Source organism: Heterocephalus glaber, unplaced genomic scaffold (genome assembly GCF_053883595.1).
Source record: "Heterocephalus glaber isolate CG9 unplaced genomic scaffold, H.glaber_assembly_v1.0 deba00000071, whole genome shotgun sequence".
NCBI lineage: Eukaryota > Metazoa > Chordata > Mammalia > Rodentia > Bathyergidae > Heterocephalus > Heterocephalus glaber.
Genome location: NW_028258137.1, coordinates 34,084,901 through 34,229,079, shown reverse-complemented (window position 1 = coordinate 34,229,079; position 144,179 = coordinate 34,084,901). Strand labels below are relative to the sequence as shown.

The 144,179-nt window shown below is 39.7% G+C and overlaps 1 protein-coding gene and 1 pseudogene across 4 annotated transcripts; both read left to right on the top strand.

Annotated features, from left to right (window-relative positions):
• The first annotated feature begins 76,699 nt into the window (after window positions 1–76,699).
• On the top strand, window positions 76,700–138,686 carry LOC106009672 (uncharacterized). Of its 4 annotated transcripts, XM_087206608.1 has the most exons (7): window positions 76,700–76,851; window positions 82,299–82,453; window positions 85,040–85,287; window positions 100,739–100,844; window positions 105,987–106,158; window positions 124,594–124,736; window positions 132,348–138,686. In XM_087206608.1, the coding sequence occupies exons 3-6, from the start codon at window positions 85,051–85,053 to the stop codon at window positions 124,616–124,618; spliced, it is 540 nt and encodes a 179-aa protein (XP_087062734.1). In that variant the 5' UTR covers window positions 76,700–76,851; window positions 82,299–82,453; window positions 85,040–85,050; the 3' UTR covers window positions 124,619–124,736; window positions 132,348–138,686. The 4 variants fall into 4 exon arrangements, 2 of the variants coding, with proteins under 2 accessions (XP_087062734.1, XP_087062728.1); XM_087206602.1 differs by lacking the exons at window positions 76,700–76,851; window positions 82,299–82,453 and adding an exon at window positions 84,418–84,737; XR_001183701.3 differs by lacking the exons at window positions 76,700–76,851; window positions 82,299–82,453; window positions 105,987–106,158 and adding an exon at window positions 84,422–84,737.
• On the top strand, window positions 90,522–96,677 carry LOC147830687 (UDP-glucuronosyltransferase 1A1 pseudogene; annotated as a pseudogene).
• Window positions 138,687–144,179: the final 5,493 nt, after the last annotated feature.

Sequence of the window (144,179 nt, the reverse complement as noted above, 5' to 3'; positions counted from 1 at the left end):
TGTTTACTTTATCAGACGAACAGGTTAAAGCTAGCAGATGTCTTAGAAACTAATTCAGGGAATGAGAAGAAGATTTCATCTGTGGTGGTGTGGGGATTGTGTTGAGAGAGCTAGGTCTTAGCAGAAAAGACAGAAATGCTGTGATTGATTAGTGATGTCTTCATGGGTAGGTAGTGTGGAAGTGGCAGTGCTATGCCAGGCATTGGCTAGTGCAGAGATGAGTCATTCTGAAGATGAGGAACCTGGGTACTAGAGAATAAGAGTAATTTAAAATCATAGGGAAAGTCATGGGCACAGTCAGTATGTTGCTCTTTCAACTTAAATTCCAGTTATTTTTCCATTACACAGTGGTAGGCCTCTAGTATCATGTCTGACCGTCTGATTGAATCTATGGGTCAACTGCTAAAACCCTGATTCTGTCAGAACTTTGTAGACACAATCTTATTTTCTTCCTTGAAAGACAGGCAGAGAGTACCTTTCGTCTGTCAGTCCAATCAGCACTCATAAAAAGACTCAGGACGTAGGAAAATGGTCTTTGTACACATACTAATATCACACAAAAGTGGATCATGGGTTAAATTTCCATAAACAGTTATGATGATGCTAATGATGTTAAAAGTATGCATTTAAAATGAATGAATTATAATTATTTTCCTTAATATGCAAAATGACGTATACCTCACTTGAAATTGCATGCCAAAAATTACAAAGAAATGTGAATAAAACAATACAAATCTATCTCCATCTCTAGGAAGACAACTTAAAAAGTAGCCCTAAAGGAAGCAGATAAAAATGACTTGTTTGTTCAGGCATTTTAATATTAGAAAACAATCTGGTATTTGTGTATGTGACAGAGGTTCAAATTGTATAGGGAAGAATTTTCAATATGTAGTTATGTCTCAATTTGCCCATGTTTTTAATTTTTTTTCTTAGTTATTTTATTAATAGTCAGACCTCTGAGAACAGAATTTTTTTAACAAAGCTGATTCTCCATGTGCTGAAAGCATTTTGAAAAATGTTAGGTTCCACTCTGGCTTTTTCATACATGCATATAACAGATGTTGATCATATCCATACTCCCATCTCACCTAAGTCTTCCCTTTCCCTTATTCCTATGCTCTTATCCAATAGTCTCTGTTTATTTTACATTTCTCCGCTCCCCCCCCCTCCTTCTCCTCCTCCTCCTTTGTCTTCTTTCTTCAGATTGCACATATTACTGAAAACATGTGACTCTTGTTTTTCTGAGCCTGGCTTATTTTGCTTAATATGATGATCTTCAGTTCTGTCCATGTTGCTGCAAATAACAGATTTCATTATTCTTTATGGCTGTTAAGACTCCATTCTGTATTTATGTACATTCTCTTTATCCATTCAACTGTTGATGGGCAGTTAGGCTGGTCTTATATCTTGGCTATTGTGAATTGTGCCAGAATCAACATGGTTATGCAGGAATCTCTGTAGTACACTGACTTTAACTTTTGGGGTATATACCCAAGCATAGTATAAGTGGGCCATATGGTAGTTCTAGTTTTAGTTTTTTGATGAACTTTCAAACTGATCACCATGGTGACTTCCAGCCACTTTTACACTAGATTGGAAGCTAGGGCAAGAATCAAAAGTACCCTTCCAACATTCTTTTACAATAAGAAAACATATCTTGGCACATAATTGTCTAGCTAAAAAACTATGTTTTACACCTCTCCTTGCAGCTCACTGTGGCCATGCAGCTTGGTCCCATCAATGGGAAATGAGTGGAAGAGACTTGTGCCACTTGCAGGTGGCAGCCCTGGAAGGGAATCAGTGTGTTCTCCTCCCTCCCATCCCCTTTCTCTAGCTGAGCTGGAGATGTGGCAGGAGAGGGAGGCAGCTGACTCAGACATTGAGAAGGCAGCTGCATTCTGAGGTTAACAGAGAGAGAGAGAGAGAGAGAGAGAGAAAGAGAAATAGCGTGCCTGTCACATCGAGGTGACATACTAGTTCTGGACCATCCAGAGAAATAAACTACTCTCTCAATGAAGCCTTTGCTTCATCGAGCTTTTATTGGGGAGCTTTCATTAGCAGAAGCAGAGGATGTATTGGTTACTATAATTGGGGAGTATCCATGCATCATCTTGGATGAGGGTCTTTGGGTCTCTACACATTCTTGTAATTTATGCACACAGTTCCAATCACTGTCCACTTGATTCCTACCTCGTGTGAGGCTGAGCTATGGGAACTGAGAGGCCATCTCTCCATTATCACTAAAGTCATGTTAAGTCTGGGTAAAGCACATGAGTGATTTCCCACTGCACGTGGACTGAAGTCCAACTGCTGTCTGCCTACCCACCATCACCTCCACTGGCTCCTTCTTGCCCACCCCTGCTACTCCAAAATGGTGGCCTTTCTTTCTGTATCACAGCTACTCCTATGTGGCCTTCTGTTTGCCTGAATCTTCTCATGGCTGGCTCTTTCTTCTCATCAATGGCTGAATTCAAACGTCCACCATCCAGAGGGCAAGCCTAGTCAAGTCCATCTAAAGCCTAGCTGAAGTACCTTGTACTTCTCTTCCTGTTTTTTCATTTTTTACCATGAAAGTATTACCATCTGACATTACCCAAATGATTCATTTGCTTGTTGTTCTTTCTATTATGAGAAGGTCAGCTCTATGAGGATGTAGATTAGCATCCTAGTAGCTGTGAAAGTGCTAGGCACATAGTTGATGCTCAGTGAATGTCCATTGGATCACTACATAATGAATGCTTCATGAAGTATACACTATTGCTGAGAAAGTTGGACAGATGAGGAAACTGAGGCAGGTTCACAGAGCTCTGAAAAGGGGGCATGGACTCTCTCAAAGCCTGGCATGAGGGCACTTGCCTAATGTGCTCCCCTGCCCTACTGGCACTCAGCTCTTTTCTTCTAGCAACCAAGCTCAAAAGTCATCTATCCAGGGCCAGGGATTTAGCTCAGTGGTTCCGGAGCCTGCCTTGCAAGCACAAAGTCCTGAGTTCGATCTCTGGTATCAAAAAAAAAAGTCATCTATCCATAGCCTGCCCATGGTATAGTCTCCATGAGTGTCTCTTAATTTCCTATGCAAATCCATGAAAGGGGGAATCTGACATCATAACCAGTTTAAATATGTGAATAGTTAGGCAGAAAGTCATGACCAACAATTCTTTTTTTTGCCTCTGAGTGGGGGAAAAATATGTTTTTGAACTCTGCTCCTGAGCCACGCTTAATGACTCATGATGAATGACAAAGCAGTTCTGATCTTATCTGGAGTGTTTTCCATGAAATATAAAGCAGGAAAGAAGCCAGAATAAGGACGTGAAATAAATATATTGATAGAATTCAAAGAAAAGATAATAGATTTGGTCATGTTCCTGGCATCATCAGTTTGGGAGAAGGCTTGTCGAGCCAGAGTTCTGTTTGGCTATTGATTAATAATCTAAGGTACAAATGGTTCAGGACAAATTACAGAAAACATAAACTAAAATATTCAACAAACGGGAGTTCAAAGGTTTCTGTAATTTGCTAAGTGTTCTCCATCATACATTTTTTAAAAGCGATGACACAATATAGAGTTTTTGAACTTTGCAACACAAATAGCAAGTAGATTTTTTGCCTGAATCACATTAAAAAATTGTGCAACTATTTTAAAATGGGGTGTGGGGGGTGGATACCAAGCGGAAAGGTTAGAAAATGCCAACTGCCAGGTTTTAGCAATTGAAGAGTAATAATTCTGCTGTGAAAAATGTGCTTTTGTTTATAGCCTGCAGTGCATGGTGGCTGAGAGTGTGTAAGACTTGGGGCTCGCTTTGCGTGTCTTCAGCAGGCTCTATTGTTTGACACAAGGAGCCAAGCTCGGTGGGTAGAAATATTGTTAAACCCCATAAACTATGCTGTGACTTCTTCCCTAATCCACTTTTATTTCTCCAACCCATTCTCCACATTATCCTTCCAGTGCAATAAAGTCCTGTCACATCACTTCTCAAAAGACTCCAGTGTCCCTGCGTGAAGATGAGACCCAGAATTCTTCCTTTGCCCCTGTCCCAGTCCCTTCACACATGTTCTTGTTCTCTGGGATCTGGCCATATTGGGTACCTTGGAATTCCTTTAACATACTCTTCTTCCTACCTCAGGGCATTTGCATCTGTTCTTTCCTCACCCTGCAATTCTCTTTTTCATTTTCTTTTCCCAACTCATCCTTTTGAGTTCAGTTTAATTATGAAGTCCTCAGGGAAAGGCCTTTGCCTTTCCTTGTGTGTGTACAAATGGACTCTCAAAGTGAATTATTTAATTGGTGATTACTGTGTGCTCTCCAGCTAAGTTAGGGGACCCATGAAGACAGGAGTGGCATCAGACTTGTCCACTACATTCCTACCACTTAACAGATGGACATTACTCAGTAATCACTCAAAAAGTACAGTCCAAAAGTATCACAGTCCCAGCTAGCTCATGGCCTTGGCTCTGAACATTGGGGTGACTCCAGCTCCCTACTCTTAGCAGTAATGATTACATGAGAGGGGAAAATATACAGGGGCTCTGAAAACCATAAAAAATCATACACAAGTAAGGGATAATTGTAATTTTTACATATGCATTTTGGATCATTCCAACTGCAAGTGACCAGGCATTTAGCTCAAATAAATGGGCTTCACCTGAAAATGAAGATGAGAGTGAGAGATAAAAAGAGAGAGAGAGAGCGAGAGATTTATTGGCATATATAATTGAGAAGAAAGGTTGGAATCAGAGGATGAAGAGACATTGGTGGACTTTTCTCTGTCTCTCTCCTCCCTGCTTTCTTAGCTTGTGATTGCTAGGTTTTCTTTTGGGAATGGCCAGCAGAGACAAGTCACGTGACATGATATCAGCCTGGTGTCCCCCTGCCCCCGAGTCACAGAGAACATCTTTTTGCTATAGTTCCAACTCAAGTCTGTGGAAAACACTTTTCTGTTCGTCTTAATCACATGACTTGGTCACTTTGAAGAGGGGTGCAATTACTGGGTTTGTCCAGGTTATGCAAAACCTTTGGCTCCTGGAGGTGGAGTAGATCAGATTGCACTGAACTCTGTGGACCGAGATGAAGGGCATGTGATTGTACAAAAGAAAAGTGGAGCATTATCAGCAAAGGCAGAAATAGATCTGCCCTGGAAAATACAGCAAGCATCCTCTGTGAGATTACCTAGTTCTGATCAAGGAATTCTGGGCTAAGTTCCTCACACTAATCCTTAGCAAGAGTGAAGTGAGTTCTGTTTGCCCATATGAGAGCCAGTCAGTGGCTCCTCTTCCACCGACACGCTGACATTAAATGACATTGTTTAGGGAGCTCTCGCTGAGAACTGGGAGGGATGAAGATAGGGAATGGCTGTGAGAGAAAGCTAGTGGGGTCCTTTAGGCCTCTCTGTATTATAGCAAGAAAGATGGGAGTACTCATACTCTTTGCATGTATCTATTTTTTGTTGTTTTGTATTGTTTTGTTTTTCAGTACTGGGGAATGAACCCAGAGGATTTGCACTGAGCTACATCCCTAATCCATTTTTAAAATTTTGAGACAATCTTGCTAAGTTGCCTAGGCTGAGCTTGAACTTGCTATTCTGCCTCAGCCTCTCAGAATACTAAGATTACAAGGGTGTGAAACCATGCCTGACTTTCTTCTCAGACATATGAACCCTCATAAAAGATACGATAAATCCTCTGAGGAGACAATCCTAGGTCTTCAGTCTGAGGTTCTCAGGCAATAAACATGAGGTAACTTGCTGACATTAATAAAAGAAAGAAATAGCAAGCATCATGAGAGAATTGACTGTCACTCACTAGCAGTGTGACCCTAGGCATCTGCAGCAGATGTAGATTAATGGCCAAACCAACCCTTGTTAGACTCCCTTTTTCTGTGGTATCTTCTAGTCCTTGGGGTCCTGTGTGTATTTGGGAAGAATTATATTCTTTGCCACTTAAGAAAATATTACTGGTGCAATTTATGGAGGCATAGCAGCCACCTTGTGATCATGAGAATGAAAAGTTCACATAGAATTTTTATTTTAAAGCCTAAGGGATTATTTTGTTTGCTTGCTTGTCTGTTCAGGGCTGCACTGTTTCCAATCTGGCTTAACTAGCTTTCTGGACAAAACATACAGATAATGGCTACCAGTGTTACAAATAGTAAAATGAAGCCATAAGTCACCTTTTGACTCCTCCATTTTCTCCAACTTATGGGAGCTTTTTTTGTGGAGTGTGGAGTGATATTAATACAAAAAGTCTTCTAATTTAATAATATATTTTTAGAAGCATATTACTACTGCTTGGGTCCAGAGTCTTCAAAACATGTTTTGTGATAATTTTAGGAAACTTTCTTATGAAAAATCCATTAAATTTTTGGAAGTTCACTTTGCTTTAGAAGTTGCCATGGTGTGTTAAAATATTTATAAGGAGACTGTGCTTGGTGTCTTCCCAAACAGTAGTACTATTCTACTTCTGATATTTTCATCGATGAAGTCAGACGTTAGAGGGATCTCTATTTCTAGCTTTAACAATTATATATTTGAGGTGGCCAGTGTGATGTCTAGGTGTGATGGCACTTAGTGACAGTACTCAGTGAAACTTACATGTTTTGAGTGTGTGACAGGTGCTCATGGGAATCTGAGGCACACAGAGGTTGTGGAAAAGGACCAAACATCCATCTTCAGAGTTTAATTCTGGGAACAGCAAACTCTAACCTCATCAAGTAATATAATAAAGTGGAGGTGTTTTCTAGCTTGTGTTTGTATTCTTACATTCAAACAGAATCATAGAACATCGATAAGAGGGGCATTGTTTCTAGAAAAAAAAAATCACAAAACATGGTGGTAAAGAATTTTAAAATTTACCCAGTCCAGAGCTCTCATTTTATAGCAACATCTCTAAGGCCCAGAGAGGGGAAATGGTCTGACCAAGGTCACACAACTAGTGATGGAACCCAGGCTAATGTTCGGGTTAGTTAATCTCACCTTAATGGCTGTGATCAAAGGACAGGGTTTCTCTCACACACAAAGAAATAACTTGACTAAAAAAAAGTTGACTGGTGACTAATGAGCTATGTCTACTATGAAGGGGGATCCTTAGTTGCCAAGCTCTGTCCGTGCGTACGCTTTTATTTCTGTGCGACAAGCCCTCATTTGAATGCACAAGTGAACACACATACCCCTGTGGAAAAATCATTAACTGAGCCATGATGGGGCCCACTGGTGGTCAGACCACACGTCTATGTGTGCCCTGCTGGAAATGGTGGAAATTATAAAATACTCCCTGCTCAACTTGGAGTTGTATGTCCAACATATAAACTCCCTTTCCTGGGAAGTAACCCTACTATCTGATTTCCAAAACAAAATCTATCTACATGCTCAGCCATATCTACAATTCTGTCTTCTTCCATCTATCTTTTTATGTTCATGTATGTTTCTGTGTACACATGCATGTTATCTAGATAGATAAAGAAATACCAATATATTTACTTATCAGGAGATTTTTCCTCATCAGAGATCTTGCAAAAAAAAAAAGCCATAAAGTTTTTAAACCTAGTTATAATCTTTTGCACCAATAGATTTTGTAAGATCTGGTAAACTACTGTATATTGTAAAGTAGAGCTCATTTTGACATTGGAATAAAAATTACCATGAACTACAATGAACGTAACAAATAGTTTTAGTTGTTTTTTGGGTTTTCTTGGCACTGGGGATTGAACTCAGGACCTGGCTCTTGTGAGGCAGCTGTGGTGCCACTGAGATAAATCCCTTGCTCCATAACAAATAGTTGTAAAGAGGAAAAAAATATTAGAAAAGAATCTCATGGACAAAGAACCAATTATACTTAAACATGTGGGCCTAAAATCTAGTGGTAAACTATATTGCAAATTTCTGCTCATTCTGAGATTGAAATAGAAATGGAGTTAAACCAAAATGCATGTAAAATAATTTTAAGGAGGAGAAGATGATAGTCAAAGAAAATATAGTGGAAAAAGTATAGATCCTACCTAAACACATAATCCTCAAGATTTTGTATATTTGCTTTATTTTTGTGCAATTTGAATTCCTCTTTATGACCCTTTCTTCCACCCTTCTCTTTCTCTCTTCCTTCCCCTTTCTCTTCCCCGTATGGGGTCTGCCTTTCGGAATCATGGCACTATAGGGCAGTTCTGTTACCATAGGTAAACTGGACCCATACCACCCAGGATCTACTTTAGGATCTACTTGAAAACCAGAGCTTAGTCTTAGAATTTTTTTCCAAACTCCGAAAGTTTAAAAGGAACCACTGATACCACCTAAACCACATGTCTCAAAGTTCTCTTTGCCCTAATTTTGCACCGATATCAAACTTTTAACCTTCTGAACGTACAAAGAGGTTTTTATTTTAAATCCATGGAACAAATGACTGCTTCAAATTCATAATGAGGTATGCATTGAATGGAACACAGCTCAAGGTGAGTCATTCATTAATCATAAACAAAACAGCCCCTGATCAAGGACACATCAGCACACACAGTAAAAAGAGGCTGGGTTGCCCAATCCCTTTATTTAATATTAACTACATTATGTTTTTCATGTGAGTTCTGAGAAGGTGATTTTCTCACTTTATTTGTAGCCAGCTTGGTGTGAATGGATAATTACTTCCCTTAATGTTGTTTCCCCCAAAGGTTTACCCTGTTCAACAAGACACTACCAAATCTTGCCTCTTATACCTGGGAGGGGGTGTGGAGGGGCCCGGCCTCCATAGCCAAGGACTTTAGCTGGAATCCTTCAAGCATAAAAACATCTACCAATAGGAATATTACAAATGACACTAATAATATTTGTGATTAATAACAGCTAACCAGAGACACACAACCCAAGAAATACATGATTAGCTTATTACAGATACCTGATATGCTAATTATCTTCAAAAATTTCATTGCTGATGACTGTTTTGGCAGAAACTTGAGCAAGGGAAGAGGAAATTTGAACTTTTATGTAAGTTGGAAACAAAGCATTTGGGTGAGTGGACTTTGGAAGACCTGGGAAAGGTATTTGGTATTTAATTCTGTCTGATGAGAAGGAAATTAAATAATGAGAATAGGAATCAGTGTGAAGATTGAAATTTGAGTCTAGGAGAACTCGCCCGTCATCATCAGAAGCTCTTCGTTACCTCTGGACAAAAGGCTCTTGGCACCAAAGTTGGTGGGTAACGTGATGCAGTTTGGCAAGATTTGCCTGGGTGCCTTTCAGGTTGTGTGCATCACTGCTCGCCTTAGACCAGCTCTTCTGGAAGGATTTGCTCCTCATTCCCAAGGGAGATCTGTGCAAGGTCTAGCTTCACCCAGTCCCCACTAGTAGGTGTGAAGAAGGTGCAGTATGTATTGTGACTGTCACAGAAGCACCATGGGACAGCATAACATGTGCTAGGGAAGCTGGCTAAAGGTCGCACAGATACTGGGTGAGGAGCCTGGAACACACTCTCTCGTGATGGCAAAAGCTGACTCCCAGAAAGAATCAGTAATTGTTAAGGATCTCCATAGGATGGTAGAATTATGGCTATAGGAAGCCAGCTGCTTGGCTATGGGAGCTGGAACTAATGTTACCAAACCATTTGCTTAACTACCAATGTCTCAGTTTCACCATCCAGAAATTTACAATCAAAGGACTTTGTTGTTGTTGGGTTTCACATATGCCAGGAAACTACTTGAGTGCTGAGCTATATCCCCAGCCTGCCTTATTTTACTTTGGGACAAGATCTTGCGAAGTTCCCCAGGCTGGTTTTGAACTTTGAATATTCCTGCCCCCACTTTCCAAGTAGCTGAGATTACAGGCATGTGCCACCATGGAGACACCAGGGAGACATTTTGATGTTGGTGGCAAACAAAACAGGTTAAAAACATTCCCCAATGAGACTGTCAATTAGGAGGAATGGACTCTCTAGAAGGGACTGTCCCCATCCCTAGCCCTACTTTCTGTAGTTTGACTGCCAGGATGACTCTTCTTCCTGTTTCTCTTTTTACTATCCCCTAAAAAAAGATCAGATTGTCTTTGTATTCTGGATTCTGGAACAAAAGAAGTTAGGTCATGTGCAGGGCAGCTGCTGAAGGTCAGTGACCAAGATGATATTGTACCTACTAGGCTCAGTGTAAGTTGTCTAAAGTTTATGATACTGCTCCTCAGTAAAGCAGAGAATCAGCTATGAGCAAGGTCTAAAAATCAATGAATTTGTCACAGCACACAAATTCAAGGAAACCATTCCACCTACTACAGCTCATGCCCCAGGAGGATTGAGACTCTGGTGACCTGATTTGCTGCTCCATCCTGGAGACCTGGAAGTGGTCAGACTCAGCTCAGATGCAACTATTGAAAGAACAACTGACTTGATCAATAGCAAGCACCCAACTTGGTGCAGCCCACTGGGCAACTAGGAAGGAGACCTACAAGTTCTCAGAGAAAACAGAAAAGAATTCAGGGAATCCAGAAAATTAGTGTTTAAGAGAGCAGGCTTCTGAGTCGCTGTGTCTGAATTAGTTCCTTAACTCGATTGTTTGCTGGCTATATGACCTTTAAGAAATAACTTAAGTCTAGGTTTGAGTTCTTTCTTTCTTTTTTTTTCCTTTTTTAAGTACTTACTATTTTATTTTTATTTTTATTATGTTTGTTTGTTTGTTTTTGGTACCGGGGATTGAACTTGGGTCCTTGCGCTTGCGCAGCAGGCGGCGAAACCACTGAGCTAAATCCCGGCCCCTGGTTTGAATTCTTTCAGTGAAAAATGTGGAGAACTAGAACTTGTACCTACGTAAAGGATCCTGTGAAGGCTCGGAAATCATAAGCGACAGATTCGGCACAGGGCGCTAAGTGAATGCTGGCTGTACCTTTGCTCGATTACGATTGTTATAATTATGATTATGATGATTATCATCTACTTTCACTTTAGCCTTTTTGGGTAAGTGCTACCTTACCCAAGTATCTTAGTAAGTGTTATCTGGTACAAAAAAAAGACTGTATATCTCTATTTGCCTATCAAGGGATTGGGATTCTGTCAAAGGACATACTAGTCAGATCTCCCAAATGTTACAAGAGTAAGGGAAAAAAATAAAGATGGGAAAATCATATTATGCTTTTCTGCTTTCAAACACTCAGCTCTACACATAGTAGGAGTGTTCCAGAAATTTCCACAAGCACAGGTGCACACGAGATATGCAGTTTTAGTAAGGAAGCTTTCTGTATCAGACCCTGGGAGCAATGGCATTGAGGCCTGCCCAGCAGCTCCTGCCTCTTAAAGAGGGGTGACTAGAAGCTGGGGGCATCTGGCTCAGTGCCTCCTTTCCTGTTGCTGAAGCTGCCATTGCTGTTGCCTGTGCTTGCCTGTGTGGCGCAGGCAGCTTTGATTGAAAAGTTAATCAGCAGGGTTGAGTTGCTATCAAGAAAGAGAAGGAAGATTGATTTAAATACTTGATGAATTTTTGTAAAGCCCTAAACCCTAAATACCTTCAAAGGTAGCAATATGGAATTAGGAGACAATGCAAGATGAATTGTGGCAGGTTTTTATCAGAACAATAAAATTCTCAATAAAATGGTCTCAGGAGTAGGAATTCAGTCTTGACATGAACTTCAGTAGGAGGATGGGTGAGAAAATGAGGAGAGCATTGCTACTGACTGGCTGAGTTTGCATTTGTGGGCACAAGCTGGACCCTAGGACAGTCAGAGACTCCCTGACACTGTGTATTCCCTCCACCATGGCCCCTATCCTGTCCCACCCCAGTTTGTGGACCTTGCTGATGAAAATGAGCTGTGCTTCTCCTTAGGCCGGATCAGTAATGGTGAGCAGGAGAGATCAAGGGCAGCTAGGCCTCTGCATAGGGAAATATTTGTGGGTTCAAGAGATCTGGGAAGGCTTCCCGGAAGAGGGGTATTTACATGGAGCATTGAAAAATGTGTACCTTAGGGTTTGAGCTACAAAGCAATCATCAAGTAGAACTTTTAACTGATGGTTTGGGGATGAGGTAAACTTGCCAGGTGGTAGAAGACAAATGAAATGCAGTTTTCCTCTAAGTCTCTGATACACCTCAGGAGGGCTACATCAGCCTTCAGTAAACTGGGGCTTTGGAAGAAGAGTGATACACAGCAATTAAGTGTTGACCATGCTCAGTGATAGGTGCTTTCTAAGTGGTCCCTTCTTTGCTGTTCCCAAATACCTGTGAAGGCTCTAGCATGCATGTGTTTCATCTCACAGCTGAGAATACTGAGCTCCAGGAGTGTAGAGAACCTTGACTGGGCTACACAGCCAGTCAGTGTGGAGCGGAGCTGAATCCATCCACCCATTGCAGTGCCTGAAGAATGTTTGGTCATATTTCAAGTCTACCCTGAAGTAGAACAGGAAAATAACAATCCCTTGCAGTTACAGGGCTTCTTTATCTAGCAGTATATATGTGTGTCAGGTGCTTAGCACAGTGCCACACATAGCAAGTCCTTCACGCATCTTTTTGTTCTTTGTACTGGGAATCTGAACACAGGCCCTTTGCACTGAGCTGCATCCCCATCTCTTTATATATATATATATATATATATTTTTTTTTTTTTTTTTAAGTTTTGAGATAATGTCTCAGTAAGTCACCAGGTTGCCCAAGCTGGGCTTGAACTTGTGATCTTCCTGTGTCAGCCTCCCAGAGTGCCAGGATTACAGACATGCACAACTATGCTCAGTTCCTCAATGCATCTTTTTTTTTTTTTCGTACGGGGGATCGAACTAGGGTCCTTGCACTTGTGAGGCAGGCGGCAGAACCACTGAGCTAAATCCCTAGCCCTCCTCAATGTATCTTAACAGAGATTTGCTTTTATTAATGAAGTAATGGAGTCAAGAAGAAAATAACTCCTGGAAGGCAGATGTTAATGTCATGACTGATCCTACTGGCACATTGGTTTTGTTCGCCATTGCCTTCTGATATCAAGGCTTTCCCATCCGGGCCTCTTTCCCTCTGATTGTGAGTACAGAATGCAGTCTGGGGACTCCACACTTAATCATGCTGCTGCCCAACTTAGTCTCCATCTCTCAAGCTTCTTATTCTATAATGCTCAGCCCCAGCACTGCTCCTGCATGATGTTGGTCCCAACCCTGCTTACTTCCTCGCCTGCCCCTATAATCAGAATGCTTTTATGCCTCCTTGGAAGGCTGCAGTCTTTGATTACACCTTGATTAGCCCTTACTAATTTTTGTTGCATACTTCTGAGATGTAAACATGACCATTTCCCCCATGTCAACTTGGAGGTCCTTGAAGTCAGGGTGGCACTGCTTCATCTTCATATTCCTTCCCTCCTCTTTCTTTACCTTGCCCCACAGTCGCAGGTACTGAGCTCAGCACCCACTAGGTATTTAATAATTGACTATTCTGAATTGCACAGTAGTTTTTGGGAATCCCACTTTAAAATCTGAATGTTTTCTGCAGAGAGGTCACTTAGTACACTTAGCAGACACTAAGACATTGTGAGTCACAAACTGATCCCAGAACTCCATCTGCCCTTTAGAGAACAGGACTTTAAGGATTCTGGTCAGGGATCAGATGCATTTGGAGCAGGAATGATTGGCAGACGGAACGGAACAAGGGAAAGGAGCCCAGGTTGGGGACAGAGAGCAATGGTGTGGGTATGTGCAAACAGGATTGTCATGGTATTGGCTCCCAAACAACCATCACCATAGAAATTAGGACTGGACTGGGGCTGCCTAGCTCTTTCTCCAGCTTGCTGGATGGTTATCTTGGGTGGGTTTGGGGTGAACACTGGTTTGGCACACCCTGGAATATCTTTTGGTAAATGTTATCTCATTCCACTCCCTGCCCCAGGGGAGCTGTCAGTACCACACATTCCATAAGGCACTGAAGCAACCCCCAAATCACTCCATTACAAAAGCACCTTCTGATTGATTCATCAGCTACCAAACAGAAGACACAGCTAGAGGAAAGAGAGTGAGAGAGAGAGAGTGAGAGAGAGAGAGATTCATTTAAACACACCAAACTGCCTGGCCTATGACCTGACTTGCAGGTAGGATGAAATGGATCGTGAGAACAATGTACTAGAACAGTGATATTAATTCTGTAGTCAACAGATGCTTAGATGCTTACTGAGCATTTATCTGTGTTAGATGTTTTGTGCATATCATTAAAAACAACCCTACAAACTGGGTGTGGTGACACACACCTGTAATCCCAGCACTCTTAGAGGCTGAGGCAGGAGGATCAGAATTTCCCTGGTGGGCAATTTAGTGACTTAGTGTGATCCTGTCTCAAATAAATAAATGGCTGGGGATGTAACTCAGTCCTGGGCTCAATATTCAGAAAAACAAAACAAAAACAAAAAGCACAGCCCTACAGTTGGGGGAAACATTATTTCAATTTAACAGATGAGAAAACAGACAAGTTAAGTACTTCAGACAAGTTAAGTACTATGACCAAAGTTAAAAAGCAAATTTGGGGACAAGAATTTCTGACCCCCAACACACAAGCATCTGAACATTTTGATTTGCTTTCCAGGGAAGAAATCACTGTCCAGTATTCCATTGTTCAAAGAGAACTCAAGTTTGAGATGAGATTAAAACTTACCCTACAAATCCTGCTTTTCAAAGTACAACCTTTTCCTTCCCAAATAAAGTACCTGCTCCTTTCTCTGTAGTTAAGCATGCAAATGACCATCTGCATAACATTCTGTCTGAAACTGTAAGGCGCTAGGTAATTACAGTTTACCCACTGGCCATATTTAATTTTTCCAATGTGTTTTTATTTATTTTCTCCCTTCTGGGACCTTTCTTGGAGTATTTTTTTTCCAAAGTAGGAAAATTCTTAGTCATTAATCCAACACTAAAGTATTCAAATACTGTTATTGATATTTTTATTTAGAAAAAGTTCTAATGATATTAAAGAAGATTTTGAATAAAAACATAAATGGAGCATTAAACATAAATGAGAGTTTTACTTATTTTTTGCATTTTCTCTTGAACAACTTGACTAAAGACTTAGATTTGAATGTAGGCATTATGTATACATACATATTTGTATATGTTTCCATATATTTATGTCATTTTAATCTTTTCATAGAATTCCATTGCATTGGCTTTCTTAATTTCCCAAAAGATTCTCTCCTTCCTTGGGTATTTATGTTGGGTCTACTTTTCAGATTTTGTGTACCTAACACAGTGATAAATATCTTTCACAAACACTTCTCTTCAATTTCCAAGGGTGGTCATTTATTTTCCCAGACTCCTTTGATGTGCCTTTCCCACCTAATTTTAAAGAGCTGGCAAAGGATACTTTAATTTGGTGACTGCAACCATTTTAAAACTTTCTTTGAGTCCTTTTAGTAAGCCCAACCACTGGGCTCTAAGATGGTCTGATCCCCAGGTAAGCACTCCTCTTGACCAGGAGCTGGGGAAGCAAGGGTCCTTTCAGGCACTTCTGGAACCCAGCTGGCCCAAGACGGTCAACGGTGCGTGTCTTAACTGTGGTGACTGCCAGCTACTGTGTCTGTGGCTTGTATGTACCAGCATCTAGCACAATGCCCTTGGTACACAGCAGGCCTGCATCAAGAGGTGTTGAATATTTGTTCAAGGACTGTATCCTTGGAATACCTCTCACAGTTTTGCTAATGATTAGTCCCTTTTTTGGTTTTGTTTTTGAGTCAGGGTCTTGTGATGTAGTTCAGGCTGGACGCCAATGCCTGACACAGTCCTATTTTACAGATGAGAGCACTAAGGCTTTGAACTGCTGGGTTACTTGTTAAAGTCACATGGTTTGTAAGTGGTGCAGCTCATTTGGAAACTCGCTAACTGCCTGATTCTAGGGTCTGTCCCCCTTTCCTCTATTTTAAAAGAATAAAGGCACTAAGTCTGTAGTCTCTAGCATGTTGTTCATGGCTGGGAGTGTATCTGCTTATTTTCTTCTCTTTTATCTCATCTCATTTCTGAGAAATCTTCTGAGATTCCAAAATAACCCCAAACTCAAAGTTTTATTCTGTTTTTGTCTCAAGTTTTCAAAAATAAATGGAAGGATGAGAAGAATAGATCTACTAAATTCCCTGGTGTGTCTCATGCTATTCGCAATGCAACCTGCCAAGAATTCGCTCATTTAAGAAATGCTAGCCAGGCTCTGGGAAGCTGAGACGGAAGGATCACAGGTTTGAGCCTAGTCTGGGCAATGTAGCAACTTAGTGAGGTTGCTATATTGATTTTTGTTTCAAAAATCTTTTAAAAAATGGGTTAGGGACTTAGTTCAGTGTGAAGGTGCCGGGTTCAATTCCCAGTACTGGAAAAAATGATTTGGAAGTTCCCACCTGTGTTGCCCCCGGGGTGGGCATCAGGTACATACACAATGAGAGAGTAGTTACTGACAGAGCAGACCTGAGCAGAGAAGTGACCACTAATTACTGAGCATATGGACATACCAGCTCCCCGAGATGCATGTAGTCATTAAGTATCGTAAACACATACTAATAGAAATTAGAAATAATGGTGTACATATACAAAAGGAAAACAAAACTAATAACTGAATAGAGAGATTATTCCAAGGAAAATAAACAGAGTGCATGAGAAGAGGGGATGATGGGGCCTAATGTGAGGGAATGATCGCTACTGCTTAACTTCTTGCATTTGTGAAATCCCTTCAGAGTCCCACTCAGATTTTCGGCATGGTATTAGGTAGTAACTTCAGTTTTTCTCAAATTATAAGCAGAAGTGATGAGGAATCCTTCAAGGACTCAGGAAAATATGACCCTCGATCAAGGACTGACCAAGTCCGTGTTCATGTCCTTTCTTTTAGAGTGGATGAGTTTTACAACCTCGGCATTACTGACTTTGGGGACTGATAACCTTAGGTGCACAGTGAGGTACTGTCCTAGGCACTGTAGAATTTCAGCGGCATCTCTGGTCTCTGCCTATGAGATGCCAGTAGCATCCATCCCCAGACATGACAATATAAAACTGTCACCAGACAGGGTCAAATATTCCATGAGAGCCAAAGTTTTCTGGGTTGAAAATCACAGCTTTAAACTTATAGATAATAACATTTTTTGATGTCACAAGTAATTTTCAGAATCTGACAAAGTCTAGGAAATTTATAAAAATAATCATTTCTGGGCCAGGGATTTAGCTCAGTGGTTTCGCTGACTGCTGCGTAAGTGCAAGGACCTGAGTTCGATCCCCGGTACTAAAAAAAAAAAAAAATAAATAAATAAATAAATAATCATTGCTATGGAGTGATTTAGATGCCAGCAGTTAACTGCTTCATCTCCTTTCATTTGCACAGCACTCATATGAGGGAGGTACTGCTGTTACCTTCTTAGGGTCTCGGATCACACAGTGGGTGAACAGCTGAGCCTAGCTTGGAACTGAGCTTGTGTGATAACAGTCATGGATGGAGAAATGTGGCTGGAATTCTCCAGAGCCATGGGTTTATGTGGGCTGTCATTTAAATTGGCACATTTCACATTTTAAAAGTGTCTGTAACCCAGGGGGTGTTGATTAAACATCAGCTGCCATTCTACAGGTGTGTGTGTGTGTGTGTGTGTGTGTGTGTGTGCAGGGGCCCAAAAGTCTGCATTTCTAACAGCCTTGCAAAAGCCACTGGCCCATGGACCACATATTGAGTACCAAAGGCCCAGAGTAGTGCCTTTCTGCTTACAGTTAAGCCAAAAATCTGGCAATGAATGGAGCTCTGCCCAGATAACTGCTGTTATTTGCATCTATCTTGAAAAGCCCAGGTTACAATCCCTAGCTTTCTCCAGGATTGTAACTTAACCCCTGCCAAATAGATGGAGGTTTTCTGTTTCTACAGATTTCTGAGAAAGCAGAATTCCTAATGTCACTTTGGCCTCACTGGCAGTCCAAAAGTTCTTGCAGTGTTGACAATGAGTCTTTCTTGTTCCAGTTCAAATCCATAACCTCCATCATTGCCTTACATAGTAGGAAAGAGCAGCTGGGGATCCTGATCAAAGCACTAGTCACAAATCCAAGGCACCACTTTCTTATTTTGTTCACCTGAGAATATTCTCCCAAGTCCTGCATGGCTTCTTTCCATACTAACACTTCTTCCTACCCACTCCCCTCTTCCATGAACAATTATCTACGTAATGCATGTGCCATGTGATACAGTTATCAGAAAGTGATGTTACCTGAACGTACACATAAAAAACAATATGAGAAGATACTTTTCTAAGAGAAGAGATAAACTTAAACATTAATAAGTGGATACAGTTATCAGAAAGTGATGTTACCTGAACGTACACATAAAAAACAATATGAGAAGATACTTTTCTAAGAGAACAGATAACCTTAAACATTAATAAGTGGAAAATCTGTGAAATCAAAGCATTTTTTCTTTTTTTATATAATAGCCTTTCATTCTTTTTATGATTTTGTCTTTGAAAGCTCTTTCTGCAGATGACAGATGATATTGTTCTCCTATCCTGCTTCAGACAGAATTAAGGGAGGAAGGGGGGAAAACTATTGTAGAGCCTCTCCACTCTGCAACACGATTTTTATAATTAATATATACAACTGAGCAGAGAAAGGTACGTTATAATGAAATGCAATTAAGAGGTGTTTGTTCTTTTCCCACACATGATGACTATAATTTCCTTGGCTGTTTAGAAGTCAACCATTATCATTACATTTTGCACATATCTTTTCTATTTTTTTGCTCCTGAATTTGTTTATTTCCAATAAAAAACAAACATTGATTTAGAGCATTTGATATTCAGATAACATCATCTTTTAATTATAGTCCTTGGTGATCATTAAATCTAACACCTTTTATGGAATTTCTTGCATTGGCATGGCTTCCAATTTTTAATTAATGGACCTTTAAAAATAGCTCCAAATAAAACTGTAATTTCAATTTACAAAAAAGCTTGGGTTGGACGACAACGTTATGTTTTCCTTCCATGTGGAAAGGACCCAATCTGATTTTATAGTTATCTGTCATCTTGGGCTTTAATTATAACTCTCCTGTACAACCTGACATTTAGTCTTGCCTGCTAAGCTGCCCTCTTTTCATACTCCCCATTTTCTATTTTTCTTTCCTGTTCCTCCCCAACTTGAATGGAAAAATAAGGGTTGGGGGCATCTACCAGTCACACGTTGGGGGAGATGGTGTGTGACGGGGTGAAATCAGGCACCTATTCAGGTCCAGATCCTCGTTCTCCCTGGCTGTTTTCATAAGCTCAAAAAGTATCTGGGAAGTCAGCATCCACCTGAAGGGCCCAACTCATTTGCAATTGCTGAGCTCAAGTGCTGGGATGGTCACCTTTGACACTGAAAACCAACAATTCCTGGGAGCAGAGAACTATCATCCTGCACAAGAGATGCTTAATAACAAGTGTGCCTTAAGTGAAGCTGGTAGCTTTATTGGAGCTTTATTGGAGATTTATTGGAGATTTATTGGAGCATGGGGTCCTGGAAATCACTGTAGGGCATAATTTTTACTCAACATCTTTTAAATATTGTGGGACTTAAAGATAGTGGGGGTAATGACTCTTAGCTATTGTATTTTATTTTGGGAGATTATTGAAAGCACACCTTGCAAAGAATGGTGATTTCCTCTAAAGAGACATGCTTAATAGCTCAGACACTGCCACTAGGGAAATGAGACTCCTGGCTAGTATGTGAATGTATTTTCTTCCAGGGGTGGACAATCAGGAGATGTACAGACACACAAGACAGTGAATGTTTCTTTTTATTCTGTATATGTATAATGTTGCATTGAAATGACAATGTCATTAAGAACCTAATAGCCCTTCTCTACCTACAAATGGAGGTCTAAATATAGAGAAAGCAAGATTTAAAGGAACAAAAATAGTTAGATACCAACTAAGGCTATTCCTTCACTGATCCAGCTCTGGTCAATTCACCTTACAGAGACTCCTATTTGCTCCATACAGTGCTAAGGGCTACAAAGTTGAATAAAACAGTCATTCCTGCCTTTGGGAAGCTCTGTAGGACTGACAGCTCTCTCAAGCAGGCAGAATTCTACCAAAATAGTGGGAAAGGCTTCTCACACCTGGTGGGGCTGTAATCTCTAGGCTCATGGGCCAATTTGCTTTTTGATTCAGATTTGCCTTTCTATGTCCCCTGGGTTCTCATTGCTAAGGTTTCCGTTCAGGAAAACTGCTTGGGAATCCTTAGGCTTTGTTTCCTCACATCCCCTTCTTCCCTGGTCTTTCCCACCAGACCAGGGAACAGAAAAAAAAAAAAAAAAAAAGCTAAAATAAGCTGCCCCACTTTCTCTTGTTTTGTACAGTTTTTACTTCCAACCCCAGGGTAATTTCCTTCCAATAAGGAACAAAGTTTTCTCAGCAAGTAAGTTATGATTTAATTAACCTTCCCTTTATGTTTTTCTTCTTTTTAGTAAGAAAAGTTAGCATGAAACCACTTCACTGCTCAGCTCTGAACTTTTACAACTTACTTGAGCCAGGTCCTTCCTTCCTTCCTTCCTTCCTTCCTTCCTTCCTTCCTTGCGATCACCAAACACAGTTTGAACCTGAAAAGATTTTACAGGTATTTTTATGGTGGTCTCTTCCCTGAGGCTTTTCAATTTGTTTCTCTCAGTTTGTCTGCCAAGATCTGTTCACAGGTCGCCAGAAGATGTGGGACTTGTGATGGGTAGAGGTCCCTGCCAGCCCTGGCTCCTTATACAGCGGCTGTGTGACTGCTCAGAGGTGTTGAGGCCACAGCCTTGTTCTTGTCCTCTTCACTTACAGATCCATGTGTCAGGGCTGGGTTCGGATCTGACTCACCCACTGACTTTCCAAGAGACTCTCAGAGAGGTTAAACTGCTCTCCCCTTGATTGCCAAGTGGAACAGGCAACTCTATCTGTTGTCATAAAAGGAAAGTAAGACAGTGCTTCCTATAGAAGGGAGTGTGGCTTCGTGCTTAAGACTCCAGATCAGAGCTCAGAATGCAAGCTCTGCTTACTCATAGCTGTAGAGGCTCCCTGACTCTGTGAAACATTGGCTCCCTTGTCCTAGGGTAATAAGGGTTCTTTCTTTATACAGTAGGCACACAGATTAAGTAAAAGCTTTTAGGACTCAGCCTATCTCATAGTTCCAGGTAAATGTTGGCAAGTACTAAGTTTGTGTGTGTGCCCACTCTTGCATGCGTGTGAAATATGAAATTTGACTCCAATCAGGTGATTTCTGGATTAAATGTTGCTTATTAAATCTTGAGCCCTACAAGACAACATAATTTTTTAGGAACATAACCATCAAGCTTGTATGCACCAATTGAAAGCCCCTCCTTCAGCAGGTTATTTTCCCATTTTCTTGGTCAACATAATTTTAAAGGCCCATTTTGACTTTTCCTTAGAAGTTGTTCCAGTAACATTAGCAGTTTGTGGTTTGGATCAGACCCCTCATCTTCGAATGCCCCTCATCTCGGTGATGCTCAGGCAGGTTTACTCCAATCGCAGATGGCTTCATGGGTTTGAGACCTATGCAGTTAGTTATTCCAGGCCCTGTTCTCCTAAGGCCCTGTTCTCTCTACATGGGTTGAGGTCCTGCTGCTGCCATCTTGAAGTCCTTCGTATTGACTTTATTTTCACGGTGCACTGGGCTGATGACATCTCCTACCCGACCACATCCCTATCTCCAGGCTATGTAAACTGGACTCTGGCTTTTGGTGGCAGTGGGGCTTTTGTATCAGATACTGTGGTTGTTCTCTAACTTCCTGAAACCCCATTCCTGGAGTAGGTATTTGCTTTCCAACCCAGGTAAACTTGGAGAACTGTTGACCAGTGATCTCCTTTTGGATCCTGTGGGCAATTGCTGTACTATTTTACTCCCATGGAAAAAATTCCAACACCTGTGTATTTAAACCAATTCCATATACTATGTTCCTCTCCATCAACTTTTTTCCTTGTTGCCTGTTATCAGAATTTACTGATGACAAGGATGACTGTCACATTATTGAGGCGATCTGATGAAGGTAGCTTTTCATGGTCATGTAAGCTGCAGGCACCTACATGCTCTCTAGGCATTCGGGACCAGTCACTTTCTGTGTGGAAGATCAAGGCTTGAGACAGTTTCCCTGGATCACAGAAAACCCTGCCCTCTGGCCCTTTGCTAATCTCTTCTGAGATGGTCACCAGACCCCTGGGAACTCAGACATCCCTTCTTCAGCTCCTATGCACTATGAAGATGCCTCTCACCAATTCTGCATTTGCCCTGCATCATTGTAGTTTCTCTCCTATTTCTTCTTTTAATTTCAGGCTACGGCCAGTGATTGACAGTTATAATTATTCCTCAGAGAGCCTCATATTAATAACAGCCATTGATCTAACTCTGATGATTCCAGGCATCTTTCTTATCCTCAAATATGAGACTTTAGCTCCTCCAAGCTTGAATTCTGTAGCTTGCAAAGAAGAGCTAAGACCAGGTTTCAAAACAATAGGTAACCTTATCTACAGCAGCCCCAATGCAGAGCCCTCTCTCCTCAATAGATTTTTTTCTCTCCTTTTGATCAACATATTATTTTTAAAAATCCATTTTGACTTTCCCTTGCCAGAAAAGGCTCTCTAACCCCTCTGCCGCACAGCAGGAAGCTCTTTCAGACTTGCTCAGATTGGTGGGTGGAGGAGACCACAATTATACCCCCTCTCAATGACATGTCTGGGGTTGCGGTGGTTCCAGACAAAGAAGCTGAAATGTATGGAAGTTTCTGTGTCTTCAAGACAGAACCTAAAAATACCTGCCTGCGATGCAGGTTGGGAGCTATTTCCAACAACAGGGTGCCAAGGTTTTCCCGCTGGGAGTTTGAGAGCCTCTGAATTCTTTTCAGCAGGCTGTCGAAGGTACCTGGTGATCAGGGGAGGAGGGTTAGAAGGCTCCCCAGAGGGACCTTAGCCTCCTGTCCCCACCCTGCTGTGCCCAGCAGCAGCCTTCTGTGGGTCTCCTCCAAGCTGTTCTGAGTAGCCAAGGACACAGCCCATGCCCAGGTCCAGCCCTTTAGGGCCCAGCATTGTTGCTATGGGTCCTGTTTCAAGGAGACTGCTCTGTCATGAAGAGATTAAAGAAGAGGGAAGTATGGCCAGGCAGGAAAGAATCTTGGGGGTTTTTCAAGTCACTCCTTTGCTGATGTTCATGTTATCTCTAATACATTGCCTCACTCAGCAGTAATGTACCTCCATTTTTATACTTCCTTCAACAGGGAGCTTACTACCCTCAGAGGCATTGAACCATTCTGCCCTTGGCCAGTTGCTTTAAAAGTATGATTTCTTGTTCCTGAGTCAAAAGTTACCTTTTGTAGCATTTAATAGCCACAAAGAATTCTATGTGTTAATATTATAGGTGCTTGGAAGTAACGCCAACATGTTCTATAACGATTAGCTTTCTTAGACCAGTGCCTCTGTTCTCCTCAACCCTTTCCTCTGTGACTTTGGATCTAACTCCATGTAGTTTTCCTCTGAGGAAATCTGCCCAAATCCTTCTCGACTGAATGGTGTTGAGTTAGGTTTGGGTTTTGTCATGGGACTCAGTGATGAGTGCTTTCCACCTGAATTGTTTGAAATGGTCAGAGGCCATCGAGGCAGCCTTAAACTGTCTTAGAGATGCTGAACTTGAAACCCAAGCTGGAATGTGCTCAGGAGTAGCTCTTGGAGCCTCATCATGTGCAAGGTCAACCCCTTGGTTCCAGACAAGGGTAAGAAAAAGTCTTCTGAGTCTTAGAACTACTTGAGAGAGTGAAGCATTTATTAAAGAGATTAGCCGAGGAAATCATAAGTATTTAGAGGTTCTCCCCATTTCTCAGGAAGTATACAAAATACTTGTGAGTACCACATGAAAAAGAGAGGCAGATAATTGCACCAGAAAACCTGAGCTAAAGAAAGCCATATTGTTTTGCCTAATGATTATTTTCTTCCTTTGGTTTTATTTTGTGATCTTTTCCTTTTAAAAAATTATAGATTTTCTTTGGTAATTTGAAAGCTTTCAAATTTATAGGCAAGTTGAAAACATAATATGATGAATGACCATATATCTTCGTCGAAATTCATCACCTATTACCATTGTATAACAGAAAGTACTTCTTTCTACGCACACACACTCTATACACACACATACATACACCCAGAGACCACCCCAAAACAGTTTGTAGAGGCACCATGATACACCCTTCCTTTGGATTAGCAGCCTCCCCAGCTAAGGACATTTCTTTCTTCAATCAGAAAACCATCATTATGTCTCTGAAAATCATCGATTCAGCACTATCATCCAAAGGCAGTCTCCCGCCAAAAGTTCAAAATTATACTCAAGGTTCAAAATTTCCCCCAAAAATGTTCTTTTGAGTTTCTTTTTAAATTCAGTCAAATTCTTTGCATTCATTGGTTTTGGTGTGCCTTTGTCTCCTTGGTCCAGACAGGACTCACTGGTCTTCTTTGGTCTTTGTCACATCATGCCATTGGAAGGGTCCCATGTAGGCTCTTGTAAAACAAGCCACATTCTAGATTTCTGTGATCATTTTTACAAAATCATATTCAGGCTGGGCATTTCTTGGAGAAAAATAGATCACTCTCACAGCATCACAGCATGATTTTCTTTTGAGTTTTTGTGCCTTACTTATTTTAAATTTGTTTTAGGTGTCTCTGAATACCTACCATTCCTTGTCCCATTAATACAACAGCAATGACAGCCACAATGTGCACCATGTGGCACCCATTTCAGAGATGAGAGAAGATGGTTACTCATGGGTAATTTCAATAGAATTGAGATAATTGTATAAGGAGAGTAAATAAGATGACTTTAAGTGGATGGTGCCAAGCATGTTGTGATAGACAGAGTAACTCCCAATTTTCTGGTCCTGTCTTTGTTAGACTTAGGGTAAAAAAGGACAGGCTAGGGTATTTTACGTATGACATCAAGATGTCTCAGGGAAATCCAAAGTGTCTTAAGAGATTGTGAGCGAAATTAAACTATCTTCATGATCAATCCACTTTGCCCATTGACTGTGACACTTGGTCATCATCTGGCTCCGTATCTTTCCTCAACATCCCCAGTTATTTTGTAGACTCTCAGGGCAGATAGTGCTGACCAGGTGCACTGGAATAGGCCTACTTACAGGCTTCTACTCTTACCCTGTTGTTCACCCCCAACCCTCTACAAGGACTCTGCTCTCCTGAGCTTCCTGCCCTCAGTCACATGGTCTCCTTCAGTCTCATCTGAAATCCAGGACTCACCTCAAATCATGTATGGAGTCATAAAGGAAGATATCTTTTGGTTTAATCATTTCTACCTCAGGGATCAAAATCAGCTCTTTGGGCCATGTAATTATTGGAGGGCAGAGCTAATAGAAGTTGAAAATTCAGATGTGTGGTCATTTTCCTTCACTTTCATCCTACTCTCACTTCTGTTGATTCCTGTATTCAGTTTCTCCTTTGTGCTCTAGTACATGATCGTTTCCCCAGTCTAAGCCTCCCATGGACACCAAACCATACATGTAGCTACCATGAAGACAGAGTGTCCCTCACCTGTGACCCAGGCTCACCCCCAACATGACCAATACAACCTATCCAAGGCCAGCATTTCGTGACATGTGCTTCACTTGAAATCATTTCTTTGGGATATATATCCACTTCATATTGATACAGACATAGATAAGACATAGATGTACATTTTAAGATGTCCTCAATATATAAATATATATTTTAGAGTTCTATGACCAAGCATACATGGGGAATGTTGAACTAAACATAAGTGAACTTTTTTTGGTTGTTATTGTTGCAGATGCTTTCATAGAACAATGTGCATTGTGAATCTCCAAGAAAGGGTTATTGTTATAGTAGTTTTCTACTTTACTGGAACAAGAACTCTTATTTCTTAGAGAAGTTTGTGGTACGGTACTGCTGTCACTTCAGATCTGCTTAGGAGGGCCCCTTGCTTTAGGAGTTGTACTGGTAGAGAAGCTCTCTTCTTAGCTATTGTTAGGACTATGTTTTAGTGTTTTGTGCCAACCAATTGGTTTCTGAAGCCAAAAAACCAATTAGTAGCAAGGAAATTATCTTTTATATCAAGTTCAAAAACAACTTTAGAATGTGCTTGCTCAATAGGTTATGCCTACTTATAAGTCATTAGTAAAGAAAAGTGGTTGTACTTCATAAGTATGTGTTTGTATCGGGACAGTTCATCAATGAGTCAATGTAGATCTCTGTTGTTCAGCACAGATGTGATAAAGTCCTTCTCTACTTTATAGCTGGATTTACCACTTCTTTTTTTTTTTTTTGGTACCGGGGATTGAACTCAGAACCTTGTGCTTGCAAGGCAGATGTGGAACCACTGAGCTAAATCCCTGGCCCTGGATTTGCCACTTCTTAATGAGTGTCATTTATATGAGAACCAGTAAGCCTACCGAGGTCATGAAGGGACACAAAGCTTGTTCTCTTTGTGCGATGCTATAGTTGAGATTACTAGTCCTTTCTCATCACTCAACATTCTTTAAGCATGCCACCAAGATAATTTCAAAACTGCAAAGTGTTGCCCCTCAAGTCTCTCCCTGACAATATCTGGAAGGATTTTAGGAAGTACAGTAATATTTGAGTTGTGTGGAAATCTCCATTTCCTGAAAAACATGGAGACAATGGCTGGGGTATGGGTTTCACACAGCCTAAACATTCCCTACAGTCCTAATTAATCACATTTGCTTTTCTCTTACTTCAGGCTGAGTCAGACCAGCCATGACCAAGGCCAGTTCTGGTCTTGTGTGATCATGTGACATGTACTACATTGTGGCCTGTGATAAATGATTCTATCTTTTGACCAGCAAGTGTAATATTTTCCATAGTGTATATTGAGTCACTGCTATTGTATCAAAGCAAAGTAAATGAATGTCTATTGCCATTGTCATAGAAAGGAAGGAAGAAAGGGAGGGAGGAAAGAAGGGAGAGAGCAAGGAAGCAAGGAAAAAGGAAGGAGGGAAGGAAGGAAGGAAAGAAAAGAAGAAGGAAAGTCATCTGCTTCATATGAAATTTCCTGATCCTTCCAGGCAGGATTGAAGAATTTGGCATTCATATCACTTTATGTAGGATCTCTGGGTGTCCACCCTATGGAGTGGCCACTATGGTAAAGGGTAAGAGTATGCCTGAGGGCTTTGATTGGAATGTCCCCACCCAATGCTGATAGTTAATCTCCAACCTCATATATTCATGGTATTGAAGGTTGGCCTTTTTGAATTAATTAGGATTGGATGAAGTCATGAGGCTGGGCTCCTGTGATTACATTGATGGCTTTCTAAGAAGAGGAAGAGAGACCCAAGTAAGCATACTTCCTTTGCTTCCCCATGAGATGTCCTCTGCCAGGTTATCATGCAGCAAGAAGACCCTCACCAGATGCTAATACCATGTTGTTCCAGAACTGTGAGCTAAATAAACCTTCTTTCTTTACAAATTACCTAGTATGTGGTATTCAGTTATAGCAACAAAAAACACTGGATTTAAGATACTGAGTTTAAATCATGATTTAGCCCTAGTCTACTCATTCACCTTGTTTCTAAATCTGGGCAAACAGTTTAAACTCTGCAAGGCTCCTCTGCTGAGGTCTTGATGTGTGCTTGCCCACCCCGATGACTCAACACACAGTGATTCATTGAACTCTCCCAACAACTGTACAGGTAGGTTCTTCTGGGAAGACTCTTGTAGAAAGAAGTCCAAGTAAGCACTTTGAGGGTGATGTGTGCATCTGTTGTGAGGGAGAAATGAAATAACCAGTGTAAGTCCTTTAGCACAGTGCTTAGTCATAGTAAGCACCACACTAAATTTTAATTTTAATTTATTATATTTTCAGGTGAAGTTTATATACTATAAGAATGTGCCAGGCACTATCCTAAATATTTTAGCCATACTAACTTACTCAACTATAGGGTGTAGATATATTTTGTATTTTTAACTAATAGTTGAGGAAAGTAAGGCACAGAGAGATTGAGAGATTTGCCCATTGTTACACAACTATTTAGTGATAGAGCCCAGATTTCAACCCTGGTAGGCTATCTCAGAAACCACACTCTTAATCTGTACATAAATTTATCATAATTTTGTTTTTTTTAACCATCTGGCAAGTATTCCTTTGTCTATGATTCTTTTCTCTTTTATTCTCTTTCTTTTTATAAATTTTTTGGGGGGGTACTGTAGATGGAACCCAGGACCCCAACCTTTAAATTTTTTTAAAATTTTGAAACAGTCTTTATAGGTTACTAAGTTGTCCAGTCTGAGCTTGAACTTGTGATTTTCCTGCCTCAGCCTCCCAGAGTGCTAGGATTACAGGTGTGCAGCACCACACCCAGTTGCCTATGATGTTCTTTCGTAGAGGAACTATTTCATATTTTATTGATGGTCCGTGCAAGCCTATCATCTCTCCCTCTCCAGCACTGCCTAGAACTGGAAGAATCTATGGTGAATTTGTTTGTTGAGTAAATGAATAAGCTGATAGGTGACACAAGAAAACAATTAAAAAACTTGTCAGGGTGGTAAATGAGAAAATTGTTTGCATTTGAAATGAGAGAGTGAGTCAAGGAAGTGGTACTGAGAAGAGTTTGGTGAAATGGAAACAATTGTAGCTCTATTTTAAAGATTTCTGATGTACAAGAAAGTCATACACTTGTGCTAAGTCTTGGGTAAAATGTTTTCTTGCCCAATAAATAGGAGCCACTGGGTAGCTTGGCCCCTTTATCGCTTGGCCTATTTGCATCTATCAACACAAACAAGCTCTAACCATTGGCCAGACTCTGAGCTAAGCCCTTTACTTGCTCTTTTAGATGTTGTATTTATCTAGTTTAATACTTTTGACATCCATAGGAAGGGGGTTCCAGCAGTATCTCCATTTTACAGTAAGTAAAGTGAGTCTTGGGGCCAAGAAGTTCACATGTCAGTTAGGATTTGATCCCATACATTTAGAGCAGAGCTCCTCTTAAGAAAAATGCCCCTGACATTTGACAGGGATGCTCTCAAGCATTGGTGAAGTAAGGGTCTCATTTGTGATGGCACTGTGGGCCCTCAGGGTCCTGCTGGGTGTCTTTTCTTCTGAGATTTCTTTTCATTTGTTGGTGTCTAGACTTCTCCTCTGCAGAGTGCGTCCCAGCAAAGCATCCCAGCATAGAGACATATCCCTTGTGGTAAGATGTTGCTGGTTTCTTGAAACTGTTCCTAACTACAGCAGTATCACTAGAATGCACAAAATATCTTTGGTGTAAGTACTGCCATGCACTGAGAAAGTGGGCTATGTTTACAGTATCCAAATTGGTTGAATGATTTTATTCTAAAGTCCTGCATATTATAGTTTTTCTTGGTTTTTCCTTGGCCTTTATTGCTCAAAAACCTATCATGTTGATGGTCTTGCAGACTATGTCGTAAAAACTGTCTTTGATGCCAACAGCAGACAAATATTGCTGTTTTTATTGGAGGGGAAGGGAAAATTGGCATCAGTTAGGAAGTCACTGGGTGTTCAGTTGCAATGACTTAAGTTCCCTCTGGTTGGCAGCTTCACAAATCCCCAAGCTCCATGAAACAGCATCTGAAACAATAAAAAGGGGAGGGAGAGAAGAAAGAACACAGGGAACAATAAAAAGGCATCCAGAAAGATTTTCATAAGTGCAACTCTACTTTAAAAAAGGCAATATCATGTCTACCTCAGGTAGACATATAAAATCTAATGAACAAGTTCAAAGTCTCATTCATACGGCTCTCATGAAGATTCTTTTAAAAACTTTTAAAGGAAAGGAGCTGGATGAGAAGAAAGGGGGTGGGGGTGGGGAGAAAATGAATGGTCGGGCCATGGGAGTTCGGCAATCAGGAAGAGACTTCCTTACATCTTCCCTCCTTAGGAATATCAGAAGCCCTGAAGCTCCCAACATCACTGGTGTCTAGACGGAGGTTCATCTTGTCACAGGGCTCATTAGTATTCATCATTAATTCATATTTTCAAAGCAACAAAGGAGAAAACAGTAGTAGGAAGAATAAGGAAATGTCAAATCCCGGGAGTAACATTTCAATGCAGTGTTGCAACTGAGGTTAGTGGAGGTTGTGCTGTCTTAAAAGCCAATCCAAACACAGAGAAGAGAAGCAAGCACGATATCTTTTTTTCTATTTCAAGCCAAAGGCATCCTCCAGGGTCTCAGCCTGTCTCTTCTTACCTGGAGAGCTCCTTTTGCCCTGACTCCACCAACAGAGACTCAAAGTCCTCTCTGAGAAACCTGGCTTGATAGTAATGACAATGAACATTTATGATGTGCATATTTTGTTCCAGGTAAAGTGGTGCGTAGGGATTTATGGGGATTATCTCATTTTACTTCATAACGACCCTATGAGGTCAGGAACCCATATTTCACAGGCAAAGTAACTGAATGCAGACAGGGTAAGTGGCTAGCTCAGGGTTTCACAACTGTGAGCTGTTGTGGCTGGGATACAAATCCAGGTGACCTGACTCCAGACCCTACCACTGTCATGGAGGACACCTTCTGTACACAAAGCAGCGTGTCCGTGCGTCCTTCTCTGCTGCAGCCTCACTTGCAGCCATGCCCTTCTCTTGCTTGATAAGAGGATGTTTGGTTCTTTGAAGACAAAGGTGTAGGTTGAAAAAAGGCCATACACTTAACATCCTGTACCTTGACCTTCTTTCCTGACCAAGGAGGTGCAAAATAAGCCAGCGAGAGTTCTTTTCCTACCAAAATGATGATTCTGAATTTCCCTCCTGCTTGGCTTATATGTAAAGGCAAAGGACAAAAAGCTGTATTTTAAATTACTTTTTAATTATATGTACATGTACAAATAAGATACCTGTGTTCTCTGTTTCTTTTATCCTTATACCAGTATGTGTTTCAGTCACTCTTTAAACTTTCTCTTTTTCTTTGCCTTTTCCATTCTTTTTTTTCTTTAGTTAAAAGTCACACAGTAAAGCTTGCTTGGCTTCCTGCTCCATGTCAGGCTCCACGCTAAGAATGGGAAAATAAGAATGGTAGAGTAAGGTCCCTGTTCTTGGTGTGGGGGTTTTTTAGACATGGGAAATAAAAATTATCCCAAAACAATACCTCGTGCTTATTGACACTATTGGCCATTATAAGCGCATTGCATGTGCTTCTATTCTTAATTTTTAGTTAGTCCCTATTATGCTCATTTTTATGATTGGGAAAACCAAGGCAGAGAGGAGGTAGATGACTTGTCTACTCATACTTTTATGGAAAGCTCGCATCACAAAGTTAGGACTCTTGCTCCAGGGTCTGGGTTCATAACTATTCCTCCTCACAGGTAAATTGTATGTGAAAGACAGCAATGGACACACTGCTGTGGATGCAGCACAGATGAGGTTGATATCTGAACTGCGTTTTTGTGATAAGCAGAAGTTAACTAGGCAGAGAAAAGATCATGTGCCAGCCACTAAAGATAGTCTAGGCAAGGGCACAGAGGTCTGTGAAGACAATGTAGGTTAACAATTTAGGTAGGGAAACAATGTAGGTTGGCTAACAGAGTGAATTGAAGGGGAACGTGGCAACACAAGACTTTGTGAGGTAAAGATCAATGGACAAAGCATATTGTATTTTAGACAGAAAAGTATGTGGGCTATTTTGTGGGTAATAAGGAGCTATTGAAAGCTCTATGCAGAAATGTACTCTCACTGAACTAATTAGAGCAGTCTTCCCATGATCTAAAATGCAAATGAAATTGGAGGCTGGGGTATGGATCCTTTAAGAAAATTCTTTGTGTGAGTGTGTGTGAACTCAGGGTCATTCCACTTAGCTACATTCCCAGCCCTTCTTCCTTTTTTATTTTGAGTCAGGGTTTTACTAAGTGACTAAGTTGCCCAAGGTGGGCTCCAAATTTTGATCTTCCTGCCTTAGCTTCTCAGAGTGCTTGGATTACAGGTGTGTGTCACCACATCCAGCTCAGAAAATTCTTTTAGTATGAGTTTTAATTCTTTGAATATTTTTTTCTTTATTCTTTTTGAAATACCTTACTCTACCGGAAGCAAGGTATAGCTGAGCAAAACAAATCTGTTTTGCATTGTCAGTCTACACAACATTTTGCACTGCACAGACCTGTGAGTACAGGCGAGTATGGGTGGAGTAAAAGATGACCACAGAAGATAGCCTCTATGGCTCTAAGTCCCAAACAATCTGTGATCAGCCAAAGGAAAAACATACCTGCTTCAATGAAGGAGCCCATCAGTCAGGATACGGCTAATTGAGGCCATGCTGGACAAACTGATAGCAGAGCATTTAATCCTGTTAAGGTCCATGATGTGATCTCCATGTGGCTTAGTTTCAGTTAAGTGTTTTCACCTGTAGAGCCAATTCTGGTTGATTTAGAGAAGTCTCCTGAGGCTGTGCCTGGGATTGGTGAGAGATTGCTGTAATCTACTAGCAATGTCTGCTGTGGCAGGGTTGGTGATAGTGTGTTTGTTTCCATCTCTGTTCACGCAAAACTCTGATACAAAATTACGTGTATTTGGTAACCTACTTTAACTATATACTTTAAGATCTGGAACTAATAAGGTGGGAAAATGATCATAGTCACATGAATGGTCCCCTAACCCAGTTCTACCCAAAGGGAACTAAACCAGTTCATGCCCAACACACCATAACACAATAAAGCCACACCCCTACAATTGCACAGTGCACATAGATATTGTGAATTAATAATGCAAATAACATGATTATGTATAAATCCAGAGGAATATGGTTAAAAGAATTCTAATTATTAATTACCATTTGCTGAACTACTTAAAAAACCCTCTAATTTTAAACAAACACCTAGTTCTGATAATCTTATTTATTTTATGTAGCTTAAAAGGCTTAAAATGCCTTCACCTCTGAAACAGGTGAAACTATTATGGGAAATTTACTGACAGCTGTTGTGTCTGCAGAATTCTACTGTAAGAAGCCAGCAGGTATGACCTGATGTAGCTGAGTGGAAATAGACATTTTATCATGACTGCATGCTTACAACCAAGGTAGACACTCTGTGAGAGAACTGATTTTTTTTTAACATACTTTATAATTCTTGAGGTTGCTCTGAACCTGTTTAGATCTAAATGAAGGGAGGAAAAATTCTCAAAACCTCATATTTGCCTGTATTATTGCTCTTCATTTTTTCCCCCAAACAATCCTAGAATGTTTCCTCCCAAGACATCAAGATTGACATTTGTCCCTGAATGGTATGAACAATAACTTAATTGCTACCATGTTCTTTTTCTTAGAATTTCTGTTTGGGATGGTGACAAGAAATTCAAACCTACAAACAGAAAACCCTTGGCTTTCTGAGAAGTTTTCTGGCAGGAACAGAAGAGAGGTATAGTAGGAAAATGAACCAAGCAAAATAGCACCATCTGATAGGCAAGTGTTTCAATTCTTACTTACTTTGGGCTTAGTTTTCTAATGTTAGAAAACATTCTAGCCAAGACAAAGTAAGAGTGACAGATGCAGAGAATGAGAGCTGGAGACAAAGAGACAGAGGAAGAAGGGAGACAGATAAGAAGTAAGGAAGAAAGGGAGGGAGAAAGAACCTAAGAAGTCCAAGTGGGAAATATTAGATAGAATATAGTGAAGCTGTCAACATTTGACTTTCACCTACCAAAAACCAAAACCAAAACCAAAAAGCAAAAAACACAACTTCACATGGTTCAACCTCCCAGGGCTCATGGCTTCTTAGTGGTTAGATTTAAGACTCATGTGTTAACTGGTACAGAGTCCAAACTGCTCAGCGCTGTACCTTCCCAAACCGTCTGAATATTTTTGTGCTGACCACCTTTGAACAGAGCTCCAGCTTCCCCAGGGGCATCTTTCCTTAGTGCCTGTGACCTCCACAAAGAAACAAAAATCACAGGCAGAGAAGTAGCTGTTTAAACATCCTTTGATTTCCTCTCGTCATTTAGTAAATGCATTAAATTAAGCTGCAGATGTTTTGCTGTCAACACAACGCTGTATTATGGTGTGTTATTTTCCTGATAGAAACATTTTATATACTGTAAATAAACACAGTTTTGTTAATTGGTTAATGAATTATTTTTTAATGCTCCATTAGGCTTTAGAAAAAATAGCGCAAGCTACTATTGAAAGTTCTCATTTTTAATACACAGACCTTGTAGTAAGTACAGAATGCCTAATATCTTCGGAAGTAGTAGCTCTTGCCAGAATAATTACAGCTCTAGCTCTCTGTTTTAAGGTATTATGCACCGCTTAGAGTATTTCAGGCTTAGAGATTATGGCTTCTTATAAATTAATAAATGAATTTATTAGACATTAATTACTAGGATTGGGGAGGAATATCAGAACATCCTGAAGTATGGGAGAAATACTAGGGATTTGCTCATGTATTATATATTTTATTTTTCCTGCAACAGGGAGGTGCTTTAAATAAGTAGTAAATAGAGAATTCTGCACTGAAAGTCCAAGTCATCTTTGAGAAATGCCAGAATTTTAGCAAAGAAACAAACCCACAAGTCTTCTTCATTCTCGAGAGTCATGCCGTTTTCTTCCAAACAAGGTCGGAAGGCTCTTTGCTTGTGGAGTGTCTCAGTCCAGCAGTAGATTGGAAAAGTGTCCAAGCAGGGGATGCGAGTTCTCTCCCGGATGAGTTCCTTTCAATAGTCACTGTGTTTCATCGGATGCAGCTGGTTACATTTTTAATAGGCAGATGGCTAATTTTACAGTTCCAAGCCAATCTCTCATTGGATAACATCCAGAAAGCCCGTGGTAGGGTAATGCCCAGCAGAAAGTTCAACAGGACACTTGGGGGGAACATATGCTAATGTCAGCCCTTTTACTTAAACGTCTTTAAAAAGAATATTCACTGCTAAGCTGAGGGATTTTCATGGACTCCAGCCTAACACCAGATGGGTGGCCAGCTATGAAGTCCTTAGGGCTTGAGCAAAATGCTCTTTATCAGGCTTGGATGGTCAGAGAATCAAAGAGCACCAAACCAGTCAGAGCCCAGTGATTTTTAAAAACAACAAAGGAGTATGCATTTGCAAAAATGACCTGGCTAAGTAGAGAAACAATTTTCTCTTAGCTGAATCTCATGGAATTGTTGAGTTGCTGGGTCCTAGGATGACCTCCCTGGCTCCGTTTTGGGTGCCTCTTCCTATCTGACATTTATGGAGTTACCAACGTCCACTTCCCTCCCCCAGGTGACAGTCCCCTCCCTCCAAGGTCAGAGAGGGCAAGGATGTCTGTTGAGTTAAGCATTCTTATTTTTGAACTGTTGGAAATCACTCTATCCAAAGAAATGGCTACTTAGACATCTTAATTAAAAGGGAATTTGGAAATATCTCTCCTTTTGCAGTGCATATAATCAAGTATTTCTCATTCTCCCTAAAGGACTTTGCATCCCACTTCACAAAAGGCTTTGAAATGTCCTAAAACAATCCCCCCCCACACACAGCTCTGAGTGGGGGTAGGAGTGGGAGGGAGTTTTTTTTAAAGCCAAAAACAACAAACATTTTCTGGGAGGTGATAAAAGTCCTGGATGCAAAGTATCCTTATTTCATCCTATGTGATGAATTGCCATAAGGGAACTGGAAAACTATTTAAGAACCACAATGGCAAATGCTGTTGTTTAAATGAAGCAAATGTTGTTTACCTCTAAGCAAAATAAAAGATGAGGATCAGAAGAAAGGGGATCAAAAGAGCTTTCTCCAAACAGATTTATAAAAGAGAGTGATTTTTAAATGATTTCAACTCCTACTTTATAAAAATATTTTATGAGCCACTTTTCGGAAAATAACATGCTTCTGGAGAATTTTCCCTCTCAAATCGCTTCCTGGAAATGGTGGCATTACTTTTATCCAGTGCACTTGCCTACACAGGACCTTATTTAAAACAATGCAAAAGAAACCCCCAAAACGCCAGTAACTCCGTGCAAGGAAGCTGGACTTTCTTTCTCTCTCTTCTTTATTTTTTCTGCCAAGAAAATAACCTTCAAACCTCAAATTGGATCTGTAAATGCTTCTATCAAATTTTTCTTTCAAGAACCTGGAAAGCGGTTCGTTTTGTTTTACTGAGCAGGTTGTGAAAAGAGTTTTCTTGTGGAGTTTTTGTTTTATAATCAAAATAATTCAAAGGAAGTGACACGACTTTTCTTTTGAGATTTTTTTCCTTTTTCCTGGACAAAGTCTAGTAGAAGGAGAGAGAGAGAGAGAGAGAGAGAGAGAGAGAGAGAGAGAGAGAGAGAGAGAGAGAGAGAGAGAGAGAGAGAAATCTAACCAAATCTAAGACTTGGAGACAAAAAGTTAAACACAATAGGAAAATCCTCAAAGATGGTTATAAATTATTCTGTCACTTAATTAAAGTATCCATAGAAGAAAAGTCTTAAAAATGTAAAATGAACACTATCAAATACCTCCATGGTTTTTGGAATTAATGGAAACTTCTCTGGTGTGAGTACCCCAAATATATTTTAGCTTTTTTTGTTTTTTTAATGTAGTTTAAAGAAACTTTATACTTCTTACAAAAAAAAAAAACTTTGAAAGGAAAAAAAGCCAAAAGAAAAGCAGAAATTAGGACAGTTTTTAAACTACAAGCCAACTGTTTGCTCTACTTTGCTTTATTTATTAGTTCTCAAGGTATTTAAAACTTGAGCATTAAAACTGCAGAATAATTTGCAAATGAATGTAGTTGCAGTTGTGAAAATATAACTCACAGCTGAATGTGGGTTATTCAGACAAATGGCTGCTTTGTTCGAGGAGGGGAAGTAAAGTTCTGTGTTAATTTATTACAAACTGCAGCATTTCATCCGTGATGTCCAGGCAACAATGTTTTTTATTTCAAGTAATTTATAAGCACTTCCCAGAGCACTTAGCGGTGATGTCCTTGGCTGTTTTGCTCCCAGAAACGGAGTGTATATGTATTTACTGTGGGAATTTGTTTTTAATAAAACTGTTGTAAGGCATTTTTATTCCTTTGCTTTGTTACATTAAAAACATTCTCTGCATAAGTAATGTATTTTATTCCAAGTTGAAAGGCAGCAGATCACAGCCGGCAACTATATTGGGGAGTAGAGAATAATGACAGAGAAGTAATGTTTAAAGCAGAACAAACCATTTTCTGTTTCTTAGGTGTCTTCTCTGCAGAGGGGTGTCAGGGAAACACTGAGTAGATGACCAAGGGCCCTTGCAACTGTACAGGAGCCCCGGGACTCAAACTCTCCAGACTAAATTCACTCAAAAATTGAATAGAAAAAGGGAGACAAAGGTGAAGTAAATGTATATTTGTGCAGTTCATATGTTTGTCTGTGTGTAAATGTATAAGAGGATGTGGGATCAATGCTAGAAATCCTTAAAAGTTTCCACTGATTCTCCATATTTCCTACAATTAATTCATAATCCTAGAAAATCCAAAATTGGCCTTTATTCCAATTTTCAAGTATAACCTACAGCTGCTTAGGTTCTTATGTACACACAGACATCTACAATTTTAAATTTGTTTTTTTTTTAAATAGGGTCTTGCTATGTTGCTCACTGTGCTGTTCAACTTCTGGGCTCAAGTGATCCTCCTGTCTCAGGCGACCAAGTAGCTGGGATTGCAGGTGTGGATCACCATGCCTAGCAAGTGTCATTTTAAAAGAATCAGTGCTTATTTGGATTCTCTGTGATGGGATGAGATGTTGAAAGTTTTCAGCTTTGGTGAGTGAATTGTGGAGTGATCTAAAACTTACAGTGGTCTCTCCTCAAAGATAGATGTCTTGCTGATGTCCAGAGTCTTTTTTGAAATTTCAGTTTTCTAGTGGGCTTTCATCATTTTTCTTTCTCAAGAAGGGATGTGTTAATTGAATTTATAGCTTATCTATTCATCTGTCCATCCATCCATCCATCCATCCACCCATCCATCATGCAATTTTGTCATCCTTAAAACCTCTATGAGGAAAAAAATAATTGGTGCTGGTCTGAATTGCTGATGCTATAGAAAGTTGATAGATATTTTCTACATGTATGTATTTTAACAATAGAAATGCTATATATGGTACACCAATCATGGTGCTTTGCACACGAACACACTAAGGCAATCGTAGGCTCCAATGGCAAAGATTATTACAGTCCATGCAACCTACTGAGGCATAGGAGTTATATAAAATGCAGCCTCATAATTATCTAGACACATTTGAGAAGTTCTTTATAATTTGAAAATTGCTTTGACTTTTAGAAAGAAATTTGATGAGCAATTACTCTATAATAATAGATTTAAAAACTTATTATTTAAAAAAATGATGAGAGAACCATTTGAACAAATTGCCTTTAAGGAAATCTAGCTTTTTTTTCTTTCCCCTATGGCCACTAACTTTTCCAGAAATGAGGAGTAAATTAAAATATAGATTATGATGTTAATTTGCTATAAAATAATATTTATTATTTGTAAGAGAGCCATGGAAACAAGCACTGGCCTATGGGCCAGGAAATTGAAAGAAATCAGGAAGGAGGTCTAATAATAATTATATCTGTGTACTTGATGCAAGCAAAGTATTTCTCTTCTTATCCAATCCCTATCCCTAGTGGAGAAGAATTGATAAATACTTCCTCTTTTGTTTTATTTCCTGATTAAAAATCAACTTGAGGGCCAGGGATTAAGCTCAGTGGTGCCACTGCCTGCCTCACAAGTGCAAGGTCCTGAGTTTGATCCCCAGCACACACACAAAAAGTCAACTTGATTTTTTTTAAAGATCAGCCGTAGGAAGCATTCCTGATTTTATTTAACCTGTTTTCTAACTCCTAGGACTCCTTGCCAAGGGAGCAAATATGTGTGTGTATGTGAATTTGTAGTACTGTGAAAGTCTTTGAGGATCACAAATTTGCCATGGCCCTCGAGTGTCTCATCCAGGAAGTGGGTGGATTTACTGGGAACAGAGGAAGTATGAGTATTGGAAATTCGCAGAGCATGGATGTGGAACAGAGCTTTGGTCAGTGGGTAGATGCAGGATGGTCCAGATCTTCACAACTTGGTTTTGGGGGTCCAGTCCAAACCTCTCCTTCTACGGTTTCTAACTACTTAGATCCCTTAGAGATAAAGAAAGATACCAGATATTTTTCCATTAGTGAAGAAATCTACTTAAGAACTGATCACAAGAGAAAAGTGTTCAAGATTTTTTTTAAAATGAGAGAAATCAAGAAAACATAAAAAGATAACACATCAATTCGTGATTTGGCAGTGACAGCTGAACATATTTAGCTGACGGTGGAAACAATTATCTATCAATCAAATGATCCTCAATTTAAAATTTGTCCAAACAAATGTTTACCATGTCTAATGAATCTTAGTGCTTCTGCAGGGAATCTGTTCAGTTAGTCTTCTAAATGGACAGATCTCAAATATTATTTGTCTACGCAGAGTTTATTTTTTAAACCTAATTTAAAGCATCATGGCTTTAACAAGCTATCATGGTTAATCCCTGTATGCATAGTGGACCCTCAAGTTACAACTGGCCTGACATGCGAATGACTTGGGTTAATTAGGTTAATGGAAGATTCATCTGCCTTTTGTTATCTATAGCATGTACCCATGTAAGCATCCAGATCTCAGCTGTATTGACTTACAACCAATTTGAGTTACAACCAGCCCTTGGGAACCAATCATGTTCACCATACTATAGGATTCTTAAGCAGAAAATAACCTCAGTCCCCAAAATTGAAGCCCAGGGGACCAAGAGACCAATATTTTGTCTCCCTGTGGAGCAGCCATTTTTCAGCACCATTCTGTCTATTAGAGAGCTGATAGAAATAAATACATAAATAAAATAATGAAATTAAAGGAGTTTTCCATGTAAGGTTGGAAACTGTGACTCCCTTGTCCAGGTGTTTCACGTGGATCCTCTGTCATAGATGTACTATCCTCTTGTGACCAGATGCCAAGTACTGGAGACTGACCACCTCAGTCCCTGGCCCCTGATCCACTTCGCACCAGCCGTGTGGCATTGGGGTGATGACTATGTGCCTCATATACTCCATCAGTAAAACTGGGATAATAATTACATCTACTACATGGGGATGTTGTGAGGATTAAACATATTACATGATATTTTCTGTGTCAACAAAGTTTGGTGTATATCAAATGGCTTAGTGCTCTGAATCACTGCTGCTTCAAGGCAGAGTATTGGCTAATATGTCCACTGACACATTAACGTTCATACTATACCTCAACTTGTAGCTTTGCCCTTTTCTGCAGCAGTCAAGGTGGGCAAGCTCTTTCTTCCATTCTGAGTCTCCTCGGTCTCTTGCTTTCTCACCTTTTCTGTCTCTCCTTCTTCCTGAGCTTGTCTCTTTCTCCTGGAGTTACCTCTAGTTGTCCTCATGCTAGCTCTATCAGACCATTTAAGTCTGTTCATTAGCATATTCTTTACATCCCTCTCCCTTAGTAAATCTTATAAACAGAATGATGGTACTCTAGGGGTCACTAAAATATGATTAAGAGGTATTAGGGGGTACAGGGAAGTATTTAGTCTTTTATAAATCAGAAAAATAGAGTCTTTCTGGAGGAAATTGAGGCTTTTCATGTTTGGTCCTGTTATCTTCTTGACATGTTCAGGGCCCTCAGCATTACTCAAAGGGTCAGTGTACTTTTCTGAGACTAGTGCTTCTGCTCTTCATCAAACCCTAGGGTAGCAAGTGCTGGGAAAGAGGGTAAATGTGGACCAAGATCCGACACTTGAGGACCTGAGTCTCAGAGATTTGCTGTTTTGAGGGTTCTCCTTTTAGTTTCTCTTGATCTCATCACAGTTTTCTCTCTTCTCCACTATTATCTGCAGCTGTCAAATTCATTCCCACTCTGATGGGAAGAGCTAATCCAGTTTAACAGAATATTTCCCTGAAGGATTTGGGTTTGATAAAGTTGCTTCTAGACTGACGGACAGGGACAATAAATAGCCTGGTAGAATATGGCTCTTATTTGGCCCTTACATATCTTTAGTTAACTCCATAGTATGACACCAAAACACAAACTGATATTGACCACTGGTAGAATTTCCATAAATATTTAGGCTCCCAGGCCTGACCTCCTCCATGTTCTTTTGTGTGTCTGTACACCCTTGGGTTGGTGACAGTGTTGTTTAACACATATTCATTCTCACATGCCTGGCATCTAAGCCCAAAGTTAACGGGGCCTTTTGTCATTCTAGATACTTAAAATCTCCAGAAAGAGACAATTTGGCCCAAAATAACCCACTAGAGTATAGTGTTAATGGATTTTGGCTTTTTACTTTCCATTATTGCTTTTATTATAAAATGTACACTCATATATATTGTTTAATGTACATGTGTAAGTAAATGCATCTGTACTGAGATGCAGGCTCACACACTTATGACTGATGCTGTGCATGATCCAACATGGAGACCTTGGTTGCTACACTACACTATAGTGTACTTTGGGACAGTTGTTAAAAGGTGAATATATGTGAAACACATGTTAATTCATGAGTAACAAATGAGCCAGATGGAGCTGTGCCAAGCATGCCAAGAGATAGATAGCTTGAGGAGACAGAGACAAGTTCCAGGACACAGAGAGCAAAAGAAAGAAGGGAAAACCCATCATGGTCATGGTAACTGTGAATCTTAAGAAAATCTAGATTCTCTGTAATTGTTTCTCTTTGTTATAGCAAAAGTATTAAGCTGCCATCTTTTAATACATACAGAATTCTTGATATATCAATATGGAGCTGAGAGGGAGCTTTAAAACATCTATTTCCATAGGTCATTTTATGCAGTGGGGGAAATCAGTGTTTGAAAGCTTAAGCAATTTACATTATCAGCAAGATCATTTGATAATAAACATAGTCATGTTGCTGCATCTAGAAAAAAGGGTATAGTTCTTGAACGCCACCAATCAGCAAACAAGAGAAAGCTTTCCTTTTCTGGTCACAAACCCCAAGTGTATCCTGTATTAGAAGCCAAGTCTGGCCATTTGTGTGAAAATACAATCAGGTTCCTTGTTCTTCTGTATGTTGGCTCCAGATCATCACCTATCTGGTTGCCTTCAGGAAAGAAAAACTGAACAAGGAAAAAGCAAGGAAGGGCGCAATGGATAAGACCAAGGGCTTGGAGCCCAGTGAACCTGGTGCTAAGTTTATGTTTATCTGTCACTCAGGTATGACCTTGGGTGGGTAAAAGTCAGTTTTTCCATCTGTAAAATGGAGATAATTATAGTACTTACCAGGTTCTTGGGAAAATTACATGAGGGACTATAGGTAAAGTACATAGCACAGTGGTTACTACATTAAAAGGCTCAATAAATCATAGGTGTTTTGAGTTGCAGATTAGTTTCTAAATAGCAGATCTCAGGTGTCCATATGTAGGTCATCTGTTAGGGACTGAAGGCAGCAAAAGCTTCATTTTGAATAGATTCTTCTGTTTTGATGATCTAGGGTCGCCCTCCTTCATTGTCAGGAGTGATTTCCTGAGCAAATCCTCAGCAAGTTTCCAAGTCTTTTGCATAAGTGACATCAGGCTTTGACAAGACTGGTAGTTGAGGTCAAAGTCAGGGAGAGTCCAGTCACCTAGAAGCAAGATGAGTGATCAAGGATTGAATGAACAGGTATACTGCTTTTAAAGGCTCCTCAGCAGAGGACAGAGTCTATGGATCTTGGACTATTCATCAGTTTCATAAAAAAAGAAGTCTCGAATGTTCCAAGAAATTGGACATTCTATAGGACACAGAATGATCTTGGTCTGGCCAGAGTAGCTAGTCTTTGCTTTATAAGATTTTTAAAAATTTGAGGGGAGGAGTATTTACTTCAGTTCTGGTTACAAAAGATTTTTCACCTTACTTTTTGTTCTGTCCTATCTTTTCCTCAGTTTCTTTCCCTCTTTCACCCAGAACAGTTTGTTAGGAAAGGCCAAGGACTCCCATGATTCCCAGAACCCAAAAGAAAGGACTGGCCAGAGTACCACCTCTGAAGCCTCAGCCGCCTTCTGCTCTTCCTCCATGGCTCCACCTTGGTGTGCCACGGTCCTCTTGTAGAAGGGTGGATTGCAAGCTCCCTTTCCCTCATCTCAGTGAACAATGGTGGCATTCCCCTTGCTCCAGATCAAGTGCACAGGCTACAAAGCAGCTTTTTCTGCCCTGTCCATGAAGACCCATTCCTGATGTCTCACTGGCTCTGAGACCAGCTTTCCCTCTTTGTTTTTAGGGTACAAAGGAATGAGTCCAAAAGCCTGTGGTGAGGTAGGTCTGGTGGGGGTTTGACTTCCCAGGTCAAACATTCCAGTGGACAAAGAGGAGTCACTGTTGGGCTGTGGATGGGGTGGTCAACGCCAGCTCCGGTGAGTTTCCTGGTACCTGGTGCCGCCATGTGCTTTCCCAGATGCTGAGCTTCCTTCTGCATCCCCCCCTCCACACACCCCCTTAGTGTAGTTGCCATTATCAGTCTGCCAGAGGAACTTCTAAAACTCCATTAACTAGTAATCATTCAGGGCCAGTGAGGGCACCTCCACCACCCCAGGAATATCCAATTAGCAAATCATGATCGGCCCTCCAGTGAAAGAAGTCAGACCCATTATCTGTGATGTCCCCAATTAGAGTGTTTATTCATGAAAGATTTGCGCTGAGCTGGCCGGCCCTGAGGCTCCTTCCTTCCCCTGAAATTGGGCCAGATTAAGTATCTCTGATCACCCCCCTTCCCAGCCCCACTGGGGGTCCCCCAGGCCTCCCTCCGCCCTGCCCGAGTCTCCCAAATCATGAGGAATTCTGCTAGCAGCAGGATGGAAGAGTCAAATTCTTCAGGTCTGGTCATGCTTGACTTGAGTTCCACATTTTGTGTTCCATTTTGGGGGGTGGAAAAATAAATGAGTTGCCCCCGAGCAGGGCTGTGATTCAGTTAGTATTTATCAATCTCACTTTAGCAGTAAATCTGGCATTTATCAGATGCCGAGAATGCCCCAGGTGCTGGGATCTCACTCCTTCCCCTTCCTGCTTTCTCTCCTCACTTGCAATCAGTTATGTTTTAACTGCATAAAGACGGGGAACAAAAATTCATTGCCTTTGGAGTTGAAGTGATCCTTAGCGAGCTGGAGTTTCAGCATCCCCTTCCCTTCCATTTTCCAAATGAAGAAATGTAATATTATCAGGGTTGGTTGTTTTATAAACCTCTCTATTTTCATATAGCCAGGAATTTACCTCACTTTTAAAATGTTTAAGTATATAGAGTGGTCATGGAGAAGGAAACACGACCAACACTGCATTTGCTAGGAAGATGATCTTAGCAAAGACTTTTTATTCCTGAAAAACAGAGTCAAAGCAAAACAAAAATATTCGGATGCACTCAATTACCTTCTGCTTACTGGTGAGGTGGTATTGTAGCTCCCAAAGCATTTCGGGGCAGGACATATCAGCCTTTGACATAGCATGCCTTTCCCTCCAATATCAATGATCAGAAGTCAAATCCTTTCTCCACTGGAGGGGAAAATGATATCCCTCCCTATCTTTCCTGCTTAGACAAGTTGCTTGGGGGAATTAGGGAGCATTGCTCGCCACCAAAACTTGTGTCAGGCCGCTGCGAAAACACAATCTGTCTGTTTATATTTCCAGAGCCAAACATGGTGTTTTCTGTAATTCTGATTAGCATCAACTTGGCCCCTTTCTTGAAGTATCCTCTGTGGAAATGTTCCAGATAGAAATCTATGAGCTCTTATACTCAGTGTTGTGCTCCAGTTGCCCTGTACCAGCACCAGAGAGCCGATGGTCAAAACTGCAGGAATTCTACAATCTGGTGTTTAAGCACAACTGTTCTTACATTTTAAATTATATAAACTTACAATTAAATAAATAAGATGAAAAACAAAGGTAATCATATTCAAAACTTACCACTCCCTAATTATCTTACTACTTTTTACTGCTTGAAGTTGTTTGTCTCTGCTGTATCCATGCAGGAAATACTATCAAATGGCAACCTGCCAGTGAGAATCTCTTCCCAAGTCCATGTTCACCAGTGTCCCATTAGTAATTTCAAAGCAGCCTCAAAGGGAGTATTTATACCACAAAAATCAAAAACTCTACAAGCCAGGGCCCCCTCCCCACTCCTACTCTCAGAGCCAGTTAAACATTTACTAGCAGATCACTGGGTACAGTTCTGCCTGTTTAGTTGAGCCTGCAATCTTCAGAAAAAACCCAACTGTAAAGTTCACTGTTACTCCTCATTTACCTGGCATTGTTAAGCAAATGCCTGTTCTGTACAAGAGAATTTTACACCTGCACTGGAACCCCAGTCTGTGTAGTACTGTTTATTGGTGCACTTTTGCCTAGTCACATTACATATTGCCTTTTAAACAGAATTTCTGAAGTAATTTCAATACTCCCTTGAGCTAGAAGTGAGTACCACCAGACTTTCATGCTCTATAATGCTGTCCTCAGGGGTCCTGAAGGTATAGACTCCTTTCCTTTACACTAAATGACCTAGAGAGCTGTGGAGTTTTAGTTGTTGTTTTGGCTTCAACTGCTTGTTTAAGTTGTCTTCTGAATTAGTGAAAAGATGTCAGCTGCCATTGGTGCTTTTAATTAAGAATTCATGTTCATAGTGAAGGATTTAACTTACACATTGATCAAAAAGAGAATGTCCGCTTCAAACCATGTCTTATTTCCTGTTCAGAAATCACACTTTATTATATTTTGTGGTAGTTTCTTCATGATCTTTTCATGCAAAATATTTGTTTTAGTTTTTAAAATTTTGTTTATTAGTACATTTGCAGTACGTGTTTACATTCCTACATATATACATGTTATTACATATATAAGCCAGTTTTTATATTATATATATATATAGAAGGTTTACATAAATGGGAACCATACTGACAAGATTTTTTTCACTTCTATTTTAAATTTTTTCCATGTTAGTAAATTTAGATCTCTATTATTCTTTGTAATACCTGCAAGATCTCAAACCCTTTAGTTAACAAGTTCCCTATTAATGGGCATTTAGGCAGTTTCTGTGTTTTTTATAAGCAAAGCAATATTTAATATCCTGTTCACATTGCTTTGTTCATATGTGTATGTATGTATATATATGACAAATTTTACAAAGTAGGTCTTTCTTTCTCTTTCTTTCTTTCTTTGGCACTGGGGATTGAACTTGGGACCTTGTGCTTATGAGCCAGGTGCTGGAACCACTGAGCTAAATCCCTGGGCCTCTTTTTCCTTCTTTTCCTTTCCTTTTTGTGAGCATTGAACCCAAGGGCTTTGCACTGATCTATATCTCCAGTCCTTTAAAAAAAGATTTTTAAAAATTTTGAAGTAGGTTTTTACTAAGTTGCTTATTTGCCCAGGCTGGGCTCACACTTGGGATCCTCCCACCTCAGCCCCCTGGAGTGCTGGGATTACAAGTGTATGCCACTACACCCAGCTCACAAAGTTGAGTCTTTAAATCTTAGAGCAGTTGTCGTGTCTTGCTGCTTTTATTTTTCCTTAAAATAGTTCATTGATGTATGAGTGTAGTTTAGTGTTGTAATAATGAATAAAACTCTGATATAAGTAGATAATTATTATTAATGACATAATACAAGGACATTAGTGGCTGCCTGAGGCTGCTTAGCCACACTCTTCAGGATAAGTGGGTCAATATAGACAACTGCTGGTTAGAGAAGGTGAGGAGAAAGTGTGTGTTTCTTGGTACTGCCAGTCACCCTCCTCTCTAGGATTTTACCTTGCAGCTTCCTCCATCTGTCTCCCCATGAGGTCCTCGGAGTCCATAGCCTCAGGGCCTTCTCTAATACTTCCAAAATCTCTCTGGAATAGGAGACAGACCCAAAGTGCTGAGCAGCGAATAGCCATCAGCAGCAGGTCTCAAACAATGACTAGAGAAGGTAAATAAATGCTCTGCTTCCTCACAACTCATCTGGTAGCATCCAGAGTTCTGTGCTTACCCCATTCCTTAGAATTTTCCCCAAGCAACTGAGCTCTGTTTGCCTTCAGTGACAGCTGTCTCTAGAAAACATCCTCTGTTGGCCACTTTCCCATCCGGAACTCACATTTCTCCTCCTCTACAGGGACTTTCTGCACCTCCCAGATAACTGATCTGTTACTTGAACCCACATCTCTGGGATGCTTTCGGAAAATCTTGAACTAAGAGTATTTGTCTTCTCGGTGTGGGGATCATGGTAGTCTTCACCCAGAAATGAGACGTTGCTAAGCAAACAGTGCTTTCCCTCACTTGTTGTAAGAGATGAGTCTTTATGAGCTAATCAGGTTCCATCTGGCTGCCCCTGTACAGAACTTTGGGACCTATGATTTGATCCACAGAGTGTGCTGATTAGGATAATAATGTGTTGCATTTTAATAGACATCCTTTCAAGGAGAAAATCCTCATAGCCTCACATTGTCTTTTTGCCTAAATGCTCAATAGAGAAAGCTCACATTTGAGCCTTCATTTGGAGGTTGGTGAACTTGGGTGAACTTAGTGAAGTTAGGTGAAAACAAACCAGCTACTAACTACACACAAAAATTGTAATCTTAGTACTCCAGTGATCAGGAAGCCCAGATCCAGGCAGCTGGAAATTATTAGAGAAGCTTGTGCCTTCCTTGAGCTGATGAAATCTTTGGTTAAAACTCCCTTTTCTACTCTTGGGGCTTTGACCAGTCAGCGGTGACTGTCAACTTCTCCATTATTCCACTTGGAATTCCTTTTATCTTCTCCATACGCTTATTTCTCTGGCTTTAAGCAGCAGGTAGAGGTCTCTGACAAAGAATGCCAGATTAACCACCCAGTCACAGCAAATCTTTATTAAGCATGGCACTGGCACTGGGCTTCAGGTTTTTTGTGAGTCCTATGCATTGTTCCATTGAGTCTTTGGAGTGACCCTCAAATAAAATCAACAAGATGAGTACTATGCCATCCAAATGAAGAAACAGGCACAGTGACGTTTGGTAAACTGGTACAAGACCACATAATTAGCAAGGGGAAGAGTTGGAATTTTCTCCTCTATGGTCTAACTTCAGAGCCCAGGCTCTTCACCTCTTTAAGGACGTGAACTTGGGGACCAGACCTTTCTTGTCTTAAAGGCTTATTTAGCTGTGTGACCATAAGCAAGTCATTTAAAGTCTTTGAGCCTAGTTTCTCCAGTGAAGGTGATGATGTCCTATTGAAGTTGTTAGAATTACGTGGATGGTCAGTGCACAGTCACAGCAGAAAGTGGCACAGGCATCCTAGAAATTCTGTTAATATGGTTTTATATTGTTAATATTGTTTTATAGTCCATCCACACACACTCTCTTAGTGCAGTCATGCTGAACTGCTTGCTCCTCAATATACAGACCTGGACGATTGTGTTCAATCTTCCAGTTGCCTGTGTTGTTTTTGCCCTCTATCTCTGATGACCTTCTAACTATTCTTTAATGCCCAATGTAAATGTCACCCAACTCTGGGGAAACTGTAAATTCCATTGGTGTCACAGCTTCATCAGTGATTCCATCTAGCAGGGAAGTAACTTTCTGTTTAGAAGCAGAACGTCTGGAAGAACATCTTGTTGAACATCAAGAAATGACTCCTGCTCTTGATTCATATGTGATGTGGAACAAATTCCTTTATGGTTAAAATGAGAAAAATTATAATATCTGTCTCACAATAATATTATGAGGTTTAAATGATAGAAAGTATGTACAAACTCAGCATGAGGCTGGTAACAATAAATTTCAATAAATCTTATTGATATTATTTTATCAGTGTGATCACATTATGTTATTTAATATTGGGCATTATTGTGCTAGTATATGATTTTTTTTGAGACTAGAAAATAAACTCCTTCAATGAAGTAATAGCTTCTATTCCTTCTTTTGATCTTTGTGCCTACTTTAGTACCTGGTATGCAATGATCAATGTAACTTTGGATAGATAAGTAAGTGGATGGGTGGATGGTTAAATGGCTGGTTGGTTAGATAACTGCTGTCTGGATCAAAGAATGGATCAAAGAAGTGGGTCATGTCTGCTAACTAAGATATGTTGACTGTTACATTAGGAGAAGGAGAATATGGAGAATGAACCAAAGACAACAAAGGAGGAACAACAACCATAACAAAACCAGGAATGCTAGTGGTTTTACACTGGGTGAACAGTTAATTTGAATTGTTGCGAAGACATGTTTCCCTTGCAAACATTTGCCTTTACTGCTCCCCATCTCAACACATAGAAATACCAAAGTGTCATTCAGAGACCCACGGATCCCTACCAAGCAACCTGATTTGCCCTCTGAGTGCCAGGAATGGCTAGACAAATCTGGTTGTCCAGGGCTTCTGCTCAGCAAGGAAAACAAGGCAGAGCCTCTGTTTCAGGTGCTTTTCCAGATTCTTGTTAGTGAGGAAGCTCTTTCTTACAGCTTTACAAGCATGATTGAAGCCTACTCTGGTAGGAGATGGCTTGATCCAGCTGTGAGGCTCTTGACACTTGGTCTTTATCCATGAAGTTGCTGTCTGGGTCCCCAGTCATCAGATTCCTCCCAACAGACCAGTCTGAACTCTTACTAGTGCCTACTTTGGCACTTACACTCACTGGAGCTGTCTTGCTAGGTTTTTGTTTTTTTGGTTTTTTTTGGTCATGGAGACACAATACAATATGGGATACCGACAACTTCAAGGAGGAGAGGTTTATTTTTGCTCAAGTTTATAGCCCTTGGTTGATTGGCTCCAAGGCAGGACAGCATGACAGAGAGGTGCAGTGGAGGAGAAGGTGCTCACACCATATCAGCAAGAAGCAGAGAGCTGGAAATGAGATGCACCCTTCCAGGTCACACCCATTGTAACCCACCTCTTTCCACCAGTTCCTACCTCCTAACACCAAGTCTGTTATAATGCTCCTTAATCCAATTACCTTCCAAATACAGGAGTCTTTGAGACCGTTTTAGATCTAAACCATCACAATGATCTTTTCAGCATTCACTCAGATGAGTCACCAGCATCGCATGCACATACACCATCAATGATCCTTTTCCTTTAGCCATCAGTGAAGCATGAGAAAAAGGACTCACACTTACAAATGCTTTGTGTCATGTAAATTGCCATCCAGAGTGCCATCTATCCTACCGACAAGGTTTGTACTTGCCTTTTCTACAGTGATCACCATGCAAATCAACTGTAGCAATTACTTCTGATCAGTTCTCAAGCACATATTCATTCTAGCTGGGTGTGTATGTACTGAGTGTCAGCACTTTGGTGGGACCTGTGGAAACAGGATAGGACTCTGTGAGGCCAAAATAAGCTCTCAGTTAAGCTTTACAGGGAAAACCAAGGAGGGGGGATGATAACAAGAAGGAGGAGGAGGGCGGGGAAGGAGATTCTTATTCTCTAAGTCTTACTGTCTTCCAGGCTTGGTGAGAACAGTGTCATGGGCTGATAAGAACCAAGAGAGACTATGTAAAGGTGCAAATTTCCAATAATGAATGTCATTATATTGTATACCTAAAATGTACCAATGATTAGAATGAATAATCGAAAATGTAAAATAGGAAGAAAAGGTCCAAAGGGGTAGGGGTAGTGGGAGGGGCAGGGGAAAGGAAAGAAGGGAAAGGAAAAATGATGAGAAATGGAAAAAATGGAAATAAAGTCTTTGTAAATAGGGAAGGTTGGAGGGCGTGAAGGGAGGGCTGTGAATGGGGAAAAAAATAAGACCTAAGATGCATTATGTAAAGGTACAATTCCCAATGAGAAACGTAATTGTGTTGTATACCTACAATGTACCAATAAAAGAATTTAATTAAACAACAACAACAAAAAAGAATTACAGGCAGGGCTGGGGATTTAGCTCAGTGGTGCCGCCACCTGCCTCACAAGCGCAAGGTCCCAAGTTCGAATCCCAATACCAAAAAAAAAAAAGAATTACAGGCAGGTAATGATGAGCTGTCTTTCCCAAGTCTTCTTTTTTATGGTGAAGACATAAAGAGGTATCTAGCAACTTGCCCCAAGTCCTTCAGCCATCAGAAAAGAGCAATGACCAGAAAGCCAGGACAGCTATACTATGTCCAGGGCAACTTCTACAAGGCAGTAGCTTGCTCCTCCCTCCCTCATTTCCTTCCTCCTTCATTTCCCTTTTCCTTCCATTAGTTGTTTAATAAATATTCTCATTAATCGAGTTACTAAGTACAAAGCAATATTATTTAAGGCATCAAGGAGATGTTGAGAGTGCTTGGTGGTTCAGAGCTGTGATGGCTAGGGAGTTCTAGGCTGCACTGGGGTGGCTGTTCTACCTGCACAGAGCTTCGAGGCCTGGCTTAGCTGTTTAAGTCTGGGAATCTGAGGGATTCTCCTCCATACAGTGGGGACATCAGAGTACCTGCTTGAGAGTGGTATTTGTGAAAACCAAAATGAAGGAGTCAATAAAAGGCACAAAAATGGGCACAGTGTAAGCTCTCAGGAAATATTCACTACTATGATGTAGATTTATTATCATGATATACCCAACAAAACAAATCTAGCCAAGATATCTTTTCTATTTCAGAGTACACTAGGACCATTCCAATGAACCTCAGTTACAATTATTGCTTTTAAGAAGTTCAGAGACCAAGACATCCACATTTCTGATTTAAAAACAAAAACAAAACAAAACAAAACAAAAAGCCACTCTCAAGCTTTAACTTTACACAGAGCCCGAGTGAAGGTGTGTGAAGGAAAGCGACAGCAGAGATGGCTAAATGACAGGCTTGAGTGCCTGAGGACAGAATGATTGCCAGGGCCCGGGCTGCTGGGGGAACCTCTCAGCTTCTGGATGGTCACCGCTTCTGGGTGGGACTCAGGGTGAGTTCCCTGGCTGGGACCTGAGGTGAGGCTTTTTCCCACGAAGCACTCGGGAGCAAATCCTTAATTCTCATCTCCTCTTGTGTTGGCAAGGCAGGTGCGTGACAGATGTCTGATTCTCTAGGGTGTCTTCTTCAATGTTTCTCCTAAGGCCCAATATCTTGCCTTGTTCTAGAAAGTCGTTCTACATGAATATCTATATAGAGCAGAACCTGCCGCTCTGAGACCTCAGATTTTTCTTTTTCTGCCCAGACAATCTCTAGCTTTTATGTAAAACTAGAGGAGAATCCGGTGCTCTGCTTCATGGTTTTAACCTCCCTGCCCCTCTGGCTGGCTCTTTCCTTTTCCCATACAGTTCCTTGCTCATTGGGAAAGACCATGAGACTTTCTTTGTTTATTCCTTGGGGCAAATGGCATCGCCCTCAGTCCACCTGTTCCCTCCCTGTGGCCCTGAGGTCTTGGAGTTTGGTGTCTCGTATACTTTGCCTAAGAGAACAAAAGGCACACTTTATTGAGATGTCATATGTCAGCTGCGTCCTTCCATTCTATTAAAACCCTTTCTTTTCTCTCTCTATTTTTCTTTTCTTAAAAATACATTTTGGGGGGGGTAGGGACTGGGGAGAGCAGGCCACAAAAAAAAATAGCAAACCCAAGCCCACTTTGGGGAGTTGAAACATCTGCACTTTCTCAGCAGTTTGAAAGGAAACAAAAAATTGCCAAGTGGTATAAAATTTGAAGAAAAATTACCCAAAGGAGGAATGGACGTTAACCACGCTTCAATTCCCCACTATGGGTTGACATTTGAAGCACTTTCTTCTCTCCTCTTTCTTTCTGATTCACAGTGTGTCTAAAGAGGTGAATTGGGCGCACAAAACCCAACCTCCTCTTGCCAGGGTGGGTATGAAATATGAAGGCTAGACGATTGTCTGGGCTCAGTGCTTTGGAATAACATTGGTTAAATTATGGATAGTTTTTGAATAGTGTCACTTTTTTTTCTCTGCAGATGGTTGTTCACACAAGGAGCTGGGTCTGCATAATTGTATCACTAATCAGCAGTAAGGCAATTAGTTGTGTAAGTGTGCTATAATCATTCTAACAGAAGAGATGACGAAGAGACAAAAAAAAGGAGGGGGGGACCGAAATGTCTTTTCTGAATCCATCAACTGACAGCCATAATTAGATATATATAATTGAAAATTCCACAGTAGGGGGGCCAGCTTATACAAATGAATTTTCTCTGCTGCCCTTATGCATTTTTGTCTTTGGCGGAGCACCCCCCTAGGAAAAGGCAGAGAACTCGTCATTCCAAAAGAGTGCATACTGTACTGGATATTCTTTTAGACCAATGATGTCGGAATAACAGTTTTTTTGGTGTGGGGGTGTGTGGACTGGGGGGACAGAAGGTAGTCTGCCATGAAGATAAGCACTGGGCACAGGCCAATAGGAATCATGTTATTGTGAATTGTGTCCTCGACATGATTATTTGGAACCTGCTCTTAGCTGGCCAAATGTCCTTCTCATGGTTCATAATAGAAAATTCCAGGCAGAGTTGGTTTCTTCATTAGACAGAATAAATATGGTGTCCAGCAATGACCCTACTTTTCTGGGCCATGAAAATATTTTAATTTCCATTTTTTTGGTAAATCCAAAGAAAATAAAGTGAATGTCACAGAAATGAATCCAGCCTAGACTGTAATCATATTCATACCAATGCAGCTGTAAAACTTATCTTTTATTATTATTATTATTATTATTATTATTATTATTATTATTATTATTATTTTGTAGAGGAAAGGGCTCAGGAAGGCAAAAATGTCCATAGCTCACTAAAGGCATAAAGAGTCCTTGATTCTGGGCTACACTGGAATCTTCTATGGAAGCAAGAAACAGTGGGTTCGAGGGAGCTCCTTTACAATAGAATATTTCATCCTCAGTTTTTATAAGAAAGAGGGGACTTTATTTAACCAAAGCCTGATTATCAAAACCTATAATTACATTGGGTTAAAAATTCTTAAGTGCCTATGAGTCTGTGAAACTACAGAGAAGCTTAGCACCGAATTAATCAGACTATAGGTCTCCCATCAGACTCAAACTCTTCTTTTTAAATTAGAAGTGCATTCCCCCAACCTCTCTTGCTCCTTTTGAATTCACCAATTCTTCTATAATTTAATTGGACAAATCTTAACTGTGATTTTTTTCCCCCTCCCAAAAAGGGGCACATTGCGGCCAAAGCTTGTTAATTAAGTTCTTTAAATGCCCCCAGCTGTGCAATAAGTTTTCAAAGCAACACAACTGCAAATTTATTTTTTTTTAAACATTGGGTGGCTAGTTTTCAATCATGTATTATTTCTCCCTCCTTGTTTTGAGGATGGGAAAAGCAGGAATAATCTCTGGGAGAATTCCCATGCATTGTGGAATGTTGGACAGACAGTCGCATTGGAGGTGCCATTAAGTGGTGTCTCTAATTGGAGCCTGTTAAGGAGGGAGTCACAAGGGACGATTCTTTGGGCTCACAAGCAGTATGGGCACACATGCTTGCGTTGAAGTAACTCAGAAAAGTACCCGGGAAAGCAGAGTTCCTCACCAGCGTCTGAGGGCAGGGCTTCTCCTTATGGCAGAGGGGCTTTGAGGACAGGAGTCTGAGTCAGGCTCTGCTGCATCCTGCAGACAGGACGCTCACTAAGGATGGCTCTGGTTTGTCCTTCCTAAGTGTAGCACATTTTCCCTGTCCCGACAACCTCAGCTTTTTTGGTAAAGACATGGATTGCAAGTGGATGGAAAAATGGTGAAGTGAGTTTGTGGGTCCCCTCCCCCCACTTTACAAAGTGCCATCTATCTTCATTTTAGATGCCTCCATTGAGGATGCTACAAAGTGGCATCTTATTTAAGGAACAAAACAGAACCCCACTTGAAAGAGTGAGGACCTTTGCTTAAAAAAAGCTCATTTAGTTATATTCCAGTTCTTCCATATTTCAGTTCTTTTTTCTAGCACCTTGTACCTCTCCTTGAAATTGGGGATGACAGTGTGTTTTGCTTAGGCCAACAGAGCATATGTGGGAATGAAGTGCTTCAAGCAGTGTCTTTAAGAGCCAGGGCATAGTTTCCTACATACTTTAACTCTCTGGACAAAAGACTGCATTGATGAATTGAGGAAGTTAGTTAACTTTCTCCTGGATCCCTGCACCTCATGATGCACAGAACCCCCAGAAAACCCCCTCCTTCCACCCCTAGTCCCACCAACTCATGCTAGACATGTAGCCTGAAATAAATGAACTTTTCCATGCTAGAACAATGCATGCCAAGGTTTGTTTGTTACTGCTATGTAATTGCAGCTTGACTAATAAAATACTTAAGTATATGCAGCTCAAATGGTGACCTGGGGACAGATAAGGACTGCAGAAATGTTTTCTAAAATGCTGGTTGCGCATGTAAAATCTGACTACATTGGACTTGTATTCCTCCTGCATAGCCTTAGTCACCTAGAGTGAGAGACTGATAATGACTCCCATGGTCGGCCATTTACATCTTTTGGTGCCCACCCATGCTGAGATCTTTCCCACCTGGGCAATAGAGAGGGGAGCCTGAGGTGTCCCCTGTCTTTGGTGTTCCTGTATGCCATTGGGAAAGCAGTGGTGGGGCTGGCTTTGGCTTCACCATGAGCCACTCAAGTACCTGATTGGAGGTCTGAGGGCTGCAGACCTGAAATCTGAGTTTCATTGTCCACGTGTCCATGGTATGACAGTGCCCTCTGGGTGAATAAACCTTTCAGGGACTCAGGCAGAACCAATGGTATTATCATTTGCCAACTTGGCACTTACCACAAAAGAAGAGAAGACACAACTGCTACTAGTAAGTGAGGGACACTACAGGCCACATCCCTGTCCCTCCCCTTCCTTTCCTTCAAACACCTCCAGTCCTTGCCCCACAGACATAAAATTGCCTCTAGTTACTCATCTTTAAAGGATGGCGTCCCTGCTATCTCTTGGATCTTTAGTATCTTTCCCCCATGACTAAAGATCTATTTGTTGCTTTTCTCTCATCCTTATGGCTTCCAGGAAAGGCACCAGGCTTATTGACATTCTTAAGAACCTGAGCTGGCCTGTGAGTAACAGAGGAGCCAGAGATGTTTATCAAAGCCTGGGGTTAAAACACACACTCGCCTAGAGTGTGTCCACCCATGGGATGAGACCACAGAGAATGGGAACTGAGTTGCTGCCTGCCCAATGCCAGGTTTCTGATGTCTTTCCTGCCTTTGTTTTATTTGCCAGGCTGATCTCTCTCTTTTCTCAGTTCTGGGAAGGGTGAAGGGTCTTCCATTCCCAGCATCCTCATGTGCTTTCAACAGGTGGCACAAGTCTGGAGCAAAATCAGAAAACAGAGCAAGATTTTCTTGTCCAAAGCCCCTGGCTGGGTGGCCTCCCATGGTCCCTGTGGTGTTCCTCATCCCTCATCCTGTGCTCCTTCTTTCTCCCTCTGACACTGCAACTTGCTCCCATATAGCCCCTCATTTAGGCAAATTAAGTGTAGTTACCTCTCCAAGGCTGTGGCTTTTTGGCCCTCTCTAACGTCCCAGCCCCTTCATTTACCATCATGCTCAGGACACAGACCTATCTATGTGGAAATGACACCTATTTAGTGGAATTGTTTTCCCCTTTGAAGAATCCCATCCTCCTCCCTGGGATGCCTGCTTTCTTACCCAAACACATCTGCCCCTGAGCTGTTCCACTTGGTCCAGCTTTTATGCTGATTTTCAGCATCTTTCCTTCAGCTCTGTCCTGAGCTACCATGAAAAATCTCCTGCTGAGCGTTTTCATTGCCCTCCCAATGGTAGCCAGGAGAGTTGAAAGAGCAAGGTCTGGAGCCCAAGTACAGGGGGTTACCCCTGCTCTGCCACCTCCTAGCTGCAACTCAATTGGACAAGTGAGTTGCCTTAGTCCACTTTCTACTCCAGGGTAGTTTGTAAAGAAGAGAGATTTATTTCCTACAGTTCTGCAGGCAGGGTAGTCCAAAGTCAAGGGAGCTGGATCATCTTATAGCCAGAGAAATAGAAAGAAAGGGAGAGAAGGAGAGAGAGAGAGAGAGAGAGAGAGAGAGAGAGAGAGAGAGAGAGAGAGAGAGGTGAAGAATGAGGAAGAAGAGGAGGAAAGAAGAGAAGAGGAAGAGAAGAGGAAAGGGGAGGAGAGGAGAGGAGAAAGACAGTGAACTCATCCTTTTGTTAGGAACTCCTGCGATAATTTATCCATTCCAGCAATAATGGTATTAATGAGTTATGTGTGCTCATGACCTAATCTCATCTTGAAAGTCTCGCTTCTCAACACGGTTGCATTTGGGATTAAGTTTCCAACACATGACCTTTGGGGGACACATTTGAACCACAGCATGATTTAAGCTCCAGTTGCCTCTGTTTTCTCATTTATGAAATGCAGATAGCAACAGTACTCCCTCTGCACTTTGCTATGTTGTTCTCAGAGTGTTTCCCACACTCCATACACTACCTGGAGTTTTGAGGGAGCATAATAAAAATTAGCTACTTATTTATCTGAGCTTAGGGGAGTCTCTGGACCCTTCTCTTTGTCTCTCTCACTCCTTCTTTCAGTCCCTGGGTGTGCCTTTTCCTCTGATCCTTCCCAGTTCTGGAATGTTGCCCTGCTGGGTATGGAAATTTCTCCACCTTCTCCATATGACTTTCAGGTAGTTCTGCTAAGTAGCTGCTCAAGAAATAGTTCTTTAGCTTAATGATGGTGGCTTGAGCTCTTTCCTGGGATTTCAAGGGGTTTTAAACCCTTTGCTCTCAATTGCCTATTAGTACTGGCTACTGTTGCCTCCTATTTATTTAGACATTCAGTCCTCCATCCAAATAGTAAGAATGTGTGAGCCAGGAGCTGAGATCACTCACCATCTTATGAGGCCCGTCCATCACTTTTCAGTTTAGCAGCCACCAGAATTAAGCCCCTCTCGTCCTCCCTGAGGTTGGAGCTGTATCCATGAGTGTTGAAATGTGCGTGCTTTCACTCCATCTCAGTCTTCAAGCCTTTTCTGTGTCCTTCTGGATGCTCTGAGAAGTCCTCAGTCATGGGCTTGTTTGGGTTACGTCTGAGCTTCATTAAGCCACATGCATTCCTGCTTATGTAATCATCCGAGAACTATAGTGAGCCTGAAATCTTCACTGACGTGTTGCTTGTACTTATTAGCTCTATAACTGATGGCCAGGCCTAGGGATAGTGACAGCTTGGCTGCCCCACAGTTGCTCAGTTTAATGTAACTGATTTCTCAGGAAGCAAATGCATCCGCCAGCTTTGTCCATATCTCAGTGCGATGGAGGCAAAAAAGGCTAGATCGCAGGGTTAGAAGAACCTACCAGGTATTTCCTATGTTGGGTCTCTTAGGATCAAGACCCAACATGGTCCTCAGAGGATAGAATTTGACCTGCATGACACTTTTATTGAAACAAATAGATTTAAACAGCTTTAAGCAACTCATGTATTCTCTTGCTGGTCACAATCTCTACTGTTTCCTTCAGTTTTTTAGCTGGTCTATCTCATTCATTTAAGTTAAGCTGCTAAGTCCCTGAGAATATTTGGGTCTGCAGCTAACACCTTAGTGTTTCTTCTGTCAATATAACAATCATAGGCTCATAGAACCATGATGTGTAGAGCTGAAAGGGAATTTATTGATTTTTTTTCAGTTCTGGTTCCACATTTCCAAGTGGGGCTCTGAGGCTGAGAGAAGAAGCATGAATCCATCCCTGACCCATGGGTATCTGACAGCAGTGTCTTTCCTGTCCTACATTTTCAAGTGACATGATTCTCCTGGAAATATCTTGAGAACTGTAAAGTTGTCAGAGCTATGATAATCTTGGTAGCCTCATTTTTTAAAGATGCTGGTTTGTGATATACAGAACTCACTTGCTAGTTTTCCACTGTGGCTTATGTGTGGTCCATTGCCAAGCCTGAAGAACTTCTTGTTCATGTGGCAGAGTCTGATGAAGGCATGAGTGAGCACTGTGGGCTTTTCTGAAGAACTTGGGGGTGAGATGGAAGCAGGGCTTTAGGGTACAGAGTACCCTGTGTTTCTCTTAAGAACTCCCTTAGGTGCATCTGTCCCTCTTGGGTTCACTTCTCTGTCCATTGCCTACCAAATCTCTTTCCTGACACCACTTTGTACCACTTTATCCAACTCCTGGTTCTCCTGCCCTGGGCTGTTCTGTCTTCTTTATCCTTATGCTGAGCTTTGCAACATAAATTTCTCTCTCCTTTCCCCTCAGTTCCTATCTCCTTCTGCCATTTAATGAATTCCATTTCAGGTGTAAGCATAGACATTTTGTTTGTGCTCAGCAAACAAAAGATTCTTCAATTCCCAAGTCCTACCTCCATAAATAGTAATGATGGTTACATAATGTTAAGTGAAATGAATCAGATATGCAAGCCTAAATATTGCTTGGTTTCCCTTACATGAGAAATGCAAAATATTTTAGAGAAAATAAAGATAGATAAAAATTTTAAAGAGCAAAATAAAGACAGATAATACAAAATAGGGAGATTGATCCATTGCAAATGGGAAAGAGATCTAGAGATGGAGGATGTGGGAAGAAAGGAAGGCCAAGGGGAAGTAAAAATAATTAAGATGTGTTAGGTACATGTACCAACTCCCCATGATGAATGTAATCATTATGTTCAGCAAATATGTACTAATAAACATAAATAAATAAATAAATAAGAGCAACAGCCAATTTTTGTTCCTCTAAATACATAGGGTTTCTAATCCTCACTGCAGCTGTTGCAAAAAGATAGGTATGATTTGCACCTCCCAGCAAAAAGGCCAACAATCACTTGCCATAGGTCACACAGCTTGTGAGTACTGGAGACAGACTTACTTAGGTCTTCTCTACCATGGGTGGACAGAAGCAGGGATTAGTTAGCTGATTTGCTGGCATTGATTCTAGAATACCCACTACCCACCACCACCTCTGACACATAGGCATGCTTTTTGTGGTGCTGGGGATTGAAAGCAATGCCTCACATAAGCTAGGCAAGTGCCTTACCCCTGAGCTATGCCCGTAGCCTTAGATTTTTTCCTCTAGATCCTACTGAGATCTAATAACTCAGAGGTGGCATTTTTGTTTAAACACCCTCTTTTTAAATAGAATTCATCTGCAGGATGCTTTTCCAAACTTAGAAGGAAATTCCTAATGACGATACCACCCCAACTTTTCCTTCTCTTCCTCGTCTGAGCCTCATTATAATTCAGGCCTGTACATCGCAACTGACAGTGGTCTCTTTTCTTTGCATCTTTAATTAGTACTGTCATTTTTAATCTGCTGGAAAGAAGAGTGGGAGATTGAATGTCCCAACAACAGACATGCTATTCTGAAACTCCAATTGTGACAAATTCACAAACTCATAAAAAATATTTTTCCCCCCTCTAGCTCAAAGCAGAGAGTGTTAGGAGTCTTTTCCTCTTTAGGGTATAATTCAGGACCATTTTTGTTTATCACGCAGAAGATGTTTTTAGACTGAGTTGTCAGGTTGTTAAATGTCTTCACCATGGAGTCTTCCAGTAATTCAATCCCTCTGGATTGCTTAGAGTGTCTTAAATGTTTTGATTGCAAATACAAGAGGGAAACTTCTGTCCTGAACAGTCTCCCCTTTAAATCTTCTTATGGATTAATTTGCTGGGTGGCCTGAAATAGGTCAAAAGGTTTTGGCTCAGGAGTAGAATTCTAGAAATAATCACCCTATAGATGCTCTAAATCAATCATAATTAATGCACTTGCCCAGTTCTGTCAGCTGATTGCTGCTAGAGGGTGAAATAAAGAGACCCTTTCTAATACAATTTGAAAAGAGATCAAATCTGTCATTTCATCTAATAATTGAGCCAAATGAGAAAAGAGAGGGGTCAAAGTTCACTGGGTGACCTTATGTAAACCCAAGAATGCATAATTCATTTCCCTTTTACGGAATTTATAAGCAGCCATAAATGGACAGGACAGACTCCTCTGCCTTCCATGGCTTTTACCAAGCTGTCTGTGCGTATCCCAAATTGGCTGCAGAGCCATCCAAACTCTTCAGTAGCATCTTCTGCCTGAATAAACCCCAAACCTTCAATATGGGCCGGCATTTAATGCATCCTCCCAAGCGTGTGAAGTTAATAACTGAATAAATCACCGGCAGTTCTTTCTGAATGATATAAAACCTGTAATTTATTTATTGAGTGTTACAAATACAGTTAAAACATGTTTTCATGCAAAATGCTTTCCTTCTTTTTCATATTTTCTAAAGGAGAAGGTGGGTTGTGAGTTCTGGAAGTGGATGTTGTAAGAGCGCAGTGTGACTGCTCTGTCCTCCACTGGTGTTGGATGCCAGGCTAAAGGTTCTGTTCCTGGCTTTGGGACGACATGGGATGAGGAGGGTGAGATGAAGAAAAGTGCCTGAGAGAACCTTCCAGCAGGAGTTCAGGCTTCCCCAAGCATCTACACTCAAGTTTGCCTGTGACAGAAGAATGCATTTGCACACAGATCCTTTGGAGTACTTGTCTTGAAATTTTGCACAGCAGCCAGCCAGATGCATGGTGTTTAAAAAAGTCTGTTGCATCAGATGGCAGCATCAAAATTGCTCCTCATTTTACTGCTGTGGATGATGTTCAAGGGATATTATGGTTTTCTGTCATGCTAGAAGCCAGAGAAGCCTTCAGAACTCCTAGCAGCCACCACGTGGTCCTTCAGCTGTTGCTCAGGATAAACCCACCTAAGAGATGGAGACTGTGCAGGTCAAAGAACTCAGTGTGCTATTTAGCATTCATGATATCCACAAAGCATTTGTGTGTGTGTCTTATCTGAAGCCCATATATTTCAGAACACCCTTCATTTCTTTGCTGCTTTTGTGACATATATTGCTCTGCATCACTACTAGGATGAACTTTCTAAAACATAGATGTGATCTTAATGTTTTGTGCTGTTGGAAACTTTGCTGTACTGTGAGGGGAAAGGTGTAAATTGGTCTGATCTTCCCAGAGGGTGGTTTGGCAATAAGCAGCATGATTGAAATTTTATTTACTCTTTGACTTCCAAAGTTCCACTTTGTAATAATTTTTCTAAATGATGTTAAATTTATCTTAAATACAGATTAAAAAATACATGTATTATAACAATATGATATGTACTGTAATTTTCAAAACAAAGGCTCTCCAGTAGGAGATTATGAAATAAAATATAAAATTTCCAAAGTAAAGAAATACTCTGTAGGCATTAAAAATGATGACCTTAACCATATAAGAAGAATACAACATTAAGAGAAGAAACATGCCACTATACAGCCTGAGAAGTATGATCTCACCTTGTTAAAATATCTTTCTCAATAAGCAGAGAGGAGAAAAATGAGTACTTTGGAGTTTGCCACAGACCAATGTCACAACAACAGGAAACAAAGGGCAATGACAGATACTAACAAGGAAATCTGGATAATAACTGAGATAACATTTCAAATAGTGGAGTGGGTTATGGGCTCAAAAAAAAATGTTGGAACATTTTACAAACCATAAAAAAATCCACAGGGGACAAAACTACACAAAAATTCCACAGCAAAAAAATGTAAGACTTTAGGATGAAAAGTAAATTCATTTTATCTACCTTATTGGTGTATAGGTATGTGTACCCACACACATATATGCAGACAGACTTACCAACAGTGAAATTAAAATGTTCACTGTTCTACAAAACATCATAAGCAAAAGATAAGCCTCAGATTTTGGGAATACATTTTCAGTAACTATCATCAATAAAACAATGTATAAAAATCATTAGGTAGGTATGTGGTATAGCTCAATGGTAGAGGTCTAACCTAGGTCATGTGAGGCCCTGGGTTCATCCTCGGCACAGCCAAAAAAAAAGAAAAATGTCAACAACAGCAAAACAAATCACAAATAATATGTATTGGTAAATCACAAAAAAAGATATTCACAGGGCCAACAGACACATGAAGAAAAGGTTAGCACCTTTAGTGATAAAGGTAATGGAGATTAACAATACACCACTGGTTACCATTTCACATTTATGTAGCAGTTTCAGTTTCAAGTCTTAAACCTAGGTCTTTGAAGTATTTTGAATTTATTTGAATACAAGGAGAGAGGTAGAGATCTAATTTCAGTCTCCTACATAAAAATATTCACTTTTCCCAGCACCATTGTTTAGAGTCGGTCTTTTCTCCGATTTATGTTTTTGGTTCTTTGCTCAAGAATCAGATGGCTATAGTTGCATGTGTTTGTTTCTGTGTCCTCTGCCATATTCCAAAAATTAACACCAAAAAACTAAATAAGCAAATCAATAATGAGCAAATGAATTGAACAGAATTGAACAAAAGAAGTACACATAGTCAATAAGTATATGAAAAAGTGTTCAACATCTTTAGCCATCAGGGAAATCAAAACTACATTGAAATTCCATCTCACCCTAGTCAGAATGGCTATTATCAAGAATTAAATAAATAAATAAACAAATAAAAATAAAAATAAGTGAATAAATAAATGCTGTCAAGTATGCAGGGAAAAAGGTACTCTTCTGCATTGCTGATGGGAATGTAAATTGGTATATCCACTGTGGAAACCAATTTGGAGTTTCCACACAGTTAAAAAAGAGCCACGGCAGGGGAAAGGAAAGAAGGGAAAGGAAAAATGATGAGAAATGGAAAAAATGGAAATAAAGTCTTTGTAAATAGGGAAGGGTGGAGGGGGTGAAGGGAGGGCTAGGAATGGGGAAAAAATAAGAACCAAGATGCATTATGTAAAGGTACAATTCCCAATGAGAAATGTAATTGTGTTGTATACCTACACTGTACCAATAAAAGAATTTAATACAAAAAAAATAAAAATAAAAAAGAGCCACCATTTGACCAAACTTTACCACTCCTCAATATATTCCTAAAAGAATTAAAGCCACATAATATAGGGATATCTGTATACACATGTTTATTGCAAAAGAGTTCACAACAGCTAAGCTATGGAAATAGCCTAGATGCCCATGAGCAGATGAATGAAAAGAAAATGTGATGTGTATACACAATGGAATACACATCCATAAAGAGAGAAATCATGTCATTTGCAGGAAAATGGATGGGCTTAGAGATATTCATGTCAAAAACTAAACCAAAGTCAGAAAGTTAAATATTGCATCTTTTCTTTCATATAAGCTATCTAAAATAAACAAAAAATAATGATAAGATGACATGAAAGTGTAAGGGAGACTGCCGCAGAAGAAGGGGGTTGGGGAGGGAGAAGGGAAGAAAAAGAGAGTTGATTGGGGATTAAAAATTATTGAAGTACATTATATGCAGTACATACATGCCAAAATGAAACTGTTCTGTATAACTAATATGCAATAATAAAAACAGTAGTACCAAAAAAATATTAGTTTTTGTTGCTGAGTAGTATTTCAGCATTTTTTGATCCTATGAATAAAGTTACTATTATCATTTGTACACAGATTTTTGTATGAGCATAATAAGTATAAATTATGGATTCATTAATAAGGATTAATTATGGATCATACTGCATGGCTAGTCTTTACAGGAAATGCTGAAGTGGCTGCGCAATTTCACATTCCCAACAACAGTATGTAAATGGTGTAGTTTTTCTGCCTAAGTATTATTATTATTGTTGTTATCTCTATTATTATTTTTGCCGTAGTGTGGAGGCCCTTGAAATGAGCTATATCCCCAGCCCTTTGTTTTACTTTTTAAGATTTTTGAGATAAGAGTCTTGCTAAGCCACTAGGTTATCCAGGCTAGCCTTGAACTTGCAGTCCTCCTCCTGTCTTGGCATTTCAGAGTGCTGGGATTACAAACAAGTGCCACCATGCCTGGTTAGTTTTTCTGTATTTTGTCAGCCATTCTGATAGTGTGTAAGGACATTTCACTGTGGTTCCCTAGTGACTAATGGTGTTGGGGATTTTCTCATGTACTAATCTATCTCTGTAGATTCTTTTTGATGAAGTTCTTTATGTCTTCTGCCCATTTTCTAATTGTATTATTTTTTTACTGTTGGGTTTTGAGAATTCTTTATGTTGTCTACATCGTAGCCATTTTCCAGATGGATGTTTTGCAAACAGTCTGTAGCTTGCCTTTTTATTCTCTTAGCAGGAGCTTTTTCAGAGCAAAGGACTTTTTATTTTGATGAAATCTATTTTATCAATATTTCCATTTATGGATTAAGGATTTAGGTATTAAGTTTAAGGACTCTGCTCAACCACAGATCCAAAAGATCTGTTGCCTACTTTAGGAAGTAAAGTTTTGTAGTTTTACACTTTACATTGAAGTGTGTGATTTATTGTTTTCATAGATATAAATTTTTATTGTGATATAATTCACAAACCATAAAATTTACCGCATACAGTTCATTGTTTTTTAGTATATTTATAAGCTTGTCCAATCAATACTCTACTATCTAACTCCAAAACATTTTCATCATCTCCAAATTAAACCTACCTGTTGACAGTCACACTCCATTTTTCTCACTTCTTGGCAATTACATTTTACTTCTTGTCTCTATGACTTTACACTTCAAATAAATTAAATCTTACGACATGTGACCTTTATGTCTGACTTCTTTCACTTAAAAAATATCTCCAATGATTATCTATATTATATATGTATTAGTATTTTACTCTTTTTGTAGCTGAACAATAGTCCATCATAATGGATATAACACATTTCTTTATTCATCAGAGTGTTTCCTATGAATAATGTAGCTATGAAGGTTGTATACAGATTTTTGTGTGAGTATATATTGTCAATCCTTTTGAGTATATATCTAGGAGTAAAATTACAGGGTTCCCATTAACAATGTATCAAAATTCCAATTTTTCTACATCTTTGCCAATATGCGTTATTTTTCTAATTGTAATTTTTTGTGTTTAAGTGATTATCCAAGTGACTGTGAAGTGATTTCTTATCATGGTGTTAATTAGCATTTTTCTAATGCTATTAGAAATGAAAAAGGTGAAATCACAATAGATACTGCTGAAATTCAGATTGTTAGTAACTACTGTTACCAACAAACTGATGAATCTTGAAAAAATGGATAGATTCATAGACACCTACAAACTACCAGAACAAAACTATGAATATAAAGACATTCTGAAAAATCAAATAACAAGCAATAAAATTGAGGCAGTGATAATGATTTTTTTTAAAACCCTAAAAGCCCAAGATTCTCTGCTGAATTCCATCAAAGTTTCAGGGAGGTAATAAAACTAATACTTCTGAAACTCTTTGATGAAATTGAAAAGGAAAGCAGACTTTCAAACTCATTCCTGCATCACTCTAATCCCAAGGAAAAGGAAAACTACGGGCCAACCTTTTTAATGAATGTAGATGCAAAAATCCTCAATAAGATATTGGCAAATAGAAAGCAACACATCACCAAAAGGATCATACATTATAACCAAATAGGTTTCATCCCAGAGATGCAAGGATGGTTCAATATATGCAAATCAATAAATGTGATACATCATATAAATAGAAACAAGAACAAATATTACATGATCATACCAATAGACATAGAAAAAGCTTTTGACAAATCCAACACACATTCAAGATAAAATCTCTGGAGAAAATAGGTATAGAAGGACCTTACCTCAATTTGATAATAACCATTTATGACAAACCAACAGCTGACATAATATTGAATGGGGAGAAGCTGAAATCTTTCCTTTCAAAATCAGGATCAAGACAAGAATATGTACTATCACCACTCCTGTTCAATAATTAGCCAGAGCAATCAGGCAACAAAAATAAATAAAAGGGATATGTATAGGAAAGTAATAAATCAAATTATCATTATTTGCAGATGACATGATCCTTTATGGAAGATCCAAGAACTTCACCAAAACACTTACAGAATTTATAACCAAATTCAGCAATGTTGCATGATACAAAATCAATGCACAAAAGTCAATTATGTTCCTGTATACCAATAATGAACTCATTAAGAAAGAAATTAGGAAAACAGTACCGTTCACAATAGCATCAAAAAAAAAAATGAAATCAACCTAGTCAAGGAAGTGAAAGACCTTTAAAATGAAAATCATAGAACTCTGAAAAAGGAGATTAAAAAGGTTATCAGAAAATGTAAAGATATGCCCTGTTTATGGATAGGCAGAAGCAATGTCAGAATGGCCACACTTCCAAAAGTACGTATTTCATGCAAGTCTAATCAAAATACCAATAGAGTCTAATCAAATTTCCTCTCAGAACTAGAAAAACCAATCCTAAAATTTATATGGAAACAGTAGAGACTCAGAAAAGCAAAAGAAATCCTGGGTAACAAGAGCAAAGCAGGAAGCATCACAATCCCAGACTTTAAGATATATTACAAAGCTACAGTGATAAAAACAGCAGGATATTTGCACAAAAACAGATATATGAATCAGTGAAATGGAACAGAGGGCAAGAAACAACCCCAGATATATTCAGCCACCTGATCTTTGACAAAGGGGTCAAAAACATGCTGGAGAAAGGATAGCCTCTTCAGCAAATGGTGCTGGAAAAATTGGCTATCCACATGCAGAAGATTGAATCAAGACCCATATCTTTTACCAGATACTATACTAAAATAAAAATGGGGCAAAGATCTAAATATTAAAATAGAAGCACTTAACACACTGGAAGATAAAATAGGTAAAATTCCTGAAGTCATAGGCACAGGCAAGAACCTCAATTGCACAAGTAATAACATTAAAAGTCAACAAATGGGATCATATCAAATTAAAAATCTTCTCCATAGCAAAGGAGACAACTAACAGAGTGAAGAGACAAACCACAGAACAGGAAAAATTCTTTAGACAGGGACTAATACTGGAATATATAAAGAACACAGAAAATATTAGGTCCTTCAAATAAAAGACCTGATCAAAAAGTGAGCAACTGAAATAGACACTTCTCAGAAGAAGTACAAAGGGCCCATGAATATGTAACAAAATATTCAACATCACTGGCCATTAGAGAAATGTAAATTTAAACAACCCTGAGATTCCATTTGACTCATGAAAGAATGCAATCATCAAAAAAATCGAATGAAGACAAATGCTGGTGATCTTGTGGTGAAAAAGGAACACTCCTACATCATTGTTGGAGATGTAAACTAGTACAACTGCTATGGAAATCAGTATGGAGATTCTTCAAAAAAATAAAAAGGAAAACTACATTTGACCCAGCTATTCCCTTACTACTTAAAGATATTGAAAAAGTTAAAGGTATTATATTACAGTGATACATGCATACCAATATTTATAACAGTACAAATTATAACAACTAAATCTTGGAGGCAGCCTATATTTCCATCAACAGAAGGATAGATGAAGAAAATGATTTATATACAATGGAATACTCTTCTGCAATAAAAAGGATAAATTTGAGTCATTTGATGGGAACTGGATGCACCTTGAAAGCATAATATTAAGTAAAACAAATCAGACACACAAGCTTAAATACTGAATGGGTTCTCTCACATGAGAAATCCAAAGTATGAATAAAGAGCAAAATAAAAGATAGATAAAAGGAAACATGGAGATAGATCTACTGCAAATGGAAAGAGAACCAAGAGATGGAGGGAGGAGGAAGGGTGTGAGAGAAAGGGGATGTAAAAAAGAATTAAGGTGGCTCGTGTTCATATACACATAACCACAATGAAAGTACTCATTATGTATCACAAACATGTACTTTAAAAAATTCTGTCATCTGCAGAGAGATAATTTTACTCCTATTCCAATATGGATCCCTTTCATTTCTTTTTCTTGCCTAATTGGTTATACTAAAACTTCTAGTACAATATTGAATAGAAGTGGTGAGAGTGAATGCCCTGTTTCAGTGCTGATCTCAGGAGGAAGAGAAATGGTATGATGTTAGCTATGGGTTTTTCATAGATAGCTTCTATGACAGGAAGGAAGGTTTTTTTCTATTCTTAGTTTATTGAGTATTTTTACTGTGAAAGGATGTTGGATATAGTCAAACACATTTCTACATCAGTTGAGATGATCATGTAGTTCCCCTTGTTTTAAATTAACATGGTATATTACATTGATTAATTTTCATATATTAAATTGATTTTGCATTCCTAAACCCTGCTAGTTTAATTCTTTTATGAGTTGCTGCTTTGATTTGCTAGTATTTTGTTGAGAATTTTTGCCTCTATGGTATACAATTTTTGTATTTTTGATGTATTATTAAGTTTTAGTATCAGGGTAATGCTAGCAACATGTGTTATGAAGCATTTCCTTTTGTTCTATGATTTGGGAAGAATTTATGGTGAATTAGTGATAATTCTTTCAACATCTGATAGGATTAACTGCTGAAGCCATATGACTATGGACTTCTCTTTGTATAAAAATTTTGATTACTAACTCAATCTTTGTTACAGATATATTCAAATTTCCATCACCTTGAGTTAATTTTGGAATACTCCATGTCTATTTAACTTATACTCTTTATCAAAATACAATTGCTCATAGTATTTTCTTGCAATCATTTTTATTTATACAAACTCAGAAGTAACATCCCTTCTTTCATTCAAGATTTACTAATTTGAATTCTTTTTTAAATTGTTCACACTAGTTACCAATTTTTTATGTTAAAGAAATATTTTTTAGTATATCATTTAAAGTTTATTACTTCTCTTCACTATATATTTTTGAATTACTTTCCTGTTGGGGGTCCCTGAAGATTCTCATTAATATCTTAATTTCAAAAAGCATCATTTGTTTTAATATTGTTAAATAGCAAATAAAAACTTGTTTACTTAATCTAGAAAATCTGATTTAATACTAAGTTAAATTGCATATAAAAACTTGTTTACTACATGGCTCCCTTCTTATACTTTTTTCTGTTACTTTCACAAATTATATTAAATATAATTTCATAAATTATATATTACTTTCATAAATTATATTAAACCTGTTTTCGTTCTTAGACTTATTACATTATGAAGTTGTCTTTTAAATCAGGTTTAAAATATGAAAGAATTATAAACAAAATATGTTTTTGCTGTTTTCTATATTTATCTATATAGTCACTTTATTGACATTCTGCTTGCTGTGCATGAAATTACTGTCTTGTGTTATGATTTAAGCTGAGAACATCCCCTCAAAGCCTCATGAGTTTATTTTATTTTTATTTATTTATTTTTTTGGTACCGGGGATCGAACTTGGGTCCTCCTGCTTGCGCAGCAGGTGGTGAAACCACTGAGCTAAATCCCCAGCCCAGCCTCATGAGTTTAGAGGTGGGGTTTTGGGAAGGTAGTTGGATTGTGGGAGTGCTATACTGAATCTGTTAGCAGGTGGGGTGGGTCACTGGAAAGTGTGACACAGAAGGCTATATCTCCCTCCTTGGCTCTTCCCTTCGTTCTCCACTTCCTGGCCATCATAATGTGAGCAGCTTTCTTCCTGCCAGACCTGTATACCATGATTTCCTGCCTTTGGTCCAGTTAACTATGTACTGAAATCTCTAAACACTGTGAGCCAAAATAAACCTCTCCTCTTTTAAATGGATATTAATTATTGTGCCTGAGCAACGAAGGAAGTGAATAAGACAGGCATCCTTTCTTTCCAGGCTACAGGACTGATTTCAGTACTTCTTGTAAGATAGGTCTCCTAGCGACAGGTCTGTCAATTTTTATTCATTTTATGTGTGTCAATTTTTAAAACAAATTATGTCCTAATTTCTTCTTCTTCTATGAAGGATAATTCTGCCAGATATAAAAACTTGTTTGTTTGTTTGTTTGTTTTTAGAATTTTGAAGATGTCATTTGCTTGGTTTCTGACCTCCATAGTTTCCGACAAGAAATCAGGTATTACTCATACTACAGATCCTTTGTACAAAATAAGTTACTCTTTCTTTCTTTCAGCAATCTCTCTGTCTTTGAATTATGACAGTTTGATTATGATATGCCTCAGTGTGGATTTCTTTGAGAGTATTTTATGTGGAGTTTATGGAGCTTTTTGGATGTGTAAATTAACATTTTTCATAAAATTTGGAAAGTTTTTAGGCATTATTTCTTCAAATATTCTTTCTTTCCCTTTTTTCTCTTTCTTCTACTAGAACTGTCATTATCCATAGGTTTCTATACTTGATGGGTGCCCTATAATTTTCTGATGATGAACAGCTCATGTTTTCTTATTCCTCAGAATGGATGCTGTCAATTGACCTACTTTCAGGTTTATTGATTCTTTCTTTTGCCTACTCCCATTTTCTGATGAACTGTTCTAGTAAATGTTTCATTTCAGTTTTTGTACTTTTCAGTTATCAAATTTCTATTTGACTATTTTTTGTAATTTTTAATCTCTTGCTACTAGTCTCTATTTGGTTAGAAGTTATATATGTACTTGCCTTTAGCTATTTGAACAAATTTATAGCTTATTAAAAGTTTCCATTTTGTAAGTCTAGATTTGAGCTTTTTGAGGTATAGATTTTACAGATTTTTTTGTACATAGGAGATGCTTTTGGGGGAGGTTCTTTGCAGGCTTATAATATTTGGTGAAAAGAATGCATTTCCAATTATACTATGTGGTGATTCTTAAAAATCAGATTCTCTTCCTTCCTCCAATTTGTTGCTTCCTGTTGTAGTTGGTATAGTTTTTTTAGATTTTTCAGAACTAATTCTGTATAGTCTGTGAATTTATTATGTATGGGCACTGAAGTCTTTGCTTAGTTAGCTTCATTGTCAGTTAATAATTGAACATGGGCTGGGGATTTAGCTCAGTGGTTCTGTAGCCTGCCTTGCAAGTGCAAGGAAAGAGTTTGATCCCCAGTTCCAAAAAACAAAACAAAACAAAACAAAAAAGGAATAATTGGATAGATATTTCCTTATAGGCCTGGAACTGATAAGTCTATAAATCTATTGAAATTATTTGTTTCATATTTGATGACGTGCTAGATTATATTTCTGTGGAATTGCTCCATTTGATCTAAGTTTTTAAGTATATGTGGACTGATATGCTTATAACATTTTCTTATTATTCTTTTAAAGTACCAGAGTTTGTGTAATATCCCTTGTTTCATTTCTGATTTTGGTAATTTGTGTCTCTTTTTCTGTTTGTCAGTTTTGCCAAAGATAATTTAATTTTATTAATCTTTTTAAATAACCATCTGTTTTAGTTATTTCCAATATTGTTTTACATTTCTAATCTCATTGGTTCTGTTATTATTTCTTTCATTATGTGCCTTTGGTTATTTTGCTCCTTTTTCTAGGTGCTTGTGGAGGGTGTATTGCTGATCTACTTTAGATTTTTCCTTTTTTTTCTAATATATAAAATCAGTGCTGAAAACTTTCCTCTTGCTACTGTTTTAATTGATTTCCACAGAGTACGTCATGTTGCATTTTTAGTTTTATTCAGTTCACTGTATTGTTTGATTTTCCACAGGACTTCTTTGGTTCATGGATTACTTAAAAAAGAAGTGTGCTTTTTAGTCTTCAAACATTTGAAGATTTTCATTTTTATCTTTATCTTTCTGTTATTGATTTTCAGCTAGATTCCACTGCAGTTGAAAAACATATTCTTCATGATTTCAATTTTTAAATAATTTGTGGTGTTCTTCAATGGTCTGGGAATCAATTATGGTATGTATTTCTAGCCACTGGGACAGAATGTATATTCTGTTATTGTTGGATGGAGCATTCTATAAATGTGTGTTGATAGTTTTAGTAAATTTTTGTGTTGTTGTTGATTTCTTTCTAGATATCTATCAATTTTTGAGAGAAGGATATTGAGGTGTCCAACAATTTATTTCTACATCAGTTTCTCCTTTGTTTTTCAGATGTGGCTTTGTCTCTATTGACATATTTAGTGTTGATCCTTTTATCATAACTGTACTTCTCTGTCTCTGACTGTTTTTGCTCTGAACTCTAATTTATGTGACATTACTATAGGTACTACCCCTCTTTATTGTTTAGTATTTGCATAATACATTATTGTCACTGTTTTACTTTAAACATCCTTATCTCATTATAACTGAAGTAAGTTCTTACAGACAGCATAGAGTTGGTGTTTCAAAATCCATTCTGCCAATCTGTTTTTCAATTGGAATTTTTAGACAATTTACACTCTTGAGATTAATTGATCAATTCTTTTTTATTTATCTGTAATATTTTTGAGTCCTTTCTCTTAGGTTTTGATGGTTGCTTTAAATATGACATTAAAGGCCAGGGATTTAGCTCAGTTGTTTCGCCGCCTGCTGTGCAAGTGCAGGAACCAGAGTTCGATCCCCGATACAAAAATAAAAATAAAAATATATATTACATTAAAATACATACTTATGGTATACTAAAATCATTTTCACAGTTTGAAATTCAAAAACCTTACTTCATTTTATGTCCTTTCACTTTTCCTATTTATAGTATAATTAACTTAAATAAAATATCTACTCTACATATATTGAGAATGATATCAAGCAATGCTATAACTTAGGTTTATCATACATGGACAACTCAAGAGCAATCTATTGTATTTACCAATAATTTCCAATATTCCACTTTTATCATTTTATTTCTGACTGGAGAACTTCCTTTAGCCTTTCTTTTGGGTAAGTCTTCTGGTGACACAGTTTTTAGTTTCTCTTTGTCTGAGAATTTCATTTCCTCTTTGTTATTGAAGGGTATTTTCACTGGATATAAAATCCCATGTTGGAAATTCTTCCCCTTTAGCTGTTGAAAATACTTTAAACTTCCCTTTCAGTTTCTGATGAGAAATATGCATCACTTAAATTGTTTTTCCTCTCTAGGTAAGATGATATTTCTCTCTCTACTTTTAAGGTTTTTTTGTTTGGCTTTAGTTTTCAGAAGTTTGACTATGATGTGTTTTGTAGTGGATTTCATTGAGTTTAACCTGAATCCATAGTTTATATTTTTTACCAAATTTGTAAAATTTCAAGTTTATTTCTCAGAGTACCTTTTCAGCTTTGCTCTCTTTACTCTTATTCAAGATTTTAGATGACATGCCTATTATATATTTTGTTATAGTCTCACTGGCTATAGTCCTGAGATTTTGTTCATTTTTTTTTTCAGTCTATTTTCTCTGTGTAGGTTGGGCAATTTCTATTGTTCTATCTTCCAATTCACTATTCTTTTCCCTTTTCCCTGTCTTTTGCTGTGAGGCAGTCTATTAAGTTCATCACTGTGGTTAACAGATTTTGAATTCTAATATATCCATTTGTTATTTTACATCTCCTCCCCCTCATACCCCTAGGCTTCCTAGATTTTTTGCTTCAGTGTTTTTATTTCCTTAAAGAATGCTCATAACTATTTGTTAAGCCATTTTTATCATGCTTGCTTAAAAATATTTGCCAGATAATCTTGGCATTGGCACCTATCAATTGCCTTTTTAAAATTCATTTTGAGATTTTTTTGTTCTTTGATATGATGAGCAATTTTTGACTGACAGTCATTTTTGGCTATTATGTTGTAAGACTCTGGATCTTATTTAAACCTGCTGTAGCCCATTTTCTCTGATGTTGCTTTGGCAGGAGAAGAGGGAATGATACTGTTATTGTCAGGTAGGAGTAGAAGTTCAGATTGTCCACTGGCCTACATTTACCTTGAGTTGACTCTCATTATTGTTGAGTAGGAGTGTGTTACAGCTCTGCATTAGACCTTCTTTAAGGCATCTCTGACTAGAAGGGTAGCCTCATTATTGTCTGCTACATGGTCTCCACTAATGTCAGAGTGCCACAGATGAGCATGTTACTGCTGTACAGTGGTGAAAATACTGACTCTCCACTAGACTTCTTTTGATACCATCTCAGAGAGACATGGATGAGCTGCTTTCTTACTGCTGGATAGAGGTACAAGTCCCAGATCTCTGTATGGTCTCCACTGATAATTTGGCACAATGGGGAAGAGCGGGCTCATTACCAGCTGGCAAGGACCAAAGTCCTCACAATGTACATGACATCTCTGATTCTAGCCCTGGGCTTCTCATTTAGCCCTTCCTGGTTTGGATGAGTTGGGACCCAGGGGTTTTCTGTTTGGCCTGTTTTTTTGCAGCATTTTGCTGGAGTACAGCAGTTATTTTCTAGAAGTTTTTTTTTTTTTTTTTAAATTTTGCAGGCAACCACTTTTCCCAATTCTTTGGGTAAAAATACCACTTTTATTGTTGTCTAATCTGTGTACTGCCTTCTTTAATCATTTCAGTATACTGCCATTGGCCATTTCAGTGTACTGCTTTCTTTAACCCTCAGTATGGGATACATGAGCACAAATGAAGGCCCAGAGAATTTGCAACCACATTGTTCCTGGGATCCTGAAGTCTCTAGCTAGTCTGCTTTCCTCTCTTCATTTACGCTTTGTATGTAACATTCAAGGTGTTTTGTTTTGTTTTAATTGTTCTTAATGGGAGGAATAGGGTAAAGTATGTATACTTTACCTTCTCTGTGCAAACAATTCTTCAAACTTATAAAAATACATTTCACATTATTTTATGGTCAAATGAAGTACTTAGAAATGAATTCTAAGGAGTAGGTGGCTAATACAAGGTGAGAGGAAAGCAGTGAGTTTGATGGAAATGAGCAAGGTGGACCAGCAACACAGTGAGGGACAGAAAGGCCTGTGGAAGAGAGCTGGTGGCAAGTTTTCTGGTAGTGGAAACTGATAGGTAAGAACTGCTTTCAGAGAGAACTGGATTTTGAAGAGTTGGGGACACATTAAGAATATTATTTAGCTGATCATTCCCATAGTGAAACATGCACATCCTTTTGCTCCTGAAGACCTACTTTAGCCTCTCTTTTTACTCTTTCGGAGTAACATAGAATGACAAGAATTGTTGAATACATCATATTATTTGAGTGTGACCCCCTGACCCAGAAGTTAAGCTTTTTGCTTACTGTTTAATTGGAAAATTCTGTAATTTTTAGAGGAACACAACTCCAACCCCTTTCCATTAATTAGACCAGTACTAGCAAATCCTTGAAGAGGAAAAGCCAGTGTTGAAGGCTCTGAAATCCCTGTTTGGCGATTAGGAAGTGAGATAAGAAAAGGAAGCTTTTAACAACGTGACAATCATCTTGCAAGCCCCAGAGAGGGAGCTCTCTGCAATCTGAGAGAAGCCAAGCCGCATGAGAAAAGCAAACAAACACAAATACCTCTGTGATACTTGGATTTTATAGAGAACTGATATCTGAAGGTTAATCTGCCTGGCCTGGCCAGAGAGAACAGTGTTAAATTGCCTTATATTCTTGGGGAACTTAACCTGTCATCTTTGAGTCTGGCTGCATCAGAGCCTTTGAAATCAGATAAGTATGTCCAGGAAAGTTGTCCTGGTGCAGGTTTTGTGAAGTCTGTTCCAGGGGAAGTGGCCTGAGGTTAAGTGAAGCCCCTTGAACCTGTGTGAGCTCTAGAGAAGCCAGCAAGCTGCTCAAGGCAGGCAGAAGCCTCTGCAATCTGTGGAGGTAAAGCAGGTGGCATCTCCCAGGCCTAAGCCTCTTCCACTTTGCACAGACTCAGGGAGAGGTGGTGGACATTGGTGAAGCACCTGGCTTTTGGCTCTATGCAAACTGCTGCCACTCGCCAGTAGGTTGACACTGAAGCATGGCTCAATCTCTCCACCTCTATTTCTTCATCTGAAAAATGGGAATCATACTGAACCCTATCTCATAGGTTTGTGAGAAAGGTTAAATGAAGGAGTTATTGCATTATACATGGGGAGTATTCAATGAACTGTAAGAGCTCTCACATTTAACACTACTAGTGAAATAGAGTATTCATAAAGAGTCAGAAAAAAAAATGTAGACTCCTCATTTCATTTTACAGGAGGCATGACTAAGACTTAAAGACATTGCCCCAACCTGCCATACTCTCATCCCAAGACCCCTGGACCAGAGACAGAGCTCCTACACCAACCCCCATCTTTAAACACTGCAGTCACTTCTCTTTGTGTTTGAAAATGTTCCATGAAATCTGCATTATAGTTTGTACCTGGTGAATAAGTTATTTGAAGTTTTAAGAGTTTACAAAGTATGCATATCAATGAAGTTGTAGCAAAGAGGAGACACACACACACACACACACACACACACACAAAATGAAATGGCATCATGGAAGGAAAGAAACTACTGAAAGGAGAGATCCCGATGCAAGCACCGGCAATCCCGTCCCAACAGACAGCCTGCTTCTTATCCTAATCACACTGTGCATAATATCGGAGTCTTCTCTGGCTCCCAAGGTGAGTGATCCCAAGTGCATTCTAATGCACGTTTTATTTCTCCATTGATTTTAATTAAAAGGATATTGTCAAGGTTGCTAGGCATAAATATTGACTGATTTTGACACTGCAGTTGTCCCAGAGGGTCAGGCTTGCTATTACAAGGTTCTTGCATCTCTTTCCATTCTTCACACTTCCTTTTCGGTGTTTTGGAAATAAATGTTAAAAAGGAAACTACTACATAGTGCCTGAGATGCAACTCAGGTTGGAAAGAAATAAAAGTCTGGTGATTTGGAATAACAACTCACAAATAAGATCTTGGGTCTTAGCCAGATGATTACATAAGTGCCCTTTTTAAAAAAAATTTTGGAACTGGAGGTTGAACCTAGGGCCTTCACACTGAGCTGCAACCCCCTCTGTGTTTTAATTTTTATTCTATTTTTTTGTTTTGATTTGAAACAGGATCTTATCAGGTCACTGAGTTGCCCAAACTGTGCTAAAATTTGCAATCCTCCTGCTTCAACCTCCCAGGGTGCTGGGATTATAGGTATGTGCCACCAGCCCTGGCACTGTAAAAGTTACTAATGATCTAGTGCTGCAATCAATTTAGCCAGTGCATATTTATGCTTATTTATCTCCAAAAACTCAAGTGGATATGAATAGTGTTTTTAATAAAGTGAAAAGGTATGATCTTTAAAGGATGCTTTTACTAAAAGAGATTCCTGTAGCCCATTACCCCGAACTGCTCATCCGGGGCCTGAGTTCCATTGCGATTTCTAAGTGATCACGACTCCTGCTTTATCTGGGTATCAGTTCAGCTGCATCATATATGCTCATTTCTATCCAGAAACTAGGAATCCTTGAGGTGGTATTGGCACTTCAGGGTTAATTCTAGCAGTGTCCGAACCAGCAGGGGGTTAAAGAGGCTTAGCCCTATATCAGGAGGAGGCGGACTGCTGAGAGTAAGTGGTGTGAAATGCATTATGAACATTCTCAGCACAGAGAAATTGTCTTTTTCTTGTTGATAGTAGAAAATCAATATGCTTGTTTTCCGTTCAGTTTTCAAGGGCACAAGTTGCTGTTACTTCAGGCTCGAGAAGTTCATAGGGCGGTTAACGAAATGTCAGCGGTGATTGAGTAGTTGAAGCACCGCTGACATCAGCGTGCTGTATGTCTACCCTAAGTGAACTGGGAGCCACAGGGGAAGGGAGAGCATCCAAGGCCACCAGCAGTACGTAGGCTCACACATCAAGTCAAAAAGGAATTGCTGGCACCATACAACAGGTGGACTGGGGAGATGAGTTGTTATCCTCCTTGGTATGGGTGGTTGGCATGACGGAGGCAGAAAGATTCTCTGATCAGCTGCAGAGTCGCTCAGAAACAACATGACATCATATCCCATAGGGCTGCCTGGGAGCTCCTCCCCAGACCCAGTCTTTCACCTGGGTTTTTCTTTCTGTCTTGCCATGATCTGGCTTTTCATATATATTATCTTCCTTTCCCCTCCCCAGATGTATTCTTTTCTCCACTCTTCTCTCTCCCCTTTTCTTAGCCCCTTTCCTGAGTAGCAGAAGGCCATTATGCAGTAATTCACTTTGGTTAAAGGAGCCAGAGTCCTGGATTTAAATTCTGAATTGAATATTTAGTGGGAAAATTTCTTGAGCTGCTCCTCTGCCCCATAACCTCAGTTTCCTCAATTGTAAAGCAGGTGATAATTTGCCCTCATCTTATAAGAATGTTAAGAAAATTGAATAAGATTATGCCTGTGAAGAGTTTCTTGCATAGAAAATGCTTTAAACTCTTCTTTTCCAATTAATGATTCCTCCTAGTTCCATTAATAATCCTACATCTCCAAGCATAACTCTCTCATCCCTAGGAAAATAAGCTGCTATGTCAACTTAGACCGAATGGTTGACAGTAGCTCCCTTCCCCTAATGTACTTCATGGATCACCAAGCACTGTCTACAAATTATATAATCTAACCATCCCATAAAGCCCTAAAAGGAAAGCATAGTATAACTCTTCAGCATATTGGCCCTTTGAGGTGTTTTAAACACCAAAGTTTCTTAACTCCAAAAATGAAATTCTAATTATTTACTCTGAATGGTGTGGCAGTCAAGTTAGGAAGATGCAGGACACATAGTTGGGGATTCCTGAAGCCCCTCAACACCTATCACACAGCACAGGTCTATACTCTCTACAGTAAGTCAAGCTGGTTCTTAATGTGGTAAACTTAATTTTCTACTTTAAGCTAAATTTCTGGCAATCATTTTACACTGTGCTAGTCAGGACAGACTAACTGCTATGCACAACTCAACCTTCTAATATCTGCAGTTTAAAAGTAAATGTGTATGTTTTGCTAATATCACAGTCCCTTGGGGTGGAGCCGGGGACAGGGCTCTGCTCCCTGCAGTCATCTGAGGACTTCTTCCCACACATTTGCAGTTTTCTTTGTTTACTATGAGGTAGACAAAAATGATCATTCACAGGAGTCGGTTTCATGGTGCAGGTCTAGAAGTGGCATTTGCATTTCTGCCCACCTTGGATTGGCTAGGACTCAGTCCCAAGCTGTATCTGACTGCAAAAAAGGCTTGGAAATCAGTCTCTCTAGCTGTCTAGGGGAACCAAAGAAATAGTTTAGTGAATTACTAGCCAGTATACAACAATATAAGTCATATTTTTTTCAATCAGTGTAGAGCTGATCCAGTCCTTTTAGGAAGGAATCTCAAAAGGCCAGAGTCACAGTGTAGGTACACAGGTAAAGCTAGGGTGAAAATAGTATGGTACAAAATTTAAGAAGCTGCTACAAGTTTAGGATTAATGCTCGAGATTAGGAACTTCCAACTGGTGCTCTAAGCAACTCGATCCTCTCACCCTAACAGTGACTCTGTTTTAGTAACACTATCAGGTTAACCTGATGATCTTCTTAAATTTCTTAGCACAGTGAATGATTATGGACCTTTCATTGGTACAAATTTTCTCAATTTTGTGAAAATACATGCCCAGACAATTTAGGGACTTAATAATGGGCATTATAACATGTTTAGTTTTCTCTTCTTTTGCTACTGGAAGATGAAAACAGTCTCTCCTGTTCCCTACATATCTCAGCAGTTAGCACAAAAATGGGTATAAAGGAAGCATTCACAGAATGGACTTGGATTAGAAGAAGAAGGTAACAGCAATCTTCTTTAAATCTGCAGATCGCCAAAGAATTATGCAAACATTTGTCTCTAGCTCTCACTCCCGCACACTTCTATAACTGATTGGTCAGCCGACCTTGCATAAAAGAAAAAGATGGCTGGGCATGGTGGTGCATGCTTATAATCCCAGCACTGAGGAGGCTGGGCATGAGGATCACCCTCAAGTTCAAGGCCAGCCTGGGCTACATAGTGAGTTTAAGGCCAGCCTGAATTACATAGTGAGACAATGTCTCAAAAAACAAATGAAAAGAGGACAAAGAGAGAGAGAGAGAAGAGATGGTAGATAGATATATATGGGGCACCTCTGTGATAGGGTGGAGTTCCAAAGAGACAGAACATTTTTTATCCTCTAAATGTGATGACTGGGTCTTGATTAGAAGGCGCCATTTTGGAACAGCATGTTGCCTACTCCTAAGTATATTTTTACCGAACACACATACATTTCTACACATGTTATATAATGGATGGTCAAGATTTCAATTCAAATTTGCATGAGCTCTAGGGTCTGTGCATGGTACAAAATCCAAGATAAAAGATTTGCTGGAATCTCATGAAAAATCAACAGACAAAAATATAGATGTATGTACAGCTCAAAGCAGAAGTTCAAATTCATCCTTATATCACAAGTGGGTCCTTTCTTCAACATTTTCTTATGTGTGTGTGAATCCTCCTTCTACCAACCGACCCCTCCCCACTGTAACAGTTTGGAAAATAGAAATAGACCAAAAAAAGAAAATCTGGCCTCCAGTGAAAATAAGGCCATCCTCTTAAAGAGCAACCTAAGGCAGAATCTCATTGGGAGCTCTCTTCTGATACATCCTTTTTTTACCAAGACATTATAATTTAGTCAGTTAGAAAAATCCCTAAGCAGTTTCCCTAATGTTTATGTGGCTGGGAAGAATTTCTTCTTTTTCTTCTTGTTGGGTATGGGGAGTGAGAGGGTTTATCTTTGGCTTTTCTGCAAACCTAATTTTCCATGACTAAGAAAAGAGACATCAAAGGGCTCATTGAAATAGATAAAATGCCCCATCAAATAGCTCTAATAAAACAGCATCCTGATGGTTTTTGAGAAGATGGATCAGAAGCATATGGATTCAATTTCCCTTGGAAAAATCTATTGGGAAAGGGAAAACCAAGTGGTGTGGGTAAAGTGTTTCAAGTATTTTATTCTATGTCCAATTCTGAAGTATAACTTAAATTCTTTGTCAATTAAGAAAGTCTATTGGAAGTTCATTCTAGTCTGGGTCCAGATTAGATTTTGACCGTCAAGGAGTCTAAGAATATGAATTGGGGAAATTCAAAAGAATGATAACCTAGCTACTGTGTAGTTTTTAAAATCTCATTGCAATTTAATCTCTAACCACAAGAGGTTCGTCTTGGTGTAGAGGGGGGATGGAAGGAGAGGAGAGGGGCTGTAGAAAGGACTCAGATCCTCTAGCTTGTAACCTTGTGTTCTCCACCTTCCATCTTCAAAGTCATCAGCTCTGAAATGATCACTAATCTTTGTCATATTTCTGCAATTGTCTCCATTCTTTTATTCGATGTCCATTAGATAAGAAAGAAGTTTCAATAATTCAATAGTTCTGTACTAAAGGGCAGCTCAACCACACATAACTTATCTCCACAGATATCAATTGTTTTTATGGAACAGCCAAGTGAAGATCATTTGGCAAACTCACCAGCCATCCATCAGGGCTCTGATTCATCTGAGTAAATGTAGAGTTATGATTTAATTACTAAAAGGTTGGGTTCAAATACAACGGAATGAGACTTGCTTATAGAATGATGGCTTGTTTTTCTCTGTTACTAATCATGAGCTTAATTTTTAATGGAAAAGCATTGCTAGCATAATTAACACCCAATTTACATGTGCATCCATAGAACCAATTAATTAAATTTTATTGATGTCTAGTTGCTCTTTAAAATGCTTTCCAAATGTCTCTAAATTGATTTTAAACTGTTGATAGTGGAAGTCAGTTTACACTTTTCTTGAGTTTATGAAATTCTAACCTCTTCATTCATTAAAATATGTTTTATCTACTAGTGGCGTTCCATCACTTGCTAAGGATATTTTGCATGGAATGTACAGTGTTGTTTCATTGCAATTATCAGTTTGAACAGTGCTTGAAACAAATGCTATAGTATGTGGGAGCTACAGTCAGGTAGCCTCTTACAATCAGAGAAGAGATAGTCAAAATCAGCAGGGTGAAACTGTGAATTCTGGGGATACTAATAAATGTAAAAAAAAAGTGTTTTGCTCCTAAACAGTTGAGCAGAAATGAAGGCTTTGAAAAAGAGAGTCCTAGAAGATCAGATTACACATATACCATGAGGATGAGCTCTGGAGATTCTGATTTTTCAACTCCATAAAATGGTAACCATTACTACAAATGAAAATCTCTGGCAGTCTTAATCCAATTCTGGTAAGTGTTAAATTGGCATAAACCCTCTTCTTGTATCCACAAAGACGTCTTCTGAATATAATATGGCTTCCATTTATGGACATACATACATTAGCAGGGAGGGAAGGAGCTGGCCCTAGGACTTTCAGTGTTTTTCAGTCTGTTCCAGTCTTATTGGGCCCTTTTCGAGGTAAAACAATCCCCTCTATTGCTATGGGAACTGTCAAGCATATTGTTTTAAAGTTCCAAACAAGATTCTTAGACAAATATAGAGTGAACAGGTGCAAAGATTTATTGGACTTATTAATGAGCGAGCTAACAAGATGATAATGCTGGTTTAAAAGAAGTTTCAGAAATAAGTATCAGCATTGGAAAAAAAATGTTGGAATAAGATTGCTAGCATAGATACAAAACAGTTAATGGACACAGCACAATGAAATTGTAACCTTTGAGTTATTTTTCCCACTAGCAGAAATCATTTGCATGTCTCCCAGACAAAAATATCTCCAAGTCCTCTGTAACTTTCCAGAGTCTGGGCCCTAATCAATAATACTGAAAATGGCAAATGAGGGCAGAGTCTCCTAGAATAGGGTTGGCAAACTACATCCCATAGGCCAAATAAGCTTGTGGCCTGCTTTTTGTGCAGCTTGAGATCAAATAATTGTTTTAAGAAATATTTTTTAGAAGGTTGTGAAAACAGTCCCTCAAAACAAAGAGAAATATATGACAGGCACTCTATACAGTGACTCGATTTTAAAATAAGGCTTAGACTATTTTCTATGTGGGTCTTTACAGAAAACTATGCTGGCCTTGCCTTAGAGAATGAAATAACCCTCATCTGAGCCTTTTCGACAACACTTCATGGTAATCTTGGAGATGAGCAGTTACCCTTTGCTTTATGTCCAAATTTTGAATATTAAAAACAATCAGCTTTACAGCTATGTTCTTTCTGCTTAGAAAGTTCTTTGCTTCCTCTCTTCACTGAGTTACTTCTCAGATTTCAGCTCCAAGGACATTTCCTAGAGGAAGCCTTCCCAGACTTGCCAGACTGGGACAAAGTCCTTTATTTTTAGCCTCTCTTGGCACCATATACCTTTCTGTAGTGACACGTCAGTGTTGTAGTTCCGTTTGTGGGACCATTTGACTAACATATCATGAAGGTCTCAAAAATGTCCGTTTCATTGTTTTCTATTGTGTCTCCTGTGCCTAGCAGGGTGACTCATTGGTAGTGTGAAATGCACAAATACGTGTGCCATAAATAACAAATGTGTAACATTGTCATGGAGCAAATTAGAATTCTGGTGCATAATTCAACTGTGTGTATCGATAAGCATGAACCCATTTCTCACTCTTACAACCCTTAGACATTTATGAGTATGATTTGTTGGGTTTTTGAAATAGAATAAATACAAAGGATGCTATACAATAGTTAAGATATTACCCAGTGAATTACCACTCAGTTCCAGCCATCTTCCCGCAGGCTTAGGTGACTGGTGGTTTTCTCCTAAAAACTGCTGCTTGCCATACATTGGTGAAGGTGTGGGCTGGGGTCATTTTAAGGGAGCTTTCATGATATGATCATTGCTAACACCTTGAAAATGAGCAACAATGCCCCCTGCTAAGTTGTGACTAAAGAATGTAATCCAATATAGAAAAGAACACTGGAATTAAAAATAAGCATAGCACATGTTGATTGGGAGATTTTCATGAGTTACCCAACATTTGGGACAATCATATATGTTATTCTGATCTCATTGAGTATAAAGCAGATGCTTGCAGAGAGGCATCACTTAACTACAAGATCATTTATACTTTCATGTAAAGCTACTGGAATGGGAATTGGTTTCCTTTGGCTTAGCACTAGGTGTAGACCTGAACTCAATAAATATTTGGAGAGTCACGAGCTTCGTGCGAACTCACTTTTCAGAGGTCAAAGACCAGTGAAATTTGGTAAGCTTGTGGGAGTTGGAGGTGAGGAGGCTCCAGAGGAGCTCTGTAGTTTACATTGTTAGCTCATCCTGTTGGCTGGAAGGAAACAGCATCAACAGGAACTTCTGCTTAAAGTGAAGTGGTTGTGATTCTGGACCTAAATTCATGAATCGCTTGAAAATATCCCTAAATAATGAGTGCATTGCTTTTTGCATTGATGGCTACAGTCAGGAAAAATGCCAGGAGTTTTCATGTTTCAGATAATTAGCAGTAACTCCAAATCACAAGATTAACGTAAAAATAAGATGGGAAAAACAATGTGTAGCATGGGAGAATCGGTTTTATGCCTGCTTCTTTTACTCTGATATTGGATAAGGTATATTTGAGCTTTGGTTTTATCATTTGTAAAATAGACATGATAGCATCATCATTGCAGTATGCTTGCTAATATTTATGGAGAAAATTATGCAAGCCACTTAGAGTACAATTTGTTAAATTCTTATGTGTTTTACCTGGCACTTGACTTAAAGTGAGAAATCGTGACAAATAAAATTGTACCATCTTATGGGCAGTGCAGTGGCAGAGTTGACATTTAAACCTGTGTTTCCAGCCTCTACTCTTCTGCTGTGTCACACAGACACTTAGGAAATTTGACTTTTTTTCATTTCCATCTTGCAGCTTAAAGAGCAATGTACTCTACAAGCTCAGCCCTTGAGCTGGTAACCTGGCTAGCTAGAGTTTGGACTCATTTCGAGCAAGTTTCCAGGAACTACACTTGGGGAAGCTTTGCTCTACGGCATGGTGGACAGCAAACGAGTATCCTGGCCTCCTGTGTGACATGTGCAACAGAGCTGCCTATGGGACAGAGATTGGTCAGCTCTTCTGAGGCCTTTGATCTGAGAAAATGGATTTCTGTTGTCTTCAAGGTACCAAATTTGGGGTGTTTGCCTATGTTGATTTTCTAATCTTTGTCCAAATTCTATCCCAGATGTAAGACCTAGGTTTTAAACTTTTTTCTTTACTTTTTTCAGTTGTTTCACAACACGAGATTTTCTCTTTATTGAACTCGTATCTCATTGGGAGTCTGTGCTACAAAGCTTACCAATTTGCTCTCCAGCTACTCTGGGAATGGTATTGCTAGTCCTTTCCTTAAACATAATATTCTTATATTTTTCACTTGGTCAAGCATGATTCTAAGCATATGGCAGATGGCTAGTAATAGCTGTCAATTAATAGATTTAGTACTTGAGAGTTCACATACACAATTTAAACAAATAATGGTAACAAAGGAAACAATGCACATACTAAAATTGCTGTGAAGCATACTGTAAGCTTCCTTTAATGACTCAAAGAGCAAGAAATAAATTTGTGTTATTATTTTATATGGTATCTAATTTCTTATGCATTGCATTTATAATCCACTAGCTGGTGATGAGAAACCACCATGGAGTATATATGCAATGGACCAATGTGCTTATTTGGACAATAACTAGATCTGAAATAAACAAAGAAATCCAACCCTTGTCAAAATGGGCGTATCTTCACTAATATTTACTGTGCATGGTTAAATCCTAAAGCAGCTACAAACAGATCTTTTGTTTAACTATACTTAACTTTAAAGCCCCAAAATTTTAGCGATGGGAAAAAATCTCAGCCTCTTGTTTGAATTATCCCTAATTTTAGTCCACTGAACATCATCATCTTCCTTCCATGAGGGCATAATCCTTGGAGTCAGGTATCATTGTAAATATATGGTTGGGATAAATCCCAGAGTAGTTTTCATTGTAAAGAATATAAATTCTATTTTATAGTAAACATTGTACATTAAATTAATTCCACATAAATGGATCACAAATTGTAAGTATTAATAATGAAAGAAAGTAGAGAAAATAGCCCCTTATGCTATTTTATGCATATGCTGACTGAAGAAAAAGTTTACTCAGCATGTAAACTTTTTTGCCACATCCTAAGTAAATGAAGGAAGCATGTTTGGATAAGTGTACAATCACACATATATTAACATGCACATATTTCCCTATTACTTTTGTTTTTGTAGGGTGGGTAGGTAGGACAGAATTATATTTAATGGAGGATTTGTATCCAGAATAAATTAAACAACTTCCACACATGAATAAGAAAGAAAACCCCAATAAAACATATAATGGGTAAAAAGAAAACCCTGAATCCTATTTGTGAATGCTTAAATGGGACAAGCATCCTCTCAAATGAGGATATAAAATAACCCATGACCATATTGGATATCAGAGACAGGCACATTGAAGCCATAATGAGATATCACCATATAACCACCAGAATGGTTAAAACTAAACAAAGCCTGGCCATACCAGATGTTGGCATTGTTATAGTACGTAATGGTAGGGGCCAAGGAAGGCAACTTCTGATGTGTGAGATGAAAAGCACAAGAACTAAAAGCTGCTATGCTAAGGATGGGGCTTCAGATGGCAAGAAAGAGCTGTCTTCCCGAGAACAATGCCAACTGTATCGTCAATCCTCTAAACCAACACAAGCTCTCACCTATCTCTGGGCCTCTGCTTTTGGAAAAAGAAACAAATAGATAAACAGATAAGCAAAAAAACTTTGATTTAAAGTAATGTTGGGTTTGGTTTTGTATTATTAGCAGTGAATGCATTCTTCATTTATTCAGAGATGTTTCTCATTGATAATGGGACGGTCCTGGGCTAGTTTTAGATTCCTTTTTTCTTTTTTCTTTTCTTGGTTCTGGAGATTGAACCCACAGCCTTCTCACTGAGCTACATCTATAGGCCTTTTTATTTTATGAGAGAGGATCTCCCTAAGTCACTAAGTTGTACAACCTGGGTTCAAATTTGCAAATGACCTGCCAAGGCTTCCCAGAATGCTGGGATTACAGGCATGCCCTATTGCATTCCCAGCTCCTTTCAAATTTTGAAGCATCATTTCTACAGTTCATCCCTAGTTCATCTCTGCCTCTTGAGCTTGACTTGTGAATGGCAATTTAAATTGAAGTCCATGATCATGCATTTCCCCCCTTACTTGTTTATAGTATTTGCAGATATTCAGGACAATCCATATTATGTGGGAAGGGTAGGAAACAAGGAAAATGGGAAAGAAAAAAGAGTAAAACATTTAAATCCATATCAGCCAGAGATGAGTGCTATTAATTAACTTTGAGTCATATATATATATATATATATATATATATATATATATACACACACACACACACACACATGTCATCACTTCTCAATGAATGTGCACATGGCTCATATGCTCTGAATGCGTGGATTACTCCTGATCTCTTGGGGCCAAGCATTGTGAAACTCACCCTGGGAAATGTCTGGAGCCCAAGCAGACTTGCATCCTGACCACCATCAGTCAGATCTTCACTGTATGATCTTCAGCAAGTCTCTTAAGTTCTTTGAAGCTCCTTCCTTAAGTGAAGCCCTTGGGTTACCAACACATGCCCCGTACCTTTCTTTTACTGTGGAGGGTGATCCAGAGGATTTGCAGGTGTATGTGTGTGTGTGGGTAAAGAAGGGTCTAAAAATGGTTGCTGAAATATTGAAAAAAGTAATTTTCTGAGATACCTGCTTTGATTTGGGCTGTGGTCAAAGCCTTATAATGATGAGTTGGGTTAACAAAAGAGAACTGTGTGTCCTCAGCACATCAGAAGGCAGCTTGTTGATGAGGGAGAGGTTACTTATCTCAGGTCTGCCTTCCAAGCTGCCCTTTTCTCCCAGGAGCACATGGATGGCACTGGAACCTATTGAGCAGTCAACCATGGGAAACATATCAAGATTTATCATCTCTTGGAGTAAAAATTGACCCCAATTTAACCTCTATTAATATTTATTTCTCAGGTCAATAAATCTAAAATTTGTCTTAGTAAAAGTCAATATCGGTTGAATTCTGTCTTCCCATCTTAGGGGGTAAAGAAGAAAAGCAGACTGTAATTCGAAAATGTTATAAATAAAATAATAAAGTCACATACAAAATCCCCAAGTGGGGGAAGGACACAGAACTTCAGCCACTTCTGATTTTAAAACAAGGAGGGATGGTCGGGATTTAACTCAGTGGTTTCACCGCCTGCTGTGCAAGCGCAAGGATCCGAGTTCCATCCCCGGTACCCGCCCCTCCAATAAATAAATAAATAAAAATAAAACAAGGAGGGAAAAACATAAATATTCAACTACAACATAATTTGTCTTGATTCCCCAGTTAACATCTTTGGTAGAAGTATAGACTCCAGCCAGAAAGAAGAGGCATGGGACCCATGTTTCAGGCTAGGGTGAGGTCCACTATTTTACTTCTCTGAGCCTCTGTTTTCAAATCTTGTGAGAAAAACAAATTACTATTTCTACTTGTACTTTCTTTGGGGTTTTTTTGTTGTTTTTGAGGCAAGGTCTTGCTCTGTAGTTTAGGTTGGCCTTAAACTCACTATGTAGCTCAGGTGGCCTCGAATTCATGGCAATCCTCCTGTCTCAGCCTCCCAAGTGCTGGAATTACAGGCTTGCTTCATTACCTGCATTTTTTTGTTCATAATACATTCTACCCAAGAACTTCAGCTCTGTCATACCAACTAGTCATTATTCCTTTGTATACATTTTGCTGGCCTCACTATAAAAAATAAAATATTTTTATTATATTTTATTGAAAACAAAAAATTATATTAATTAATGATTGATATGCGAGGACAGCAAATCCTGCCCAATCCTTACTTTATACTGCCTGGTACCCTGTAAACACTTTGTGTGGAAGGGGCAGCTAGATTTTAGCCACTATATGTTTGATGCATTAGCTGTCAAACCTCTTGCCAACTTGTAAAATCTTGCCTAACTTTCATCACTTACCTCTTATTTTCCTTGTCTCTTGGGGAGTAAATTTAGTAGCTTTGTGTCTTAGTCCATTTCGCATTGCTGTAGCATAGTACCAGACATTGGGTGATGCATAAAATAAAGAGTTTTATTTGGCTGGAGATTCTTGGGGCTGAAAAGTCCAAACAACATGATGCCAGCATTGGAAAGGGTCCCCTGCTGGTGCTGGGAGGGGGGGACAACAAGAGAGAGATCACATAACCAGACAGGAAGCAAGAGACCAGGGAGAGGCCAGGCTTGCTCTTTTATAGCAATCTGCTCTTCTGAGAACTAACCACCTTTTGAGACCTACGTTCATTCCTTTTGCAAATGGCATCCCCGTGACCTAATTAGCTCCCTCAAAGGGCTCACCACAATGCCATCACAATGAGGAATTAAGTACCAACATTATTTTGGTGGCAAAAAACTACATTCAGGCCACAGCACATTGTACCACCCTTTCTTCAGTGCATCACAGTGTTTTCTGTAACACTTTTTTTTTGGCTATCTAATTCTTTCCCAGCATATTGCCTGAAAGTCTTTGCAAAATGGAGAAAATACTATGTGCCTCTATAGGATAGTTCTAAGGGGTTACCTAAGATGTATTACAGAATGCTTAGCTTGACAATACTTGGGACATAGTATAAGCTCGATAAGTACAGATTTTTATTATTGTTTTTATCTTCCCTCTTTAGTGGGCTCACTATATATTTGTGGGATAAATGACCCAAAACATGACACCAGTGGTCAGGCAGCACCTTGAGCAAGTTGTGGAGGAAGATGCTTTAGACTTCCACAGACCAAAGCAGGAGCTGCAGGGGCCTGCTCTCTAGTTTCCAAAAAGACTAAGAAACATTCTGTTTTATTTCTGGAAAAGAAGTCTACTTTTCACTTTGTGGTCCTCTTTCCTCTCATGTAGTACTTTCTTGATCTATGAAAAGACTCATTTAATGGATCCAAAGGTGCTGGAGATATTTTGTGTTCTGTTCTCACTCAATAATGCTATTCAAAGAAAGAATTCCAGCTAAGTCATCTGTTATTGCCTATTAAAAAACTCAGTCAATATCCACCCTCTTCATTTCGAAAAATAAACCTCCTGCTGTCCTTGTGGACTGGTGGCTTTCATGTTGTGACACAATCAAACATTAACTTAGTGTATACATTGGCTCTGGCTACATGGGAGCAAGTGAGAAAGAAGCAAATGAAGAGGCACCGTAATCACTGCATTCCAAGGCCCACTTCTGCTTGTCCTCGTCCTGTTGCTGTGTGTGCCTGGGCCCTCACTGTCCCATGCCAGGAAGCTGTTAATGGTCCCAGTGGATGACAGCTACTGCCTGAGGATGCTCGGGGTCACCCAGCAGCTGCAGCAGAAGGGCCATAAAATAGTGGCCATAGCACCTGATGCCTTGGTGCAGGTGAAAGAAAGCTCATCTTACACCTTGAAGAGGTAGGACATGCTATTCCAGAGGGAGGACGTGGAAGCCAGGTTTTTTTGAACTTGGACGTAATGTTTTTGAGAACACCTCTCTCTTGTAGCGTGTGATAAAAACATACAAGAAAGTCAAAAAGGACCCTGCTTTGCTTCTGTCTGGCTGCTCCCATCTCCTGCCCAACAAGGAGCTGATGGCCTCCCTGGTGGAAGCACCTTCAATGTTGTGTTGACAGACCTTTTTCTCCTTAGCAGTGCCATTGTAGCCAGTGCCTGGCTCTGCCTGCTGTTTTCTTCTTGAATGCATTGCCAAGTAGCCTGCACTTTGAAGCCACCCAGTGCCCCAACCCACTGTCCTATGTGTCTAGGTTTATGTCCTTGAGATCAGATCGCATGACCTTCCTGCAGCATGTGAAGAACACCTTCATTGGCTTGATGGAGAGCTTTAGTGTAGTGTGGATTATTCCCTCTATGGCCTACTTGCTTCAGAACTCCTTCAGAGAGATGTGACTGTCCAGGACCTTCTGAGCTTTGCATCTGTTCAGGTTTGTGAAGGAGTACCCCAAGCCCATCCTACCTTATTGGTGGGATCAACTGCCTTTACAAAAACTCACTTGTCAAGGAAATCTGAGGCCTATATTAATGCCTCTGGAAAACATAGAATTGTGGTTTTGTCTTTTGGTTCTATGGTCTCAGAGATTCCAGAGAAGAAAGCTACCATCATTGCTGAGGGTTCGGGAAAAATACCTCAAACGGTCCTGTGGCTTTACACTGGGACTCCACCATCAAATCTCACAGAATATGATACTTGTCAAAAGGTTACCCCCAAATGATCTGCTTTGTCACCTGAAGACCTGGGTCTTTATCACACATTCCAGCACCCATGGTATTTATGAAGGGATATGCAATGGCATCTCCTTGGTCATGATGCTTGTTTGGTGATCAAATGTACAATGCAAAGTGCATGAAGACCCATGGAGCTTATGTGACCCTGAATGTATTGAAATGACTTCTGATGATTTAGCAAATGCTCTAAGAAGTCACCAATGACAAAAGCTACAAGAGAACATCATGCACCTCTCCAGCCTTCACAAGGACCATCCCATGGAACCACTGGACCTGACTGCTTCCTGGGTAGGGTTCGTGATCAGGCGCAAGGGGCACCCCACCTGTGCCCTGCAGCCCATGACCTCACCTGGTACCAGTACCACTCCTTGGAAGTAGTCTGCTTCCTCCTGGGCATCATGCTGTCAGTGGCCTTCATAGCCTTTAAATGTGCCTGTGGCTTCTGGAAATTCTTTGGGAAAAAGGAGCATGTTAAGAAAACCCACAAATCCAAGGCACATTGAGAAGTGGGTGGAAGACAAGGAAAAAGTTTGCTTAATTCTCTTAATCAATTGCAAACTTGAAAACCAGAGTCAGTGTTCAATTCCTTTTATGCTCATTAAAGAAATCCTTCACCAAAAGTTAGACATCCCCAGAGTATTTTTTAAAAATAAAAATAATCTGATCACAAGTCACTCCTATAGGCAAGAGTATTTGCACATGGATTCTGCTTCACCAGTATCTTTAATCTGTGCTCCACTTGTTGTTTGTCAAATGACTTCCAGAGGGGATGGCACTCTGCATTATTGTTCTTACTTGGAAAATGCCCTGCTTGGGAGCACAGGATTGAAAGGTGCTCCTGCAGTTCTTCCAACTTCAATAATGGTTTTAATGTCATAATCTGGTTTCTGTAGTCTCTTGTTAGTCCTCAGAGTGATGATGTTCAGTCTCACTTATGATCTGGATTTGTAGGTGTCATTCTGTGTTTTTAGAGAAGGAAACCTTCATACCTTGAAGGAGTAATTGATATGAATTAATGGCCCAGAGTTCTTGAAAATAATCTATGATTTCTGACTTTGGGGGGAAAGGATGTTTCTATAAAATTAATGGATTATGTATTTAGCATGAGATGACAATAATTGAATTTGAGAAAAACTAAAGTTATTATTAATGTTAGAGAAGTGTATTTTCTCTGATGGTTCCCATAACTAAAAATTTATTAATAAATTCACATAAATTATTAAAAAAACAGAATTGTGACTTTTGGATGTTGGGCTTTCAAGACTATGTCACAAAGGCATAAAATTAGGAATATGCACAGGCTAGCAGAGAGTCCTCATTACTGCCTTCCCTTTTCTCCTCCCACCCTTCCCTGAACACAGATGCCTTAGGGATGAATATTATCCTAGAAAAATCCAACAATGGAGAGTTTCGATGGAACCTTACCCTGCATTACATATGACAGAAACCAAAATCTTTTTCATCAAGTGACTGAAGGAAAACAAATTATGTTTTGCTATTTGCATTTGTTGTTGCCTTTCTTGCCACTTATGAGATTGAGCAAAATTAATCTGACAGACATTTATTCATCTTCTGTAATGAAATTGCAAAGAATGGTGTGAATTTCTTCCCTCAGGGCTCTGAGAACATCATTTTCTAAATGTGTTTTTTTTTTAATCACCTAAAATGTTTATCTACCCTGAGGTTTCAAGACGGAAGACTTGGCATTCCAAAGCATCACACAGAAGACCATAATAAATTCATTATTAATTGGAACAGTAGAAAAGTCGATTACAGAAAAATACCCAATGTTTCTATCAACCTACTCATAGTTCTTATTATCCTGCATCCAAAATTTGTTTTCCAAACCCAAACAATATTATCATTTATGCATTTAATTTACTTTTTTGGAATATCCTTTTTGTTGGGTTCTTATGCATTTAAAAATATATTTCTGACTTTCATTTACTTAGGTGACATTTACAAATTTAAGAACATTTTAATTTAACTAATGTTGCTATGACAATAGTGATGTTTCTGAAATAATTTCCTGAGTTCAAGAGGTAAGACTTTAGAAATGAACTTGCTCGGTGATTAGGAGAGTAGGGTAAAACTCAGATGGGAGGAGACAGCTGACGCTTCTCTTAGAAAGGGATGTTTATGTGGGTAAAGAAGTTAGAAAGGCATTGGAATGCAGGGCTCACTGTGGTGAAAGAAAGGCCTCTTGTGAGATCGTGAGTGATAGAACAGTTACCAAACTTCAACATGCTTTGTATGTGCACAGACTTCTTTTGATACCTGTATCTGAAGTTCCAGGCTTGGCTTTTATTGGCTTGTCTTAGATCACATGTTCATCTGAGCCAATTAGAGTGGAAAAGAGGATGAACAACTTTCATTGGCCAGTTTTGAGTTTCAAGAGTTTTCCTAGATATGGGGGCTTGGATGAGGGTGGATATCAGCCCTATTTGAATTATATATATAGAGAGGGGTTGTTTTCTGAAGAGAAATTGCTATTGTTACTAACTTGGGTAGAAAAAAACTTTCGCTACGAAAGTTTTGTTTTCTATCTTCTGGGTCTATAGAAAATTAAACAGAACAAAATAAAGCCAAAGTATAATGTCATTTGAAGAATTCAGGCCATTTATGATGGGTTTAGTTATTAGTGCCATTCCTTACTCCTCCACACTACAAGTTACATGTTTGTGTCCCCTCAAACTTTACATGCTGAAACACTAACCCCCAAAATAATGACATTAAAATGTGGGAGCATTGGAAGGTGATTAGAGTATGGAGACTGAACTTTTGCTAAATGGAATTTGTGCCTTTACAAAGGGGAGCTGAGACAGCTTCCTTTTCCTTTTCATCTTGTATAGACATAGCAAGAAGTGTCTATAAGCTAGAAAGTAGGCCCTCATCAGATACTGAATCTTCTTTGGTCTTTAACTTCTCAGTCTCTGTAACTGTTAGAAAGCAATTTCTGTTCTTTTTGAACCACTCAATTTATGTTATTTTGTGATAGCAGTCAAGTGGATGAAGACATTCCATAATAGATTGCTATATATCCAGCATTGCCTTGTTCCTATGGTGGGCAGAGTACCCTTTGTTGTTCCTTCCTTGAACTTGGGCTTGATCATGGGATTTACATTGGCTGAAAGGACATGGGTGGAGGAACATGGTGAAGGTTTGAAAAGTGCTAGTGTGTTTGGGCTTGGTCTCTTGATTCTGTCATAGGAATGGGAAGAATGTGTCCCAGGTTCTTACTGGCCTCAGCAGGGTAGCAGACATAGGGAGCATACTGGAACCTGCCTTGTCCCCTGAGCCAAGTCCAGTGAGGATCAGACAAGATCAACTGAACTTCAGTTGAACCACAGATGCATGAGTGAGACATGAAGCTTATGTTAAATGCCACTGAGATGTTATGGTTTCCTGTTACATAATAATAGCTGAAAAAGACTCCTCACTCAAGTCGAGCTGTGCAGAGAAATGAGAAATGAGAACATACCTGATGGGTTTATTAGTTTTAACGGAAAACTCTATAGTCCTTCTCCTTTGTCAATCTGGACACCATCCACAGAGTGAATAAAAAATGATTTCTAATTTAGTTGAGCAATTTCTCACCAAAATTTGCCCAAGTTAGATTTTATTTCTCTTGTTTTTCCTTTTTTTAATAAACTTCTCCCAAACTCTAGGAGTTTATAATTTGTGTCCCAGAGTGGTTAACACTGAACATGATGCTATAAATAATCCACCACTCTGAGCATGTTCAATAAGAATTACAACACTATTATTATGACTACACTTAGGCATTTACAAATTTGCCTTTAAATGGAGATTTATCGAGAGTTTCAGCTGCTCAGTGATGGAACAATATTAATGCCTTCACAAGGACAAGTGAGTTAAATTCAATCTTTCTATATGGTTGGAGACTAATGATCTCAGTTTGGACAGCTGGGTTTCTACGTACAGTAACTTCTCTGTTACATGGAAGGGTGGGAGGAGGGGCTGTTTTCATGTTTCTTTTTTGTATAATTATGCAGGGCTTGAGATTGCTGAGAAAGAACCACTGAGATAGGCTTTCTCTTTATCCTGAGGTGCATGGAATGAAGCAGAGGATGGTTCCTAGAGGGATATCATCTGGCTGCCCAGGCCAGGCCTGACAAAGCAGTGTTTCCTTTGTGGATTCATTTAGGTGGGAAGCAGAGTAGTTAGAGTGGACACAATAGTCCAACCCACCTGGGCTTGAATCCTACCTCCAGGTTGTTAGGGCCTGCACATTTAAAACATTTATTTAACATTCATTTTATTCACTGTTTCACTCACTGTTTTGGTGAAACTCCATAGAAGCAGAGCCTGTGAGAAGGACCGAGATGTCCTTGATTTGTGCAGGGAGGATTCTTAGGAGAAACCTTAAGGGAAAAAGGGGCAAAGTTAGGGAAGATAAAAGAGTCAGGCAAAGATGTGGTCTCAGGTAAGGTCTAAAGTTGGTCTGCACTGTGGGGACCCTCAGAGCACAGTGATGCCACGGGAATGTTTTGCGCTGAGGCAAACCACCAGGCCTTTAAAAAACTATGATAAAATATGCATAGTATAAAATCCACAATTACAGCATTTTAAGATGCATAGTTCAGTAGCATTAAGTATAGTGACAATGTTGTCCAACTATTACCACTGTCTATTTCCAGAACTTTTTCTTCACCCCCAAAAGAAAACCTGTACCTATTAGTCATCAATCTCAGTCCTCAGTTTCCTCAGGCCCTGGCAACGACTAATCTGTTTTCTGTGTTGATGGATTTGATTCTTGATAGTTCATGTAAATGGAGTTATATAATGTGTGGATTTTGCTGCTTGGCTTTTTTCCCCTAATAGTTTCAACATTCACCCACGTTGTCCCAGACCCTCACTCCTTTTTAGGACTGAAAAATATTCCATTGAGTGTATATACTACATTTTGTTTATCCATTCCTTGAAGGTCACTTGTGTTGTGTTTTGCTTCTGTGAATCTTGTTCCTATGAATTTTGTTTGAATACTTGTTTTGAGTTCTTTTGGGTATAGACAGAAGTAGAATTGTTGGGTCATGGGTTTGTTCTGTATTTAACTTTGGGAGAAAATGCCAACCTGTTTGCTACAGTGGCTGCACCATATTATATTCCTACCAGCAATCTAGAGCATCCCAATGTTAGTTTTTGTCAATACCTTTAATGATGTATCTTTCTTATTAGAACCGTCCTTGAAGATGTGAAGTGATACTTTGTTATGTGGCAACAGCCTTTTGCACCTACAGGCTGTCCTGGAGAGTTTAATCTCCTGACAGAGGTGGCATTAGCCTAGGCAATTCTCCACAAAAGATGTGTATCGGGAACTCAAGGTAACTGCAAACTGCATCTACTATACTCATTCATTCAACAGACATTTATTGAAAGTCCACACCATGCTGGGCACTATGCTGGAGCAAAGGATGCCAAATCCATGTTCTAGCTTAACTAAGCTAAATTTCTATGGGAATATTTCAACAATTTTAACGAAGTAAAAATGTAGGAAAAAGATTTATTCTCAGCAGAACAGTCAGCGAAGCCTTTCATGAGAAAATAATGATTGAAGTGAGCTCTGGAGAATACGGGAGGGAAATAAGCAATAAAAGGACGGTCAGCAAAATGTTCCAGAATGGAGGAATGATGTGAGCAAAGGTGTAGTGATGGGTGAGAATGGGTATTGCATAATCTGAAGGGCCAGTACCTGTGGCCGGAGATGGAGGTGCCAGGTATTCTTGAATATACCCCATTTAGGCAGCTAGGACCCATACCTGGGGGATAACTTCGTATGTTTATATTGATTCTGAGAGTAATTGGAAACCACTGCAGAGGATTGAGTAAGGATAGGGTGTGGGAGGGATCTGATTTGCGTTTCCATAATTATCATTCTTTTTATAGTGAGTAGATATGAATTAGGATTATAGGGAAAAAATGAAGCCTCGGTTTGAAAGAACACACTAGTCATATTTAGATTTTTCCATTCTCTTTTGCTCTGGTTCGAGTCTTTGTCCCCTCCAAAATTCATGTTGAAATTTAATTGCAATTGTAACAATGTTAAAGGGGAGAATTAAGAAGTGATTAGGCTTTAAGAGTCTTGCCCTTATGGGTAGGATTGGTGCCGTTATGAAAGGGAAGTTTGAACCTCCTCTTTGTCTCCCGCATTGGCTCTTCTGTCACAAGATGATTAAGCAGAAAGGCCCTCACCAGACATGGCACCTTGATCCAGAACTGAGAGGAAATACATTTCTGCTCATTATAAATTACCCAGTTTATGGTGTTATGTTATAGCAGCAGCACAAAATAGATTGAGACTATCATGAGAGTAGATTTTCCCAATCATGGCAATTCTAACTCTCCCTGATGGTATTTCATTTTCTCATCTTCTTGTAGTTGATTCTACCTTCAGCAGGGGTCTTTATCCATGAGAGCCCTAAATGGCTTGGACTGGGGAGGTGTTTCTATCAATATTGATGTCTAAGGGGCCAGGGGTTTAGCTCAGTGGTGCCACCGGCTGCCTCGCAGGTGAAAGGTCCTGAGTTCGATCCTGGGTACAAAAAAAAAAAAAAAATTGATGTCTAAGCTTCATGTCTCTGCATTGTGTGGGAATTTAGAAGAGCACAGTTGTGCTATTGTGGCTGCCTCCTTATCCTGAAACAATTAAAAATGTTTGCCTGCATGGATACTTTGACTATGGAAAGAGCCAGAGGTCATAAGGTGCCAGATCTGGTAAATAAGGTGTATGAGGATACACTGTAATGTTTTTATGAGTCTCCCTTTCCATTGGATGGCCATTGACAGTAATATTCATCATATTTTTTATTATACCTCATAAAGACACAAAAGAGGACTTCTTGAACTTGTTTGAAAATGGCAACAACAATGGAATGGGAGAGGGGTCATATACATGTACCAAATACTCACAATGAAACTGGTCATTATGTATTGTAAACATGTATTAATACGTTTTTAAAAATTAAAGTAACATCAAAGAGTAAATTAATAAAGTAGGAAGAACACAAATAAGAACAATGGGACAAGTGTGTTTAAAGTGAGGGGGAGTATAGTATTTTTAGGGAGGTTAATGGCAATGCATCTTTTACTGTCACAAATTTTAAAAATTTATATATTTGCTATGTATTTTGATCATACCCGATAGATAGTAGCCTTCTTTCCTGCCTGAGTTCAGAACCAGTTTACAAGCAGAGAAGTCACACAAATCAGCATTGGCTGTGTGTCTGCTAAAGTTGAGCTTGAATAGCATGGTTTAGATGCATGAACACAAAAGCAAGAGGCTTCCTAATTCTGCATCTGAAATTAGACTTGCCTACCCAGTCATAGTTGATGATAAAAACAGCTATGTTGCCTTTACTGCTAAGCTAACTGGCAGGTCAAGAACAGACATGCTGTCTCCCAAACCAAAATGAAAAGTCTAAGAGCTATTATTGAAGTGCGAAATGTCCTAGGACCATAGAGGAGATTAGAGAGTGTTTCTTGAAAGAAGTGAGTTTTGAACTTGGTCTTCAATGACAGGTTGCCTATTTAAAGCATGTTAATTATTAACTACATGGTAGGCTGCACTGGCTATGGTGTCTATTAATTGATAGAAAAAAGTGATGGTGTTCCATGAAGAAGTTATGTTTTAAACAGAAACAGAGGCATTTCTAATACAGATATTAAAAGAAGTAGTAGCAAATTATTTAATACACTTACTGGTAATCCACCCATACAACCCTGCTACTTATCATTTCTGCTAAAGATTTCTTGCTGGTGGTCATGGGAATAGTTGGTCCACAGTCAAGAGCAGTGGAAGTGCTAAGCATTTAGCATTTCTAGGATTAGCCTTCAGCCAGTGATGAATAGGTTAGATGGGCCAACTCTGAACATGGTTTTCCATGTAGGCATTGAATCCTGCTGTTGTCCATAGTAGAAGCCTACTCACGCATGCCCAAGGGTTGGTGTCTTTATTTCTTTCATTACCTTCTTTTCTACTGTTATTTCTGGAGAGTACTTCTCAAATCAAAATCTCATATCTTATCCTTATCTCACAATCTTTCTCTGGATAAGCTATTTCTCCTTTTGTAGAATTAAAGTCCATATTTTTACTACTTAGGTAAAAACATGTGAACTAATTATGTTCAAACATAATTAAATATCAAGTTAGAAACATTCATCTATAAAATATTGGTGAGTGCTATTGTTGAGCAATGTTGGACATATACAAAGCAAAATAAATAATATCAACCAATGCATATAGAATGTGCTCATTAAATATTCCTTCAATGTGAATATGATTTATGTCACTAAATTGACTGGTATAAGATTGTTTTTGTTTTTAACTGGTTTATATTTTGTTTATTGAAACTATTTTAATACGTTTACAACAGCCAGATGCAATGTTGACTCAGCTGCTCTTCAAATGCCAAATACCTTCCATATGCCAAAACAGGATACTAACCTTGAACCCAAAGCACAATGCTTACCCAATTATAGAAGCCATATCAATTGGTGTTGTCTACTCTTGCAATTTCCTGGGCAATGGGGCAATATCCTGGACAATTTAATCAGAGATTGACCTGCTTTTGAAGAACAGATTAGAATTGGTAGCTTAGGACAAGGTTCCCTTGGATGATGCTACAATGTTTGTTTCCATAGTCTGCTATTTTCCTTATGTAAAAAAGCATAAATGTGCATCCAGACTTGCATACACATATAATTATTAGTAAAAAATTTTAAAAGTCCACATTCTAATTCCCTAAGTAATAACCCATTCTCACTTTTTTCATATTTCTTTCTAGTCTTTGTCTACTGATAGATACCACTTTTATGTGCTTATAAGAGGATTTCTAAATTTTATTCATTTTTTTTCTAACTTCACTTTGCCAGCATTTTTTCAAGGGTTTGTGGATTGCTTTTTGCATGTTAAAGATGGAATCTTTCCAGCTGGAATGAGTTTGTACTCTGCACTGAGACCACATTTGGAGACTCAAAGAAAGAGCTACTTTTAACCTCTTATGTTTTCTACTCTAAGTAATGAACTCCTGGCTGCTGAATCTTTCAGGAATTAATGTGTTTGGATAATTGTCTCAAGAGGGAGCAAGCCACAGGAGAGCAGGTGTGGGGTCTTGGCACTTGTCAGATGCTTAGTTTGCTAGTCATTTATTCACTCAGGCATTCCTTCAACACACATTCACTGGGTATCTATTGTTGCTCATCAAACAGTGGCTGTGTTGTTATCTGCAGGCAGGTGATGGAGGCCAAAGATGGCAATGGATTAAGGAAGATGCAAGAGCGACCACTAAAACTGAATGCGAGGAATACCCCTGCCTACATCAAACACAGGCACCAGGTGAGCAGACGAGAATAGAAGACAGCACAAGGCTAACAATCCTGCCAGGCGAGTAAAGATTTAAGGCATTAGTGACAAGGCCAAACCAAAGAAAGCAACGACAAACTGCCCAACCCCAGCTTGAAGGCAATGTATCCCAAGCACTTTATATCTGCGATCCGCAGCTGGAGTCTCTGAGAGACCATGGATTTGAGCCAGGCTCCCTGGGTTTGAATCCCACATCAAGTTAAGTGACTTCAGGTTAGTTATTTAACTACACTTTCTAGATTTGTAAAGTGGTGATGACATCTAAGTCCTTAGCTCAGAGGGCTGTAATGAGGCCTATGTGAGTTCATACTTACAAAATACTCAGACTAGTACTCAGCAACAAAGTAAGTTCTTATATAATAGTTATCAAATAAGATGAATGGGGATTGGAGAAACCATTTCTTGACAATGACTTAATTCTTTTCAATACCCACAACCACCATCATTTAAAGAAATTTATGATGCCAAGTGATACCACAGTGCTCTTTCTTCCTAATTATCTTCATGTGACTCCAAATATGGCTTCCTTCCTCCACCATAGTGCCAACTTCCTTTCCCCCACAAAAGGTGTCTTTCCTGTAACTGCAGTATTTTCTGAAGTTCTGGGACAGGTACACACCTTCACATATATCCAACCTTATCTTTTTGTCTGCCCTGTGTCCTCAAGGCACTGAATGACACCTCCAAGTTTCCCCAAACCCTCCAAACCTCTAAAATGGTTATGCCAACCTGGTTCTACCAGGGGCTACCTTCCGTTCAGGTAGTCTTGTCCTATACCTGCCTACTCACAGCCATGATTCACAGTTCAGAGAGGAAGTTTGTGCTATCCCTGCCAGAAAGAAGATCTTGCTTTTTCAGTTGTCCAGCATGCTAGTCAAGGATGGGAGGCATATCTTTGAAAGAGTAATCAGGATGTGCTAGTCCCCATGCCTTTTCTCAGATCTCAGGCCTGGGAAGCATTGCCAAGTGTGCCCCAGCTCCTTGGTTAAAGGCCGAACTCTAGGAATAGTATTATCAATTCGGTGGTTAATAACAAACAAATCAGAAAGATAGACTGCATGACTCATGAAGCCCTGGAGCAAGAACTTGGCCAGGACTGAGGAAGAGGGCATAGAGTCTACTTTCTTTCCTCTTCTTTTTCTTTTACAAAAAGACTCTTTGTTTTTGTCATTCTATGCACGAGCTAAGCAGATTACAGTAAAGAGAAATGGGGGCAGGCCCAGGTATCTAGGAGATGGGAGAGAATTTGCATTCCAATTGTGGAGCACTGTCAAAAGACTATTCTTTCTGCCTGCATTGGAAGGTGCAGTTCAGTTTGGGCACTGTTTAAACAGGACTCTACCTTTTCTCTCCAATGCAAGCTGGAGAGGTCCCAACAGGGTCCGGGGAACCCAGGGAAGAAAGGCCAGAAGCTTTGTGAGGGGCATGTTTCCTCCCCCATAGGACTTTGAAGGTTGAAAGCAACTTATGCTTCTTCTATTTTAAAATTTGTATGTGTACATGTTTTCAGTATATAATGTTTACATTCCTTGTGGGGAGTTGGTACATGTACACTACACATCTTAATTCTCTTTTTCATCCCCTTTCCCTTCCCTTCCTCCTCCCTCTCTTGATTCCTTTCCCTTTTGAGAAAGATCTATCTCCCCGCTTTCTGCTATCTTTTATTTTTCTGTGCTTTGAATATACGCAGAAAAGAAGAAGTGCCAAAAGACAATTACATCCCTCAAAGTTGCATCTGTTAAATGTTGGCTTTTGGCAAAACAGCACATTTAATGCACACGCACACACGCACCAGTTCACACACTACAATGACTGTATGTGTGTGACTTCATTCATGGGTAATGTCAAAAGTTTGTATTTGAGGAACAGGATGAAAACGAGACTCGGGCCAGATGGTTCTCGTGCCCCACTCCCAGCCAGATGGTTCTGTCCAGGATGCTTCAGAGAAAAGAGAATGCCTCCTTCTTCCGCTGACTACACAACACCCCCACCCCAAGACTCCATCCTGAATCTGGCCAAGAAGTATTGTACTCCCCCCCAACAATTCTTCTAAAAACCATGGACCTCTAAGAGAGACTTTGTCTAAAATCAAAATTCTACTGGTTTGGAATAAACCTAAAAATCAAAGCCTCTTTCTCCTCTACTCCCTCCACCACCTTCGCTTGCGCGCACAAACACACAGACACACACACACACACACACAGAAACCCACCTCCAGCTCTCTATCTGCATCATTCCCTTTTCTGCCCCCTCCACACAGACTTATTTCATAAAAATGTCAGCTATTAAGTTAACATTATTTAAGGAGCTTTGGGTTTTAGTTCCTGAATGCAACCTAAGCTGGACCCGTAAAGGCCTGACACGAAGCCCTGGCTGTATAAAACATGATCCACAGAGTACTAAATAAATAACCTGGCCTGGGCTTCCTGGCCTCTCTATTTATCACCACAGTAATGATAAGGATCTGATTTAGAGAGAACTCTGCTAAAGGTTGAACCCAGCACAAGCTGTAATATGATCTGCAGGGGAGGGCTGATAACCCGAAACAATGTGAAGAAACCCTGTCAGATAAATAAAACAAACTGTTTGTCCATTAAATAGCACTGTCAGGAAGAGAACAGGGAAGCCAAACAGAGCTAAATCCAATTCTTTTATAGCTACACAAAGCCAGGAACACCTGAACTGAGCTGGGGAATAAGCTCACTTAGAAGAAATAGTTCAGGAAGGGGTGGCTGGTGGAGGGAAGGGGTAGCAATCTGATTTACTGAAGTTACTGTGAGAGAAAAAAGTTCCTCTTTGGTCCAGGTCAAGCAAATCCTGTCCTTTTCTTGGGACTTGGTTTTCTCATCTGTGCAATGGGTCCCATCTTGCCTACTTGGATGGATTTTTGAATTGGATCCATGGAAGAATTTCAGAAAAAAATATTCTGAAGAAAAAAAGAGATGAATAGATGAGTCTCAGATGCAAATGTCTGCAGTCATCATGCTGGTTATAGAAGGGCTTGAAGTGGGTGTCAAGAAAACAAATGGGAACAAGAGATGGAAGGACCCATGTCAAGCTGCAGTGGCTGCTTAGCCCAGCTAAGACCGCTCCTTAGAAACACAGCCTTCTGGCTGCTAACTGGGAATGATTTCCAGAGGTTCAATGTATGGATTCCAATATGAAATCCCAATAATTCCAAGAGCTGGAGGTTACTGAATTTTTTAGAATTCTCTGTATGTGTTTAGTCTGAAAGACCTTGTGGATTTGATAAGACCCCGATCTGCAACCTTTGGACTAGAGCATATGAAGGTAGAATGTTTTTATGACAATCACTTGATATTGGGGTTAATGCTAGACAACTTAGGGACATAAATGAAGCAGAAATAACAGTGCCCTTAAACTCTCCTGTAGGCCCATCTTTCAGCTTTTTGATGTGTATCCGGGTCCACATTTCATCTTACTGTATCTGACACAGATGGCAAAGTTTCTCTTTTATTTGAGGGTGCCACAACTGTCTTCTGAGGTTTTTGTTTCTAGATAGAGAACCCTGATCCCACCCTTGGACCATGTTTCTCAATGGGAGCATATTTGACATCTTGGACAGATACTAAAGGTCAATAGCTTCCTCTGAGGCTCAGGACAATAAAACACACGTTCCCATGCTTTACCAATAGCAACAACAACAAAATCCTCTGATATTTTCCTTTTGTGGAAACCAGAGGGTCTCATTCTTTATCCTTGAGGAGGACCAAGCTGATCCGTCTGACCCTGTTGGTGGTCTCTGCAACAGACTTCTGGAGGCAGACTGGAGATCTTCACTCTGTGAGCCCTGAGGTTCACAGAACCCCAAGGCCAGGCTGATCCATAGGAACAGGGGTGTCCTGAGGGTCATCTTTTGTTCTGGCTCAAGATTTGAGCCACCAGAGACACTTGTTGAGAAGGCATGTTTCTAGGGCTACATCCTGGTAGGCCGCAGAGGATGGCCCAAAGATGTTAATCTTTATAGAAATCCTCATTGGTGAATCAGGCCCTTTCTCCAGCTACTGCTTGAATAAAAACATTAATGCTTCCTTCCTTTTAAGCTCTGCTTTCTGACCTTGTTTGTTCTCAAGAGTTACCTGGAAAGCTTTAAAAATTGTAGCTCCCCAGGAATCTCTCTAGAAGACTGGATTGATTTGGATACTGGATTCAATTTTTACATAACTGTTGTAGGTATACAGGTTGAGAAGGAGTACTCCTAGATTTGCTATGCATTTGGAGAAGTGGATCTGCATGGCCACTTACAGATAGCCAGACTGAGATCCAGAAATGGAAAATGATCATAGACCCAAGAATAGAATAGCATTCTGATGTCTTGTTTTTTCCTGAAGGAATTATCTTTTTTTTTTTTTTTTTTTAATCTGGAGCCTACTTTGTACTTTCAAGCCATTCACTGCTGTGCAAAAGCTAGCTTTCTAAACACTTGCAGGGGGCATTTCTTTGCACCGAATTATGTATTTTACTTATTCCTTCCTTGTGTTATTGAATAATTCTTTTCCACATCAGGCAGGAAACAGGTTCTATGTCTCCTTGGATTTGGGATGGTTTGTTGCAGAAGTTCATAGGTTTAGTTTTCAAAATTTCCCATTCATTGAGAAGCCTATGGTATAAAGATCAAGAAATTACTTCTGGACTGCAAACCAGCTCCTAGAGATTTAGGAAGTAGTAAATGGAAGCTCAACATTAAAATGATGTACAAAACAGAAACGTGAAACACTATTTTACTAAATAAGTTTTAGATAAAAAAGTCAGGTGTATAATCTTTAGTTGTGTTTAAATAAAATATCGACCTTTTCATTTGAATGAACTCAGAGAAAGAAGTTAGTCTTATACAAAGAAATAAAATTATACACATGATACACTATTTTTTTATTTTAAGGGATTCCTTAAAGTGAATAAAATTCGTGTAAATTCTTTCAAGTGAATAATAATGCAATCTAAAGAAAGTTAAGAAAAATAAAATAAAATAAGGAATATATTGATTCATAGAAGTTAATGACCAGGTACAAACTAATTCAGAATGTAATTTGAATGATATTATCAAGAATCTCTTTACTTTTTCTGTCTCAACTTCTGTATTGACTTTACTTCCAGGGGAAGGCCTCCCATGTGGTGGCTCAGGGCTTTTGACCTACATCCTACCAATTTGGCAATTCTCGGAAAACCAGGATGTTTTTCATTTGCCTGCCCTGGGACACGTGTCTATCACTGACTCCATCATTAAGAACATACAGAGCATGTTGATTGGTCATCCTGGATCAGGAAGGTGAGGCCCATCTACCTAACCTACCTGGACAGGGAGAGGAGCTATAGTGATAGTGGAGATATGGTGAGTCCCAAAAGGGGAAAAGAATATCAGGATTGTTAAAAGAAAAAAGGAGAAATTGATCCTGGTCAAGAAAGAACAACAGATGTCTTCTACAAAAGGAGACAAGATGGATGTGAGGAAAAAAACCAAGTCCATTTTCTCTTTTCTGTCTCCCATTAGCATTCATTAAATAAAAGCAAGAAACCAAAACAGTGAAACAAACACTGACTGAGAAAAAATTCAGGGAAAAGGCCCTTCTGTAATACTGAACATTCTGACTTGATATTGTTTTCAAGAAAACTTTCTCTTTTTTTCTTTTAAGAACTTACAGTAACTCAGTTTGGCTAATAAAGTGTTTGCCTAGTACATTATGGAAGTCTTTTGGGAGACTATTGAATCAATTAGAATGATTTGTAATTAGCACACCAACCTAATGACAGGGTGTCTCTAAATTGCTTGAAAATAGTTTGGTCTCTTCAGGGACTTGCATGCCGCTCTTGTAAACTTATTTACATTAGTGATACGGCTACTAGATTTAAAAAAAATTTTCAGAAAAGTTCTTGACCAGATTCTGCAAAAATATCACAAATTCTGAATTAAATGATTTTTAATAATTAGCAAGTTGTTATAATAATTGGAAAGATTCTCCCTTCATCTAGCATAAAATTATTCACAAAATCCTTTGGAACAGGGTATCATAAAATAGCATTTATGAAAATTCTACTTGGTAGAAAGAAATAATATGAGACTCTGAGGTCATGTGAAACAAAACAGAAGCTAGAAACAGAAGAACAGCTTTACAAGATGTCATTACCTGTGATCCTAAGAATATTTACAAATGTGTAATAGTGTAAAATAATGCCTTGTTTTTCCTCCAAACATTTGAAAAAAAGTTTGTAACTAGCTGACCTATTTGAAAGGTTCTCCAGACTCAAATGGGCAGATCCTTGTTCACTCAGCACAACTGTACTCTTTCAAATTTTGAGAGCCCTATTTGAGAGCAGTGGCAGCCTCAGAGAGGTATAGCATATTGGCCAACAATATGAGTTCTCAAGTTAGGTGGAACTTGGCTTAGAATGTCTCCTTATTGTAGATGTGGAATTTCAGGATATTTTCCTTGTGGCATAGTACTTCCATTTCCACATTCCCATTTCATGCTCAGAGAATGACAGAAGGGTCATTAATATTATTGTCACCATTATCTTCATTATTCCTTTTTATAAAATAAGGAGAGGTTCATGGACATGCCCAAGATCTGAGGGTTGATGAGAAAGCTGTCCTTTGTCTTACTCAGCATCACTAGCTTCAAGAGTGATTTTCAAAGTGACACTTTAGCTTGGAGAGAACATGTCTTCTCAGAGTATTTGCAGGAAGGATTCAGCAGTGACCAGGACAAGTCTGAGCTAGTCCTTCTGGTGCACATTTTGGAGTGGAGCATAAGATAAAGGTGTGAAGCTATGGGCCTCTCTGTGAGGAAAGCTACTGCTGCCAGGAAGAAAATCCCTGTGCCTCTACATTAGCCTCAATCAAAACAAAGTTCCATCAATGTTTGACTCAATACTTTTAGAATCTTTTGTCTTGTCCCTTGCATTATTTAAATCACAGTCATACTAGCGTATTTTATTTTTAAAAAACACTATTAGAAAGTTGCTACTTTGAAGAATTTTCCCTGAAAGGTATGGCAAGATTATCATCTTCACTGCTTCCTATAGTCAAACCTCTGCAGGAAGTGAGTTCAGGCTTAGTAGATCTTTTGATTTTCAAAAGGGATGGTAATCGATTAAAAGAAATAAAAATCAAGGCTATTATGTAGATGAGACCTGGGGATGGTCATTTACTGGTCATTTATGAGGTCAAAGAAGAGCTCCATGAACAGCTCCATGATCCAGATAGGTTTTAGTCCAAAACCAGAAGAATCAGTGGGCATGCAAGGAGAGAATGGACGTGAGCTGCCTCCTACATCTGGACTATAGACTCTGCTTTGTAGACTATTGTGAGATCCTGCTGGTCCTGTGCAGAGCACTGAGGGTGAGCGATATGGTTGATCCAATAAGCCTATCAAGAAAATATGGCGCTCTGATGGGAATTGACTGGAAGGAGCAAGAAGGGAGCTGAAACTTCAAAAAGACATTGTTGTAGTGATTTAAGTAGATTCTATTCTCATTGTCATCTCAGCCCCTTCTGGGTGTAGTTCCAATACTGGGTTCAAGCTGACTTTCTGTTGTTTTACTACATGAAAAATGACTATCTTTCAACTTCAGCTCTGTAAGAATATAAAAGAAGATTTCTGACCACTTTCAAATCCTCTGATACCTCTAACCTACTCTGGTCACTCATCAGTTCTCATTTCCTTTTCTTTCTAATCTTTTTCCCCTTGTATTTTCTTTTTACACCAAAATGTCCAATTTTATACCATCACTGAATAAGAATTAGGAACATGCCACATTAAAAAAATAACTTATCAGTGAATCAAACCTGGAAAACACAGGGGTTGAGGTACCTAGTGTCATTTTCTTTTATACCTACCTAAGGAAACATATTTTCTCCTTTCTATTGCTGACATATATTTTGAGAAATGCAGCCCTCGGGTGGTTGTTCTGTACTCTTTGAAGTCACTGTGAATTGAATAAAACTAGTTTGATGGCAAACTGCCATGAGAATTTAAACCACTTATCTGAAAACATATTGTATATAAATTTTCTGTCTTTAAGCTCTCCAAGGCCATCCCATGAAATGGTACAATAGGTACTGGTTAATGGTGACCATTCCTACATGTAGGTTCTCACATTTTTCAAGTTTCCATGTAAAAATTGTGATGTCTGGGACAGTTCTCTCAGCCTACAAGCAAAACTTCAAGGACATCATGTTCACTCGATGACTTTGAAAATAAGGGGATTGAGATAAATGGAGAAACTAAGTATGGAAGAAACTATTCCATTGATTTCAGCAAACCAATGCTTTTATTATAATACATGAGGGGCATTAGATTTTTTGTTGACTATGCTGTAAAGCTAGCTTTTGTTTCTTATCTTTTTCAATGCCCTCAACTTTCTTTTCCTCTTTTGTTGCTTTTACTTTCTACTTTGGAAAGCAGAACAGACATCTACCATAAAGAAGCTAAATGTTCAAGCATCTGTGCCCTTGGCACATGGTGGTGGGCTTCTCCTTGGGATGTGCTGCTTCATGTGGTGCCGGGTAATGCACATGTCTGTCTGCTTGGGGCATGACACATTGCTCTGGTGAATCAGGCCTTGCATCTGGTTCCTTTGCCATGCCTTGACTTTTGGTTTGTTTTTTTTTTTCAGATGGCAAATAAATCATTTCTTTCAAATTGGATAAAAAATGGGCAGTGCTGTTTGGAAATGGAAGACTTCTAGATAATTCCATGTTTGCATTATAAGCTATGCTAGTCAATTGCACATTCAGATTTAGATTTGGGCCAGATTTATGCCCCTGAGAAAGTTCTATTTTTGCATGTTTTAGACAAAAAAATGTGTCTGCACAGTGTTACCCAGGCTAATTTATATGAAACTGGGATTCTGCCACCTGGAGTTTCAGGTCTGTTCTGTGAGACGTGTCTGGTATGTGACTAAAGGACCAGGGAGGAGGAGGTGTTGGAGGGGGAAGAGAGAACCCACTTGAAAGGGAGACAGCCGTCCCAGCCAACTGAATGGGGCGTGCACGACCAGCTGGGAGGGAAGCCTGGGCATTGTGTTTTTATTATTGGCCCTTGTGTATAATCAGAAAGGCACCCCCTCCTCAGGGCGTACTTGGTTGCTATGATCTGTTCCTGAGGACTGTGTACATCCCAAACAGTCAGATAGGCCTGGCTTGCTCAATTACCAAAGCCTGCAGCATTTTGATCCCAGACACTCCCAAGTTCCACCTGCAACCAACTGAGCCTTGTGAGAAAGGAGACGCTCTGATGACAATCCCTGCCACTGTCCTTGGGGAATAGCCACAGGACAGATAGATCTTGCTCATCCCTTACCTAAGGAACAGATGTCCATGGTGTTTTTGGTTTTGCCTTGGTTTTAACTGTCGAAATCCTCTATCAAGGTAGCAGGCATTCTTAGAGTGGCGCATTCAAGGGTCAGTGTTCTGAATCTTGGCTGAGGCTGAAAACTGACTCTCCTTATCTCCACTTTTCACAGCCATTTGGGCCTCTAGAAAAGGCAAATAGCATTTTTATTCAGACCTGAGGATTGACCTAGGGCCTTCACATTGAACTATATACCCAAACCTTTTTTTTGAGACAGAGTTTTGCTAATTCACTATGTTACCCATGTTGGGTTCAGCCACTCAGAGTGCTAAGATTACAGGTTTGCACCACTACACCCAGCTTCAATCAATATATTTTGAGCACTTATTTTGTGTCAGACACTAGTCTTAGGGTACCCTGGTTGGAATGGAGGATAGTGAAGGACAAAAGAGACATGATTCTTACTCTGAAAGGGCTTGTAGTCTAGAGAGCCAAAATCTAATAATACATGAGAAGTACATAACTTACATGAAAAGTATAGCCTAAAATGGAGACCTGCCTTATTGGGCAGGGTGGCTTTCATTGAAAGGTTGTGTGAGGAGCCATTTGACCTGAAAAATACTTGCCCTGGAAGAAAACAGGGATGTCCCCTAGGTCAGGACCAGATAGGGAAATTAACTCTGCCAAAGACCTTCAGAAAGCCAGTAGCAGGGTCACAGGAACATTTTCCATGCATTCAAGGAATATACTTAAAAACACAGGGCTCTGTCAAATGGGCTAGGCCTGCTGCCCCAGTCTTTCTGCTTAATAGCTCATTCCCTAGTTTTTCTGAGCTTTTGTTTCCTCATCTGTGAAGTGAGGATTATAGTGCTAGATGCTTCTATACAGGGTGTGTGTGTGTGTGTGTGTGTGTGTGTTTGTGTGTGTGTTTGTTACTCGGGCTTGAACCCTGGGCATTGCACATGCTCAGCAAGCACTTTACCACTGTAGTATAGGGGTATACCCTCAGGCCTATACAGGGATGTTCTGAGACATAATTAGGATAAATATGTGATGTGTTGGGGCACGATAAATATTAGCTATTACAGTTATTTATTCTTATTTGATCTTTTCTGAAGCAAATCTGTAGGATTGAAAGAAAAAGTACTCCCCAATATCCACTCACAAATCTTTTGTTATTAGCAAATGAAAAAAGAGTCACAAAGGTTGGCCAAACATGCATGAGTGAACCTGTTCAAAATATTTATTGATAAAGTTTTTACTATGACAAAGGTATTATTTGAGGTGCAAAACGACTGTGAATTAGGGTCCCTGCCCTCAGGGTCAGATTACCTGTTTGAGGAGCACCCATGTTCCAGAGAACCAAGTGCTAGGGCTGAGGCATGCTGAGACATCACGTGGATTATCAAAGTTGGGGGGATGGCTGATGTAGCACCCTAGTTGTTTTTCTACATCTTTCCCTATAACCAGTTTCTAGCTGAAGTTCTTGGGACTCAAAAATCTGCTCTGTCTGTCTCCACCAACCATCATTGGAAGAACTGTCAAAAAATCTTGTGAAGAGTCCAAGAAAACCCCCAGCCCTGAGAAAGAGCAACAGAGGCTGAGCACTTTCTGGATCCTATGAGATTTTATCTGTTCACCTAAGGTGATCAGTACTAAGGACGCTGAGAGGTGGGTGTTTTTCAAGAGAGGCCTTTCTTTATGGACATTTCTACATGCTTCCCAGCCCCCTCTTCTAACTCAGGTGTCCCACACCAGTTGCTGGCCCTTCCCCCACCTTGCAGAATGTGGTGGGGCTCTGGGCCTAATTATCATGAGTGGCAGTTGCCCATATGGTTATAATGCATGTTTTACTCTCTTAAAAGGCACACAATACAAAGACAAAACTGCTTTTGGTACATTCTGGTGAAATTCACTCTTTGAGGAAACCATTTAGAGACAACCATCTGGGTTTTCCCTAGCCAAATTTAACTTAGTTGATAGTTTGGGGTACTTCTTGTCTTTCCTGGGGACAAACATTAATTTCCTAACAGCACGGCTAGCAACATTTTATTTATGAATTATTTGCTATTGAGTTTTCAGAAGCTGGACTGAGGGGAGCCATCTTGGACTGAGGGAATGTGGTTCCAGGTCAGCCCACCCAGGGGCTGTGATGTTCCTGTGCAGGACCCACTTAGGGAGCCACCCAGTGCTCTGCCTCTGGATAGCATTTGGGGATCCCGTTGCAATGGCAGAGCTAACTTCCGATCCTGTGATGCGGGATTGGCTCTCTGTGTTGTTTTTTGGCAATTACACTGGAAGCCCTTCCTGTAATTAACCCCAGCTTCAGAGCAGTGCTATTTGCACGTCAGTCCCCTCCTAGATTCTGCTGCCTCCTTGCCCTTATTCTCTGGGAAGATGAGTCACAGAAGAAGATGCCTTATCTCAACTCAGTGTCTAACTCGCTTTTTTCTCCTGGAGATATGTGATGATGATACTTAGGACTTTTCAAACCAAGCATTTCTAATCACTTCCCTCTCTTTCTTCACCTTTTTTTCCCCTTGCAATAACATTTTCTTCCTTGCTGCTTTTATATTTCTTCCTCTCCCTCCCATAGCCTTTCATGCATTCAGGATGTAAGAGGACCAGCATCAAAGCCAGAGCCCTGCTGAATCCTCCTCCCTGAGAGTAAGTGTGCCCTTTCCCTGTCTGATCATTGACTCATAACCACAGAGCTTCCCAGGCCCAGGATGGGGAGGGGAGGGCTCAATAAGCAGGGACCACGGTCTGCAGAGCTGGAGGAGACAAAAGTTGAGGATTCGGTGAACAGCACTCCCCCCACATCCCCTGCTTTGGGAATAATTGTTCAGGATAATCTGAGCTGTCCCAGGTCCAGGGAGAGGCTGAGAGGAAGCCTGCACCCCACCCCCACTCCATCCACTGGCAAACAAGTGAAACTCATCTGTCGAGTTCCAGAATTCCAAGACCAGGCCAACCCTAAACTTGCTCCCTGGGCACCACCAAGCTATTCAGTGGCATCCTGTCATTTTCCTGCCATTGAACAGGTATATGTCTTGGTTGCCTAGTAAGTGCTGGACTTCCAGCAGACAGGTGACAGCCACAGGCTTAAATCTTATGGAAGTTAATGTCCCTGTCTTTCAAGACAGACTTTAGAGGCCAAAGACAGCTTGATGCCCCCCCCCCCCACTGCCCAGAACCTCCCTCCCCTTCAGTCTCCATTATGGATAAATGGGGATCACATCTGTTTCTTTTCTTGCTGGAAAGCAAAAGGCAAAGACCCTAAAATAAGGACAGAACAGCACACACCTGGGTGGTCTTTAAATTAGAAAAAGTTTTTTCTTTTCTCTTTTTTGCCAGAGTTCCTTATTTGGGTCTAAAGCCTCAATATCTTTCATTGCTCTCTGCTCTTGTGGGTTGGGAGTGGGGCTGGGGGAGGTCTCTGGTGGGGTGCACTGGGGACCCCCATTGTCACTTTTCCTGTCAGGCTCCCACATATTCCTCATGATGTTTCCACACTGGCTTCCTCATTGGGCAGAACAAGCACGGCCTGGGCCACTAACCAAGCTCTGGGTCTGGTGTGAAAAATAAGGAAGCAGCCACCTCAGTTTCAGGATATATCCTCAGGTTAGGCCCCTTAGAAAATTAAACTGTTTAAGTAATAGCTTGGTATTACTTTTTATTTTAAGTCTAAGATCTGGAGACAAACTGTCAGGGTTGAGATCTCTATTTTGTAGCTATGTGACTCTGGAAGCTTTGACTCAATTTCCTCATCTGTAAAATGGGAGTGATAAAAATTATACCTCTCTGGGTTGCTGAGGAATACTGAGTTAGCATGTGAAGCTAGACTTATGACAACCTGTAATAGACTGCATCTGCCTCCCTGGACCTCTGTGACACACCTCCTTCAGAAAGTTCCTTTGTCACATTGAGAAACCTGGACTTCTATGATTTCACTCAATACCCCCTTTATTATTTAAAATGACAAAAGAAGAAATAAAATGCCTAGTGTTGGTCACTCTCTTGGAATCACCAGACTAAGGCTTTCTTGGGCTTTGGTTGCTAGAGAAGTATAAATATGACCCAAATTTTGCATGGGGAAATACTCATAGTAAAAAATTAGTTGTTGATTATCTGAAATGAAAATCTAACTTAGCATCCTTCATTCTTATTTGCTAAATCTGACAATGATGATTGGTCAGCTTCCTTGCATCCCTAAAGTAGACAGAGACGAGCTAGGCTCCTGGAGCTGGAATATTACAAAGATGGAATATTCCAGAGCACATGGAGAGAGAAAGAGGCATGAGGGAATCTCAGGGCTTCCCTGTTTCCTATAAAGGTAGGAAAAAAGAGTCATTCTCAAAGTATCTGTATTTATCTAAGAGAACAGAAGTAGACTTCAGGAAGCTTTGTAGTTTTTAAAGACTTCGGTGGAGAGAGAGAGAGAGAGAGAGAGAGAGAGAGAGAGAGAGAGAGAGAGAGAGAAACTGGCGCCATGAGACCATGGGACCATCCAATGAGTAGCTTCTGTACATATGATCTGTGTTGACCTGTGATGGGTATGTGATGTATAATGTGTATATCTTTCATTTTTGTATAAATATAAACAATGTTTAGTCAAATGACGATACTATTTGGCACAATTCATGAAAGCTTTCCAAGTCCTTTGTGCTTACTTAACTTTTTCCAACCTACTGAAAGTTCTAATTCATTCATGAATAGGAGCGATTATGTGGGGGAGGGAGCAAATGCAGGGCAGGCTAGCATGTTTGTCTTTTAGAATTTGCCCAAGGAACTGTCCAGTGAGCCTGGGTAGGCTTTTGTGTTTGATTGTGAGAGTGGGCTGCTAAGAATTATTACTATTACTTACCATTGTAAATAAAAAGTGAAATTACTATCTTAATAAGAGATTTATTAAAAGCGCTCATTTTATCAAAGATGCTTCCAGCTGAGCTGAATCATCATCCACTGGGCTTGTAATATCACTGAGTGCGGCTTAAGTAAAAAAGCTGTTTAGAAAATGCGCACACACGCAAGTGTGTGTGTGTGTGTGTGTGTGTGTATCTTTTTCTTTTTTTTCTCCAGAAAGAGTAATGAGAGAAATTAAGTCTCAGGCCACAACAGTGGTGTGATTCAGATCCTAGTATTTACGGAGGCAAATCAGCTGATGCTCCAGCATACTAATATGGCAGGCAGATGCCAGCTTGAGGGGAGACAGAGGCAGGCATCTCTCTTGGAGATGGTTAAAGGTGCCTGGGAGTGTAAGGAAGGGCTCTCAGAACAGTGCAGCTTCAGCCTATTAATCTGGAGAAATAGTTTCTGTGGTTCTTAACATTCTATAAATATTCTTTTCTCCTTTATTTGCAAAGCTACAGAAAAATACATAGAAATAAATTTTCTATTTGTTATAGGGATAAGTGCTCCACCAAGTACCCTCTATAAATAAGTAACTAACTAACTACTAACTAAATAAATGAGGCCATAATTTCTTATTCAGAACTCTAGAGGAGACGGCTAGGAAATATTTCACCAAAATTAAAATTCCAATCTATGCTTAGAGTTACTGGATGATATTTCAGCTGCTAGATGCCTAATCTTTTCTAAAGCAGGCATGAGCTCCTTTACCTATTAATTCCATAGTTTCCCTTTAAAAGAACAATGGACTAAGTTGCAGGCTTAAGTTTTTAGCATGGCAGGAAATCAGTGACAAACACTGAGAGATTAAAAGAGCTGAGACTTAAAGACAAAAATCTAATGGAAGCCACTTTTCCACAGAATTTTCAACACATGTGCACCAGCAGTAAAGGACCAACAATAATGGAATTTACATTTATCCTGCTTCAGCTGCATGAAAAGTTGCTTTGTTTCCTCTCACTAATTGCAATGACAGTACATCCTATTATAAATTATGAAGTAGATGGACTTAAAAATATCCTTTTTTTCTTCCATCTAGTGTTTTCCAGCACTTCTGGTCTGACTTTCGGGAGTGAGTGGCTGTGATGTGACTCCTAGGCCTGGGACCAGATCACCTGCTGCATGGCTTGCCCCTCCCCTGCAGTGGTTTAAAAATTTTTCAACTTAATTCCACGAAGATGAGATCTCTCTCTGTCAACAAGTCTTGGTACCTGCTGGCTCACCCTTTTCTCTCTTAGCCAGGGCCCATCCTTTTTCTTTTCAAATCCTGTTCAATTTTTGCATTTCCTGATTTTTATCTTGGGAAAACAAAAGCCAGCTGCAGTCAGTTAAGGAGCCAGCTGAGGGATGCTGGCAGGTAGAGGCCTCGGCAGGTTTTCAGCCTCCTGAGTGTGAGAACTGCAATGCAGAGTGTCAGGTTGCAGTGACTTCTGCACCTCCCCAGGCATTTGCCTTCTGCACACATGTGGGCACACACACACACACTCACATGCACCTACACACACATACACACACCCTTTTCTTGCCCCTTGCCCAGCGCCCCCTTCGCTTTCTACAGCTGTATTTCCAATCAGCAGAAGATACATCTTGCTTGGAGTCCAGCCTCCTCCTCTACACATTCTTAACCTTCTGTCTTATGCATGGATCACTGGTTAGCTTAGAAATGCGCGGACACAAAGGAGGAGCTGACATGTGAGGTTTGACGGCCATAATGGGTGTTTATAAGCCTAATCCATCACGTTTAGTAGACACCTCCATTTTTGTCCCTCTGAAAAGGTATAAATAATAAAATGGGATCGCTTCAGCTCAGAGGTGCCTTGGTAAATATTTTAACTATTTACAAGATCACACCAATAACAAAAGAAGCATCTGTACCATCCACACAAGGGCCCCCAGTCATTAAGAGAGACCCAGATGGTTGCTACCATTCAACCAACAATAACATTTCTGATGACAGAGCCTTTGTAACAGGGGTTACATTTTTTTCCATATCAAAGTGTGATTTTCTGAACTTGTCCTCTTTTTTCTCCACTGTGCCCAGCAACCCTTTTAAAGAAAATCTCTCCGGATAGCTTTTTCCCCAAGAAAAGAAAGAAGCCTTGGAGTACCCTAGCAAATGTATGTTTCAAAGCCCAATTCAGCGACAAGTCTGAACAATCATAAACTGGGCCTTCTCAAAGTCCAAATATTGACATGGGCTCTCTCATTCTGTGGCCTGGTTCAAGGTTAGCAGTGGGTAAACACCCCAGTTAGGTCCCAAATATACTGTGCCAACTCACACCGAGTACGTGAATATCTGCCTCATTTGGTTTGATTTTACCCTTTCCTGGCAAACATAAGGAGGGTGAATGGTGGAGGGCCTGGGGATCCAAGGATGACTTTTGGAGTTAGAGGTATTTCTTCTTTGAGAATCCTGTGCCTGGCAATGAAGGCCAGACTAGGTGTGATGACAGTATGTGGTTTTTGAACTCTTTCATCCATTCACACTTCTTTCTTGTTCTTTGCATGAACAGAACAGGGAGAATCTGCAGCTTTCTAAAGTGTTGAAAACTGAAGTTACCTCTAAAGCACCAAAAAAAAAAAAAAAAAATCAACCTTGCAGTTGTACAAAGATGTTGAAGAAAGAGCCGAAGAGCAGGGTGTTTAAGGAAGCTGCATTCTGGATTCGAGGGGATCCTGCTTGCATCTTGGCTCTGTCCTCAGGAGCCAAGGGGCCCAGCCCAGTACATGTCTGGTTTGGGCTTCGGTTTTGGTCTATAACATGGGGCAACAATAACATGGGCTTCCAAGGGTAACCATATGAAGTTCAAGAGATGATATATTTAAAGCAGGCAGCTAAATGCACTATACAGGCTGCTAAACTAATACTAACAAACCTATTCTCAAGAGATCAAATCTTTAGAAAGTAGCACTGGCATTTGAAGCTTCCTTCAGGGGAAAATACAAAAAGAAAACAAAAAACCAAACATCTAACCCCTCTTCAGGTCTTCCAGAAACTGAAATGTTCATTTCTTTACCAAAGGTTCTATTTAATTTTGGAGCTCCCGCTTTCCAAATTTGGTCAATAAAATTAACAGCCTCCTTTTGAGTGGAACATCACACCTCCAAATGAGCTCAAGCTGGAGCTGTGATTGTCCTGCGGAATGTGAAGTTTACATTTCACAGCTCCTCGCCAAGTAATGAATGAATAGGAGCTCGTAAACAAACGATCCTCGCTTCCCTTGTTCTGTGGCCCCCAACGTGGGGTGTGTGGTGCAAAGAAAAATATTTATCCTGTTTGTGTGGTGCTGGGTCCCTGAATGGCCCACCAATAAAACAACACCATTAAAGGGCATTTCACAGCTGAGCTCGCAATTTAATAAACAGATGCAAACAGAAGGCCTCCGAGGTCAACAATTAAAAATAAACCAGCTTAGGGCTCTCCTTGGAATTCCCCTTGTCCATAAAGTCCAGAGGACCAGGCCCCTGCAGCTGTGGCAGAGAGGGTGTGGGGTGGGAAAGGAGGTTTCCCAGCCCTAAGGCGCTCAGGGGGTAGTACCTGTTAGGCGATTATTCCTACAACCTCCTTTCTAGCAAAAGAGGGAAACTGAAAGCAGATGAAATACCCGAAGTGAGCTGGAAAAATTGTACAGGAACCTGGATTGGCAGCAAATTCTGCATGTCAATTTCCATTTTCTGCACCAAAGACAGTAAATATTGCAACAAATGATCTGAGACAGTGGACAAAGAATCACTTATGTACAGTTGGTTTTGAAATGAATTTTCTACTTAAATTTGAAAGCGAGTGTGTGTGTGTGTGTGTGTGTGTGTGTGTGTGTGTTTGGTGTCTGCAAGACAGCAAAGTCACTAATTGAAGGCATGAGAAGTTGCGCAGGACACGTTCCTGTACCCACTTCTGACTGTAAATCACTGCTCAGGCCAAGCCTGCCCAGGAACATGTACATTCCTGGCAGCTTTACTTGGTGCTTTTCTGTGTGACTTCAACTGTATGTCATCCCTCCCTGCCTCAGGTTTCCCTTCTGTTAGAAAGGAATAATCACAGTACCTAGGTGCTGGCTGCAAAGTGTTAAGGACTCCATGCTTTGTCCCTTAGAGAAAATGTTTGCCAACAGCAAGGACTCAAAAGTGTTCTTTTTAGAGTCTTTGTGCAGTTTTAGAGGACGGCAGGGCTTTCAGTAGGGCCAGAGAATTCACTCTGGCAGGTTGCCCTCACCTGCTGTGAGAACATGCTGAAGGCCTGGATGCCTCCTGAGACCTTCCAGCTCACTTTCACAAAGTCCCAAAAGCCTGCACAGCTAATGACGACAACCTCCCCACATTCCTCGCTGATAAGAGGGGAAATGAGGGATGGGCTTCAAGATAACCATAGCTGTGGGGGCAGACCTCCCTCCAGGACCCAGCTGCATCTGGCATGCAGGACAGAAGGAGACCTGTGGCATGTGGCCAGCCACACCACATTCTTCCTAGCAGCATTAGGAGCCCAGAGCCACCCAGTGGGTCCCCAGTATAGATGACCACTGTGATGGGTCTAATTCATGCAGTGAGGAGCTGGCAGCCTCCCTTTCGTCCTGTGGCAGCTGTGTGCTTGAGAAATCACTGAAGGACTTGGTACTCACATGGCCTTCCAGATACATCATGGGGCTCCCTCACTGTCTTGTGGCTCATGTTGGGAATTGGGGTATTTTGTGCTGATTTGGCCCTTCTTCCCTCCTCCATGAGTTACTTTGAGATCATATAAGTTTAGGTGTAGTTCCCTCCACAACTTTACTTTTCCCTTGAAAAAAATGAGAAAATATAAACCACAAGTTGGGGAGCAAGACCGAGAAATATAGTCCTCCTCTCCTTTTGATGTCAGAGACTTCTCTTTCCCTTCTCTGCATCAACTGTAGTTTATTAATATTGAAGAGTCCATCTCCTTGGCACCTTATTCTCTACTTCTCCGTTCAAGCCTTCATGGGGTGATTTTCACCCTACTGTTAGCAAAGAAGAAACAGATGTTCAGAGGTGAAGTACCTCCTCCTTCCAATCATTTCATGGCTAAATAGCTAAACTAGACATTTTTCACCCATAACCTTTACTTTTTTTATCTTGATCTAAAGCTGAACTTCAAAAAGCTACCTAGAGTGAAGTAGAACCTTCATACAGAGAAATACCTAGAAAAAAAATACACAGCTTAACAAAGAACTACAAAGCAGCTACTTGAGTAGTTATGTTAGTTCAAGATGTAGAATCTCCATTTCCCTTTTTCTTTTCTAATGAGGACATCCAAAGTTGACAGAGCCACTATTTTGGCTTTTCAAATAGTCATTTTCTTCATTTAATTTATGATTTCACTAGCTAGCTGAGTATTCATAACCAAGATATTTTGGTTTTGCATCCCTTTGAATACATAACAATAAATAGATACTGTGCTTGCACTTATTTATCTGTTTTCCTCCTTTTTCCTATTTTAGGTTTGTAAAGTTGATCTTTGTTTCTGAGGGATAGGGTGGTGCATTCATCTTCTTCACTTTCGCAGTGGATTTCACTTTGGGACTGTACCTTGATTGATTTCGCCATTCACAGTTTGTTGATATCTGATCTGTTTCCAGTTTTGCTTTGTGAGCTAGATTGCAAAAATTCTTCACACGTCTCCATAGCCACACCCTCTGCCAAGTGGCTTAGTTTGGTTAATAAAAAGAAGCGATGATATACCAGATATGTCAAGGTCAAAAAGTCTTGCATATTTATACCTATTCTCCTGAAGCTCTGTCATCACAGTTAGGAGGACATGGGCACATATTCCCATGTGCAAGGAGGAAGCTGAAAGATGTGGGACAGAATAACATGACAAAACACGAGCAAGGCCAGCCAAGGTCTGCTGAACCCCATGAGTACATAGGCAGAAAATGATTGCTGTGGCAGGATGCTGACTGCTTATAGTTGTTTGTTATACTTTATTTAGCAATAGACAAATGATTGAAACTGCTGGAAGCAGTATGCTAATAAATGTTCTTCTGAAAACTAGTTATTTTAACTCAGGTTTCTCAAACTGCAAAGCTTGATTTCTTTCCTTTGTATTGGACCCTGGTATTTTAAAAAGTAATGTTAGAGAAAATATCAACTAGAATTTGGAAACAAGTCCTAGTATATGGTATAAGTGTGAATAATCTATCAATAGTCGTTCTAGAGTTCTCTTTATAGCTTCTATTTGTTTGCTTGCTATAACTAGCTTTTAATTTTTATTTATTTATTTTAGATTTAAAATATTTAGGTCATAAAAATCTCTTCTTTGACCTACTGGGAATACTTCTTTCCTGTGTTATACTCTTCATTTTCATTTCTGAATCCTTCAACAGATATTGTGGACTGATCAAGGGATAAAAGTGCCAAAAATCTGGGCTGATGACTATTCTGGATCAACTGGAATGCAGGGGTCTCAACTCAATGGATTTTATGACAAATTTAGTCCATAAACTTTATTTCAGCCTAGAGAGTGCAGCAACAACAAAAATAAACAGGAATTTTATATAAAAATTTAGATTTTAAGCTTTACTAGGAGCATTAAATATTTGTTAATGCAGGGCCTGAGCCCTTCTTGCATGTTGACTATTGAAGGAATCTGAAATTTTATCCTTTTGACAGGCCCAGAGCCCCTTCTCTTCCTTGGTCTCCCCCATCCTGAGACTGAGCCCTGGTTGCCCATTAGAATAGTCTTTAAGAGACTGTTTCCTAATAATAGAAAACATTTTTCTAACAAAAATAGGATGATAAAAGAGACTGAAAGTGAGTTCTAATTTATTTTTCTAGCCACGGAGGCCCTAATAAAAGTCTTTATTCTGTAACTAATGTGTGTTACACCTTGTCACTCAGTTCTTAGTTCCAAAACCTCCACTGACTCTCCACCATCTATTGAATAAAGTCCAAATCCCTTGGCTTGGTATTTGATTCCTTAACAGTCCCAGTGAAAACTCCCTTTATAGCCACATCTCCTACCATCAATTGGGGCTGTAGAAACCCTGCACAAATCAAAATTTCTGAATCTTCAGGATTGTACTTTTCATTTCATGTCTCTTTATTTTAGTCCATGCTATTTCCTCTTCCTAAGCTGTCTATCTTCCTCTGTCCTTTGCTCTCTCCCTCTATTCACCCCTCTCTCCCTTCCTTTCTCTTCCTCTTCCTCTCCCTTTCCCCCTTCTCACTTCTCTTTCTTTCCCTTCCCTTCTCCTGTGCTAAAGATTAAACAAAATGCTTCTTCCTCTACAGTGGCTTCTCTGAATCCCATGGTCAGTGTGAATTTTCTGAGTTCTTTTGCATCTTTATTTTTATGCATTGTCAGTTCAAAACATCATCCCTTCAGCCCTGGCTTATGATGATGAACAAAAGCTAATATTTTGCTGAACACTTACTCCATACCAGGCACATGGTACATAGTTTTCATGTGGTTCATTAACTCTTGAAGCTGTTCGCTGAAATAGATGTGCACATTATCCCCATTTTATGGACGAGAAGACTGATCAGAGAGGGCCAAGATCATGGTCATATAAGTTCTATAGATGGGATTTTTTCGCTCTGAGATTTTGTCTTCAAACCCCAAGCTTCTAATTACTGTTCCAAATTACCTCTTTAGCTTCTCCTCTCAGATGATCAGAAAGCAATTGCGTATTATTTACTTTTCTTCCTAGTCCATTCTGACACCACTCTAATTCAAAGGGTGTGGAATGAGTGACAGGATCAGTGGCATAAATGTAGCGACTACTTTCTCATTTTTCTTTGGAAAACTACTACTTTACTTCTCAAGTGTTGGTTGGTCATTTGGGCATGGACACCTGAGACATCCTAGCCAATCACCTTTCTCTAATTTTTCCAGTAGCTCTGGGTAGCACTAGCATTTGGCAAATGGTCCAAGTATATTCACTCAGACCTTTCTGTAGAACTTAGTAGTCTGTATTGAAAAGATCAGCTGTCTATCATAAGTGATAAGAGCTGTAAGATATAAAACCTAGATGTTCTTGGCTGCAGACAAGGAAGCCAAGAAATAGATAGTGAAAATTAAATGAACAGGCAACAAGAAGTTTAAAAATAAAATAGAGAGAGATTCTAAATGACATTCAAATTCACCATTTGTTATTCTTTCTAAATTAGGCTCTTTCCTTCATTTCCTCCACTTTGGATTGCCAACCTTCCCTGAAATCCATGAGTCATTATATTTCATTTTGTGACGAAACTAGTATGAATTGTATTTCTATTACTTCCATTCAAAACAGTCCTGATAAATACAGGAGTAGAGTGTGAACACAGATATAAATAAACAACATCATAGATTTATATAAGATTATATACAAATGCATGACGCTCAGGAGTATAAAAGTGAACTTGCTGTCAACGAACCCATAAATAATAAGAATTTCTTATTCATCTCAGTGTACATGGTACCTGATTCCATGACTGTCACATGATGAAATTTACAAGGTGTTTGTTGAATAAATAGATGGGCCACCCAGCATTATGGAATGTTGGCCAGAAGAATGGAAGGATAGAGAAGCAAAGTGAAAAATCTACTAGGTTGAGGGAATTGTAGATGGTTCAGGTAGGTTTCCCAAACTGGGGAACATGTTTGAGCTGAGCCTGAAAGGACCACTAGGTATTAATGGGTAGAAAAGGGAATGCAAGATGGGAAGGCAGACAGAGGGAAATGCTATGTGACAGCAAGAGGCCTAGAGAGCATGGTGCATTCTATAAACCAAAGTAGCTCTATGAGGCTGGATGATGGTGGCAGAGAAGGCTGGGGGAAGCTGCTGTGAGGAGGGCCACACTGAGCCATGCAGATAGGAACATTAAATAGTTACATAATCTCATTAGGGACGTTGTGTGCATGTGACAGGTATGATTTAATTTAAACCTCCAAGGTTTAAGTACCCTAAGTACAACTGTATCTTTTTAAAATTCATTACTTGGCATTAATAGGCTCTTTCTCAGCTTCAATGGTGATTGTGTTCAGAATTTATTTCCATCTTTCAATGCTGCGGTCATCGACAGTCCATCCCGACCCCAATTCTTTCGCTCATACCTTCCTCAAGAGCTAAACACCGGTAGCTAGAAATCTCCTGGATCTTGTCTCATGTAAAAGGAAGGAATTTTGCTTCCAAAGTTTTAACAGGGAAATTACCATTACTATGAAGACCATTAAATAAGAGGTATTGCATAAAAAAGCTATTTTCTTGATCCTCTGAGTCATCCATTAAGTATAATTCAACATGAATTCTTTAAAAATGGGGAAAGAGCTCTATAATATGGTGAGCATATGCTAGGAATAGTTAAGATCTCAAAGTACTTGGGGACAGAATACCTTTCCCTGAAGACCTCCTAGCCATGCCAAGAAGGTAAGATCAACATCATTCAGTTTGATATTATCACTTGCTTTTTTTCCTCTTTTTTGTTACCGGGGATCGAACTCGGGACCTTGTGGTTGTGACTTTCTCTGTTTCTTTTTCCTCTTTTTTTTTTTTTTTGTATTGCAGATTGAAAGCAGGACCTTTGCACTGAGCTACGTCCTCAGTACTCTGTATTTTGAGACAGAGGCTCCCTAAGTCACTCAGCTGCTCAAGTTGAACTCAAACTTGCAGTCCTCTTGCATCAGCATCCCAGGGTACTGGGATTAGAGGTATGCACCAAATCACCCACCTCGCTTGTTTTTCTAAAATGTTTATAAAGTGCTTACAGGTTACAAAGCACTTTTGTCCATATTCTTACATCTGACCTCATCTGTGCAGTGGATGCTACTAATGGCCAGTGTTGTATATTAGTGTATTGTGTATTAATGACTGAAGAAAGGCAGCATTGGATCCAAATCCTTATTTCAATAGTTATTAATCTATCACTTATAGGTTAAGTTTTCCTGCAATAACAGAGAACCCTGAAATCTCACTGATTTAACATAAGTTTATTTTTCACCTATGCCTTTTGTAGGCTAAGCAATAGCTGGAAGCTCAGTTTCTCACATGCAAACTCCAGGAGTTGGGGTGCTACAACAGCCAGTTTTCATGTGTTGCTTTAACAGAAATAAAAAGCACTCACTTTTGACCTTTGGTATGGTCATCTGATGTGTTCTGGCCACATCTTAGGGGACAGAATGTACAGGGAGGTGAAAAGTGTCTGTGTGGTTGATTGTATACTTTTAAGTATTCACCATCACTGTGAAAAGGACATGCTCAGACTAACTTTCTAATCCTGAGGGAGATTAGCTGGCCCATGAGCCTACGCGCTGAATAAGTGTTTATTGATCTCTGCCACTGAGATTATGTGGTTTTGAGTTATGTAGCTGCAGCTAACTACTGGGGAGATGTGTGGGAAAGCCATGTCAAGAACTGGAAAAGCCCATCCAAATCAGATTGCACTCTTCCTATTTCATTCCAAGAGAGCCGAGAGGATGGCCATAGTTCAGAATATTTCTTAAGAATTAAAAATGTCATGGATATGAGCAAATTTTGTATACACATTGACCACACTACCAAAAAAATGTGAAACTGGGAGGGGGGAAGACAGTGATAGAAGATGCAGATAATCAAAGTATATTGTGTGCATGTACAAATCTGCCATAGTGAGATCCATTATTCTGTATAGCCAATTTTAAAAAGCCAGGGAGCCTAATATCTAAAGATAATTCTTGTATTGTTTTCTGAAAGTTTACTGAGTAGTACTAGGTGCCAGGCTCTGGGGTATGAGGTGGAGATAGATTGTCTTGTTGAATTAAAGTTCCTCTGTCAATCAGTCCCATGCCCTGTGCTCTTTTTGGAAAATTGTGAGGCCCAGAGGGGGACCCATATGCAGACCATGCATTTTTTGGTTCCTGTCTAGACCACTCAACCGAAAACTGAAATAGCTGAACTGAAGGAGGAGCTGAAGTAGGGGAAAGGCAATGCTGGGAGGGGAAGGCACACGAAGATTTATAAATAGTGGGAAACATGTTGCATAATGACTTGTAGATAAACAACACAGTAGTTTTGATGTCTCTTCCCATGACTCAAATCACAGGCCTTCAGGAATGTGTGTTGGTTGTTTCGCATTCAGGAAAAGGTGTTTACTTTCCAACCAAAGTAAGGATCCCACAAGGAGTCCTCTGCCTGTCTTACTGAAAGGCTACAGTGGGGATGGAGTGGGACTCTATCAGTGTCTGAAGAATAATATCCCACTGGCCAACATCCGCCCAGCTTCAGCACTGTGCTGGTCAGCAGAATACTGATTTTATGCAAATCATCTCCCTTCATCACTCTCAGAGGCATGGGCCCCAAATACCTCCATTTCACCCACAAGGAAACAGGTTTGGGAAAGCTGAATCATTCCTAAGGTCATCAGCTCAAAGGGTTAGAGTCAGAGATTAGAATCCATACTTTTCTGTATTCATTCACACATTGAGAAATAATGCTTCTGAACCCTGAAAATTCCATTAGACCATCTGTTTCTAAGGAATGAGACAGGATAAAGGGCAGACTCTCAGCAGGAAGTAAAGCTACTGTTAGTCAACGAGATGGCATGCAACTGTCTTTTTCCTTATTTCATCTCCTGTTGAGAATTTCCCAGTCAGTGGTGGCCAAGAGGGGCCTCATGTGAGCCAACTGTTCCAGGACAAGACAAGAAGGTGGAGAATCCTCTAGAAGCTGCATGAGTCTTCTAGTTCCTACACACTCCAGACCCAGCCAAGAATGAGGTGTGTGGAGAGTCTTGGAACCCTCAATAGTGAGAGAGAAACTGAAATCAGAGGCCAGGCATGGTGGTGCACATCCCAGCTCTCTGGAAGGATGAGACAGGAAGATTTTAAATTTCTCCTACCAGTCCTTCTCAGAACCCAGCTTGGGCAGTTTAGCAATTTAGCCAGACTTTGTCTAAAAAAAAAAATAAAAAAATAAGCTGAAGCCAGGGAAGTGATTTGCTCATATAGAGGTAAAGAGAAGGGACCCTCACCCTTAAACTAGGTGCCCCACGGCCAATGTAGTGCTCTTTCTGTTGAGTCATGCTGCTCCCACCCTTGTCATTTCCAAGATGTTACTCATAGCAGGAGCTGATCCTGGGACTCTGCCCTCCTAGGGCTTCTCTCTGATAAATGTCACTTTCTGGTTATGAGGAATGAGGGAAGAGTTCCAAGAAATTAAATGTTTGTAAACTAGAGCACTTTATGTTGTTTCCTTGCTTAACTTCTCTTGGATTTGGGGGAGGGGGTAGGATTAGAAGGCTCACAAAAGTCCTTCATTGAAACAAATACAAGATCTAAGCCAATAGGAATCTAAAAGAATGTTCACCAGAATAAGCAAGAAAAAAAGAACACTTATAGCAGTGCTATTTTACATGGGGAAAATTGTAAACATATTTTTTCACATGTAAGTTTTGCTTTATTCTATCTTTGTGAGTACGCACAAGCACAATGGTGCTGGCACCCACCATTCATTGAATGTGTACTTTCTGGCAGCTATAGTGTGATACGGTTTGAAGAACACAGCTGTACTATTCCCTTTGGGGTTGTTATAATGAAGTATCAGAGGCTATGTGACTTATAAAGGAAAGAAATTTATTTAGCTTAGTTCTGGAGGTTCAAGGGCATGGCAGTGACATTGACTCGACCGTGTTGAGAGCCTCATGGTGACTGGCACTGTAATGGCAAGACAATGTGTGAGAGAGATCATGTGACCAAACAGGAAGCCAGAGAGTGGTTCAGAGGTCAAGCTTGGGCTTTTATTACAACTCACTGTAGTGGGAGTTAACTCTGATGACCCATCAGAACTACAGTAATCCCCTCTAAGGCCACTCCCTCAATAACCTAAGGTACCCCTGCCTCTTAAAAGTCCTACCACCTCTTCACACTGCTACACTGGGGACCATGTTTCCAACACATGAACTCTTGGGGCAGAAACCACACCCAAACTATAACAATAGGGCAGACCTGCCCACTACATTCATGCTGAAGACTGGCAGAGAAATGTTTGAGCAGCTCAAGTAGAATGGAGATATTCAGAAAAGCATACAAGTGTCTCTCCCAGAATGAGACATGGAGAAGAACCAGGGCAAGGTGCCCTTGCAGCAAGGGAGAGGATTGGAGTGATCAGAAGGATGTGTTGGTGTGTTTCATTTCAGGAGAAAAGTTAATTTCATTATGAGCAGGTTATTTAGAAAGTGACAACTTTGCAACTGGGAACTCTTTTTACTACTCTCCTATCATCTTGATAGCTAATGTTTTTTTGATTGCTTGCTATGTGACAGGTATGACTCTAAGCATTTCCCTCATATTGGCTCATTTAATCCTTATAACAATCCAACAGGACAGTGCAATTATGGACATCCTTTTACAATTCAACAAATGAAGTCTTGAGACCTTTCCCATGTTGCCCAAGGTTGAAGTAGAATTTGAGCCCCAGCAGTTCAGCTCAGAGCCTGTGCTCCTAACCTTTCTTCTACCAAGGATTTGGTGATATCAGCATATTAACTATTTGCCTGGCATAATAGTAGCACCTTGTATATATTATCTCATTAAATCTAAGTTATAAGTTGTAGTCAGAACCAACCTCCAGATGTGGAACCTGAGACTCAGTCAGGTTAAAGGGCTTTCGTCAAGTCCCATAGCTAGTAGTGACCAACTGGGCACTTGGACTCATGTCTAGCTGAGCGTAGTCTAGGCTCTCAGCCACTGGGATTCAGTTTTTAGCTTAGTCATGAAAAACAGCCTAGGCCCTAACAGAGGATGTGCTAAGGAATGAAAGAAGGAGGAGAAGGAGAAAAAGAAGGAGGAGGAGGTGGAGGAGAAGGAGGAGGAAGAGGAAGAAAAATATTGAGGGATTTAAAAGAGTAAAGCAAAAAGAGTAAATTTGAAGCAGTTTTCTACATAGTCTGCATAGGGGGACTTACAAAAACACACACATGTACATGGAACCCTCCAACTCTTTATGACATGTCTGAAATGGATGCATCAGAGAGAAAAAAAATCTGGTTAGATATGAAGCAAGTTCCCACTTCCCAGCAGCTTAAAAGAGTTCAACTTTAAACAGATTACTGTCAGAAAGGCAAATACAAATTCACCCTGGAGCAAAAATAACTTCAGAAAATCAGGAAGAGTAAGATGGACAGTAAGTTATGAACATAAAACTCTTTGTACCTGACCCAGTTAACCCCAACCCAAGGCAACCCTGTGCCTCTAAGCTATTCATTTAAAGGTTTTACAATTTATAGGCAGCCTTTCTCAGGGGAGGTCCTGTCTGACTCTGATTTCATGTTTTACAGCAGCACATGTGTAATCCTGCTGCGTCACAGCTACATGATTCAGCCAAGACCACAAAATGCAAGTTTTCCAGGATGGAGGGAGAGCTGGGGGTCCCCCACTAAGCTCTGCTTCCTTCTAAGGTTGCAGAGGAAGGCTGTACCCTGAGGCCTCTCCTTCCACCCCTAGAATAGCCTGGGTTGTGGGGAGCTGCTCCACTCTGCACTCAAGATGCAGTCTTCCTGTTGGGCAAGTGACTCTTAGGCATCAGACACTGTGATAAAGTAAAGCCAAAGTCATGACCATTACCTTCAAGGAACAGGGAAGACAAGACAAGCACATTAAATCTGTTGGGTAGGCACAGAGTCCAGACTAGGGAAGGATTAGAATCCTCTGTTAGTTCTTCAGGTAAAATGTTGCTGTGGATGAAGAGGATTACACTAAGTGAGGAGCATAGAAAAGAAGGTGATTTCCGAAAGGGTGACAAATGGGTTTGGAGATGGCTTGAGACCAGGGAAGCAAATGAAGAACTTAGACTTAGCCAACTCCACCTGCCTCATCCTTGGAGGGATTATGCTGAAAGGGCAGGTGGTAATGAGAACACAGAAAACTTTGAAGTCTAAGCAGAAGCAATTAGGCATGATAAGCTAGGTAAGAAGGAGCCATGCAGGCTCCTAAGGGGGAAAGGTGGCTGTCCAATTGAGGAAATGGATTTGCTAGGAATGTGTAACTTGGAAGAGTAAAGAAATGGAGCTTGGAGTGGGTGGGAGGAAAATGATGGTAAGGTGCTAGAAATCAGGGTGCTCGCTAAAAGCTGTCATTGTAGTCAAAAGAGGAAGACTGAAGACTGAAGACTTGAGGCAGTGAGAAAGAAGCTTCAAAGGAAAATAACAAGGCCCCAGGAGAGTTGAGTGCTCAGGAAGACTCAAAGACTATGTTTAGTTTTCTGGCTTGAGGTTTGAAGAAATCAGAATGTTATGGTTTATATCAGGATGTCCCCCCAAAGCCTCATGTGGTTTGGGGAGGTGACTGGATCTTGGGTGTAATACTGGATTAATCCACTGATGGGTCTATAGTTGGGCGTGATGTTGGGAGGTGAATCCTGGTGGGAAGAGGTGGGTCACTGTGGGTGTGGCCTGTAGGGTAGGTAGACATCCCTCATCTTTTGATCCCTCCCTGCTTCCTGCCTGCTGTGCCATGACCTCCTTATTCTCTGCCATGCCCTTCTGCCATGCCCTTCTGCCATGCCACTCTCCCTGGGAGCCAGCTGACTATGGGCTGAAACCTCTACGAACTGTGAGCCAAAATAAAACTCTCCTCCTCTAAATTGTGTGTGTTGGATAGTTTGTCCTAGCTATTAGAAAGTAACTAAGACACAGACCCTCAGGTTTGTCTCCTGGAGCTTTGCTTGGATGAACTAAGGAATCAAAATGAAAAAGAGAAAAAGAAGGAATGGATGAAGTAAAGAGAAGAGAGACAGAAAAGTAGAAGAGAAGGGTGAAGAGAGAGAAGGAGGGCAGAGAGGGGAGAAGGGGGGCAGGAAAGAGAGAATTTGCCTGCAGGTGCTTCCTGGTCAGGAAGTGGTTGGAGCAGATATGTGGAGTGAGACTGAAGAAATTCAAGGCTATCTATCCTTCCTTCTTCAGCATCTTCATGAGAAAAGCCTCAGCTTTGCTAGGGAGACTGTATCCAAATGACTACATGGGTGGAAGGTATCCTTCCTGTGTATTTGAGTCAAGAGTTTTCAAATTTCATTGCACTCAAAATGTTAGGCTGCATCATTTATTTCCTGGTGTTGCCAACTTCATGCCCTCTGACGTCTTAGGGACCTTAACCTCAGGCTTATATCTTTTTTCCTGTGCTAGCTTTGGCATTCCCCATACTTGGCTCAATAAAAACAAATTGGAAAAATTCAATATGATGGTGAATTCTAAGTGTCAACTTGACTAGGCTATGGGGTGCCAGATATTTGATCAAATATCATTTTGGGTGTGTCTGTGAGAGTGTTCCTGGATTGATTACCATTTGAATGGTACACTACATAAGGCAGATGCCTCTCACCAGTGTGGGTGGGCCTTATCTAATTAGATACTGTTTGAGCTGGGACACTGGTGCTTGTGGTACTCAGACTGAAGCATGGGCTCTCCTCAGTCTGCACTTGTTGACTGGAGATCTTGGGACCTCTCTATCTTCATAACCTGGCCTCCACAATCAGGTGAAATGCATGGAGAGATCCTGTCCTTGTGTTTCTTCAGAGACCTTTGACTAATATTCAGGGAGATCCTCCTGGAAAGGAGGTGGGGGAATGGTAGCGATTGTGCTGAGACTTGAGGAGACTCAAAACTAAAAAGTGAAGCGGCATTTGCAGAGGGGGCGGGGGGAGAGAAAGAGAATCCAACACAGGGAAGAGTACATGTGAAGCCCTCAAAGTGGAGCAAGCTGGATGGATGGAAGTCCTAGCAGCTCCATGTGGCCTGAGTTTACAGGACAGGGCAGCAGCATGAGAGTCAGGGTGGGGATTTTTCTTGGTAAGTACTGAGGAATGATTGGGATACTCCAAGGAAACATGACATAATCCTGTCTGCATTTTAAAATGCATTGTCACTGCCCATGGAGAATGAATCAAAGAAGGTTGAGAAGAGAAGAAAAAGGGGCCACTGAGGAAGAATTCTCCTCAAAACTGAGGTGCAGAACCCTGCCTCAGTTTCCAGCCTGCTGCTCTAAGAATTCTGAACTCTGCAGCCTTCCACTGACACTGACATTTGAGTTTACAGCCTGTTGACCCCTACTCACCCTATATTTCAGACTTGCTGGTCCTTTCACTTCAGTGAGCCAATTCCTTCACATGTATCTCTGTCTCTGTTTCTGTCTGTCTGTCTGTCTGTCTTCTCTCTCATGTATGTATCACCTATATTATGTATATTATATGTTAGTGTATATTGTTTTATTTGTATGTGTGTGTATGTGTGCATCTACACACAGAGACAATAATTGTGATGGTAAAGTACATATTGTGTCTTCCTTGTTTTGCAGCACACAGCTAAAATCCTGGGAATCTCTGGAGTGATACAGAATGGCTTTTCTACATTAACAAGTTGACTGATGACAGCTGCCAGTCCCTGGTACCTTTAGGATGGAGCCAGGTCACCAAAGACCAAGGCTTGATTAGAGGATTGGAACTCTCAGGCCCATCTTCCAAATTCTTGGAGAAGAAGAGGGGTTGAAAGTTCAGCTGGTCACCACTGCCCAATGATTTAACCAATCATGCCTATGTAATTAAGGCTCCATTAAAATCCAAGTCAGGATTTGGAAAGCTTCCTGGTAGCTGAACATGTGAAGGTTAATGGAGGGGCTGCCCAGAGAGGGGGTAGAAACTGTGCCCCTTCCTCCATCCCTGCCCCATGCATTTCTTTCATTAGTCTCTTTTCTTTTATCAAAGGTATATAGATAAGACATCTCTTTTGTAAAATGTTTGGAACTCAGATTTATTTCAGATTTCAAATTTCTAAAAATATGGGAATATTCACAAATACATGATGAAGTATCTTGGAGATGGGATCCAAATAAAACATAAAATTCATGTATGTTTTATATACACTTTCCATTTAACCCTGAAGGTAATTGTATACGATATTTTTAGTGTGGCTGCATTTTGACTAGAACTCACCAAATGAGGTCAGGTGTGGAATTTTCCACTTGTGGTTTCATGTGGTGCTTGAAAAGTTTCAGATTTTGTAGCAGTTTGGATTTCCGATTTTCAGATTAGGGAGGCTCGACCTGTGATATCTTTTTTAACAAATGGTAAACATAAGTAAAATATTTCAATGTGTTTTATGAGCTACTCTGGCAAATTAATTGACCCCAAGGAGGGGATCGAGAAACCTTGACTTATAGCCAATTTGAAGCACAGGTAAAGGGGCATGTGGTTGGTGTGTGAAGTGGAGGGCAGTGGTGTCTGTGCCCTCAGCCTGTGGGATCTGATACTATCTCCAGGTAGTCAGTGGCAGTGTTGGACTGAATTAAAGGACACCCAGCTGCTGCCTGCTATGGAATTGCTCTGTGTGTGGGGAAAAATACCCTGTACATCCAGAATCAGAAGCATTCTGTGCTCTATGGAATGACTGAGCTTGAGGATAGGAAAAGGCACCTTGGTTTTGTTTTTCCTGTAATGCAGACTAATACATATGTTACAATTCTCCAGAAAAACACAACAAATAGGATACAGATAGACAGATATAGAAATAAATCTAAGTATAGATAGGCAATTATTTATACCTATATCTTTCTTTCTCTATGTACACATATATATGATATAGTCTTCATGTATATGTATAAATCCTTATGTATATCCTTTATATAAGGATATATCCATACACAGAGTCCACCAAAATGTACACATCAGGGAAAGAAAAACTTCTATAAATATTTTGATACTAAATTTATTGAGACATCATGAGATTAATAGAAGTTACCTTTGGCCTCTACAATTACAAGAGGTGCTCAGAGTTGTGGCCAGTAGTTTCCTGACATTTATTGGTATGGCAAGCTGCTGAAGTGTGTACAAATTTTTTGGTGGAGTCTGTATAATATATATATGTGTGTGTGTGTGTGTGTGTGTGTGTGTATAGTGTGTGTGTATTATGATGAATACAGACAGTTCCAAATTTGCAACAGTTTAGTTTAAGATTTTTACAATTTAAAACCATGCAAGAGGAATACATATGCAGCAGAAATTGTAGTTTCCATTTTGAACTTTTTCAGGCTTAGCAATAGAAAATACAATACTCTCTCCTGATACCCACCTATAGGCCAATGTATTTGTTTTGAGCACATTTACAGCAGGCTAGGCTAAGCTGTGATGTTCTGTAGGTTAAGTGTATTAAATATATTTTAAACATATAATCTTTTCAATTTGTGATGGGTTGTAATCCCATCATAAGCCAAGGGGCATCTGTATATACATATAGAGAGAATATCTATTTGTCTTCCTACCTAATTAATTATCTACACAGTTGTACATGGCTTAATATTGACACTGTGTTTTTGTTTGTTTATTTGTTTGGTACCAGTGATTGAACTCAGGACCTTGCAGATGCCAGGCAGGCACTGCGCCACTGAGCTACATCTCTGATCTTTAGAACTATGTTTTGATGAATGAATCATTAGGTGATTTCATTGTCTTGTGAACAGCGCAATGTACCTACACAGATTAAGATGGCTATGACATCATTAAGCAATATAATCTTATGGAGCCCCTGTTAAGTAAACAATGGTTATATAGGGCCATCCCATTGATTATGTTTCCATTGATTATGGATGTTAGCTATAGTGGTACACAGGGCTGGCTGAAGTTAAGCTTCCACAAACCTAGGAGCAACCAGAAGTTTGGAGAGAGGACTGCGACAGACCCTTCCCTAGCACCCTCAGAAGAAGACTGGCCCATGCATCCCATGATTTGGTCTTCTGGCCTCAAGAACTGTGAGGCAATAAATATCTGTTGTTTTACACCACACAGTGTGTGGTACTTTGTCCCAGTAGCCCTAGGAAATTAATAAAGCTTTTAGTTACTACTTGGACTAGAAATGGTAGTTTGCATCACAAGGTTTGCAGATGTGGAAAGAGGTGGATGTATTTAAGAGAAATTTGAAGGATTCAGGAAGGCTTAAATATGGGAAGGAGGAGAAGATGGATTGGGGAAAATCACTGGGTTTATAGTTTCCCCTGATTGGCTACCTCTGAAACTCAGCTCCTGTAACCCCTTCATGCAGAACTACACATGAGATTCTAAGAATTCTCTCTGTGTTGATCAGTATTCTTTCTTGTATTAGTACATGTTTGCAGTATATAATGATTGCATTTACCTTGGGCAGTTTGACCTTGTTCTCTGCTTAGTGTTCGAATCAATATCTGAGGCTCTATGAAGTTGTTTGAGAACATAGAATATTTAGTTTTAATGCAGACATTGCTCCAGAGAGCCTGGGTCTTGGTCACGGGGTTTCCATATGTTGGTAGTCAGGTCCCTTGGAAGATTGAGAGAGAGAGACAGAGAGAGAGAGAGAGAGAGAGAGAGAGAGAGAGAGAGAGAGAGAGAGAGAGAGAGAGATCCCAAGATTTCTCCAGGAATTGCAATGGGCCTGCTGCTTTTGCTGCAGACAGACAACCATTCCACATTCACTGGTTAGAACTACAATGAAACTCAAGCCTTTTTTGGGATGCAATCATAATAGATTACCTAATATTCCCTTACCATAGACCATAGAGCTTACTGTAGACCAACCACTATGGTTAACATTTCCTAAGGATTTAGTGTTCATGGCTGTGTAGTGGATCCACATTTGGAAATGAGAAAATATTGACTGTGAGCCCAGCTGAACTGACTAAGTTCACCCCGCTAAGACATGGTAGACTTGGGGTAGACAGCCAGGCTTACCAAAGGACAGAGCAAACATTCTTAATCATCTCTTCCCTTCCCACCCCACCTCCGAGCCCCTTCTCTCCTCTCTTTTCCTATTTTTCCAGCTTCTACATGCTCATATGACCACACACATAACCCATAAACCCAAGGAAAGTCGTTTAACATTAATCTCCAGTATTTTCAAAATGATGCGATTCCAAATGTCCCTCCTCAGTCAAAATGGACTTGAGAACAGTTTGACTATCCCAGTGCCCTACTGTTAGGCACTGAAGATGCTGTTAGGAACAGATGCTCTTTTCTATCCGTCATATCTACTTTTGAGTCCTTGCGTGCTTTTCTTAGATCCCTTGATCTCCTGGAAGGAGCCTTGCTTGCTGGGTTTCTGGGATGGACTTCTGACCTCCCATTTTCCACCACAGAGAGCTAACTTTTCTCACTGGGTTAGACTTTCACTGTGTGCCTTAGCTCTTTCATTGGGTTTGTTGGGGATTTCCATCTCCACCTTCCTGGGTTACAGATGACAAAAATTCAATTTTTAAAAATTTGTATACCTACCTACACACTCTCTTTCCAACTCGGGGTCAATGTGAAAAACCATGCAAGGTGGATCTCACTTTTCTGGTTTGAAATTCTTTAGTTTGAACATTAATGGGCCCAGCCCCAAGGAAGACCTGTGGTCGGGCTGAGCTGATGTTTCTCAATCTTGGCACTAATTGGGACCAACCAGAGACTTCTTTGTTGTGGGAGACAGTCCTGTGCATTGTAAGATGTTAAGAAGTGCTCTTGGCTTCTAAGTGACTGTCAATAGAGTCAGTTTGCATTGTATGTCAAACATAATTCTGGAAAGCAAACTCACACCTGGCTGAGAAGCACTGCTCTCAGCCATTAGTGCCTCCTCTTTCCTCTTGTCAGGCAATTGCTTTTCAAGATCTCCTTACAGTTAGAGCTGGTCATGTCACCCTCTCCTTCCTATATTAAAGTCTACTGAGGAACATTAATGAAAGATTTCACCCAATATAAAAAGCAGAATTTTTTTTTCCTGCAAAGAGAAAACAGAAGATGTTTGGATCTGTGACAGCTATCCTGTCAGCTCCAAATTCAGGAAAGGAAGGTTAAGAGGAGAAACAGGCAGAACCGTGATCAATGATAACATTCTGGACTAGAGCCATTTCACCAAACCTGGAACCAGCAAGCCCAGCTGCTGTAGACCTTATTATATGAAGAAGTTTAATGGGATAAAGGAACTTGATTAGGCAAACAATTTTGTAAAAGAAGAACAAATGTACAGGACTCATGTTTCCTGATTTTAAGGCTTGTTATAAGACTACAGGAACCAAGAGTTTAAAAGAATAAACACAGAGATTAGTGAAACAAAACAGAGTCTGGAAATAGATCCATGCAAATAGAATTGACTGATTTTCTTTCTTTCTTTCTTTCTTTCTTTCTTTCTTTCTTTCTTTCTTTCTTTCTTTCTTTCTTTCTTTCTTTCTTTCTTTCTTTCCTTCTTTCCTTCATCAAGAGATGGGCTTTTGCTGGTGCCCAGGCTGGCCTTGATGCCTAGGCTCAAACCATCCTCATACCATAGCCTCCTGAGTAGCTGGGATTACAAGTGTGAGCCACTGTGCCCAGATCTAGCTGACTGATTTTTGAAACAAGGTAATTCAAAGGAGAAAGGATGTTTTTTTAAACCAATGACACTAGAAGAGTTAGATATTCAAATGTAAAATAATAATTATCATAAAGACAATAATATTAAACTTTGATCTATACCTCATACTCTATACAAAAATTAACTAAAATATGGGTCATTACAGAACTAAATGTAAAACTCAAAACTATGTAACCACTAGAAGACAAGATAAGAACAATTTGTGTAAACTTGAGTTAGATGAGAACATTTTCAGATATGACACTGAATTCATGATACATAAGATGTCTTGGCTAATATTCTTCAAGTAGCAGATGGATAAATAAATTCTGATGAATGTATTCAATGGCATGTTATTCAGCAATGAAAAAGAACAAATTCTTGACTAACACATCATACATTCAACTTAAAAGCATTTTATTAAGAAAAGGAAGCTACACGCCAAACACTATATACCATATGATTCCAGCTAAAGACAAAACAATAGACACTGGAAACAGATTAGTGATTATCAGGTGTAGTGGTGTAGAGAGATGGACTGAATTCAAAGGCATAGCATGAAGGAGTTTGGAGAATGATGAAGTTATGCTGTAAGCAGTAGATGTATAATCTTATGCATTTGTCAAAACCACAGAACTGTATACTGCAAAGAGTGAGTCTTACCTTATAGAAAAATTTTTAATGTCAACCAGGATGTGGGGAGAGCCCAAGAAGGAATGGAGCCTGTGATAATAAATCAAACTTTGTTACAAATGAATAATAATCACATAGAGGGGAGTAGGGAAGAAAGGCACTGTCTAAGTGACTTTGCAACACAGTGTTCTGCCTGGATAGCTGGATGTCTATAAGGAATTGCACAGACACTGTACACAGCTGGGAAATTTGTTTCTTTTTTCCCTAGAGGAGGGCCAAGCAATTCTAAAACTACTTTTTATGAATTCTAAGGTTGGATAAAGAAGTAAATATGCTGTAGATAATGAGAAACAGGTTTCTTATGGTCAGAGAAAAAAATTACAAAGAAGTGAAGAAATCTATAATAAAATCTGTGATGCTGGATTTGAGTCAGAGGTTATCTGTATGAACTTATAATTTAAATAAATATATATATGCAATGATAGATAAAGGGATATATATATTTATACATATATATTAGTGTATATATATAGAGAGACTTATATTTCCTAGCTCCATCTTGGCAGAAAGCATAAAAACAATGAACACCTTGATATCAATGAGAACTCCTCACATCTAAATATCATACTCTAGGAAAAGGAAATGTGCCCCTTAGAAATGTGGTTGACAGCAGAGGTGAGGCAGGGAACATCCAAGATGAGCCTGGAGCATGCTGTGGTGCCAGAAAGTAAGAGTTGGACAGCAGAAAAGCAGGAGTCAAACCAGAGAAAGGCACCAGCGATATATTGCACCATGTGGTGACTATGGTTAATAATAGTGCACAGGATATTCCAAAATTGCTAAAAGAATAGTTTTAAATGGTCTCACCACACAAAAAAATGACAAGTAGGTAAGGTGCTAGATATGTTAGTTAACTTAATTTAATCATTTCACAATATATGTGCATATTAAACAAGCACATTGTACTCCATAAATTATACAATTATTATTAATCAATTTAAAAAATTTAAAAGATGATTTAAATAGGGAATAGAGCTACAGTAAAAGGATACAAGATTTAACCTGAAAGTATTTCTGATGGCCTAAAAATTGGGAAAATTTGAACTATAAAATAAATGATAATATGATTGCTATAATCTAGAGAATAAGAAAATCTCTAAGTCTGTAATGATAGATAAATAATTAATTAAATAAAGCAGTAGAACAGAAAGACAACTCTTTTCTTAGAAAGGAATTCCAATTAATAGAAAGCATGAAGAAAATAGTAAAAAAAAAAAAAAACACCATTGAAACATTATAGTATAGAAATTCCATTAGACCCAGACACTCCCCTTCTAGGTATCTTCCCAAAAGAGTTAAAGACACCATATTATAGTCATACATGCATACATGTATTTACAGTAGCACAACTCATAGCAGTAAAATCTTGGAACTAGCCTAGAGGCCCATCAACAGATGAACAGATAAAGAAAATGTGGTATTTACACACAAGGAAGTACTACTTTACCATAAAGAAAGATAAACTTGAGTCATTTGTAGGAAAATTTATATACCTGAAGACCATAATATAAAGTGAAATAAACCAGACACACAAGCTTAAATATTGAATGGTTTCTCTAATTCAAGAAACCAAATTATAAATGAAGAGAAAAATAAACAATAGACAATTGGATGTACAGAGCTAAATCTTTCTCAAATAGGAAGGGGATCCAGTATGCAGGAAGGGAGAGGGGTTGAAAAAAGGAATTGAGATGTGTTATGTACGTGGACCAACTCCACACAAGGAATGTAAACATTATGTACTGCAAACATGTACTAAGAAAAAATTAAATTAAATTTTAAAAAGGACATTTGAAGGGGGAAAAAAGGAAACACCATAGTGATAACTGCTGCTGGCAAGATTCACTGATGGTAAAACTTTAAGGAGAAATAAGATATTTATATATATAAACTTTATTAATTTTATAAGGAAAACTACACAGTAACCTTACAGTGGAGAAAGCTGACAGCTACCACCTTACCAAAGTGACCAAGGTTAACATTGTCAGTAACATCATGTCATCATTGCCCACTGATACAGAACATTTTGTGTTTATGGCATTCTTCCCAATAAAGTATAATCTTTGCCTAACTGTGGAAAGAGACAAGCCAGCCTCAAATTGGGAAACTTTACGCAACATAACTCACCACTACTCTTCAAGAGTTTACAGATCATGAAAGACAGGGAAGACTAAGTTGTGGTCACAAATTGGAGAAGACAAGAAACCATGAAAATTAGATGTCATACAGGATCCTAAACTGAATCTTGGGATAGAAAAAGACATGAGGCAAAACACTTAGAAAATCCAAACGCAGCCTATAGATTATTTAATAGTATCATACCATATTGAGTTCTCTTGTTTGAGCAATGTCCCTTGGTTCTGCAGATGTGATTGGGAAAGGGGTGTGGGAACTCTTTGTACCATGCTTGCAAGACCGCTGTAGGTCTAAAGTAATCTAAAAAAGAGGAGTTTTATTTTCTTAAACTGCTACTAGTCAATATTTGCTATTTTCAAAAGCATTCTGAATGAATACAAAGATCTATCTTGGAATATAAAATAGTGACGAATATACCCACATTACATTGTGGCAAATTAGGGGTATAATTAGGCAAAGAGATTTATGGGGAATCCCATAAGGGCAACTAATAAAATCCCTTATAACGGGGATTCAAACATTGTATTAGAGATATTGGGAAGTGAAAGAGATCTTTACTTTTTCTCATTTTTGAAGTCATATGAGTTATTTGGTGTATTTTCAAGTAAGATTCACTTGTTTCACGGCCAACTGATTTTTTAAAAAATGGGTTGGAATCTACTCTAAAAAGGGAAATGGAAAGCAGTAGAATATAAAATGCAAACAAATCTATAGTTCTGAAGAGCTGAGGGAAGCTGCCAAAATTAAAGTTGGCAAAAAACAGTTTGCTAAATCTTTAAAGAAAAAAAAAGGTTATATTATACATCCCATAAATATTCCAAGAGTGGTAGGTAAAGTGTATTTAATACTGATGAGCAAAGTTTTAGCATGTATTGGAAAAACAGTTTCTAATATAAAATTACCGACAACTGGAAGTTATCTGCAAAATTTTATACCTAAGTACTTGCAGATGTAATTTATTTTTCTGACAGCACCGCCTGTGTAATGAAAGTTGCTTTTAATAAAACATGAATGCAGTTAGGTTTTGCCAATTAGGTTCAGAGGAGTTGTAATCAGTCTGATTCAAGTTGATATGTAGTTCCTTAAATTCAGCACTGACCCATAGAATGGCTTCAGTATTTCTAAAGTGTTTGTGAAAGATGAACTCACAAAGCTCTGACTGCCCAGGCAGAAGGGAGAACTTGGCTAACTCAGGACACACCTTAAGCCCCTTAAGGGATTCCAGTAGTAGTGGCTATAGTATGCCAGGTGCTTTGGGTTCAGTTTTGACAACAAAGTAAGCCCATTCTCTATTTTATTTTATTCGTGAAAATATAAGCAAACATCTAATAGCCATCTATCCATTATCATTTATAAATCAATCAGCCAGAATGTTAACCCTTGTTTCTACTATGTTAGCATAATGCCTGGTATTGTAGGGATTCAAAGATTGTAGTATAAAGGCAAGTCCTTTCTTCATGAGTATCTTAATAACCTGTCATCATGTATAAAAGCAACACAAAGCACTTTTCTAGTGTAGGCTAAGAACATCTGTATTTTGAATTTTCATTTGGGCTGCTGAAATTGTATAATCAAGAAATATTTATAGAGTCCTTATTGTTTAAAAGAGAGAGGACAAAGAAAGTAGTGGAAATATTATTAGACTCACCCTGAAGCCCCATCTTTACCAGCTGCCCCAATATCGTGGTTTAAAAACAGTGATAAAAAGTCTTGTCCTTCCTACCTCATTAAAATGTTGGGAGGACACAGCATAATGGTTTTAAGGTAAATTCTTGGAAGCCTTATGTGCACTATGCAAGTGCAAGTTACTGGTAAGTACCAGGGATAAAATAGAGGCCCTCTGTCTTACAGAATCTTTCAAGTATGTTGAGAAGGATGGCTACCACTTCCTCTTACATCGTGGGTTCCCTGTGAAGTCATATATTAAAAGATATGATCTCACATGGTCCTGAAAAGATAAGGAAGTGGAGGCTTAAGGTGGTGCACACTGAGGTACGATCACTTAGCTAGTAAACCCCTAGATAGCCTCTGATACTAGATGTGTTTAGCTCTAAGGTGTGTCTGGTTCATTCCAGGACCTCAGGTGCTTGCCCACAAAGCCAATTAAGAATTAAAGAACCTAGAAAATGCATTACATAAATGACCTGTGCAGGCACAGACAGCATGAGAATATTGAGGAGTTCCTTCCCCACAGCTGTGGTTCAGGGAACACTTTGTCAGTTCTGCTCTCCAGGTTCCAACCTGCACAGAGCTGTCAAGAAAAGCTAGTATTTTCTTGGTATCTGCAGCTGTTACTCCCCAGACAGGAACTGAAACACGCCTAATGGTGATTCATTTATTTCCAACTCAGTTTCTTCTTTCCTGTGCCCTGTGGTACTTCCAGGTTCTGGTCCTGAAACGGAAGTTGTCATATGAAATAGACACAGAAAGTTATTTTGGTCTAAGCCAGTTCACCATTTCCAACTGATCTCCCCTAAAGGTATGGAAATTCCAAAGCAGAATAAAAGAATATTTAATTCCTTAGTTGTACCTTCAAACTCTTGGTTCTGCATTCAGATATCTGTATCAGATAGTGGGGACCAGTTGACTCCTTGTTAAACCAGAGCAATAAATGCATTTCATTGTCCTTTAGCCTCTTTGGCTGAAGTATCTTGAACCCTCCTGGAGTAGAAAGTATTCTTCTAATGTGAAAAGCATTTTTGTTGACCATATTTTTATAGGTTTGAAAATAAAGTTTTTGTTCAGGGGCTTTTGAGGGACAAATATGAATAACAAGAGACAATGGATTATAGAAATATTTAAATTGGCATAAAAAGACACAGAGCTGGAAGATGAAACCAGGTGAAAATTCGGATGTTCTGTTCATTGTGGAAATTTTTTGTTTGTATTATTTTTGATTACAGAAAGTATATCATTTAAATATTATTTATCATAATTACTGAGTATTTGAGTACCTGCTTAAATTTTGCATCCGAGGTAGGTGCTTTTCTGGCCTCCTCATAGCTCTAGCTCTGCATGAGACATGCCTGCCCCCCCACCAGGAACCTGAGGACTTCAGAAGACATCTTATGGGTCCCTGGTGGAGTCAACTCAAAGAAGACAATGCAGTGGTGGAGTACTGTCTCCTTCTTCTCCAAAAAGCCATCAGTGCTGGCTCTGGTTTGGTAACAGAAGAGTGTTCTTTTGCATATCTTCTCTGGGTAGGAGAGAAACTGTGCAATCCAGGCTCTGTGTATGAGGCTGTTGAAGGCACTACTTCTCAAAATTTAATGTGGACACCAATCACCAGGAATTTTTTAAAATGTAGATTCTGATTGAACAAGTATGCTTTGGATATGGTTTGTGTCTGGCCCCTAGAGGGTCATGTGTTGGAAGATTGTACTCCAGAAGGAAAATTTTGGGAGAGGTTGAAACTTTTATGATGTGGAGCCTAATGCAAGGGGACAGCTGCCCTCAGAAGGAATTAATCTTTATTCTAGCAAAAGGGTTGTTAAAAAAGAGGAAGACTGGGTCCTCCCTGGACTCTGGCTTTCCGTCTGATTCCATGTGATCTCTTCCTCTCTAATGCACTCCTGCTTTGTGAAGGCATCTGCTACAATGTGCTGTAGCCAGCAAAATCTTATCAGAGCCTGCTCCATCCTGTCTGGACCTTCATTCTCCAACACTGAGTTAAATAAACTCTGTCTTTTCCTAAGTTGCTCAGCCTTGAGTATTTTGTTATAGTGACAGAAAGTGGACCAAGATAGCAAGTCTGGGTCAGAGCTTCAGATTCTGCATTTCTCGCAGGTCCCCAGGCCATGCTGATGTTGTAGCACCCTGGAACAGCAACAAGGATTTAGAAATGTGTAGGTCATGGGTTGAGTAAGTCTCATAGACATGGCTTGCTTGGTCCTAGAGTTTAAAAAAAAAATTAGTCAATGATTTGCTTATCCTTAAAAATAACCCTCAAATATCTGGTAACTTGGAACTAGCA

Coding starts and splice junctions, on each gene's coding strand:
- LOC106009672 (XM_087206608.1), top strand. CDS start 85,051: ATGTACTCTACAAGCTCAGCCCTTGAGCTGGTAACCTGGCTAGCTAGA. Junction 100,845..105,986: donor ACATCAAACACAGGCACCAG/GTGAGCAGACGA, acceptor CTTTACTTCCAG/GGGAAGGCCTCCCATGTGGT. Junction 106,159..124,593: donor GGTCATCCTGGATCAGGAAG/GTGAGGCCCATC, acceptor TTTGTATTGCAG/ATTGAAAGCAGGACCTTTGC.